Here is a 144,179-nt window from a genome sequence, read left to right as displayed (position 1 = left end):
AGACTGAAAATACTACAAGAGCAATCTGCCTGAAAATACAGATTTGGAAGATGTCAGCAAGTAGTAGCTAAAACATGGAAGTGAACGCTTAAAAATGCCAAGGTTAACATGGTGAAATGGAGCCAGGAATTGCAGATTTGGGAGTGGACCAAAGAGGAGGGGAGACGAGGGGCAGGAGAAAGGGGCATCACAGAGGCAGGGGAGGAGACAGTTTCAAGAAGGAGAAAAGTATAATTCCTTAGAAAGGTAAGTGGGATGCCTACGGAATGGGGGACCACTGCCTTTGGTACTTAGGAGGTTTTGTTGACTTTAGAAGTCAGATTGCAATGGATGGAGGAATGGATGGGAAATAAGCAGGGTGATATTATCTGAAAGGAAAATAAACTCCATCTTCTGGCTTAATAATACATTTCAGGTTGATAAATCACGGTGCTGACCTCTTTTCTCCTCCTGCTGTTTGGAGATGTCTGGCCCCTCAATTAGTGCTTCCTTTTGGAGGACACTGGCCTTCCAGGTCTGTCTGGCAAGCACAGCACTGATGCCAATCTCTGCTCCTGAAATGCCCTTGTCCTTCAACAGGTTCAAACACTACTCATGGCTCAGATCCCGGCTAATCTTCTCTGAAAGTCTTCCCCAGTCTTCCCAGCTGCAAATTATCTTTTCTTCCTCAGAATTTCTACAATATTTATCTGTACATCTCTTAAAGTGCACTTTGCTTTAAACCTTTATTCCTTTTACTATAATTATTGAGGTTTTTTTAGTCTTTTTTTCTCTACTAGACAAAAAGCATCAGACAGGATCCATGGCTGATTCACCTTGATATTCCCAATGATATATTTCTTCATATTTACACTACATGTTCTTATTTAACACATGCTGGCTGTTCAATAAATATTTGTTTAGTATATTAATAAAGGGAGACTAACTGGACACAACAGAATAACATATAATGGAGTCCAACAATCTGACACAATGTGCATATCTTTAAACACTCTTTGTATTTGCAGATGAAAAAAGAATTTTTTTTTCAAAAAGTCAGCAGAAGTACAGAGTTAAAAGCCAAATATCTAACCCAATTCAAAGCATCCAAAATCCAGGAAGGTAAATGTCAGCCAAGGGTGGAATTGCTATAGTAAATTGTGTTATGGGCTGAATCGTGTCCCCTCAAAATTCATATGTTGAAACCATAACCCTGGGTACCTTGGAAAGTGACCATATTTGGAGATAGAGATTTTAAAGTGGTGATTGAGTTAAAATGAGGCAGTTAGGGTGGGCCCTAATACAATCTAAGTGGTGCTGGTATAAGAGCAGATTAGACACAGAGACACCAAGGATGTGTGCGCACAGAGCAAAGACCATATGAGGACCAGTAAGAAGGCGGCCACCTACAAGAGAGAGGTCTCAGAAGGAATCCAATCTTCTGACACCTTGCTCTTGGACACCTGGCCTCCAGAACCATGAGAAAATAAATATCTGTTGTTTAAGCAACACAGTCTATGATATTTTGTTATGTCAACCTGAGCAGACTAATACACCATGGTAGGAAAATGCCACATTGCATGGAAAGAAGGGATGGCTTTGCAGTGGGACAGACCAAGACTTAGTCTATTACTTTCTATGTGATTTTGGGCAAGTAACTTTGCCTCTCTAAACCACTTCTCATATCACTACACTGGAGACAATAATTCCTCTGTGGTTGTTATTAGGAATATGTGTAATATATATCTAGTACTTGAAACAGAAAGAACACTCAAGAAAGTATAGATCTTTTTTTTTCAACATTTTTTTATTGAAGTATAGCTGATTTACAATGCTGTGGGACTTCTCTGGTGGCACAGTGGTTGAGACTCCACGGTCCTAATGCAGGGGGCCCAGGTTTGATCCCTGGTCAGGGAACTAGATCCCACATGCATGGCGCAACTAAGGAGCCCACCGGCCGCAACTAAGACCCAGCGCAACCAAATAAATAAATATTAAAAAAAAAAACAATGTTGTGTTAATTTCTGCTGTACAGCAAAGCAATTCAGTTATACATATATATATATACATTCTATTTTTTTAATTCTTTTCCATTATGGTTTATCATAAGATATTGAATATAGTTCCCTGTGCTATACAGTAGGACCTTGTTGTTTATCCCTTCCATATATAATAGCTTACATCTTCTAACCCCAGCCTCCCACTCCATCCCTCCCCCAACCCTCTCCCCCTTGGCAACCACAAGGCTCTTTTCTATGTCAGTGAGTCTGTTTCCGTTTCATAGATAGGTTCATTTGTGTCATATTTATTTATTTATTTATTTATTTATTGCCATGCCTCACGGCTTACAGGATCTTAGTTCCCCGACCAGGGATCAAACCCGGGCCCTCGGCAGTGAAAGTGCAGAGTCCTAACCACTGGACTGCCAGGGAATTCCCTGTGTCATATTTTAGATTCTACATATATGTGATATCATATGGTATTTGTCCAGAAAAGATAACTCTTAATTGTCACGAGATGGAATATTTCATAAACATTAAAATGATCACTCTGGGGCTTCCCTGGTGACGCAGTGGTTAAGAATCTGCCTGCCAATGCAAGGGACACAGGTTCGAGCCCTGGCCCAGGAAGATCGCACGTGCCACGGAGCAACTAAGCCCGTGCGCCACAACTACTGAGCCTGATCTCTAGAGCCCGCGAGCCACAACTACTGAGCCCACATGCCACAACTACTGAAGCCTGCATGCCTAGAGCCCACGCTCCGCAACAAGAGAAGCCACGGCAATGAGAATTCCGCACACCGCAACGAAGAGTAGCCCCCACTCGCCGCAACTGGAGAAAGCCTGCGCACAGCAACGAAGACCCAACACAGCCAAAAATAAATAAATAAATAAATAAATTTATTTTTTAAAATATGATCACTCTGAATACTGTGTAGCAATATGCCTTCTTATATTAAATATTATATTTTTACTGATTATTATTAATATATAATTTAAGACATTTAAGTACCAAATATAACAATATTTTAAATATATTAAAAATTAGTAATACACTATTAAATAAAAGAAAGCAAGATAAAAATTATGCAAAACTGCTAATTACAACTGTATAAAAGTTATGCCTACTTGTTGACAAGATTGAAAGGTAACATGTAAGTGAAAATATAATTTTTAATGTTGAATCAGGACTCTTTGTTATGGGGGAAAAAACTGAACTTGAGATAACTTAGGCCAAAACTGAAATTTACTTGCTCCCAGATCCCAAAGAATGATTGAGCAATGCAGCTGTAGAAGAGCAAGGATCCAGCTGGCCCACTGGAACAACTGAGACCAAGAGTTTCAACATCTTCAGGAGTCTTTTTCCATCCCTTGATTCTCTGTTGGCCTCACTCCTACTCACTACAATTGGCTCTGTCTACATGCAGAAAACATGGCTCCTCAAGTCACACTTAACAACTTCTGCCTCTAAAGAGGGACTCCCTATCTTCCCTAGTCTCTAACAGGGCTGTTGTTCAGCCAGCATGCACTGGTTATGGATATTGACGATCATCCCTGGCATTAGTTTCAGATATCCCAGGGAAGGGACTCATTGGTACTACCTTTCATTCAATCAACCATAGGCAGGGGGCCAGGTCACAAAAGAGCATGGCTGCTTCCACAAGCATCATAGGTTTGAAGTGATGGAAGGAGCACTTCCCAAGAACAGGGGTTAGTACTGGGCAGATTTTGTTTTAATGTCTTCTATATGTGTCGTTATGGCTTTTATTTTCCAAAATGTTAAAATACAACAACTTTTAAGAGGAAAAGAAAAAATTGGGGGTATCAAAATCATCTTTCTCAATTTTATTTCTTCTCTGTCTTTGTTAGAATGCATTTCAGCATCTCTGTCCAATTCATGGTTAAATATGGTCACTATGTACTGAAAGTCCTTGCAGAAACAGAGGGTGACTGATGTCCAGCTTAGTGTCACTTTTAGCTCTGGCCTGGTTGAACATCAAAATAATTCTTTTGTGTGATAATAGAACAGGTTCATATATGACGTATCCAATTTCCTCCAGGATTTTCAGCATTTGGGTTAAATTTCATTCAACCTTATACCCACAATTTAATTTCCCCAAGGCACCAACCAGAAGAAAACAGGCCCTAACTTTGCCACATGGACATACCTAGGCATCCTCATCTTTTCCCTCAGCATACACAGATAAAATTTTTTAAAGATGAATTTGCATATAAAGGCAAAAGTCTATTTTAAAGTCTTAGGTAAAGTCTTTTAGAAAGAGCTTCCAAATTCTTACTCTTGAATATTCCCTAGTAGCAGGAGATAATTTGACTGCTGAGATATTCACAGAAGAAATGAGAAAAAATGATTAATTTCCGGACATGTTTAATTTCATAGAATCTTAGGCTCCTAATTGAGTGGTTGATTTCCAGTTCTTCCAGGTGCAACCACACCATGGAGAAATGATTTTAAAAGACGAAGCATTAGTGAGAGCCTAACAAATTTTTCAGGCCAGCTCGCAAGATTCTCTCAATTTCCTATGTACCATTAAAGAGTAACACATGTCTAGCAGTTAGAATGCTCTGGTAGTGCACCCGGGGACAGAAATGACTGGATAACACAATAGGATCTGCCTAAGTGTCCAAACAGCAAGCAAACAAAAATGGAAATGGAAACCAGCTGAATAGAACAATCCTAGGGGAGCAGCCCTGACCCACAGTAAACCACTGCCATGGGGACAAAAATCACAGAAATTTCCAGAGGGTGCTCAGGCCACATTTCCAGCAGAAACCCTTGAGCTCTCTGTGGTTTGCTTCCTTCCCTGGCTCATGGTGTTTGCGATGGTACCACATTCCCAGACTCAAGGGTCTTCTGCCCATCCATAGGCCACAGTATGGCAGAGGAAACAACCTATTGCATATTGCTAGTTTTTTGTTTGTTTGTTTTTTGTGGGTTTTTTAGTTGTTTGTTTGTTTGTTTATACTGCATGTTCTTATCAGTCATCAATTTTATACACATCAGTGTATACATGTCAATCCCAATCCCCCAATTCAGCACACCACCATCCCCATCCCACCACTGTTTTCCCCCCTTCGTGTCCATATGTTTGTTCTCTACATCTGTGTCTCAAATTCTGCCCTGCAAACCGGTTCATCTGTACCATTTTTCTAGGTTCCACATACATGCGTTAATATATGATCTTTGTTTTTCTCTTTCTGACTTACTTCACTCTGTATGACAGTCTTTAGATCCATCCACGTCTCAACAAATGACTCAATTTCGTTCCTTTTTATGGCTGAGTACCTATTGCTAGTTTTAAATGAAGGCTATCTTAATAAACACACTAAGAAGCAAAAACTGGAAATCGGGTCCATTCGTTTAAAATTACATTTATAGAGAACTAATTCATATGATTCCCTCAACACTTGTTTTTTTTACACTGTACCAGCACCTGTCTAATTCTCCTTGGGGAAAGGTGTCTTGATCTTTCATGAGATGAAAGCACATCCAGTACAGATTTCCAGTCAATACTCCAGAACGCTGCATGCCTCCACACTTCAATTCCCTAAGTGTTTGGGAATTAAAGTCATTAATCTTTTTCTTTCTTTTTTTTTAAATCACAAGGGCCCTACTGGCATAGTGATTATCAATTGTAGCCTACAAAAAAGAAAGAAAGAAAGAAAGAAAAGAAAAGAAAAAGAATTCTAGCACAGCTGCAAGAAAACAGACAAACAGAACAGCTGGGAAGACCTGGTCTATTTTTGTTTTCCATTTAGTTGGCAAAACAAAATTCCCCTTTTGGAAAGAATTCCCCAACTCCCCCTCCCCAACTCCACTTCACTACATATTTCCTCACTTTTCCTATGTCTTTTATTTAATTTTGTAATGTTGCTGTCTTTTTAGTCGCTGGGCATTTCCTTGTTTTTATAATCCATTTAACAAATATCCATTGCATGCCTAGTACTGGTGAAGTACTGTGCTGGGCACCCTTCAGCCACACAAAGCTAAATTAAACGTGAGTACTGACATCAAAAAGTGTATTATCCTAGGACTTCCCTGGTGGCGCAGTGGTTAAGAATCCACCTGCCAGTGCAGGGGGCATGGGTTTAATCCCTGGTCCAGGAAGATTCCACATCTCATGGAGCAACTAAGCCCATGCACCACAACTACTGAGCCTGTGCTCTAGAGCTTGCAAGCCACAGCTACTGAGCCCACGTGCTGCAACTACTGAAGCCCATGCACCTAGAGCCCGTGCTCTGCAACAAGACGAACCACCGCAATGAGAAGCCCGCGCACCGCAACGAAGAGTAGCCCCTGCTCGCCGCAACTAGAGAAAGCCTGCGTGCAGCAGTGAAGATCCAACTCAGCCAAAGAAAAAATAAAATTAAATAAAATTAAATTTTAAAAAAAGTTTATTATCCTAGTAGAGCATATGACTGGTACATAAATAAGTATAAAAGGTGGTAAGGGACAAAAAATATATAAAGTGCCATGGAAACTAAGAAGGAGAGAGATTTCCTTCCAGCTTGAGGGTTCAGGAAAAGTTCACAGAGGAGGTATGTGGATGAGAAACATCCACATGAGAACATGAGAAAAGGCGTGAAGGCATGACAATAATTTCCAAAGAACATGGAGGGATTGAGTTTGACGAGAAAAGCAGTTCTCAAGGTGTGGTCCCCAGACCATCAGCATCAGCATTACCTGAGAACTTGTCAGACCTGTCAGTCTCCAAGACCCAGACCTACTCGATCAAAAACCCTGTGGTGAGGGAATTCCCTGGCGGTCCAGTAGTTAGGACTCTGCGCTTTCACTGTCGAGGGCCCGGGTTCGATCCTTGGTCAGAGAACTAGGATCCCACAAGACACACAGCATGGCTAAAAAAACAAAAAAATAAAGCCCCTGTGTGGGACTCAGCAATCTGTGGTGTTACCGGCCCTCCAGGAGATTCTGATGCCTATTTGAGTTTGAGAGTCACTAAATAAATGTGGATGCACCTGGGGGTGCATGGGGTGGGAAATTAGCTTTAAAAGTAAGATTGGAAAAAATGGGACTACATCAAACTTAAAATCTTTTGTGCATCAAAGGATCTAATCAATGGAGGGAAAAGGCAACCTCAGGAACGGGAGAAAATATTTGCAAATCATATATCTGATAAGGGTTAATATCCAGAATACATAAAGGATTCCGCAACTCAACAGCAACAAAAAATCAAACAATCTGATTAAAAAATGGGCAAAGAACTTGAATAGACATTTTCCCAAAGGTGATATATAAATGACCAACAAGTATATGAAAAGATGGTTAACGTTAGTAATTATCTGAGAAGCACAGATCAAAATCACAATAAAATATTACCTCACACCCATTAGGATGACTATTATCAATTAAAAAGAGAGAGAGAGAGAAAATAACAAGTGTTGGTGAGGATGTGGAGAAATTGGAACACTTGTGCAGTATTCATGGGATTATAAAGTGGTGCAACCCCTATGGGAAATAGGATGGAGGGTCCTCAAAAAAATAAAATAAATGTACCACAGCATCCAGCAATCCCAGTTCTGAATGTATCTCCAAAAGGATTGAAAACAGGATCTTGAAGACATTTTTGCACACTGTGTCCACAACAGCACTACTCACAATAGCCAAGAGGTGGAAGCAATCCAAGTACCCATTGTTGGATGAATGAACAAACAAGATGTGGTATATACACATAATGGAATGTTATTCAGCTTTAAAAATCTAGGCTAACCTACCACATGCTACAACATGGATGAACCTTGAGGACACTATGCTAAATGAAATAAGCCAACAAAAAGACAAATATTGTATGATACCACTTATGTGAGGTATCTAAAGTAGTCAAATTCATAGAAACAGAATGTTAAATTATGGTTGCCGGAACAGGGGAAGAAAGGTTGTTATTGTTTAATGTGTATGGAGTCCCAGATTTGCAAAATGAAAATTTTCTGGAGATCTGTTTCACAACAACATAAATATATTTAACACTACTGAACTTTACACTTAAAATTGGTTAAGATGGTAAATTTTATGTGTTTTTCTTCATAAATTTTTTTTAAAAGGAAGTTTAGGATAATTGAGGGCTTGGAATTCTCCCTCCTTTTCCTACCTCTGGTCTATTATGAGTCCATTACCCCTTCCTTTTCTTGCCTTTGGTCCTGGGCTTTTCCTTGTGGGAAGTTTTGTTTTGTTTTGTTTTTTTCTTGTTACTACTAATTCAATCTTCTGTTTTGATTTTCTATGTCTTCTTGAATCAGTTTAGATAGTTTGTACTTTTCTAGAAATTTGTCCATTTCATATCGATTATCTGATTTACTGGTACACAATTGTTCAAAATACATATTTCCTTACAATTCTTTTTATTTCTGTAGGGCCTAGAATAATGTTTCTTCTATCATTTGTGCTTTTAGTAATTTGAGTTTTCCCTCTTCTTCTCTGTCAGTCAAGTTAAATTGTCAGTTTTGTTGATTTTTTTCAAAGATAAACTTTTGGTTTTGTTGATTTTCTCTATTTTTTTTCTATTCTGTATTTCACTTATTTATATTATTATCTTTATTATAGCCTTTCTTCTGCTTTCTTTGGGTTTAGTTTGCTCTTCTTTTTCCAATGTCTTAAAGTGGAGGTTTAGATTATTGATTTGAATTTTTTTTCTTTGTTAATATAGGCATTTACAGCTATAAATTTCCCTCTAGTCAGTGTTTCAGCTGAATTCCATGAGTTTTGGTATGTTATGTTTTTATTTCCATTCATCTCAACGTATTTTCTAATTTCCCTTGTAATTTTTTTCTTTTATTCATTGCTAATTTAGGACTGTGTTGTTTAATTTCCACTTATTTGTGGGTGTCCCAAATTCCTTTTTGTTTTTGGTTTCTAATTTCATTCCATTGTAGTCAGAGAATATATTTTGTATGAATTCAGTCCTTTTAAATTTTTTAAGACTTGTTGAGACTTCCCTGGCGGTCCAGTGGCTAAGACTCCATGCTGCCACGGCAAGGGGCATGGGTTTGTTCCCTGGTCAGGGAACTAAGACCCTGCATGCTGCATGGTGCAGCCAAAAAAAAAAACCAAACTTATTTTATGGTCTAACATGTGACCTATCCTGGAGACTGTTCCACATACACCTGAGAAGAATGTACATTCTGTTGCTGTTGGTTGGAGTAGTTAGGTGGATTAATTTAACACCTGTCTGTTAGTTCTAAACAGTTTATAGTCTTGTTTATTCTTCTATTTTCTTTTTGATCTCCTGTATAGTTGTTCTATCTATTATTGAAAGTAGGGTACTGAAGTCTCCAACTATTATTGTTAAATTGTCTATTTCTCGCTTCATTCCTGTCAGTTTTTGTTTCTTTTATTTGGGACTCTGTTGTTAAGTGCATATATGTCTATGTATTAGTTTGCCAGAGTTGGCATAAAAAATACCCCATACTGAGTGACTTAAACAATAGAAATTAATTTTTTAAGTTCTGGATCCTGGAAGTCCAAGATCAAAGTGCCACCAGGGCTGGTTTCTTCTGAAACTTCTCTCCTTGGCTTGCAGATGGCCATTCTCTTGCTGCTTCTTCACATGGTTGTCCTCTGCCCACCCTGGTGTCTCTCCATATGTCCTAATCTCCTCTTTTTATAAAGACACCAGTCAAATAAGATTAGAGTATACTCTAAAGGCCTTACTTTAACTTCATTATGCCTTTAAAGGCCTTATATCCAAATATATTCACACTCTGAGGTTCTGGGGGTTAGAGCTTCAAAATATAAAGTGCGGGGGGGGGGACAATTTAGTCCATAACAGTTTACAATTGTTATAAGATATAACAATCTTATGAGAACAATTGTTCTTAAGAACAATCTTGGTGGATGTCATTCTTTGTCTCTATTAACAGTTTTTGTCTTAAAGTCTATTTTTATCTGGTATTAGTATAGCCACTCTAGCTCTTTTTTGGTTACTGTTTGTGTGGTTTATCTTTTTTTCAAACTTTTACTTTGAACCTACTTGTGTCTTTGAATCTGAACTGTGTCTCCTGTAGACAGCAAACAGTTGGATCATAGGGTTGTTTTTGTTTTTTTCATCCATTCTGTCAATATTTGCCTTTTAATTTGAGTGTTTAATCCATTTATATTTAATGTAATTACTGACAAAGTAGGATTTATGCCTGTAATTTTGTCCTTTATTTTCTAGGTCTTACATCTTTTTGTTCCTCTTTTCCTCCATACCACCATCCTGTGTATTAAATAATAATAATTAATAAAGTTCTTTTCTAGTGTACCATTTCAATTCCCTAGTTGTTTCTTTTACTACCTTTTTTTTTTTAGCTGCTTTCTTAGTGGTTGCCCTGGGGATTAAAATTAACATCCTAATTGATAACAACCTAGCTTAGATGAACAAAAACTTAATTTCAGTCATATACACAATCATATATAGACCTGTTCCTTCCCCTTCCTTTGTGCTGTTATTGTCATACAAGTTACACTTTTATATGATGTATACACACGTCTTGTGTGCCCATTCACACAGATTTATAATTATTGCTGCATGAAGTTCTCCTTTAAATCAGATAGGAGGAGAAAAGTGTGAAAACAAAAAATAAATTTGTACTGTGTTTTATATTTACCTATGTAGTTACCTTCACCAGTGCCCTTTATTTCTCCATGTGAATTCAAGTTACTGTCTAGTGTCTTTTCATTTCAACCTGGCTTTAGAGTTTTTTAAAGGACTCTCTTTACGATTACCCTAGGGAGTTGAAATTGTACACTAGAACACAGGCCAGTTTTCTTATTTTATGGAGAAGAGAATTTTCAGAGGTCCTTTCTCTGCCATTTTGGCTGACATCCTTTTTTCTTACATTTGGAACCTGGGTGAGAGATTTGTTCCCTCTGTATTCAGTGCTGTCCACATGGCCTGGGGCAATCCAGAAAACAGTGCTCAGGACAGTGCTTGTAAGGCACACAATGCAGTGCTACTATCAGCTATTCAAATGCAAAAGAGTTTACCTAAAAGAAATGGGTGAAGGTTTTCCCTGGCTTTTATGCTGGAGGCAGTACCATGAGGCTTGTCCCATGTGAGGTCCTCAGCTCCTCTTTTCTCCTTTCTCTCTTCTTCCATCCAGTCTCTAAGATGAGACAGGATTGGTGCCCACCCATGTTGAATTAGTCATCACCTGGTCTGAACCAACTCAAGACAATGTTTCCTGCCCATACGGTGGCAAGAGCATCAGTTTTAGGGTCAAAAATAACTTGGTCTAAACCCAGCCATGCCACTCACTACATGTGTCCCAGGGAAGTCCCTTTAACATCATTGAGCCTCAGTTTACTTTTCTATAAAATGTGGGTAATAATATTTATTTTGGGAGTTCCTAAAAAGATTAAATGAAGCAATGAATGTATTTGAAGTGCCCAGTATTCTGCCATGCATGTAGCTTGTGCTGGAGAATAATAATTATGCCTCAGTATTATCTGGGAAAAGGACCTACTTTACAGCAAAGGGAACTATACTCAATATCTTGTACTAACCTATGATGGAAAAGAATCTAAAATCTAAAAATATACACACACGCATATCTGAATCACTTTGCTGTACTAACACAACATTGCAAATAAACTATATTTCAATAAAAACAAACAAACAAAAATTATCCAGAAGGGTGATTTATATAGCTCTGTGTATAATCTTTTCCTTTATTAAAACCCATCTTACTCCTCAAAAGTTTTTATTTATATCTAACAAAATTCCAGACTATATTTAACTCTTTTATTTTGGCCTAGATTGGAAAAAAAAAAAAAAAAAGTAGCTGTGAGCTCTCGTTACCATGACGCTTCACAGCCTGTGTTAAAGCCATCTCTTGGCCATGTTGTCATTAATCAGATGTCTTTGGTCAGCTTGCTTGCCTCTTAATCCCTTTATTCCTCTTTTGATGATCCTTTGCCTGCTTTTTTTCTTCTCTTCCATCTCTTCCTATGTATATTAATTGATGTGTTTTGTAGGTCAATGTGTTATTAAGGTCGAGGTCTGTGTCTCTGGGACTTGGATTCAGCTGTCAGCCCTCAGCATCTAAGACAATTCGAGACCAAGTTGAAGCTGCACCCAGAGGCTGAGAGGATGCAAGAGAAACAAAGGCTGGATTTGATGGACAATTAGGACAGCTGGGGACAACAGAAACAGTTTCTTTAGACCTATTTTCCTGAGGTCAGAAAACCCGGGAAGTGGGGTAGGGTAAGGAGTGTTCAGGAATAACTATAAACACCAGCTTTGCACACACATAAAACATGGGTCAGGAAATGCTGGGCCTATTTTATTATTTTTCACAAAAGATTCCCTCAGACTTTTCAGTCTCTTTTGTTAACAGATGCTTGTCCTAAATTCTATTCATCCGCTCTTCCTTCGTTTGTTTCGTTTTCATTATCTCCTCTACCCGATGGATTATGCACTTAATTGCCATATTCCTTTTTCTTACTGGTTCCTGCAGCATTTTTCTGACTGGTTACTCTTGTCCTCATTACAGATCTTTCAAGGTCATTTATTTGTTATAACAGAAAGAACGAGATTTGGAATCTGATGGTTCAGCCCTGGGAGACGCACAAACTTGAACGAGTAATAATGGGCCTATTTAACAATTCTCTCCCCAAGTTGTCAGAAAGATGAGAAACTCTTATGCATATGCAAAAATTGAGACATAGTAAGAACTCAAAAAATTATAGCTATTATTGCTGTTTTATAAAACCCATGCATTTAACTTGCCTATGATTTTTTATTGGGTGCCGTAGGGTTATTTGGCTATAAATAAGGACAACTAACCCCTAGTCAGTGAAGCCTGTTCTTGGAGTTGGTTTTTCAAGAATAAGGATGGGCTGGACTGAATCGTTCACACGCTCTATTTCCTCATGACCAATGGCCGGCATTTGTGAGGATGGAGATTTAGACTGTGTCTGTGGCAAAGATCAGGGTGGGTAACTTTCAGTATCCCCGGGCTGTGCCGCCAAACTATCCAGATACTCTAGGGTCTTACCCAACTTTACATTAAGAATCATCTGCAGAGTCATTTTCTGGGTTTTTTTGGTTTGTTTTTTTAATACCTCATGCCCAGAGAGCCTATGATTTTGATCTGTGGCAAGGCTCAGTTACCTGGATTTTTAAAAGCTCCTGATTGATTCTAGTTGCTTAGTCAGCTTTCCCAAATTAGGTAACTCAACAACCCCTACTTCCAGATGCTAGGTTTTCATCCGAACCTCCACTCAGACTTTTCCCGCATCCTTTGCTTTAGATGGACTGGTTATCTACTGCAGACTAGCGTGCTCCTGAGGCCGAAGAGTTAAACTGTCGTCCCTCCCCATCGATATTTGCAAAGTAAGTGGTTCCATCTGGAGGAGAGTGTTTTTCTCAAAGGAAAGATTTTGCATCAAGCTTTCAGCCACTTCCTCCTCCAGGAAGCCATCCTTGATAGCCCAGGCTCAGCTCAGGGCCCTTCCTGCATACTTTGGAAATCTCCAGTACACATCTCCAGTTTAGCACTTATCACAGTTATATTAAAATGACCCAGTTACAGATCTGACTCTTTAGCATCAGTGACTGTGTTATTTTCACCTTTGTGCCTGTAGCACTAGCCCAGTGCCTGGGACGCGTGAGGTTCCCAGTTATCTGCCCTTTATTGAGCCTCTGCTATGTGCCATGTGCACATATTTTCATCCTTCCACGAAGGACTTTCATAGTGAGGTCAAACCTGGGCCTCTGACATGATTTGCATCATGCTTCTCTTTCTGAGTTCTCTAGTTTATAATCCCAATTGTCTTCCAAACCGGAAATCTGGGCTTCATCTGGGACTTGTCTTCCTCACTCCAGCTCATATCCAATTAGTCATTCATGCCCTGTCCATTCTCCCTCCCAGAAATCTCTCTACCTGTCTCCTTTTATTCTGGCTTCATGGTCACTGTCTTAGTTTCCTGAAATTGTTCCCTCCCCCTGGTCAAGTCCTCTTCCCATCTCTTCTGACAGCTAAAAAACTCTTCAGTGACATGTCCTTCTCTGAGGGATAGATAAACAAACTTCTATGTGCATACAACGGAACACTACCCGTGGTAAACAGGAAAAAGTACTGATACGTAGGACAGCTTAGAGGAATCTCAAATACATTGGGATGAATAAAAGAAGCCAGTCTCAAAAGTTCATATACTATAAGATTCCATCTGTATGGCATTCTCAAAAAGACAAAACTATAGTGATGGAGAACAGATCAATAGTTGCAGGTGGTCGGGGTGGGGGGGAAGGGTATGACTACAAAGAGGTAACAGAAGGGATTTCAGGGTGTGTGTGATAGAACCGTTCTGTATTTTGATTGTGGTGATGATTACAAGAAACTCCACGTGCATTCAAATTCATAACACTATATGCCCCCCAAAAGGTCCATTTTGGATGTGATAATTTGAAAAAATAAAATTAAACAATTATAATGAAAATCCTATTTGTTACCCAATTAATGAATGGAATATATGCATTAATAATTCTTACAGATGCAAAAAACACAAAACAAAAACTCTTCAATGACTCCCTAAAGCCCATCTGAAAATATCCTAACCTTTATAAGATCCTTTATGATCTGACCCTGGCTTGCCTCTGGGGCCACCCCTCTAACACCATATTCAGTTCTTACCCCCAAATACCCCCAGAATGTACACTGTGTGCTGCAGTCCTGCCAATCTGCCCAAAGCTCCTGGATGCAACAAGCTTTCTCTCGTTCACTCGTGCCTTTGTCCATGCTCGTCCCTCTGTGGATGCCTTTCATAGTCTATTCCCCTTTGTGTCCATGTGGCTGTCACTGACTTACCCCTCACCCCATCACCCTTCTGGATTCAGCCTGCAACCTGCCCAAGCCCGCCTTCCCTGACCCATCCTCCCCGGCCCTTCCTCAGAAGCTAGTTGGATCCCAGGCCCATCTCCATCTATTTGAATTGTAATCCTCTGCAGTCTTCCCACAGATTGTAAACTCCCAGTGGGCAGAAGCTGTTGCTTATCATTGCTATTTCCAGTGTTTAACCCAAGGCCTGGTAGTAGTAGACTGCTACAGTTTGAGGAATGAATGAATGAATGAATAAATGATGTTGTAACCTCACGGATATGACCAAAACACATTATAAGGGAATTTGAAAATGGTGTTTTCTACTATTCCGTGGCCAGTCCTTCTATCGGGCTCCAAATACAATGGCTACCTATTCCAGATAAATCTAAACAATTAGTGGGCAGAATTCCATCTAATTCTGAGTCCACGAGGGGGTCAGGGGTGGAAAGGAGGCACCAGGACCAAGTTGACCATATGCTATGTGTCAGGCACTCGGCACGTACACTCTTCTATCCTTTCATTCTCACAGTCACCCCAGAAGCAGGTATTAATAGCTGCATTTTACAAGTGAGGAACCAAGTTTCCTCAGCCTTGCCCAACCTTCCAGAGTCAGTAAGTATTGAAGCTGGTATTGGAACAGTAACAGTAGCAAATCTTTATCTGTTGGGCTTAAAGGCCTTGCATCTTTTATCTCATGGAATCCTTTTAACAGTCTTGTGTGAGTTGGGTTTTATATCCCCACTTCACACATGAGAAAACAGAAAACGAAGACTGAGACAAGAAGCAGTTCCTCCAAGGTCACATAGTGGCAGAGCCGGGTCTATCTGACAGCGAAGGCTGTGTTCTGGGCCCCAGTGTGACACCTCCTTCTCTCTCCACCCACAGTCTCCACTCGTACGTACATGCTGCCCCCAAGACTCAGGCGCTCCCTCTCACACTGCAGTTCCTCCCTCTGCCCTCCAACTGACTAGTGAGACGCTCCGAACCCGGGAAGATCCCAAATCATCTCACGAATTCACATTGCTGCTTTTATAACAACACAATCCAGCCAGTGTTACTAAGGAAGAAAGAATCCCTTCCGAAAAATCACAAACAAAGTTGTTGGAGCCATAGTTAATTTATTTACCTACGGGTAAACATTCCTGTTGGTTTCCGAACATTTTGATTAAGAAATTACACTAAATTTAAAGGGAGCATTTACAGTCATTGAAACTACACAGTGAGGCCTTGTACGTATTAGTAGATGTGAGTCCCAGTTATTCTATACATTTGAAAAAAAAAAAGCTTTACCCAGTTTGAATTCAAAAGGCTTAAAAAACAAACAAACAAACAAACCCTCACAGCTACCGAGGATAATCGGTAAGAAAAGGAGTTTGGACTTTCTAAAACAAAGAAAACCAGTTTTGACCTCTATTTACCCTCAGCTAGTCATCTTATTAATGGCAATGCTTTGCTAGCTCCCCACAAGCCTTTGCTTACATGAATTAGCCATATTTTATTATGTCCAGAACACACACTAATAAAGACTACAGAGCAAAAGGTAAAAATCAAGAAATAAAAGGGGAAGGGACAGCCGTTTATTATAGGTAGAGAAGTCTTTGAACCTCTACTCCAGATTGGGTTGGGAAAAACCATGACTAAGAATAGCGACACAGCAGGGGCTTGGTCAGAAGAGCCTGCAGGCATTGGCAGATGAGGTGCTTGCCTTCTGTTTTAAGTTGCTCTCTAGTGGCTGACACTTACCTGTAATTGAGACTGAGGTCAGGTTTATTTTTTGCTCGTTCTCTGCATCCTGCCCTGGTTCTCAATGCACTTTTCCCCTGCCTGGTACCCACGCCACGCTCCTTTCCCAAGAAGCCCAGCTAGCCCTGCAATCTGATTACGCTCCAGCAGGGCATCTGCTAGGTGCCTCTGTGTCACCGGCAAATCAGCTTGCAGGCCACAGGTGGTGTTTCTGGAGGATCAGGTGAGGATGCCTTGACCTGGCACGGCTGGGGGATGTTCATCAGATTAGACACCTCTTGTTCTCATGTGCAGCTGGACAGCAAAAAGTCCCTCGGTTTCTCATTGGAAATCAGCTACAAACACAAGTCCTGTAAGAATATTAGTATTGACTTCATCAAGATTCTATTCTTGATCTTTCTGCTGTTATTAAATTAAAACCCCAAAATGTTGCTTACTCACATTTCCAGTTTTATCTAAGCTCCTAAGAAGAGCCTCAGGTTGGAGTATAAATGAATGGAGACTCTGGAATGAAATGCTTGTCCAGAACTTACCCGAAGAGATGCCACATGAACGTTAGCTTTCGTGTGTTGGTGCAGTTAACGTGTCGCTGGCAAACAATCCTTATAGTTTACGCTATTAACTTTTCTTTCGTTTTGAGGTTATATATGCCCCTCTTGAAGAAACTATTAACAATTTATTTGTGCTTTCAAAATCCTTTTGCCCAGCTCTGGAAGGGACAGAATGTCACCCCCCTCCCCACGGCGGTTCTTCTAGTATGGGTGGGCTGGCTTCACCCCAGGAAAGGGTAATCCTGCAGACCTGGTCGCCTGGTCAAGACTCAGTTGGTTACAAAAAAGCTTTCAGACTCGCTCCCAGGACCCAAGAACAGACTGCTTAATTGCTTCTCAGGAGGAAAGGGAGCCAGAATACCAGACCAGTTAAAGGATGAAGGCGGTTCCCTCTCTCCCCCTGGGTCTCTCTCTCTCTCCAAGGCTGAGCAGTGGTTTCTGTTTCTCCCTGTTGTGCCTACTTCATCCTTTTTTTTTTTAAAATAAATTTATTTATTTGTTTTTTAAAATTTTTGGCCGTGTTGGGTCTTTGTTGCTGTGCGCAGGCTTTCTCCAGTTGTGGCAAGCAGGGGCTACTCTTTGTTGGGGTGTGCAGGCTTCTCATTGTCGTAGCTTCTCTTGTTGTGGAGCACGGGCTCTAGGCACGCGGGCTCAGTAGTTGTGGCGCACAGGCTTAGTTGCTCTGCGGCATGTGGGATCTTCCCGGACCAGGGTTCGAACCCATGTCCCCTGCATTGGCAGGCAGATTCTTAACCACTGCACCACCAGGGAAGCCCTTCATCCTTTTCTTGATGCAAGCTGGGTGATTTCATGGCTACTGAAATTGTTGCAAGAAAGAAAGTGGGGTGTAAGGGGATGGTCACATCCTAGGTCTCAGGCGAGTCCCTGGGACAGCCGCTAAGTGTCGGTCCTTGGCTTCTCGCAGGAAAGAATTCAAGAGAGAGCCATGGTAAAGTGAAAGAAGATTTATTCAGGGAGATACACACTCCATAGACAGAGTGTGGGCCATTTCAGAAGGTGAGAAGCACCAGGGTACAGGGTTGTCAGTTTTTATAGGGGTGGGTAATTTTATAGGGGTGGGTAATAGGCTAATGAGTGGGAGGATTATTACAACTATTTTGGGGAAGGGGTGGGGATTTCCAGGAGTTGGGCTACCGCCCGCTTTTTGACCTTTTACGGTTGGCCTCGGAGCTGTCATGGTGCCTGTGAGTGTGTCGTTTAACATGCTGATGTATTGCAATGAGCGCCATGTACTGAGGTTCAAGGTCTAGTGGAAGTTGATCGTCCGCCATCTTGGACCTAGTTGGTTCTAACCAGTTTGTGTCATGTCCTCAATGGCTGTCATTCTTTTAAAGGTTGTGCCCTGCCCCCCTTCCTGTCTCAAAATTATCGTGGAAAAAGGTAAAATTCCAGGCACAGATGCTGCCATCCTAGGCCAGGACTTGGTGCCTCCTAAATTTGGCTCTGTTCTCTGAAGCAACCAGAGTGTAGCAGCAGCAAGAGCCTTTTCGGCAGAATAAGCGTACGTGCAGAAGTACCAAGGTCGGAAAGGCAAGAGCAAGTTCAAGGGTTGGTATGTGAACGTTAGAGTTTGGCCTGAAAAACTGAAACTCTGTGTCCACTAAACAAGAACTCCCCATCCCCCGCCCCCAGACCCTGTAACCACCATTCTACTTTTAAACATCAACTAACCATTTCTAGAATGAGGATTAAAGTTAACTTGCTCAAACATACACATGTCCAACTATGCATGGCTGTGCTGAAGATGTACATTAGGGCAATAGAACAAGGTAGAATTGTAAGGGCCTAAATGATAAGGGTCTGCGGCAGTGAAACAGACGGAGGGGAACAAGTACCAAAACCTTCCAAGAGACAGAAGTCGTCAAGTTTGGCTACTGGATGAAAGGATGAAGAGGATGGTAGAATTTTGCATGACTTGCAGCTTTCTGGCTTGATGAACTAGCAAGACGGGAAATACAAGAGAAGGACTAAGTTTTTAGGAAAGAGAAGTGAGATCATTTTGAACTACAGGCATACCTTGTTTCGCGGCACTTCTCAGAGATTTCGTTTTGTACAAAATGAAGGTTTGTGGCAACCCTGTGTCCAACAAGTCTATCGGCGCTATTTTTCCAACAGCATTTGCTTACTTTGTGTCTGTGTCACTTTTTTTTTTTTTTTAAAGGCTCCTCTTTTTTTTTTTTTTTAAAGATTTATTTATTTTATTTATTGATTGATTGATCGATTGCTATGTTGGGTCTTCGTTTCTGTGCGAGGGCTTTCTCTAGTTGCGGCAAGCGGAGGCCACTCCTCATCGCGGTGTGCGGGCCTCTCACCATCGCGGCCTCTCTTGTTGCGGAGCACAGGCTCCAGACGCGCAGGCTCAGTAGTTGTAGCTCACGGGCCCAGCTGCTCCGCGGCATGTCGGATCTTCCCAGACCAGGGCTCGAACCCGTGTCCCCTGCATTGGCAGACAGACTCTCAACCACTGCACCACCAGGGAAGCCCTCTGTCTCACATTTTGGTAATTCTCAAAATATTGCAAAATTTTCATTTTATCGTATTTGTTACAGTGATCTGTGAACGGTGATCTTAGATGTTATTATTGCAAAAAGATCATGACTCGCTCAGGTGATGGTTAGCATCTTTAGCAATAAGATATTTTTGGTTTTTGGTTTTATTTTTTGGCTGTGCCACACAGCATGAAGGATCTTAGTTCCCTGACCAGGGATCAAACCCATGCCCCCTGCAGTGGAAGCACGGAGTCTTAACCACTGGACCCAAGGTATTTTTAATTAAAGTATGTACATTGTTTTTTTAAAGACAGAATGCTATTGCACACTCCATAGAGAGTATAGTATAAACATAACTTTTATAGGCACTGGGAAACCAAAAAATTCATGTGACTCGCTTTATTGTGATATTCACTTTATTGCTGTGATCTGGAACCGAACCTTCGAAATCTCCGAGGTCTGCCTGTACTTGTTGAGGTACCAAATACAGTCGGATAATCTGTCCTGGTTACAGAAAGGGCCTGGGCTGAGGGGCACATTCGGACATGAAGTGGCTACTAAAGCTGTGGATGGGCTGAGCCACTCAGGACAGAGATGGAGTGTGGGAAAAGACCAGGTGGGAAAAGAACAGGAGAGGGCGTGGGGCGGGGCTGGAGGAGCAGCCGCATAGAGAGAGGGTCAAAAGTACCTCTGCAGGAGATCAGCATGCAGTGGCCTGAGAAAAAGTTAGAGCTGGGAGGCCGCCGAAGAAATTTCCCAAGAGGAGTGGTCCACAGTGTCAAATTGCACAGTGGGAACAAAGATAGGGGCTGAGGCCTGTTCTCTGCTGCAGGCGAGCAGGACAAGAGAGCAGCCCACTGCCATGGTGGGGACAGATGCCAGATGGCAGAGAGTTGAGGAATGAAAGAGGGTAAGGTGAAGATCAATGTGCTGTAGAGACTGTTCTTCCAAGAAACTGGATTGTGAAAGAACAGCAGTCTCTAAGGGCATTGAGCAAAGCTCAGTGGTTGTTTATTTTTAAATCTCAAATAGATTTAAGCACTTGTATAAAAGAAAATTCAACAGAGGAAGAGAATTCAGATATGCTGGGGGCGGGGGAGGGGTACTATGTGGGGAGCCCATAGAGTGGCAGCAGCCCAGTGTAAATAGGGGCCTCTGTCATCCATCTGCTAGGATACTGGGAGAAGTTGCCTAAACAGCTAAGTTGGAGAATTAATGGGATCTCGGTGACAAGGAAGGACAGGAGATGCTGTTTTGGGGGAAAAAGAAATTAGAAAACTCTGATCCATTTGCAATATGTTAACAGTCTCCACCTGGGGAGATGGTACTGGACACACACAGAGACACACACCTCGTATGGTAGATGGGGGACCAGGGGGTCCACTAGCAGTGCACAGAGGGCAGCAGGGACCACGGCCTCCTCATCACAGCTATCTACCGTGGAGGACGCAATGACGCAACGCGGAACAAAAGTACAAGGCCCAATGTCTACAAATTAAAATAACAGTGTGACGTAAGAGTCCTACTGTTTAGTTTTGCTATGAGAATCCAAAAGTAGGCCACCTGTTATTAAAGATCACAGTGCCCAGAAAGGTCATATCCTAGAATCATTGTCTTTGTTAAATTAGAACTAGATATGATTGAAATCTCACATTTAGAGAATTTCCTGGCAGTCCAGTGGTTAGGACTCCGCGCTTCCATTGCAGGGGGCAGGGGTTCCATCCCTGGTCAGGAACTAAGATCCCCCAAGCCACACGGGGTGGGGTGGGGGGAGAGAAAGAAAAAAGAAATCTCACATTTAAAAGCCAGAGATGTTTAAAATCACTCCTTTCGATGAAAAGATGGGACCCTACAAATTTCCACCTAGACCTGAGAGACCTACTTGAACCATCTTCAAGCCAACCTGTTGTGTCCTTTACAAATATTGATTTTAGTTGCTGCATTTATAATCCTTTGCAGTTTCATCCGTATGGGATAAACGGTCGACTTGTGCTTGGCCTCCTTGGCAATATCACCCCTTCCACAGTGGGCTCTTTACCTTTCCTGGTTGCTACTCCAGATACCTCTGGCACCTCCAGGGAAACTCTTCCAGATCCTAAGCCTATTCCACATGAAAATTGGTTATTTATTTATTTTAATTTTTAAATTAAGGTATAGTTGATTTACAACATTATATTACAACAGAGTGATTCGATATTTTCTATAGATTATACTCCATTTAAAGTTATTACAATTAGGAGGTTGGGATTACATATACACACTACTATATATAAAATAGATAACCAACAAGGACCTACTGTATAGCACAGGGAACTATACTCAATATTTTGTAATAGCCTATAAGGGAAAAAATACATATATATGTACACATAACTGAATCACTTTGCTGTACACCTGAAACTAACACAACATTGTAAATCAACCATACTTTAATAAAAAATTAATTAATTTAAAAAGTATTATAAAATATTGGCTATGTTCCTTGTGTTGTACACTATATCTTTCTTGTAGCTTATTTATTTTATATGTAGTAGTTTGTACCTCTTAATCCTCTACCCCTATCTTGCCCCTTTAGTATTTAAATTTACATATATTTTCCCCTCCACTATGAGGTCTGAAAATAGGTATTGTTTTAGTGTCATCATATAAAATTCTGGAGCCTCTCAAACAGCCCCCAGGTGTAAGAAAAAGGCCATTATACCTACAGTCCTATTTAAACTGGTTTGAACTGAGCACCTCCTGGGTTTTTATTTGCACATGGGATTATCACAGCCCATCCTGCCTCTGCCTCTGTGGTCATTGCACAGGTCCACTCTGTAGCAACGTCTTTGTTGTGAAATTGTTCGGTGGCTCTGCCTGCCATTTATTTATTTATTTATTTATTTTTTATTTTTGGCTGTGTTGGGTCTTCGGTTCGTGCGAGGGCTTTCTCCTGTTGCGGCAAGCGGGGGCCACTCTTCATCGCGGTGCGGGGACCGCTCTTCATCGCGGTGCGCGGGCCCCTCTCCACCGCGGCCCCTCCCGTCGCGGGGCACAGGCTCCAGACGCGCAGGCTCAGCAATCGTGGCTCACGGGCCCAGCCGCTCCGCGGCATGTGGGATCCTCCCAGACCAGGGCTCGAACCCGTGTCCCCCGCATTAGCAGGCAGATTCTCAACCACTGCGCCACCAGGGAAGCCCTCTGCCTGCCATTTAATGAGCTCATTTCCTGGTCGTACATCTGCCTCTGAGAGCTTGATCTAGATCTTGTTCGGAAACTAAATGATGCGGCAGCCTTGCAGAGTATGGCTGTCACCGAACCGTGACACAAAAAATACCGAGCCCTCAACTCAGGTCAAGTGAGCACTAGGAATATACACTGGCTTAAAATCATAAGAACCTACCATCTTCTTCTTTTATAAGCATCTAAAAATTCTTGGGCTCGCCAATTCACATGTAGTTTATTTGGGGACTTCCCTGGCAGTCCAGTGGTTAAGACTTCGCCTTCCACTGCCGGGGGCGCCAGTTCCATCCCTGGTTAGGGAACTAAGATCCCACATGAAGCACCATGTGGCAAAAAAAAAAAAAAAAAAAAAAAATGTAGTTTATTTGTCCTTTAAACACATAGCATTTTTTAACCCCTTAAAGCAATAGACATTTATGATTTCACACTGTCTCGGGAACCTGGAGATGGCTTAGCTGTGGGATTCTGGCTCGGGGTCTCTCATGAGGTTGCCTTCGGGCTGTTGGTCAGGGTTGTGGTCACCCCCAAGCTCGTAGGGAGCTGAAGAATCCACTTCCAGCTCACTGTCTTGGTAACTGGTTAGCGTCATCAGTTCCTAGCTGGCTGCTGGCACAGGGCTTCAGTCTCTCATGTCATGGGCGCCTCCACTGGGCTGCTCACAAGCTGGCAGCCTGCTTTCCTCAAAGTGAGAGACGAGAGAATGGACAAGAGAGTGGGAGCCAGTGGGCATCCAAGGTGGAAGCAGAGGTCTCTCATATCCTAATCTCAGAAGTGATACCATCACTTCTGCCATGTTCTACCAGGCATGCAGTCCAATCCCGGTAAAACTTCACGTAACATTTTGCCTTGTAGTACTAGTGCCCCAAGGGGTTAATTAATGGAAAGAATATATTATAGAGAATATTTAAATAAATAATGTATACATATATTGAAGCTAAATGCTTTTTTTTTTTTTTTTTTTTTAATTGATGGAGCATATAGTCAAAAAGGCTGGAGACCACTGCCCCAGAAAACAAGAAATCCTGCTTTGGAAATATTTTCTAGGTGCCAGGCACTGTTCTTAGCCCTTTATATGTATCCTCACAATTACTCTTCATGACCTTATAAGGCAGGCATTAATATTATTCTTATTGTAGAGTTGAGCAAACCAAAGCACAGAGAGGTTAAACAACTTGCCTGAAGTCACACAGCTACCAAGTGGCTGACCAAGACTCAAATCCAAGTAAACTAACTTAAGAACAGTTCCTCTCCATTCCTCTCAACCTCCTCTCACAATCCAGTTTACCCTTCATTAACAATTCTCTTACACCCTCAAGGCCGATGCTAGGTCATGGGGAAATAAAAAGGTATAAAATGTGGTCCCATCCTTGGGGAGCTGTGTGATGTGTGAATGAATTAATAGTCAGCAGCTAATACCAGTTATGAATTTCTGGTTATAAAGCACAAGTCACTTTCTATGGACTTGATTGAAGAAGACTGATTTTCTTTGCCTTTAGCAAAGTGGTCTCCAGCCTTTTTAATTGTGTACTGCATCAATTTTTTTAAACTTGAGCATTCAGATCCAATATACATATTTGTATTTATTTATAAATATTATACTTATATTGCTATAGCAATAATATGTTAGGTATGTCATATCATATACTCACATTAGTAATTTAGATAGGATGAGATTAAATACATGTAAATAGAGGTTTTCCTGTGTTCTTCCTGTACTTCATGAGTCCTCTGAGAACTGGCCTGTTAGGGGCAGCCCTCCAAGATGCACCTTTGTGCCACGCAGAAAGGTTGCTCATGGAAAATTTCCGTAGAATCTCAGTCTCAGAATTCTTAAGTTAGTGGGAAATTTTGACGCTAGGGTGCACCTGGAAGAGAGAATCTGAATGAACGTGCTATAATGATCATATCCAAATGATTATTTTCAAAGTAAGTAGTGCTCCTCCTTTTCTTGGTCTTAAGGACAGTTTAATTCCTATTGTTTCCGCCAATGATCCCTCTAGAAAAAAAGTCCTCCAGGTGGTGAAGCTGTAATGTAATTGATCTCACCTCTTATTTGTGCGCTATTGCTCCACAGACAAAATCCTCACCTACAACTGGTCAAGACATCCTTTTTGGACCCCGCAGTGGTTGGTGAAATAAATCACTTTTCAGTTTTCCTATTTCTTAGTCAAAAAGAAAAAAACAAAAGCAAACAAGAAAAAAGCCAGATGTTCCAGTTTACGTGTCAGGTTTCTCAGGAGTGCCGTTTCACGCAAGTCAAAACCACCACGAGGTGTCACCTCACGCCGGTCAGAATGGCCATCATCAAAAAATCTACAAACCATAAATGCCGGAGAGGGTGTGGAGAAAGGGAGCCCTCCTGCACTGTGGGTGGGAATGTAAACTGATACAGCCACGATGGAGAACAGCATGGAGGTTCCTTAAAAAACTAAAAATAGAACTACCCTACGACCCAGCAATCCCACTCCTGGGCATATACCCTGAGAAAACCATAGGTCAAAAAGAGTCATGTACCACAATGTTCACTGCAGCTCTATTTACAATAGCCAGGACATGGAAGCAACCTAAGTGTCCATCGACCGATGAGTGGATAAAGAAGACGTGGCACATATATACAATGGAATATTACGCAGCCATAAAAAGAAACGAAATTGAGTTATTTGCAGTGAGGTGGATGGACCTAGAGTCTGTCATACAGAGTGAATGAAGTAAGTCAGAAAGAGAAAAACAAATACTGTATGCTAACACATATATATGGAATCTAAAAAGAAAAAGGTCATGAAGAACCTAGGGGCAAGATGGGAATAAAGACACAGACCTACTAGGGAATGGACTTGAGGACATGGGGAGGGGGAATGGTAAGCTGGGACAAAGTGAGAGAGTGGCATGGACATATATACACTACCAAAGGTAAAATAGATAGCTAGTGGGAAGCAGCTGCATAGCACAGGGAGATCACCTTGGTGCTTTGTGACCACCTAGAGGGGTGGGATAGGGAGCGTGGGAGGGAAGGAGATTCAAGAGGGAAGAGATATGTATATGTATAACTGATTCACTTTGTTATAAAGCAGAAACTAACACACCATTGTAAAGCAATTATACTCCAATAAAGATGTTAAAAATAATAAATAAATAAATAAATGGTATCATGTCAGAGGGGAAAACCAGAAAACAATAAATTCCATATGTTTAAAAAAAAAAAAAAAGAGTGTCATTTCATTGTCCTTGGGCCCTGCCCCACATCGGCCCCTCCTCCTCTCTAAGCCCACCACCTCCACCCCCTCCGAAGAGACGCATCATTGCGCTTGCTTCTCCAGGAGTCTGGGGTTCCAGGACCCTTGGCTTAGGCCGCTAGAGGCCCCAGGAAGAGGGAGGGAGTCCCAGATGAGTTTCCCCCACAGCAAAGTCCCTCCCTCATCCTTGGAGTCCCAGGGCTGGCAAAGGAATTCAGGAGGAGAACCCAAGAGAGGGCAGCTGGAAGTGGTGGGGTCGGATGGGGACAGATAAGGGACTTCAAATCAGAACAGCAGTTTCCACAGCGAATTATGAACCAGAACCAAATAAATTTATAAAGATGGAGTGACAGGACACAAACTGGAACTTTGCAGTTTTAGGAAAGAAAAACTCAAGTGAGGGTCAAGGCCAAACATTTTTACCAGCTCCACACACTTTTCTGAATCCCGACTGTGGCTTGAGTGGGAAGGAAGAGACTCCTGTTTAGTTAGCCACTTGGCTTTGAGTTTTGGACGATAATGCATTTAAAAGGAGCTGCTTTTACAACTTATGTTGAGAAAAATCAGTAAGAGAAAGATTATCTGATAATAAAAGCAACCATTCTTCACCTCAGTTGCTAATTTGTTCAGACCGAACCCATCTCCCGGATATCAAAGAAACCTGGGAGCCAGAGACAACGGGAAATTAGTGTCCTGAGCAGTTTCTTTTCAGGAATGGGGAAAGTTCAGTGTCTTCCTCCCCAGACTGGCAAAAGAGCTATTTAAACTGTTGAGATCTTTAAAAATCTTCTGACCTCTTCTCTCGGCCACCAAAGTTAGGCATAGCATTATTTTGAAAAGAGGCTAAAATGGGATTTTTCTCTGCAAATCTCCAAACTATCCAGAAACCATTTTACTTGAGTACAATGAAATGTGGGAAGTAAAAACTCTCATGTGGACATTTCTGGGCTAAGTCTAGCTCCACTGCCTGGGTTGGAGTCTTACTCTGCTAAAATATCAGCTTCAAATATTGGTGGCTGCTATGTGCTGCCTGAGAGCTTTACCATTACTGGAGTTTTTAAAAAACATGATTATAAACGGTTATTAATTTCTTAATCTTGGGGAATGCTTTGCTGCATTGCCTTGCATGTTGCAGATGTTTATTAAAAAAGCAAATATATAATAGTCATTATTAAATATAGGCCAAAGAAGGATGTGCATTTTTTTTAATCCAGACAATATAAACCGTATAAAATCCAATTCTGTTCCAGTTAAATTTACCCTAGAAATTAGCATTTTAAAACCCTAAGTGCCCCCTCCTATTCTTTCTTTAACTGATCTTTTTTATCTTTCTTTATCTTATAGCTGATATAATATTGCTGGATTCCTATGTGTATTTTGCTAACTAAAGCCATGCTAAACGCTGGTGATGAGAGAAGCAGAAATGGGAGGGACCTTTGCAGAAACTGTTCTTGAGTCTAAGATGTTCCTTGCTTCATTTCTTGTTTGATCTGGTTCCTTTGAGGCCCTTCACAAGCAGGAGAATTTGGAAATGATATTGGCCAGGATAATTATAGGTGGGTCCACAACTACATTGGCAGATAAAGCTAAGAAGTTAAAAGAGTATATTTACACAGCAGGGCAGAGTCAGGAAATCTATTGTTTCTGTATTTTATCAAGTCTGATTGTTTCAGCGTTAACAAGCTCAGAAGCAAAACAAAATACCAACTTACTAACACTGAGTTGACATCTAATTTGGCTTAGTTTTCATTTTAAAGGGCATTTCAAGGATGCTGGAAAGTTGAGGAGACTGTAAATTGAATAAAAACAGGTATCTTAGACCTTTATTGTAGCCCATCCAAGAATATATATTTTATTGTTCTTTTTTAAAAAAATTAAATCTTTTTTTTTTTTAAAGTTAATTGTAGACACAGCAGTTGTAAGAAATAGTACAGGAGAGAGCCCATATACCTTTCACCCAGTTTCCCCCATGGTAACATGTTGCAAAACTGTAGTCTATATCACTCGGGATATTGACATTGATACAGTCAAAGTACAGAACATTCCCAACCCACAACCATCCCTCTTGTTGCAGTTTTATGGCCATACCCACTCTCTCCTCCCTCACCCTTCCCTAACCCTTGGCTACCGCTAATCTCTTCTCCATTTCTACAATTTTGCATTTCAAGACTGTTATATAAATGGAGTCATACAGTATATAACTTTTGGGGATTGCTGGTTTTCTTTCAGTATAATTCTCTGGAGATTTGTCCAGATTGCTGCACATATGGGGAGTTTGTTTCTTTATACTGTTGGGCAGCGTTTCATGGTGTAGACATACCACAGTTTATTTAATCATTGAATGTGTTAAAGGATATCTGGGTTGTTTTTCCTTTGGGGCTATTACAAATAAAGCTGCTATAAACACACATGCACAGGTTTTGGTGTTAACATAAGTCTGTAAAGGTCCAAGGTGCAGTTGCTGCACCACGTGGTAGTTGCCTGTTTCTTTCTTTTTTTTTTTTTTGGCTGTGTTGGGTCCTCATTGCTGCGCGCGGGCTTTCTCTAGTTGTGGCGAGCGGGGACTACTCCTCATTGCAGTGCGCAGGCTTCTCAATGTGGTGGCTTCTCTTGTTGTGGAGCACAGGCTCTAGGCACACGGGCTTCAGTAGTTGTGGCACGTGGGCTCAGTAGTTGTGTCTTGCAGGGTCTAGAGCGCAGGCTCAGTAGTTGTGGCACACGGGCTTAGTTGCTCCGAGGCATGTGGGATCTTCACGGACCAGGGCTCCAACCCGTGTCCCCTGCACTGGCAGGCTGATTCTTAACCACTGCACCACCAGGGAAGCCCGCAAGTTGCACACTTTTTAATGTATTTATTTGCCATCTGTATATCCTCTTTGGTGAAGTCTCTTCAATTCTTTTGCCCATTTTCTAATTGGATTGTTTGTTTTTTTGTGTGTTGGGTTTTGAGAATTCCTTACACAGGTCTTCCTCAACTCACAATAAACTTACATCCCAATAAACCCATGGTAACTTGAAAATATCATTAGTCAACAGTGCATTTAATACACTTTACCTACAGAATATCATAGCTTAGTCTAGTCTAGTCAGTGCAGCTTCTTGCCACTGCCCAGCATCACAAGAGAGGCAGGTACTACATATTGCTAGCCTGGGAAAATATTAAAATTCAAAATTTGAAGTACAATTTCTACTGAATGCATGTCACTTTCACACTACCATAAAGTCCAAAAATTGTAAGTCGAACCATCATAAGTTGGTGACATCTGTATATCTATATACTAGTTCTTTATTGGATATGTGGTTTGCAAATATTTTCCCAATCTGTAGCTTATCTTTTCATTCTCTAACTGGGTTTTATGCAGAGCAAAATTTTTAATTTTGAAGAAGCATAATTTATCAGTTTTTCTTCTTATGGATCATGCTTTTTGCCGAGGCCTATGTCCCTAAGATTTTCTCCTATTTTTTTTTTTCTAAAAGTATTACAGTGTTATGTTTTACATTTAAGTCCCTGATCATCCATTTTGAGTTAATTTTTTTTAATAAGATATGAGCTTTAGGTCAAGGTTAGTATTTTTACCTGTGAATGTCCAATTGTTGCAGCATCATTTGTTGAAAAGGGTATTTTCCCTTCATTGAATTGCTTTTGGACCTTTGTAAAAAATCGGTTTTTCATATTTGTATGGGTTTATTGAAATTGTTGCAAAATTATTTTACGTTTATTTTAAAAGCATATAGCAAGTCAACTTAAAAGAATGCAAAAGAAATGTTAGATGAACTTAGCTGCCTTTCTTCAATTTATTCCTAGTTAAGATGTTTATCAGTTCACACTCTGGTTATTTTCATGACTAAAGGCATGTGGGTTTTGGCTGACCAAATATTTTTCTATAGTGATTAAATTCTATATTTAAGAGCAAATATTCAACATTTCATAACCTAATGGTTTTCTGCCTAGGAATATGATAAGTAGTATATAATTGAATATAGATAATTTTATATTTATCTGTAACTATATACTGGAATAACCATCTTCTTTGGCATGATTTTAAAAAATACAGTCTCACTATAAGATATTCCCACTGTAAAACAAAATTCATTATGCCATGAAACCCTATGTTGGACCCCTTCCAGGTGGATTGATTTTCTTGGAAGGATTAGATTGAATATATGTACTTATGATGATTCCAGAGCATAGACCTTCCCCTCCTGTAATATCATTTAAAAACTGTGCTAAAAGGAAATTGCTTTTCTCCCACATCCTTGCTTATTACAGTTGACTATTAATTCCCATCAGGAAGCCAGGTGGCATCAAGAAAATCAGTTCAATTTCAAGGCCCTAGAGCAGTGGTTCTCGACCGCTGGCTACACATTAGCATCACCTGGGGAGATTTTTACAATCCCAATACCCATGCTGCACCCAATTAAATCAGAATCTCTGGGGTTAGGATGCAGGTATTAGTATTTGTTAAAACTCCCAGGTTATTCCCGTAGGCAGCCAAGCTTGAGAATACTGCTCAATTGTTAAGCTCTCTTCTTTTGTTTATTTCTTTATGAAACTTTATATTACTATAATTTATCACTCAATACTGTGAATACAGTGTACTGGGTTGTCATAATATACTATGTGAACTTATATCTTTCAGGTTTCACTCTTCCTTGGATAATTTTAAAATTTCTAACATTCTTTTTTTTTTTTCAAATTTTTTTTCATTTTTTTTAAAAAAATTAATTAATTAATTATTTTTTTACTTTTTTGGCTGTGTTGGGTCTTCGTTTCTGTGTGAGGGCTTTCTCTAGTTGCGGCGAGCGGGGACCACTCTTCATCGCAGTGCGCGGGCCTCTCACTATCGCGGCTTCTTTTGTTGCGGAGCACAGGCTCCAGACGTGCAGTCTCAGTAGTTGTGGCTCACGGACCTAGTTGCTCCGCGGCATGTGGGATCTTCCCAGACCAGGGCTCAAACCTGTGTCCCCTGCATTAGCAGGCAGATTCTCAACCACTGCGCCACCAGGGAAGCCTTCTAACGTTCTTTTTATTCTGTTGGGAAGAGTAACACATATTCAATGAAGAAAATTTGGGGAAAAGACAGGCAAGCATAATGAAGGGGAAAAAAATCATTTTAAATTCTATCAGCCAGAAAGAATTATTGTAACATTCTAGTTTTTTTATTAGGTATATACACATACATTAACATATATGTGTATGTGTATATATATATATATATATATATATATATACATTCAGCTTTTATTCTTTCAACATTGAGATGATATTGAAAATATAGTTTTATATGTTATTTTAGAAATCTCATAAATAAATGCAAAAATTAGTATCAATAGCAGAAAGTGTGAAATCAGTATTGGTTTGCAACTGTCATAATTTTTACACTTTCACACACCTTGATCTGGGTCATGGATATAAGCAGGTAAGACATACCCTTTAATAAGTCACTTTACATTGCTACAAAACAACATTTAAGTCATATGACTATACTTCCCATAATATCTTCCCCCTAAGTTGACAAAGTACTGCTATCATATGTAGTTTTGGAATTATGACCAAAAATGCATCACTACCAGCCAAACTGATGACTATTGTGTAAAGATAATAAAGTTAATTTTTTTTTTCTAAATCCTTCAACTACTCAGACTAGAATAAGGATATGAACCAGGAAAAACACATAAAGTGAATACAGACTTATTAAATACAGAATGGAATTGCGTTCCTCTAACTCAGACTCAAATGCCAGTTGAATTTTTATTCTCTAGATTTCAATGGGAGGAGATATGTATGCATATATCATGAACATATGCCTAAATCTTTGCATTACAAGGGAAAAAACTGATACATATTCACTATTAAATATTTAGGAAAGTCATAAACAAAAAAAAAAAATTTTTTTTTTTTTTTTTGGCTGCACCGCATGGCATGTGGGATCTTAGTTCCCCGATCAGGGATGGAACCCGCACCCCCTGCAATGGAAGCGTGGAGTCTTAACCACTGGACTGCCAGGGAAGTACCCCCCTCAAAATTTTTTAAAAATAAAAATCTGCCTGTAACTACTGTTAAATGCAACAACTCAATATAATTATGAATGCATCTCGGTATAATTATGCTGAGTAACAGAAGCCAGACAAAGAAGAACATATAGTAGATTATTCCATTTCTATGAATTCCTATAAAATTGTGGAAAATGTAAATTATTCTATAGTGATAGAAAGCAGGTAAGTGACTGCCTGGGAAGGCAAGATGGGGACCAGGAGGGGCTGAATAGAGGGATTACAAGGACACACGGAGATATTTTTGGGTGAATGTTTATGCCCATTAACTTGATTGTGGTGACGATTTCAAGGATGTATACATTTGTCCTAAAACCCATCACATTGTACACTTTAAATGTGTGCAGTTCCTTCTATGGCAATTATACCTCCATAAATCTGTCAAAACAATAAGGAACTGTTGGCAACTTCCAATCATGGAATTTGTTCTGTAAAGTTTTGCTTGAAATCCTGGATATTGCAGTCACTTACTGGATATTATTTTCACTAACCCATCATTTTTACTCAGGAAGACACCCCATAATTTCACACTCTGAAATAATCAGTGTTTCAAATTCTCCAACAGAAAGGAAAATTCAAATATTTTACTCATAATTTCTTCCATAGAATTGCCAAAGAGCATCATAACATTCAAAACAACTTATCAAGTGATTGTTTCACTTTTCAAAGTTACCATTGACTCTACTACCTCTCCTATAAATACTGCATTTGTAGGCGTGACAGAAGTCATTAAAAAACAAACAAACAAACAAAAAGCAGCTGATAGAATTGAGATCAATCCCAATACAACTGAGATCAATTCAAATACAGAATCTCAGGACAACCTCTGAGATTTGGATGGGAGCTCTATAACATGGGATAAAATAGTCAACCTCTCTTCTATATAATTTTAGTAATTCTTTAGATCAAGCATTGGTCTTTTCATTGGATTCTTAATCACACGCAAAAAATAATTGAAGTATTTTTTAATGTCAGAGACAACATATAACAGATCTAAGATTAAAAATTCATAAAGGTATTCAAGTTAATAGAGGAACATAAAAATCTCTCAATAATTTAAAATGTATGTCTCTATAATGTCTTTTTTCCAGTAAGCAATGTTGACTTATGAAACCAGTTTCCAGCTTTGAAAAGCCCCAAGCATTTTTCCTGGCACTTAACTCAATAAAAGTTTGTCGAATTAATAAGTCAAAATATTTTTTTTTAATGTTGGATATTTACAGGACCCTTTGAAGAATTTGTGAAGGGATTTGAAGTTGTTGGATTATGGTAACTTGATCTGCCCTGGAGTGCAGAAACCTTCCAGATACCTTCAGGCACCCTCCATGTATGTATCCTGAGAAACTCTCTCTCCATATTGGGCAAATCATTTACTGTATCTGCGTTCTAGTCACTCCATAATAGGTGGAGAGCAGCCCAACTCGAGAAAAATGAGAAGCCAAAGCTATATGGGCTTACTGGGGACTACATTTCAATAGTATTCATTTATTTGTTTATTTGTTTACATTTAGACACATTTTGAACAAAGTGGTGGGAGCTATGTTAAATCAGTTCTCTGTAAATAATTGCTTCTAGAAAGACTTCCACAGTGGCTGGAGGGGGAACAAAGGTATATGTATATGTAAATGACATGAATTAAAGAATTAACTGTCCCCTTCCAACACCCCACCTCCGCAACCCTCAACTCACGGCTCCCTCGCTTTGTTACTTTAGAGTAATCTTAGATTTGAGTCAGGAGCCAATTTTAAATCTTGGTAAATGAAACAGATATATGAATAGCAGGCTTTATACTTAAACCCAAAGCAATACATTCCTTAAAAGTTAGAAGAATAACATTTGCCTATATACATAATGTATATTTACAGGAAGTTGACCTTTGAACTTAATCTGTATGTTGAACTTTTTCTGTAGTTTCTATACAAATATTGGATTATTAGCTACTCATGAATTGAATAAAGTTGTTAATTTTTCTAGTGTTCTAGTTAATAATCAGCAAATACAGGAGAGGAGAGTAAGAGTTGGGCTCTTAGATAACTTTATGTAAGTAATTGCTTCAGAAAAAAAGTGGACTTTTAGGGAAAACAAGTGATAAGTGGTAGTTTCAAGGGTGAAGAGTTGCCAGTTTTAAGTGAAATTGTCTGAAGGCTTTGTATCGAGAGAATGAATCCGGGGGATAGAGTGTTGGTTTTAAATTCTGTTTTAATCACTATAGTTATTATTGTGCTTTCAAGGGGTTGTATTAACATCTGTGAATTATTTTCAAACATATTTGAAAATGCTTTGTATGCACAAGATGCCCAGCTATGACTCTAAATTTTATTGGCAAATCTCATGTGACCTGCCTTTCTGGAGAAGTAAGCATTAGACATACAAGTTCAGCCTGCTATATGGGCAACGTGTATTTGTTTTTGAGAAATCTCAAACTGTTTTTATGAGAGCATTAACTCTCTCAGGGAAACGACTCTACCACCAACTACCCCATGGGAGAAGATGTGCGGGGACACCTGCGTCCTGCTGTTTGGAGGAGAAAGGGCTGCTGGTGAGAAATCGGGGTAACTGACAGCCTTGGACTGAGTAGTGGAAAACAGAGAACAGCTGCCTTCCTCTCCATCGCTGACATTGCTGCAAGCAATTCTGAAGGTGTCTCCAAAACTCTGGAAAAGAAAACCTTGGCTGGGCTTCCCTGGTGGTACAGTGGTTAAGAATTCGCCTGCCAATACAGGGGACATGGGTTCAAGCCCTGGTCCGGGAAGATCCCACATGCCACGGAGCAACTGAGCTCATGAGCAACAACTACTGAAGCCCGTGCTCCGCAACAAGAGAAGCCACCACAATGAGGAGCCCGCACACAGCAACGAAGACCCAATGCAGCCAAAAATAAATAAATGAACTTATTTTTTTAAAAATCTTGTAATAACTTACAATGGAAAAGAATCTAAAAAGGTATATATATACATATCTGAATCACTTTGCTGTACATCTGAAACTAACATATCACAACATTGTAAATCAACTATATTTCAATAAAAATTTTAAAAAAACAAAACAAAGCTGAATGCATGATCTGATGAAGAAATTTTTTAAAAAAAGAATGAAGCATCTTAAAAAAAATAACAAAGAGTAATTCCACAGTCTCTGAGTAAAATGGAAATGATTCTTTGGTCAGTCTAAAAATCAAAGATACTTAATGTGTGTGTTTGTGTGAATCTACAAAGCAGCCCGTTATCCTTAATACCTCCTTATCATGGTGCTGTTTCAGGAAGAATAGGGAGTGCTAGAACATGCACATTTCTTTTTTTTTTTTTTAATTTATTTTTAATTTACTTTATTTTTGGCTGCATTGGGTCTTCATTGCTGCGTGCAGGCTTTCTCTAGTTGCAGCGAGCAGGGGCTACTCTTTGTTGTGGTGTGCGGGCTTCTCATTTCCGTGGTTTCTCCTGTTGCCGAGCAGGGCTCTAGGTGCACGGGCTTCAGTAGTTGTGGCATGTGGGCTCTAGAGCTCAGGCTCAGTAGTTGTGGTGCATGGGCTTAGTTGCTCCGCGGCACGTGGGATCTTCCCGGACCAGGGCTCGAACCCGTGTCCCCTGCATTGGCAAGCATATTCTTAACCACTGCGCCACCACGGAAGCCCACATGCACATTTCTTAAAGTAAGATTTTGCAATTAAAAAGTAAGAATCTGAGCATTTCACACTGAAAAATAAACACAAAGCAAGCAATTGCTAATCTAATCAGACATTGGCACTGTCTTCCTCAAAATGCGGGTATACACTGCCAGCTTGAAATCTTTGACCTTGCAATCTCTTCTGAAAATTGAAAGGCTAGTGTGATGTGAAAAGCTTTAAGAATTTCCCAAGAACTGAATAAATATAATCTCACAGAATGGGGAATTTTGCAAGTATTTGTACTACTTAATGGTACATTTTCATATGTGCTGAGGTTACTCATTCTCAAATAGGTTTTAACAGCGTTTTTTGCTCTTAACATCCCAGGTGAGGTCTAAATGCCACTTTTCACTGACATCCCTGAGAAGAAGAGAGAACACATTCCAAGCTTCCCACAGAAGGGGAGTGAAATGTTGGCCAGTGGTTGGCCAGGGTGGAATCTGTCTTCCATGTACCAGCTCTGAAGCCTTGAAGGCCTGACTTAACCTCTCCGGGCCTACTTTCCCCCACTCCATTGGTAAAATGAGAACAATAGGACCAGCATCGCAGTATTGCTGTAAGGATGAAATGGGATTATACACACAAAGTGCATTCACAATGTCTGGTACTGAGTAAGTACTCAAATGTTTCCTAAATATTTAAGTCAAAATGGGTGAAATGCTTAAAACTTCGGAAAACCAACCATTTTCCAAATATACTGCTTCTTAAGGGATAGATTCCAGAGAAGGTGGCCATTCTGTACTCCTTTCAAATAAAAATGACAAATTCAGAAAAATTTTTTGCTGGATAACTAACCTATGGTTCCCAAGGAGCCATTTTACTACATGCAATTAATTAGGCACAAACATCCTGGTGCTGAACTATTGTTTACATCAATTCTCTACTAGATTGTCCTAAATCTGGGTATGGGATATTTATCTGGTATCTAGTGGCAATATTCCAAAAGTTTCTTCATTTTTAATGAGCTACTGTTTGTGAAAACTAAGGCGCCTAGTTGTCGGTTGAAACTGGGATAATTTTTTTTTCAGCCCCACTACCTTCCTGCTTACGTCCCAGATAATTCAGCTAACATTTTAATTTAGTTCAAATATATATTGACTGCCTGCTATGTTCATATGACAAGTATTATATTCAAGAGTATGAAGGGACAGAATGCAAGCCACTTAGGCAGTTATTATTGAAAGCCCTTATCAATGGAGAAATACTGACAGCAAACGAGCAGATCCATGTCATCCTGTATCAGCGGTGGCGTGAGGGAGAGGTGGCCTGGACCGCCAGCATCAGGCCCTTAAGGACAGGCACATTTCCAGTAACAGTCTCAATTCCCCAGATTCCCCGGGGAAGGAGGGCAGTCGGTGTTGCCCACGGCATCGCCTGATATCACTTGTTCCGGGTGATAGGAGAGCGTGGGGCCGCCGGGCCACCTCATCCGTGGTCTGACTGTATTAACCTCTTGGTTCCCAGCTCCTGCCACGTGAGGTGTCCTAATATGGTCAGACTCCGGAGGAGCCCAGGAGCGCTTGCCTTTCTCCTGCTAATGGGGAGGAAGCAAACACTCTGAAGGCAAGCAAACGGGGATCTGGGTTCGCTTCTGGGCCAGCTGAAAGTGGGCTGCAGCAGAAGTCCTGCCTCGGGTCATCAATCATTTAATAAACCCCCAGGGAATCCGATCTCCTCGGGGGGCTTTCTGCCCTCCCCTCTTTCTCGTCCTCCCCTCCCCTTCGGGGAGGCAGCCCTGGGTGGTGGTCCCCCAGCTCCTGTCCCCGTACAGGAACGGGAGGCGTCCTGGGGGTCGCGGTGGGCTGCTCGCCTGGCCCTTGGCTCGAGGCTCTGGCCGCTCCTCGGGTCCTAGCAGCCTAGCAGGAGATGCTGCAAGGCGTGTCTGGGGCTGTGCTCATGTGATGAAGCGAGGGGAAAACAAGGGGGAGGAGGAGGAGGCGAAGAGGTGGCTTTTTTTTTTTCTTTTAAGGAGTTTGCAGCGAGCGCGTCTCCTTCATTCGCTGTCTGGGCGGGTTCGGAGGAGGACGACGGGAGAGGAAGGCGCTCCTGGGACCTCGCGGGTGCACGGCTCCTGGCTCTTCTCCGCGTCCCTGCTATTTGGGGAAGGCGTAACCCGGCTGCTGGGCGCGGGAGAACCGCAGACAAGCCATGGGCGCCGGGAGCTCCACCGAACAGAGGAGCCCGGAGCAGCCGGAGGCGGGGAGCGCGACGCCGGCCGAGCCCGAGCCCGAGCCCAGCGGCGGAGGCTCTGCGGCGGAGGCGGCGCCCGGATCGTCGGCGGACGCGACCATCGCCGCTGCGGACCCCACCACCAAGGTACCGGCGCGCCGGGCCACCTGCCCCGGGGAGGCGGAGGGTGGGGTGTGTGTGTGTGTGTGTGTGTGTGTGTGTGTGTTGGGGGGCGTCCCTTGATCTCCGCCTGCGATAACTTCCCGGCCAGTCCAGCCTTTCTGCAAACTCGGGAGCATAAATCCCTCTTTCTAGGCTTTTCAGGGTCTTTAGCGCCGGGGCGGGACCACAGCAGCGGCGAGCGCGGCGGGGGGCTTGCATCTTTGTAGTGGGTCTCCAGGGGTGGCGACTGCGCCATCCGCAGTAATAAAATCCGCCGGCTGCCCGCCGCTAACTGAGCCTTTCTCCACGCTCTTCCGGTGGAGCGACCCAGCCCGGTACCGGCGAGCTGCTTGCGGGAGTCCGCGGAGGACTGACCCCCGAGCCGAGCGTGTCGAGCCCCCGCCCTCCTACCTCCCCCAGCGGAAAGTCCGCTGTTGGGCCCTGACGCGTGTTGCAGCCTGGCGAGCCCTCCACCCGTGGGTTCCCCGCAGCGCACTGTCCGTGATACCAGCTGTGTCTGGAGCGACCCGGGTTTGGTACCCAGTCCTCCTGCGGCAGCGGCTCGAGCAGACACCGCCTTCCTGATGCAGAGAAAGCCTGGGGTGTAGCTCGCTCGGAGCCAGAGAAAATCTGAGCCGACGCTGCATTTCCAGAAGGAATGACAGGTTTCGCAAACACGGCGGCGTCCTCCTTTTCGCTCAGTTCATTGCACTCAGTTGGATAAACAAATACTGGAGGAGTAGTTAGAAGTTCTCAAAGGATGCGGTCAGAGGCGTAAGCCAGCATTCCCTCTACTCTGGTCTCTGGAGGCAGTGCTGAACCTCCTAGACATTTTGCATTTTATAGTCTCAGTCTTCGAGGCTGAAATATTTGTTCTTGGCGACTACAGTCGCCAAGATTGTGACTTGTTCAGATCGTTGTCTTTTAGATCTATTTTCCAGCATGTATGTTCATTAGCCAGGCTTCACCCAACCCTTTTTGTGATATTTTTATAGAAGATGTGGATAACCATATTTAATACTTAAAAGGAAAAAAGAAAACCCCTTGTGTCAAATTTGTGGATATACAGAGTACATGAGGACCTTTAGGAGTTATCTCAGGAAGTATAGATGTTTACAGTGCGGGGGGAAAAAAACAACAACCCTGAAATCTAGGTAAAAATCACACAATTATATGACCTAATCGCCTTGACCTTTTCGCTGTCCTAGTTTAGTTTGAGCTGAGAGACTGCTCTTAGCTAGATTGCCTCTAGTCGTTAACATAACTACTTGTAAAACCCACGATCCCTAGAGCTGTAGATGCTGACAAGTACCAACTGTGCCTGGAATGTCTAGATTTTCTAAGAGATGCCTAAGAAATGTACTTTATCCTTTTGAGATCTCAGTTAGGTTTTAATATTTACTGTACATCACTTTTTGATGCCAACTACTGTCAAAATGGCTGTATAACCAGTATTTAGAGTCCGGTAATAATGAAAGTAATTTTAAGGTGTAGTTGCTAAAAGCTTGCAGTTGGGGAACATTTTTTTCCTTGGCTTTTACCAGTCCTTCAGGTCTTAATCACACTGAGATATGGTACTTATTCCCTTCTCAATAACTTCAGTGTGTTCATTTAAAATATTCCTTCCTTTCTGTTCTCTTTATCTTTCTTCCATAACCTTATCCTCCCTTTTTCTTAGTCACCACCATCTTGAAACAGCCAGATGACCTCCTTTAAAAAATTACCTAAATGACATCCAGAATATCATTGAACTTTTTGGCATACGGCCCAGTTATCAATTTGGAGACAAATCAATAAACTTACATGTATCCTTAGAAAATGTGTAGTTTTTCATTTCAACTAGCAAAATTTATTACTCAGGTTTTGAAGACCTAAGTCTTTTCAAAAGGATGGTCTAATTAAGAATGATTCAGCACATAGCTTTTGCCTCCCCTCTTTGCCCTGTTCAGCCCCAGTTCTTGACCTCTGAGTAATCTCATCTGCCATTCTGGGTTCCCATAGCACCATGGACCCTTCTTTCCAGCAGTTTCCATATTTGTGGGTTTAGTGACTTGTGTTCTTCTGGCTGTTTTGAATGCTCCACAAGGGCAGGGACCATATCTGGTTTGGCTCATAACAGGTGTTGCCCCATGTGTGACGTGTGTGGCTGGCCGGTAGGATGATGCTGGCTCCCTGATTTTGATTGGAGACTGTCAAGTTGGGGAATACCTTGGCCCATCTACTTGTTCTTTGACTTTCTCATCATCATGATCTGTGTCACTTATCAGATAGTGACTAAGTCAAAGTGAGTCTGGTTATTCACAGACCAGGTGAATATCTAGCAAAAAACTAAGATTTGGGGACTCTGATTTCTGTTTCTTTAGAATGGCTTGTTACCGTTGCAGTTTCAAATTGCCTTTAATCTCAAATAGACAAATGCATTATAAATGCAAGTGTCTCAGATGAGACCGCTTCCTACATTGGATTAGTGATGAATTACATCTTGAGCTTTTTTGATTGGGTCTGTGGACATTTGGGGAGGTTTAGACTAATGCTTCCCTCCTCCCCCAGTAGAATGCTGATCATTAATTAAAGGCTGTTAGCAGATTTTTTTTCCCCATAGGTAAAACTTGATTACTGAAGCCTCATGTTTAGATGCACTGAGACAAGTCCTGGTTTTATCTGTGATGTATTTTAATGGAAATGGAAGGAGTCTTATCTTCCAGTCAATCTTTTGCAATCTTTGTATGTTAATTCTGAGGGGAAATGGCTTGATCGGTTATTTTCCAGGCTTAATTTTGAGAGTTTGCCATTTTGGCCACTGCAGGGTGCAGGAAGATTAGACCACCTGAACACAGGTGGTAAACAAAGCCTCATGGTATTCCTCAATCATCTGCTTTTAAACATTTGAAGTCATCTGCTTTTAAAAGATGAAAAGCCTGTTTTCACTCAGGTAGCAGTGTAGGGTGGGGTGGCCAGTGACAAACTTCCATATCTCTGGCAAATCTTGATTTCTGGAGCCAAGCTTCAGGCTAAATCTGGACCATCACAATCCTCTAAATTAGCCTTTCTGTCTTTTCTGTTCAGTGACTCAGAGCTAGAAATGGAACAGTTCTCAGTTGCAACAGTGTGAGGCCTAGGTTCCCGGCAGGTGGGGAGACTGGGACCCTTGTCAGTCTTTCAAGCTGTGATTCCATTTGGTTACAAGAGCTGCGACTCAAATAGATGGATTCAAATAGAAGAATCCACTGGCCCGATTAATAAAGTTAAGGACGCCCTTACCTTTTGTGCATTAAAACAGACAATTGGCGCTTCCCTGGTGGCGCAGTGGTTGAGAATCTGCCTGCCAATGCAGGGGACACGGGTTCGAGCCCTGGTCTGGGAAGATCCCACGTGCCGCGGAGCAACTGGGCCCGTGAGCCACAACTACTGAGCCTGCGCGTCTGGAGCCTGTGCTCCGCAACAAGAGAGGCCGCCATAGTGAGAGGCCCGCGCACCACGATGAAGAGTGGCCCCCGCTTGCCACAACTAGAGAAAGCCTTCGCACAGAAACGAAGACCCAACACAGCCATAAATAAATAAAATAAAATTAAAAATTAAAAAAAAACCAGACAATTGATTTGGCCAGCTGCATTTCATAATTCCTCTCCCAGCACAAGGTATGTGCTGTTTCCCACTTACCCTGTGTTTACAGAATGGGAATGGAGATGGCTGTAATGTGATTGTCACCAGTTTTACACTAGGAGGGCCAGAATTTAAGATGATTTCGAGAGAACTATATGTTAACAGAGTGGGTTTTTGTGTGTGTGGCTACCTGTATTCATGTGCATTTCCCTCAGATTATAAGAGGTACTACTTTCTGATTAGAACACAGTCTAGAAATTGGAGCTGTGGGTGTGAAGATGGTCGTTTAGGATAGCCTGTGGGGACTGCAGTGCCTTCCCTTTAATCCATTATAGCCTTTTAAGCTCTTAGATTTGTGAGATCAGTGAAGATTTACACTTAAAATACTTCCCTTGATGAGGAACAGGCCCCAAATGTGCATCCTCTTTGAATTCGCTGTGCTTTGACTAATCTCTGTGCCGGGATAGCTTTACACTACATTAAAAGGATGATTCCAGCTTGGTATCTTACAGGATAATAAATAAAATGTTTTGTTTTAAAAGGTACAAAGGGGACTTCCCTGGTGGTCCAGTGGTTAAGAATCCACCTTCCAATGCAGGGGACGCGAGTTCGATCCCTGGTTGGAGAACCAAGATCCCACATGCTGCAGGGCAACTAAGCCCACGCACTGCAACTACTGAGCCCGCGTGCTCTGGAGCCCGCGTGCCACAACTAGAGAGAAGCCCTCGCACCACAACAAAGAGCCCACGTGCCGCAACTAGGACCCTACACAGCCAAATAAATAAATAAATGTTTTTTAAAAAATGAAAGAAAAATAAAATAAAAGGTACTAAGGAATGGTTTCTTTTTCTTTACCAGTTTTAACACCTATTCAGTGTTACAGGAATACCAATGAAAAGAAAATCCAGCTAAATGGTGCTCGTCCTTGGCCTCTATAATTTTTAATGCTGTAGTCATTCATGAAGTGAGAAATTAGAATTTACAGCACTTAGCGTTGTGAGAAAAATATATCAGTACTTTTATCACATGAAAAATATAAAACTAAAAATCCTTGAAGCCAATTCTTAGTTCTCTTATAACCTAAAAAATTATAGTTTAGAAGAAGTTTCATTTTAAAATAATAGAAAAATATGGAAAAAGCTGGGTTTGGGAGGGAGATGCATTATATCTTGTAAATAGGCAAGCTTTCTTTTTTAAAAAATTTATTTACATTTATTTTTGGCTGCATTGGGTCTTCGTTGCTGCATGCAGGCTTTCTTTAGCTGCGGCGAGCGGGGCTACTCTTCCTTGTGGTGGGCGTGCTTCTCATTGTGGTGGCTTCTCTTGTTGCAGAGCATGGGCTCTAGGCGCGCGGGCTTCAGTAGTTGTGGCATGCGGGCTCAGTAGTTGTGGCTCACGGGCTCTAGAGTGCAGGCTCCGTAGTTGTGGCGCTCGGGCTTAGTTGCTCCGCAGTGTGTGGGATCTTGCCGGACCAGGGCTCGAACCGGTATCCCCTGCATTGGCAGGTGGATTCTTAACCACTGTGCCACCAGGGAAGCCCAGCAAGCTTATTTTCAATAAATTATTTAAAAATCTATAATTATAATTATTTGTCTTGTCTGTTTAGATTTTGGGCTATTTTCCTGCAAGTTAGCACCTTATTAGAGAATGGGTATGGGTTTTATACCTATGTTCTTACTTGTTAGTACATCTAATAAAAGGATTAAGGTGAAGATATTAATCTGTAATAATTTTGATTATATATACATTTTTATTTCTTATCGTGAATAATTAAGTTTACTTATTTAAATCTGACTGTAGATCTGACATCATCATTCTTGAATAATAAAGGCTTTATAAAAAGATGATCAAAAGTACTTGCTTACTCTTTTTTTTTTTTTTTTAATTTTTATTTCTTTATATTTATTTTTGGCTGTGTCGGGTCTTCGTTTCTGTGCGAGGGCTTTCTCTAGTTGCAGCAAGTGCGGGCCACTCTTCATCGCGGTGCGCGGGCCTCTCACTATGGCGGCCTCTCCTGTTGCGGAGCACAGGCTCCAGACGCGCAGGCTCAGTGGTTGTGGCTCACGGGCCCAGTTGCTCCGCGGCATGTGGGATCTTCCCAGACCAGGGCTCGAACCTGTGTCCCCTGCATTGGCAGGCAGATTCTCAACCGCTGCGACACCAGGGAAGCCCAGTACTTGCTTACTCTTATTAAAATGATTCTTTTTTTTTAAGTGGTAGGTTTCTGCTTTTAAGATTTATTTATTTATTTTTATTGATTGATTGATTGGTTGCTATGTTGGGTCTTCGTTTCTGTGCGAGGGCTTTCTCTAGTTGCGGCAAGTGGGGGCCACTCTTCATCGCGGTGCGCGGGCCTCTCACTATCGTGGCCTCTTTTGTTGCGAAGCACAGGCTCCAGACGCGCAGGCTCAGTAGTCGTGGCTCACGGGCCTAGCCGCTCTGCGGCATGTGGGATCTTCCCAGACTAGGGCTCGAACCCGTGTCCCCTGCATTAGCAGGCAGATTCTCAACCACTGCACCACCAGGGAAGCCCTTAAAATGATTTTTATTTAAAGTCATAGCAAACAGGATTCATTTAATGTTTCTTTTTATAAAAATGTTAATGGTTGAGATCCTTAATTTGTAGAGTATGGTAAAAAGGGAAAGCCTCGTGTTCCTCCCCACCCGTAAAGTACTCACTGTTAACAATAGTTTGAAATCAATGTTGGTTGTTTCTAGCATATTCTTTTAAAAGCTTTATGCATGTGCAAGTATATAAATAAGAATAGCTCTATCTTTTGCTTTCAACAAATAAGATCATAACACATATATTCTGCAACTTTAGAGTTTGGATATCTTTTCATATCAGGACATAAAGATCTACCCTCATTCTTATTGGCTACATAAATTTCTCATTTATGGATTGAAGTACCGTAATGATTTAACCAATCCCCTGTGTTTATATTTAGATTTTCCTAGTCTTTTGTTATATTAAATTGACACAGGGAATATCCTAGTTCAGACATCTTTGTATGTGTGCGAATGTATCTCTAGGATATATTTCTGGAAGTGGGATTGCTGGATCACAGGATTTACATGCATTTAAAATTTTGATAGTCCTTGCTAAATTTACTTTCCAAAGAGATTCATCCACTTTGCATCCCTACTCTGTGGAGAGTAGCACTCACTTTCCCTTGCCTCAGTGGATAGAAGATTTTTGTAGTATTTGCCAATCTGTACCTCAGTTGGCACCTCAGTTTCCTCGATGCATTTTTAATTATGAAGTTGGGTGCCCTGTCAGGTATATTGACCATACGCTTTTTTTCTGTGCACCACTCCATCAGGAACTGGACTGGCTTTCAGAGCATTAAAGGGTATAGTTTATTTTATTGCTAGTTAACTTTAAAAGACTTTTTCCCTCCAGAAATTAATCAAAATTGGGAAAAAGCAAGTTTAGAGTAAAAAGGGGGCTGAGGTATTGTTCCCTTTCCTTCCCAAATTAGTAAACTGTCTTTAATTTTATTTACTTGGATTGACTTTGCAATGACCTACTTCTCTAGCTATCAGTTTAAAAATTTCTCCTCTGGGAACAATCTAAAATCATCCAGTTGCCAGAAATTTCTTCATACATCTGATCCATGAAATGTTGGAATCAGGGATTGCGGGCAGCAGAAATCCACCTCCTGGGAAAACAGTAGTCCCATCCCCTGGGCGCTGTTCTCATTTCTCATAACAAATGACAGCCTGGCTCTGTTAACTGGAATAAATGTGTTTTCCCAGGAAAATGTAGGTGTTCAAAGCACTGGAAACTACAGGGTCTTTCCCGGACACTGTTAGGCTTCTCTTAATACAAGTATTCATTCAAGTTCAAAGGTTTTCATCTTCCCTACAGTTTCTTCATGATGTTATGTAAATGAGATAAGCCAAATTTTAAGAAGGGGAGATTACTATAAATCATTGGCAGATCTTCTGTTCATCATATGCAGACATTGCAAATTGTGGAGTTTGGAGAGATTAAATTTTCTGTGGTTCCCAAACCTGGTTGTGCAGTTGAGTCACCTGGGGAGCTTTTTAAAGACACCACTGGTCCCCCTTCTAGATTATTCAATCAGAATCCCAGGCCACCCCAGCGTCTGAGATTCTGTAGCCTTAATGCTCATCAGGGATCCTAATTTGCCTAGTTAGGCCACCATTGCCTGGAGGAAGCAGTTTGGGGTGTAGACCTGGGCGAGGCATTCAGAGGTAACAGCAGCACAGACTGATGGACATTGGTGCTTGTGTGGGTGGGAGGGAGGGTTTCAGATGATGCTAGAAGAATTAGGTGTTTCCCCTCCCCACAACAGAGGAGAAAATAAAGGGAAACATTTCTCCTGCATAATTTCCCTCCTTTATTCTACTTTTTGTCTTTAATTTATTTTTTTATTTTTGGCTGCACTGGGTCTTCATTGCTGTGCACAGGCTTTTTCTAGTTGAGGCGAGCGACGGCTACTCTTTGTTGTGGTGCGCGGGCTTCTCATTGCGGTGGCATCTCTTGTTGCGGAGCACGGGCTCTAGGTGCGAGGGCTTCAGTAGCTGTGGCTCACGGGCTCAGTAGATGTGGCGCATGGGCTTAGTTGCTCCGCGGCATGTGGGATCTTCCCGGACCAGGACTCGAACCCATGTCCCCTGCATTGGCAGGCGGATTCTTAACCACTGGGCCACCAGAGAAGTCCCTATTCCACTGTCTTGAAACCAAGTGTGCTACTAGTAGAGGCTTTTTCTGAATGGAATGTGCTCTTCAGGGTAAATAGGTGTGGAATCAAATGCTCTCATCGTTTCTGAGCCAGGAGCTACTTGTCAAAGTTCACTTTTCGTTCCCACCGGACCGCCTCTTAATCCTCATCCCTCATTTATCAATTTAAAACGTCACTTGTGTTGGGTAAGTAGACAGTAGCTGATGGCTTAGTTTATGGCCTTTGGCTGGTCTGAAAATCCCTGAAGAAATCTTAACACCTAGCCAAGTAGCTGAAGATCAGAAGAGGGGGCTGTCTAAAAAAAATTTTTTTTAAAAATAAATTTATTTATTTATTCATTTATTTAATTTTTTTGGCTGCATTGGGTCTTTGCTGCTGCACGCGGGCTTTCTCTAGTTGCAGCGAGTGGGGGCTACTCTTCGTTGCGGTGCGCGGGCTTCTCATTGCGGTGGCTTCTCTTGTTGTGGAGCACAGGCTCTAGGCACGCGGGCTTCAGTAGTTGTGGCACACGGGCTTCAGTAGTTGTGGCTCGTGGGCTCTAGAGTGCAGGCTCAGTAGTTGTGGCGCACGGGCTTAGTTGCTCTGCGGCATGTGGGATCTTCCCGGACCAGGGCTCGAACCCGTGTCCCCTGCATTGGCAGGCAGATTCTTAACACACTGCGCCACCAGGGAAGCCCCAATTTTTTTTTAATTAAAGAAAAAAAAATGTGGAAGAGGGCTGTCTGGCTTTCCCCACCACTTGATTTCATTAACATTTCTTTACTGGCTCCTGTACTCCAGGAACTGGGGATGGAAGAGAGAAATCCCAGAGCTCGGTGCTAAAAAAAAGGTGAAAGTGCTCCCATTCCACTAAAATGGATTATTTTCTGTCTAGAGGGAGAAATTTAATTCGTTTTCCATACTGGTTACCTGTTGTTCCAGTACCATTGACTAAATAGTCCCTCCGGTTAAAACTCGAGTTTCCATATGCATATATGTTTATTGATTTCTTTTTACTTTAAAATTTTTTCCTACTCTTTATTTGTACACATAGTTAAAAGCATTAAGAGAGTGGCTAAAAATGTAATCGATTCTAATGGCAGACCCATGGTTTAAAATACTTTTATATTCTACATCTCTGGGCTCACCCCCGTCTCGTGGCTATCGTAAGTTTATACACACATAAATATAAAAAAGTGGGGAGCCTGTGTTGTCTTCAGAAGTGAATATATTTTCTTGGTGTGTGATAACATTATGCATTAAAAATAGTCACTCAAGTATTTCCTAACCGCTTAGCCTATGAAAGGCCCTGGTCTAGATGCTTCTGAGGTAAGTTACACACAGCATTATCCTTGAGCACCTTAGGATCTAGGTGAGGTATAGGATCCCTCTAGAGGAAAAGATTCAATAAGAAAGATTCAAACAAGTTGGGTAGACAATAGAAGAATTGCCATTAGTTGGTACATGTCTATTCAGTGAATTGTCCAGATAACTGATGTACAAAGAAAAGAAGATCTTGGCAAGTGTTGCAGGCAGATAAAGGCCATTAGTCGGGAGGCCAGGAGGTACAGGGCATATGAAAGAGCTGAATGTTGTAAGAGGATAATGGGAAGATGCCAATAGAATTGCAGCCAATCATGGTAAGAGCTGCACAGGCAGCAGAGAGCCAGTGAAGTGAAGGCTTCCGATAAAAAACAAAGCAAAGAGGCAGACCCTCTCACACTTGGCAGAGAGGACACCCCTAGGAGCATGGGGGGCAGATATTAGCCCGTGCGGTGGGATGGGTGCAGGGTGTAGGCTCGGCACGGGGGCAGCCAAAAACAACTGAGGTTTCAAGACTTGGAATACGGAGTGCCTCAGTTTCTCCAGTAGACAAGGACGTTCCCCTCAGGATGTCGGTTTCAGTTGTCTATTGCTGTGTAACCAACTGTGCCAAACAACTGCTTAAACCAAGAGTATCTGTAGAAGAGAGAACATCACTTGATAGTAACAGCTTGGGATTTTTTTTTAATGTAAAGAAGAGGTTTGCAGCAGAGTCTAGGGAATGACAGAGGGCATCCATGAGATCAACAGCGTTTCTCTAAGTAGTGATCTACTCAGAGCCCAGATCACCGGCACTGGGAGCGATCCAGGCTTGCAGAGTGGGGGGCACAGGGAAAGATTAAATATCACAGGGTAAGAGATGATGACACTGAAGGAGCTGAGAGTGGCGGCTGGGGAGAAGGTGGAACCAACAGTGAATATTAATAGAGGAGACTAGCGAAAACAGATGGCACTGGCTCCACCAGCCATTGGGTCACTGCTTCATCATGCAACAGTGACTAGTTTACCCCAGCACATCTGGGTCCACCTAAAAATGAAAGAGACTGATGGTTGACTAGCATTTCTTCCATTTGTAGGCAAAGAATCTAGGTGGCTTGGCGAAGGTTTATCTTCACTTTCAAAGAAGATATTTCTTCTTCGCAATTTTTTCCATCTCCAGTGTATGCCCTTTGGTGTGTCGTTCGGAGGATGATTTATGGTTTGCTATTTTTCTTCATGTCTGAGCGTATGATTTCTTACTGAATTGAGCCATTACATAAGGCTCTGGGTTTTGTCTGCTTCATGATCAATTTTCTGTCCTCGCTCCAGGTATTGACCATCCTTATTGAAGCCATGCTTCATCACGTCCTTGATGGTTTTCCTTACTCTTTGAAATACATATTGTTGTGATGCATAAAACAAGATTGTTGATGTATGTTATGGTTGTTAGCTTTTTTTTTACATTTTCAGTTCTGGGTGATAATTTTTCACTAAGGTAACAAACTGCTTGCATAATGCTTTCTAAGAAACTTTTGTTTGAAATTATCCTTCACTTGGGTATGTATGTAAAACAGTCTTATTCCACACCAGTAACGTTGAATGCTATGCAAAGTTCAACCTTAAATGTGGTTGAATTTACAATTGATATACACTGCAGTACCAACTGCGGTGGGATGGGGGAGGTGGAGAAAGGATTGAAATCTACAGGAAATTGCTACAAATTAGACAGTCTCTCTATGACGAATTTTTCTTAATTATTTCAGAAATGACACGTTTAACCAATATTTAGACATGAGTTCCTGACTCCTATAATGTTAATCTAAATATTTGAGTGAAAATTTTTGTTCTTGTTCTGCTCTGTTTTATATGAAGTAAGTTACTGAAAAGCAGTGGAAAATGTCAGCACTAAAGTTTACTAAATCAGTCCTGATTATTAAGATCTTTTCTCCAATCCTGACAAAAGTATATAAAATTTAAACAAAAAATTCTTGACAGTACTGGGAGCAAAACTCAAATTGATTTGATTTTATGTCTGATTTTTTTTTAAACCTTCAGGAGTTTAAGTTTCCTTTAAATTCAGTTTGATGGCAGTGTTAGATCTGTCTGTTTTGTTTGCAATATAAGAAATTTGTTTTGCTTCAATTAAAATGCAGATTGGTTGTTCTTTTGTTATTAATTAAAGACACACTAAGGTCTTTTGAATGCTGAAAAGATTTTTGTCCTAAATGGAGCTAAGAGGACCTACAATGTTATCTAGAATTGCAACAGTGACAGAGATTTCAAGTCACTTCTGGAACTGTGCCTGATAAACAGTCCTCCAGGACAGGGAGGAATGCGAAGAATGCATTCTACTTCAGGGAAGTAGGTCATGGTTTAAAGCCTTACATTTGTCAGAGAAAGTTTCTCAAGCAGTCCTTATGATTGCTGGGTCCCTGCTAATTCCTTACTCAGGGTTCTTTAGTCTTAGGCAAATTAGATGGCTAAATTAAGTTGTTAGTTTCTAGGAGGGCTGGACTAAAAGTAACAGATTGACCACGTGCGCCTGTACTCCCAACACCAAAAAGAGTTAGGGCTATAGACTAGTGACTGGAAAACCGTAGATGTGGGCTTCCCTGGTGGCACAGTGGTTAAGAATCCGCCTGCCAATGCAGGGGACACGGATTCGAGCCCTGGTCAGGGAAGATCCCACATGCCGCGGAGCAACTAATCCCGTGTGCCACTACTGAGCCTCTGCTCTAGATCCCGTGAGCCACAACTACTGAGCCTGCAAGCCACAACTACTGAAGCCCACGCCTAGAGCTTGTGCTCTGCAACAAGAGAAGCCACTGCAATGAGAAGCCCGTGCACTGCAACGAAGAGTAGCCCCCACTCTCTGCAACTAGAGAAAGCCCGCACGCAGCAATGAAGACCCAATGCAGCCTAAAATAAATAAATAAAATAAGTAAATTTATTTAAAAAAAAAAATCATAGATGTGATAAGCATTTTCTCTTAATTGCACAATCTTGGAATAAAATTTTTTTAAATAGGAAATAGGCAGATGATGTGTAAGTATACTTAGGAAAATTAGAGAGTACCTTTTAAGTGAACTGGGGGTATTTCTTTGCTGCCAAGATTAAGCGCTGCGGGAACCAGCTGAGTCCACTCTACCTAAGTGTGACCATAGTGCCCACAGTTTATTGTGGACTTAAGCCTGTGGAAAGCATATCTTGCCCTGAATTGTAGCTGAGTGCTGGACAAAGAGGCACTAACATGACAGGGTTCAAAGGCAAGAGAGAGAGCACATACTGGGGTAGCAGGAAAGGTGGCATGGAGGATGCTATGGACTGAGTGTTTGTGTCCCTCAAAATTCATATGTTGAAACTCTAATCCCCAGTGTGATGATATTAGGAGATGGAGTCTTAGGGAGGTAATTAAGTCATGAGGGTGGAACCCTCATTAAGGAATTAGTGCCCTTATAAGAGGAGACACCAGAGAGCTTGCTGCCCTCCCGACCCCCCAAAAGATACCCTCTCCAAAGCAGGAGGAGAACTCTCACTAAGAACCAAATCAGTTTGCACCTTCATCTTGGACTTTCAGCCTCCAGGACTGTGAGAAATAAATGTTAGTTGTCTTGGCTGTCCAGTCTATGGTAATTTGTCATAGCAGCCCAAACTAAGACAGAGGAAATGGAATTTATGGTGAATTGCTGAAGAGTGGAGATACTTGAGAGAAAGAGGCAAGAAAATAATTAAGTAATTTTTAAAAATAATAAAAATAAATAATGAAATAAGGAGGCAAGAGAGAACCTCATCATGTTGAGACAAATACTGAGTGAAAAATAGTCTAGGAAAAGTTGGGTTAAAGATTTCATTTTTTAACTGCAGGACTTTTGCAGAACCTTTATTTTATTTAATTTTATTTTCTTACAGCTTTTTTTGATGTGGACCACTTTTAAAGTCTTTATTGAATTTGTTACAATATTGCTTCTGTTTTATGTTTTAGTTTTTTGGCCATGATGCACGTGGGCTCTTAACTCCCTGACCAGGGATCGAACCCACACCCCCTGCATTGGAAGGCAAAGTCTTAACCACTGGACCACCAGGGAAGTCCCAGAACCTTTAATATGTTATTATTAATTATGCTTCTCCCAAAGGAGACATATAGTATGCATCTTTACCCAAATACAACTGGGAAATGCCAGGCTAGTGAAGAGAGCACAATTAGAGAGTGGTGACTGAGAAGCCAGGAGAGGTATCTTGTGGCTCTGCCGTGGAGAATTTGAATGCCAGAATGTGACTTCTACATTTATTGTAATTGGCAATGTTAAGCCAATAATTAATTGGGATCTACATCTACATCTGTTAGGGCGGAGGCGGGGACTTAACTTTCTATTTTGAATCTGAGACAGAATAATTCTGAGATACTAAGGAAATTTGTTCTCTTTTGGAGGAGGGGAGCAAGGAGGATGGATTTTCATTTCTTTCATATAAAAATGATTGCATTTGTATATCTAATTTTTAAATGAACCATATGTAGAGAGATTCTTACTCTCAGATTAAAATGGAAAAATATGGACTATATCTCAGCTTTTAAATGTACATTATTGGGAAATGCCTCAGATTATCCTGAGATGAAATATTTCATATTTTTACATCCTCATTAAGTTATGTTTAGAGTTCCTGATATATTTTGGGGGGTTGCGGGGAGCAACAATAAGGATGATTAAAAATTTGGAAATTGAATATACTTTGGATTTATTTCATTGTTCAGATAATCCAGGTAATTGCATACCAGGTTTAGTTTTTATTTTCACTGTGCAGTGAGTCCAATAACTTTCTTGACTCAGTTTCTGTGGCGCTTAATTAATTGTACGTAGAGCTGAACATCCTAGGACAAGCCACATTATGTCCTGAAACTTTCCCTTAACCAGATTTTCTGGGGCCAAAAACAATCGGACTACTGTGGAGTTAAATGCTGTAAATTATTGTGTTCCTCAAACCCTTTCCAGCTCCTGCAGTGAATACTGGAGGTATTGTAACTGTATGTGAACTTGAACGAAGATCAGGGGAAGGTCAAAAGAGAGCCTTCTTGAATGGAGTTGCAAATTCTTCCTCTGGCAAATAAGAGTAAAGGGAAATGTCACCCATTTGTTGCTTTTTATGGTCATGAAGAAGGAAAAAATCCCCAAAGCTTCTGATTCCTTTGCTATGAGCTGACCAGCTGGCTTATTTTGGCTTCGGATAAGAAGCTGAGACACACACTGATTTCTTTTTTCCTTGAGTCTCATCAAAGCAAATCAAAGCAAATAACCGTATCCTGGAACTGTTAACGAAGCTAAATTTTTAAGTAAGTCGCTCCTTTGGAAAACCTAAAAATCAATGTAGGGATGTTCTTGTAAGATTGCTTTAGGCCCTTTAAGTGGGAGTGACTCAATCTAGGCATAAAGTAATGATTCCTGCTTCTTAGTAAACATTTACTAATACTGCATTTACTTTAAAAATTAGCTCATATAGAAACATGTTTCATATACCCACGCATTGACCCTTTTCCTCAGTGTAACTTTCTGTGCTTATTCTCAAACAAAGCGTGAACTTTCTGTGAGTGGAAGGGCAGCCTTGCTGTGTCAGTTTTGTGTGCTCTGCCCATGCCCGAGGCTCCTCACACGGTTATTTTACTGTGTGTTTCTGGGTTGATTACAAGGGTGAAAGCTGTAGGGGATGAACTAATGCCACAGCCTTAAGGGTCAGGTACGTGTAGAAATATTAAAAAATGTAGTCCCTTCTCTCACTGACTGTCAGCTCATTTGTCGGGTTGAGTATCTATCAGGTACCAGACAGTTTTGGGGGCACTTGTACATGCTTTTTTCCTATCTATCCTCTTATAACTTCTATGAGCTAAGTGGTGTCATCCCCATTTAAAAAAGGAGCCAACAAAGTGAATATTTATGGAGCTTTTGATTCATTAGCTCTTTTTTTCTGTTTTGTTTTGAATTTTATTTATTTACTTTTTATACAGCAGGTTCTTTTTTTTTTTAACATCTTTATTGGAGTATAATTGCTTTACAATGGTGTGTTAGTTTCTGCTGTATAACAAAGTGAATCAGCTATATATATATATATATATCCCCATATCCCCTCCCTCTTGCATCTCCCTCCCTTCCACCCTCCCTATCCCCCCCCCCTCCAGGTGGTCACAAAGCATGGAGCTGATCTCCCTGTGCTATGCGGCTGCTTCCCACTAGCTATCTATTTTACATTTGGGAGGATTCACTAGCTCTTGAGGGCACCCCCCCGGTTTGGTCAGGTCCCGGGCTGGGACTGCTGGGTATGAGAGCACTGCAGTGTGAAATGGGCCTTGGCTGTGATGCTGAGAAGACGGCTCCTAATAACTGCTGACACACTAGACCCTCCTCAGATCCCAGGGCGCTCTGCCTCTCTAAGTATTTTAGGATGTATCACGCGATCTGCTGTCAAGTAAATGGCAAACGATTCATCTTTGTGGGCCAACCGGTTATTTCAGACCCTGTCCCCACTCTTCCCATCCCATCTGAGAGGGGAGATAGCTGATGCCAGCCTGTAAGAGCTTCTTGGGCTTGGAGGCAAGTCATATGACCTAAAGAATCGATACCACTCATTTTTCTCTTTCATTTGGGTTTAACTGAATGCCAGGCACCTACAATCACCGTTTTCTACCTTCCCATTTTGCTCTGCCAACCTGACCTCCCAGTGCATCATCCATCCTACTGTACCCGTGTAAAACCCATTCCATTTCCTCTCTAAGGATCATCCCCCAGCTGATTTGCCAGCCCAGATCAAGGCTTTGTCCTTCGGGGATACTGTGCTCTCCCAGGGTTTTTTTTGTTTTGTTTTTTTAAATATTAATTGAATTTTATTTTGATTCTTTTCTCTCTCTCTTTTTTTAAAAAAATAATTAATTTATTTATTTTTCGCTGCGTTGGGTCTTCGTTGCTGCGCGCGGGCTTTCTCTAGTTGCGGTGAGCAGGGTCTACTCTTCGTTGTGGTGCGCAGGCTTCTCATTACGATGGCTTCTCTTGTTGTGGAGCACAGGCTCTAGGCGCACAGGCTTCAGTAGTTGTGGCACGTGGGCTTCAGTAGTTGTGGTGCACGGGCTCAGTAGTTGTGGCGCACGGGCTTAGTTGCTCCACAGCATGTGGGATCTTCCCGGACCAGGGCTCGAACCCGTGTCCCCTGCATTGGCAGGTGGATTCTTAACCACTGCGCCACCAGGGAAGCCCTCTCCCAGGGTTTTTTGTTTGTTTGTTTGTTTTGTTTTTTTAAAGATTTTTAAAATATTTATTTTATTTATTATTATTTATTTTTGGCTGCGTTGGGTCTTCGCTGCTGCGCACGGGCTTTCTCTAGTTGTGGCGAGAGGGGGCTACTCTTTGTTGCAATGCACAGGCTTCTCATTGCGTTGGCTTCTCTTAGCATGGGCTCTAGGCGCGTGGGCTTCACTAGTTGTGGCATGCGGGCTCAGTAGTTGTGGCTCACGGGCTCTAGAGTGCAGGGTCAGTAGTTGTGGTGCACGGGCTTAGTTGCTCTGCGACATGTGGGATCTTCTCGGACCAGGGCTGGAACCCGTGTCCCCTGCATTGGCAGGTGGATTCTTAACCACTGTGCCACCAGGGAAGCCCCTCTCCCAGGGTTTTAATACTCAGTTATGTCCACCAAGTTTCAGTCCCACATATGCATCTATGTACTGGACAAGTTTACCTCAAGAACAGTGTTCTCTTCTGTCCCCTTTGCCCGCCTCCTCTTCCCATAAAACAGTGGTCCCCAACCTTTTTGGCCCCAGGGACCGGTTTCGTGGAAGACAGTTTTTGCACGGACCCAGCGGAGGGGGATGGTTTCGGGATGATTCAAGCATATTACATTTATTGTGCACTTTATATCTATTATTATTACATTGTAATATATAATGAAATAATTATACAACTCACCATAATGCAGAATCAGTGGGAGCCCTGAGCTTGTTTTCACTTGCCACTCACTGATAGGGTTGTTTTTCCTTTTTTTAAAAAAAATTAATTTATTAATTTATTTTTGGCTGCGTTGGGTCTTTGTTGTTGCGCGTGGGCTCTCTCTAGTTGCGGCGAGCGGGGCCTACTCTTTGTTGCCGTGTGCGGGCTTCTCATTGTGGTGGCTTCTCTTGTTGTGGAGCACAGGCTCTAGGCGCACAGGCTTCAGTAGTTGTGGCACGTGGGCTCAGTAGTTGTGGTGCGTGGGCTCTAGAGCGCAGGCTCAGTAGTTGTGGCGCATGGGCTTAGTTGCTCCGTGGCCTGTGGGATCTTCCCGGACCAGGGATTGAACTGGTGTCCCTTGCGTTGGCAGGTGGATTCTTAACCACTGTGCCACCAGGGAAGTCCACTGATAGGGTTTTGATATGAGTCTGCAAGCAATTGATTTATTATGGTCTCTGTGCAGTCAAACCTCTCTGCTAATGATAATCTGTATTTGCAGCTGCTCCCCAGCCCTAGCACCACCTCAGCTCCACCTCAGATCATCAGGCATTAGATTCTCATAAGGAGCGTGCAACCTAGATCCCTCGCATGCGCAGTTCACAGTAGGGTTCGAGCTCCTGTGAGAGTCTAATGCCACCACTGATCTCACAGGAGGTGGAGCTCAGGCGGTAATGTGAGCGATGGGGAGCAGCTGTAAATACAGATGAAGCTTTGCTCGATCACCTGCCGCTCACCTCCAGGACTGGTACCAGTCCGGGGCCCAGGGTTTGGGGACCCCTGCCATAAGAGAACTCTCTTCTGGTGCCTTTAGCATCTTGTAGAATGGTTCTGTCTTACTGGCTTTTCCTTTCACTTGCTTCCTCAGATCTTTTTCTCATTTCCAAATTTTAATTATCTCATGCCATATACTGCAACATTAGCCTTCAAACTAGTCTTCCTGCTTCTAGCCATTTTTCTCTGTGTATGACTGCTTTATAGATGTAGATAGTTAGGTAGTAGAAGTACCTGGAACCCTGTGATCTGAGAGTGTTCTCCAGACTTTTCCTCTTTGCCTCCAGTCACACACTTATGTGTTTGTTATCCTTCATTCCCCAGGTTGCATCTTGAGGATTGGGAGAGAAGATAAAAACCAGTGGTTTGTTAGATGCTTTCTTTTGCTCTTCTATATATTTTTCTTCCATTCAGTCAGTGAATGTAGCAATAAATGGAAGCTCTTTCTATTGCCTTTGTTTGATTTGAAATACTTTTCCATGTACTGCAGTAACATGGCCACCGAGAAATGTCTACATAACTGAAGTCAATTTTCTACCACTACGGGCATCTTAAGATAAATGAAAACTATGGTATCTTCATCATATTTGTATAGAAACATAGTTTGGGCTATAAATTTATTCCATTCTTGGGTTGGTTTTTATTTTGGGAATTCTATCTGAAGCAGAAACATGGCCAATTGACTTAAAATGTTCCAGTGTCTGATTTATTGGCATTTTCATTTTCAACGAGCAGGTATCTGGTATGAATTAAATAAAGTTTAGAAATTCTTTGTTCTCCTTCTCCTCTTCCCACCTCCAAAAAGAGAAAATTCCTTAAGCTTTTTATAATTTCTGTCATAAAACAGTTGAAGCCATTGTTTATCAGGACTGTTTCCCAGGTGGACACTATTACAGTTCTTTTTTTTAAAGCTAAAGAGACATTTCACAACTTCAAGTCTAAGGCTTTAACAAGTTTTTTGGGTCTTAATTTCCTTATTCTTCAGAGTTTAAGCCCATTTTCTTTGCCTGAATATAAAAGATAGTTAATTAATTGAAGTTGTTAGCCTTTAGATTTCTTCCTTACAGGTGAAAAATGTGTACATGTGACTTTTTCAGAGTCTTCTCTTAAATTTTCTCTTTGTCTCACATGGTGATTCGCTGAGAGTCTGGATAACTTAATGGCAGGATAATTACCATTACTTCCTGAACTAGAATCACCACTTACTTACTGGGCTTTCTCTAACTCAGTCCTTTTTTAGCTGTATCCATGCAAAGCTGGTCATTGGGGCATCCATTCAACACATACTAAACTCCTGTTGCTATTTCTTCAGTTGTTTTTGCTCCACAAGCTCTTGGGAGATATCTTGTGCACCATCTTGGCTTTCGATACAACTACATGCTGTCGAATCCTGAAACTATCCATCTCTCTGCCAGGGACACCTCTAGTTTGTTGTCTTTTGCCCCTTCAAGCTGAGCCCACCTACCCCAAGTCTATACCTTCCCCCGCTCTCTTCCCTGATGGTCCATGCAGTCTCCAGCTTGGGGCAGGTGGAGAGGAGACTTCTGGGAGAAAAGCCAGCGATACACAGAAGGGATTGAGTGACAGAGAGGGAGGGAACAGAGAACATCAGCTTGGTGGATGGCCCAACAGTCTAAGTGCACCAAGAAGAAAGCTTAAGCAAGGTGTGGTTCTGCAAGGATGCTTGAATGCCTTAAGGACAATAGACAAGAACTTATTAGCTCTATGGTTTGCAGGGCAGAAGTTGAGACACAGATGTAGAGAATGGACATATGGACACCAAGGGGGGAAAACTGCGGTGGGGTGGGGATGGTGGTGTGCTGAATTGGGCGATTGGGATTGACATGTATACAGTGATGTGTATAAAATTGATGCCTAATAAGAACCTGCAGTATAAAAAAACAAACAATACAACTAAAAAAAAAAAAAGAACTTATTAGCTCTAAAATATGTGTTGAAAGCAATTTACTAGTTTTGCTTGCTAACATCATAAAAGAATAAGATCTATATTTAATGCAAAATTCTAGGTGGTTCTTTTGCCAACAAATTCTACATCAAGATAGTAGGAATCACAAATGCCTGTTAAAGATAGAGTTTTATATAATATAAATATGTATGTAATATTTCTGGTAAAAAAAAGTAAATTCAGGGGCTTCCCTGGTGGTGCAGTGGATAAGAATCCGCCAATGCAGGGGACACGGGTTCAAGCCCTGGTCCGGGAAGATCCCACATGCCACGGAGCAACTAAGCCCGTGTGCCACAACTACTGAGCCCACGTGCCACAACTACTGAAGCCCACGTGCCTAGAGCCAGTGCTCCGCAACAAGAGAAGCCACCGCAATGAGAAGCCTGCGCACCGCGGTGAAGAGTGGCCCCTGCTCGCCGCGACTGGAGAGGGCCCGCATGCAGCAACGAAGACCCAATGCGGCCAAAAATAAATAAAATTAAATCTTTAAAAAAAAAAAAAAAGTAAATTCAGACTCAAAAATCTCATTTATTTGGATGATACAGACCGAATTTGTCTGTAGTAAATAGAATTTGTAGTAAAAGCTTACGTTTTTAAGGACAAAGTTAAATTTATACATGTAAATGAAAGCATTTTTTTCTTTCTGCAACAGTTTTATTAATATATAATTCACCTAACATACATTTCACCCATTTAAAGTGTTACAGGTCAGGGGAATTCCCTGGCGGTCCAGTGTTAGGCTCGGCCAAAAAAAAAAGTGTACAATTCAATGGTTTTTAGTAATCAAAACATTCTTTACTGAAAAAAATGTTATTGCTGAATGACTAAAAGGAAGTGATATTTGTTAACTGATTTGACTTAGGTTCTTACGACTGTTTAATACTTTCCTTCATAGGAATCCAGTTGGCCCCTTCTAAAAAATTTTTCAAAAATCTAAGTAGAGGAAGGGAACTCCTGTTTACTGTCTGAAGTTTAGTCGCTGTAGGGATTTCATGACCCATTAAATCAGTTAGCTAAAACAATTTCAACCCAGGAGCTTTCAAGTTCATTTTCTTCTGCTGCATTTTAAATCTAGTAGAAGACTATAGCAGAAGACAAACATTTGAATATATTAACCTTTCTGGAGAAAGGCCCACTTAAATTCATGTTTTTAAAATTCAAGAATAATAGTGCTTTAAAAAATCTGATAGTACATACATAACTATATAAAAGCCATTCTTTCTCCTTACCCTTCCATCCCCCCATCAGTCAGTCTTCCTTATCAGAAGGAACCGATAATGGAGGTTATAACATCCTTCCCAGCCTAGAATGGATGGCTCAACAGTTGTGTAAGAAAAAATTGGTGATCATTAGGGGTCAGCTTGGGTTCACTTAATTGAGAATAAACCTAATAATCAAATTTATTTAATTTTTTTTCCTTCTTTTCTTGGTCTTTTATTGTTGTTCAGGTTCCTGAACTATAAGATTTCAGGGGAATGGACTGACGGTGATTCTGGATTTCACGAGAGAGGTCTGACAAAACTGAGTCGTTCAGCACCTCTCCTTATAAATGTGGTCTAGTCACACATACAGTTGAATAAACATAATCGATTGATCATCCTGGTAAGAGTTGCCTGCTATTTTATCACCTTGCAGCAGAAGTGAAGGCAGATGTCTCAAATTGACAAAAGATTTTTTTTAAAGTTAGGCTAGAAAGCAAACGCTGGATGATGTCTTTTTTCAAACGTAGGTATGGTGACAGTATTTCGGGATCAAGAGGAGAGCCAGTTTAGCTCAATGCACTGGAGCAGGCAGACCCAGAGCATCCAGTAAAGACAGAGGAGGGCACTGGATCTGTGGAAGAATGGGGAGCAAGGAGGGCCTCTAATACGATAAAAGGAAAACATCTATGAAACGTCCATGAAATGCATCCATTCCCGTGCTTAAACAAAAAAATTTATAGAGCAATTTGGCAATGCATCGAACCATGTAAGTGTTCACATCCTTTGTTCCAGCGCACCTGGTTCTGGAAATTCAGCAAATAATATAAAGGAAGGTAAACTATGTTACATAAAATGTGTTACAAATGTTTATCCGTGTCTTGTTTAAGATTTTGAAAGACCGGTTAAGTGAATTATGTGTGGTACATACACCTGATCCTTTGTCGTTAAAGGATACATGAGGAGAATTGGTAGCAACTTGGGAAAAAGACGGTTATGGTTTCAAATTGGGGAAAATATGCGGAACCGTATATAATCCAAGTGTGTGTATGTGGCTAAAAATTGACGGGAGCACATGAAAATGAAGAGGTGTTAGGACGACAGTGGTTTAGGTCATTTCAACTTTTAAAAACTTTCTTTAATATTTTCCCCTTTTAAGCTTATTGAGAAACCAGCAGATAGATCAACATGAGAGGGAATTTAGGATGAAAGAGGATCTAGTTTAAAAGCAGAAGGAGGGACTTCCCTGGTGGCACAGTGGTTAAGAATCTACCTGCCAATGCAGGGAACACGGGTTCAATTCCTGGTCCAGGAAGATCCCACATGCCACAGAGCAACTAAGCCCGCGCGCCACAACTACTGAGCCTGCACTCTAAAGCCCGCGAGCCACAACTACTGAGCCCATGTGCTGCAATTACTGAAGCCCGCGTGCCTAGAGCCTGTGCTCCGCAAAAAGAGAAGCCCATGCACCGCAACGAGGAGTAGCCCCCGCTCACTGTAACTAGAGAAAGCCTGCGTGCAGCAACGAAGACCCAATGCAGCCAAAAATTTTTAAAAGAACCCCAAAACAGAAGGGAAGTAAAACACTGGGGGTTTAATTGATTTTCTGTTAACTATAGTATAAAATGAGAGCGGGTGGCTAATACCAAATATACTCATGCTATATATTTTTTTTTAATTAATTAATTACTTTATTTATTTATGCTTTTTTGGCTGCATTGGGTCTTTGTTGCTGGGTGCGGGCTTTCTGTAGTTGTGGCCAGAGGGAGCTACTCTTCATTGCAGTGCGCGGGCTTCTCATTGCGGTAGCTTCTCTTGCTGCTGAGCACGGGCTGTAGGTGCTCCGGCTTCAGTAGTTGTGGCGTGTGGGCTCAGTAGTTGTGGCGCATGGGCTACAGAGGACAGGCTCGGTAGTTGTGGTGCGTGGGCCCAGCCACTCCACAGCATGTGGAATCTTCCTGGACCAGGGATTGAACCCACGTCCCCTGCACTGGCAGGCGGATTCTTAACCACTGCATGACCAGGGAAGTCCCTCTTATGCTATATTGATAGAAATAGTGTCCCACGGTTTGCACTGGTCAATGTCCACTTGGAGTATAGTACTTAGTCCCCAGAGTCACATTTTAGTGCCAGATATTGCTACATTAAAGCCAGAAGTGTAGATTTTGGTCCTTAAAAGACTCATGAATATTTTCAGTGCTTTGAGAGACAGTTGTCACAGCAGAATCCACAAAACCCTGGTGAACAGAGAATGTAGGGCTTGGAATAGGGTTATTTTGAAAAGAGTGGTCTTCAGAGTGTCAGCTTTGTTTCCTGCGATAAGTTTTGCAAGTAAGTTATAGATCTTGTAGAACAAGGGACCTGCTTTTGCATCTGTAGTCATTGTATACCATTTTTGACTCCTGTTATCAGGGCCTATTAAATGTCTAGAATGCAACCATGGAAAGACGCCATAACTGTTCTCACAGGTTGGCAAGGTAACATATCACTGTTAATTTAATAAGGCTTTTTCACAGGCAAACGTAACAGGGATAATGGCAGGAACAGAGTGTGACAAGTTCCAGGAAGGTGTGGGATGTGGTTTCTTTTTAGTGGCAGCTGGGATAGTTCAAAGGCAAGGTCTCCAGGCTGCCAGTTTTTTCCATTGCCAATAGGGAGACATCCATTCTTTGGGCTCTCTGAACCTTTCTGTTCAGGTATTGCTGATGGAGAGAGCTAAGTGATCATCCTTTAGGCCTCCCCAGGTACGCTGATTCCTACCCACACTCACTGGGCATCACCTTTCTGCCTGACAGATGCCACCCACCCTTATCCCCCTGCAAGACCCCCACTTTATCTTTTTCTTTTCTACTAAGTGAGATCCAGGAGTCTTCATATGCAACCAAGCAAGTAGCCATTATTAAAACAATGGGACATGTTCTCAAATATGTGTATTTAAAACAAAAATAAAACTTTGGCAGGTATACATATATCTAACTAAATTTAATGTGAATCTGTCAATATTGTTCTTTTTGCTTTACAAGAGAAGGTGTGACATCTAATCAAATACCTACATTATATGGAAACTTTCAATTTTGGAACAGACCTGTGTTTATCATTTGCAGGGTATTTGACCAGCTTTCAAACCCTTGTTTTACTATTAGAAAGAAAATTAGAACTTGGGGCATATCGAAGTTTAGTGTAATATGAGTTCTGTGTTAAGAATGCTGAAAGGAAGCTGTCCCCAGTACTAGGTGTGGAAAATGTTTAATGTCTAATGACTAAATCTCATGGTCAGGATGAAGGATGTTCGATCTTAAGTGAAAAGATTTCTGGAGACGTACGAATATAGACGCTACAGATGGCTTTCTTTAGATTTCGCTGTCTTTTTAAAGACAGCTATGGCCTGTCAGACAGCCCATTCAAAGATGGATGATAATCCCAAAATGTCACCAGAGTTTTAAGGGTTTTTTTGTTTGTTTTATATATCCTTCCTAAATTTTTAAAATTTAGTGCAGAATATCTTTCAATAACACTTTAGACTCGTTTGTCATCCTATTCAGTCTTCCCCTCCAAATTTAGTGGAAAAGGAGCTTATTTCTATCATAAGAACTGGCCGAAACATCTGAGGAGGCTTACATAATTAAAAGAATGTATTTTATTTCCTTCAGGAATCAACACCACTTAACTCTGATTTGTCATGACATCTTACTGTTGCTCAAGCAACATTGTAGATCTTGGCTTGTGATTAATAGGAAATGAACAGATATATTTACCCCAGGAAGACATCCATGGGTAACTTTCCCTCTGAGATATTTCCTAGTTTCAATTGCTGGAAGAATTTATTAAGATACAATTCACATACCCTACAAGTTACCATTTATTTATTTATTTATTTATTTATTATTATTTTTGGCTGCGTTGGGTCTTCATTGCTGTGCGCGGGCTTTCTCTAGTTGTGGCGAGCAGGGGCTACTCTTTGTTGCGGTGCACGGGCTTCTCATTGTTGTGGCTTCTCTTGTTGCGGAGCACGGGCTCTAGGTGCATGGGCCTCAGTAGTTGCGGCACGTGGGCTTCAGTAGTTGTGGCTCGCGGGCTCTAGAGTGCAGGCTCAATAGTTGTGGCACATGGACTTAGTTGCTCCGCAGCATGTGAGATCTTCCCGGATCCCACGGATCAAACCCATGTCCCCTGCGTTGGCAGGTGGATTCTTAACCACTGCGCCTCCAGGGAAGTCCCCAGTTTACCATTTAAAGTGTACAATTCAGTGGTTTTTAGTACATTCACTGTGTTGCGTACACTTACCATCACAACAATCAATTTTAGAACATTTTCACCCCCAAAAGGAACCTCATAGCCATTAGCAATCATTCCCCATTTCCCTTCCCCTCAGTCCCTGGTAACCACTAACCTCCTTTCTATCTCTGAACATTTTCCTATTCTGGACGTTTCTTATAAATGGAATCACATAGTATGTGGCCTTTTGTGTCTGACTTTTTTCACTTAGTTTAATGTTTGCCAGGTTCATCCATGTTGCAGCATGTATCAGTACTTCATTTCTTTTTATTGCCGAATAATTTTGTATTCTGTGGCTATACCCCACATTTTATTTATCCATGCATCCATCCATGTTGATGGACATTGGGTTGTTTCCACTTTTTGCGAAGAACATTAGTGTACAAGTTTTTGCTTGACATATGTGTTCATTTCTCTTGAGTATTTATCTAGGAGTAGAATCGCTGGGTTATATGTTAACTAGCAGACTGGTTTCCAAGGCAGCTTTTACCTTCCCCCGGCAGTATAAGAGGGTTCCAGTTTCTCCACATGCTCTCCAGCACTTGTAATCTGTGAAGTGGTATCTCACTGTGGCTTTGATTTGCATTTCCCTGATGGCCAATCATGTTGATCCCATTTGTTTTTAGTGAACTAAATATCTGGTATTCTTATACAGCCAAGTAAAGCTAAAAATTAAAGATGCCTTCTGAAATGAATGTTTGTACAGCAAACAGCACAGCGGATCCAAGGGAACAGTATGCATTGTGCATCCTTGGCAGTTAAAGCACGTTCCGGCTTCTGAAAAATGGTTCTTACAGTCCTGACTTAATAGATAAGAAATACTGTTTCTAGATGGGGGAGTTGCTGGAATAATTAAATGTTTCCATGGTGACGAGGTGGTGAGAATTTCTGTTGGTTAAATATGTTTCTCACCAAATAACGTGGTAGCAGTTACTTGTGTAAATTCACCAGTCATCAACATTTGCCAGATTTGCTTTTCCTTGTCTTGTTTGTATACTTTTGTGCGTGTGTGTGGTTACTGAACTCTTTTAGACATCAAAATACTTCTAAAGAATCTAGCACTGCCTCCTAAGAATAAATTCTTGCATTCTTCTGCTTAACCACAGTAGCATTATCACACTTGAGAAATTTAACATAAAATTGATGATATCATCTAATATAGAGTCCGTATTCAAACTTCTGCTATTCCTTAAACATATTTTATACCTGCATTTAAAAAAATTGGATCCAGGATCTAATCAAAAGTCCCATATTGCATTCAGTTATGTTTCTTTTAGTCTCTTAAACTAGAATACTTCTCCTGCCTTTTTGTTTTTTGTGGGATTTATTTTTATAAAGAGCCCAGGCCAGTCTATTGGATAGTGGGCTCATTGGATTTTTTTTCTATGATTAGATTGAGGCTGAACAGTCTTAGCAAGAATACACCTAGGTGTTACTGAGTACCTACTATTACATCACCCCGGGAGTCATATAACGCCTGGCTGCCCGATCGTATCAATAGGTGATGCTGAGTTTGATGATTTGATTAACGGTTCGAACCAGATCTCTTCATTACGAAGGCATGCTTTTCCCTGTGGGATAATATGAGAGTTTGATGCTGATTATTCTGTTGCCAAACAGTGTTTTAGCATCCATTGATGATCCTCGACTGAATCACGTTGGGGGATGCAAAATGGTAACCTTCTCATCCACCATTCTTTCTACATTTCTCCATCTGGCGTTCTTCTGTAGAGAAGAGCTTTTCCTTTGTATCCTCTTCTCTCCCTTCGTTTTCCTCTTAAAGGTAAAAAATTTTTTCCCAATAAAAACGTTATGAGCGTATTTATTTAACAGAACAAGAGAATGGTTAGATAGTTATTGCTTAGACTGGTTAAAAAAATGGGATCAAGATGGTCGTTACCCTCGGTTCCTGAGGATCACCTGGGTGTGAGTGGTGGTGATGGAAGAGGAGGGAGGGGAAGCGTAGCAGGGAAGCAAGGCAGTTGACTAGAATAATAGACCTTAATTTCATTAAAGTGAATTAGAAATATTTTGTCAGAAGTGTTCTTTTTTTTTTTTTCCTGGAAGAAGTTGTCAATTATACAACAAAACAAAAAAGTTCTGTCCCTGACCAGGTAAGGGTCTTTACGTATTATAAATATGGAACTTAGAAATTGTAGAAAGATTAAAAAGTAGCAGAGGGGGGAAAAAAGTGGAAATTCCAAGTTAACACAACCGTTATCTCTTTTGCATAGTCTTAGAAAAAAGGAATATTTGTGACTGGGTGCCACTTCACAATTTTATAGTTTCTAACTTCAAAAGCATTAAAAATACACACACACAAACTCAGGTTCATAGAGACAATGTACGAAGGCAGAGGTTAGAATTCCAAGCCAGTTCTCACAAACCTGTTTGACCCAAACGTGGTCAAGCAATGTTGCAGAAGGATCGCCCTGATGGCCATTTTGAGCTTCGCAGCAAGGGTGCCTAAACCGTCATCTTCCTAGCTCCTTAGCTTGCTGTGTTTAGAAGGCGTTGGAAAGGGCAGAGGTTTTGCATCTGAGAGAACCTGGAACTGGGTAGTGTCCCTTGTGTCAAGTTTGAGGTCTCCTATGTTATTTGCATTTTGGATGTTGAACCCTCAGAGTAATCCTTGAAGAATGCATGTACATTTTACATCTAGAAAAGGGGAAAACCTGTTGAAGACTAGATTTTTGCAAAATGAATCTACCCTCCAACAAGGTGATCCAAAAAAACTGCCTGACTGAGACCTTCCCTTAGAAACTCCATAATAGGAGATGCCATATTTCCTAGGCTCATATTTTTGTTGTAGGAGACATTTGAATGAGTCAGTAAGTCTTTTTTTAAAAATCAGAACATTTATACATTTATACGTTTTATATTGATTTAGTACTTTGAATGTTAAAAACAAGAAATCTTATACTATGACTATCATTGGAAGGAATAAGATTTTAAGTAATTATTTTCCTGTCACCTGTCTCAAAAAACCACCTGCATTTCATTGTCTGCCTGCAAGTTGTGCGTTTGTATTTTTCACTCCAGTGTGGGGATTGCAGGACTGTTTCTAGTCTTACTTTTGTTGAATGACTTTATTGCAGGTTAAACCAACAGAATGCCTCATTGACTTGGAAAACTGTTCTATTTATCTAGACATCTAGACTTGTTTTAAGTGTTCATTAGCATTCATCTTTGCAGGAAGAAAATAGCTTATTAAAGGATAAAAATTAGATTGACCATAATCATTAATCGATGACACCCCTGACAATTTTTCTTGGTCTAACAATTGTTGGTTAACAAATTCATCAGACTGAAATTTTGTGTATAAACGTCATTAGGGTAGTGGTGAGCTTAAAGACACCTTGAAATACAATTTTCAGTGTAGAACAATGAATCTCCTATTTTTTTTATCTTTCCATGTTCCTGGGACACTTTTTTTTTTTTTTGGAGTGTAATGGCTTTACAATGTTGTGTTGGTTTCTGCTGTACAACGAAGTGAATCAGCTATATGTATACGTATATCCCCTCTCTCTTGGACCTCCGGAACACGTTTTAAAATCTTGCACGGAATTTAAATGTAGCAAAGCTATAGCTGTAAAAGTTCAGTTTAATAGCATGGTGTTCTGCTGGTTAGTCATTGTTGCAAAGTCTTGCTAGCAGAGCCAAGAAGGAATTGAAAATGTAGATTTCTTCCTCCAAATGTTCGCTACACGTTGGAAAGTGATGAAGACATTTTCATAGGTGCCAACGCCCTGGATTGCTGTTTCTGTTTTTGCTCAGGGCGTTAGTGGAACTGAGAGAGGATGGCTAATGAAACCAAGTTAGCTTTGTCAGCGGTCTGGGCAGCTGAAGGGATACGGTTCCCTCCCAGCTCTGAACCTGCCTCACACTCACCGCGTCGCCTCTCCCTGTGGACAGAGCTTCCCGGTGGCTCACACAAAGGGAAGCCAGCGGGGCTGGGAGTGGTTCCAGGAGCACAGTACACTGGGAGATCCGAAGATTTGGAGGAACTTATTTTATTTACTTATCGTTTATTTTACCTTTTCCTCCCAGGAAGTCTCTGATTGTGTTTGATCACAATCCTATCTTTTTGTGAAAGATTTAGATAGCCCTTTTTGTTGATTTATCCAATTAGTAAGAATACAAGGGCACCTGTTGTTTAAAATACTATCCTTCGTGGATTGATATGAAAGGATTGCCTTTTTCTTGGCGGTTTTGAGGAGGAATTCCTTGTGTGTGCATCTCTACAGGCACATACTCAGTTTAAGCCATTTTAAACAAATCTTGCCCGTGGTCATTTAGTGAATACGAAAACAAACAAACCTAAAAACAAATACAGCGGCTTATAAAATCTCGAAGATACAGAAGAAAATGCATCCATCCTTTCCTAGGGGTAATTATTTCTGCAGCTGTTTCAAGGTGGGTTCTGTACACTGGGGCTCCCGATTTCCGTTGGAGCAGATGGGGATCACGTATTAATCGACGGGGCTACAAGAACCATTTGTCAGTTGTAAATGTTACATAGACTGGAGTGCTTTCCTCAGCAATGTGTATGTTCCTAAGTTAAGGGAAAGCCTTGAGTTTTTCTCTGGGGGTGGAATCCTCCTAAGATAACCACGCCCAGGCAGATAAAACTCATTTTCTGGCTCTACTCCTCTTGAAGAAGAGTTTTTAAAATGCAAAATGGATGAAAAGAGGACACATATAGTTTCTAAGCATCTAGAGTTTTACAACGAGAGAAATTTGTAGAACTGAAATACTTTGAAAAAATTCCCGTTACATTTCTTTAACTGAAAATTTGATGCTTGATAAGTAATAGACACTCAGTAGGTATTTATTGAATGAGTTTAATTCTTAGGTCTTAAAAATAACCTGTTTCCTTAATAAAATGAGCAAGCTTAACCTGCAAGTAGACTATTGCCTCCTATTTAACCATTTTCTTTAGTATACTGTATTTTAACAGGGCTATAAATCCTACTTCTTTTTTAGCATTTCCCTTCTGTTCTTTTTGAACAGAGATAAAAGTCATTTTAAATGCTAATAAGAATATACATAGGAACAGATTTTAGGAGTAATGTGTGGATTTTGTAAGAATTTATTCTTCAACTGCATTGGTTCGCCTGGTACTGGTATTTTTGGTAATGTTAAGTAAAGCATTAATCACTGGAATATATGAGACTTGTTAAGCCTTCCCTTTCGGATCCTTAGGGAACAGCTAATAGGTGTGTGTGTGAGTGTGTGTCTGTGTGTGTGTGTTCCTAGTAGAGAAGAAGCATTTCTTTTTTCTTACTACTGTGAAGGGGGGATAGTAAACACTGTTCATCTTCTCTTTCATATTTTCATATCTTACTTAACATCTACAATGATGAAAATGAAATGTATCACTTCAGATAGTATTTGAAAAGTTCATGAGGTAATTTTATGTTAATTTCTTTTTTGTTGTTGGCCATGCCACATGGTTTGTGGGATCTTAGTTCCCTGACCAGGGATTGAACCCGGGCCCTCAGCAGTAAAAGTTCAGAGTCCTAACCACTGGACTGCCCGAATTCCAATTTCATATTAATTTCTATGTGGAAGGAAATCTTTGGGTCTGTAATGTATGAATGTGGATAGACTCACAATGAGGGAGAATCCAAGGGCTATTTGTTTTCTTTTTATTTTTTAAAATTAATTTATTTACTTATTTATTTTAATTAATTAATTTATTTTATTTATTGATTTTTGGCTGTATTGGGTCTTCATTGCTACGTGGGCTTTCTCTAGTTGTGGTGAGCGGGGGCTACTCTTCATTGCAGTGCGCGGGCTTTTCATTGCGGTGGCTTCTCGCCCACGGGGTTCAGTAGTTGTGGCTCGCGGGCTCTAGAGAGCAGGCCCAGTAGCTGTGGCGCACGGGCCTAGTTGCTCTGCGGCATGTGGAATCTTCCCGGACCAGGGCTTGAACCCGTGTCCCCTGAATTGGCAGGCGGATTCTTAACCACTTCGCCATCAGGGAAACCCAGTATTATCTTTTTAAAAGAAAGGTAGAGATAGAGAAGGAGATGGGAACAGTGGCCTTGAAGCTGAGAATTTTTTAGTGTGGTTTCTATTCCTAACGAGGTCTGTGACCTTGGACAAATGGCATTCTTTCAGGGCTGGGTTCTCAGCAGTGTAATGGAGAGACTGTTCTAGATGGTCTCGAAGATGAACACGTCAAGCTCTAATGTTTCATAATTGTATTCTGTCTCCCTCCTTCTTAAAGATATTATAATATTAGATACTTCAAAAAATACTCAGAACACTCCCTCCCTTTTGGCATAAGAATTTTAAATTTATATGTATTCAGTATATTTAATCCACACTTTGTGATTCATAAGCATATGAATTTTTATTGAGTTGCAGTTAGCGTGAAACACTCCCATTTTGCGTTCACTTATAGAATTCCCTGTGTTTCCATGTCATTTTAAAAAATACATTACAGCTAACTAAGTCATTCTTTTTATTTGCCAGTGAACACACTGACAGCTGATTTCCATTCTGCAGGGAGTGTCTGTTTCTGTGACCTTCTTCTCTTATTTCCTGAGGGTAAACTTCCCAGTTTCACGAATAGTAGAAACAGCAAATGTTTTGTCATCAAGATATGGATTTGAACCCTCAGTCTGCCACTTACCCAAGATAAGTGGCTTAACTTGTGAGCCTGCCTCTACAAATTGGTGGTTAAGGGTGTGCTTTCACAAGTCATGCTAATTTTGATGCCGCTGGGAACAAATAAGTGTTCAGATTTTACTGCCATGTCACTGATATTGGTAGAGTTTACTTTGACAGGTGAAGGATGGCATCTTAAGTTTGCTTCGGTTTTTGTATTCTTTTACTTTATTAGAGCAGGTGAATATATTTCCATGTGTTGATTTACTAATTTAGTTTCATGTTACGAATGGTATTCTTTGCCCCTTTTATCTATTGGGTCTTATTATATGCTTCAAAACTCGCGGTTTATATTTTTACATCTGTGGGCAGTCTCTTGGCAAACAATTTTTTCTAATTTTTTTGGTGAGTTGAGTTGCTGGAAGTGTCTTCCCTTAGAAGTTTCCTACACATAAGGATTGGGTTTACAGGCCAAGCCCCCAATCCTGAACTTAACCCTTTGTTATTTACACCATGGATTTTTAAGTCTTGGGTTTTGTGGTTAATGCATTCTTTGTGAGGTTGGGACCTGATTTCCTGTGGCTCCTTTTCTCCACATACGTTTTGTTTCCTTTCTTTTTTTAAATATATTTTTCTATTTATTTATTTATTTTTGGCTGCGTTGGGTCTTCGTTGCTGCGCATGGGCTTTCTCTAGTTGCCGCGAGCAGGGGCTACTCTTCGTTGTGGTGCGTGGGCTTCTCATGGCGGTGGCTTCTCTTGCTGTGGCGCATGGGCTCTAGGCGCGCGGGCTCGGTAGTTGTGGCTCGCAGGCTTAGTTGCTCCGTGGCATGTGGGATCTTCCTGGACCAGGGCTCGAACCTGTGTTCCCTGCATTGGCAGGCGGATTCTTAACCACTGCGCCACCAGGGAAGTCCCTATGTTTTGTTTCTTTAACAAATTCTTACATAGTGCTTATTATGTCCCAGGGGTTGTTTCAGGAACTTTACAAATATTAACTCATGTAAACCTTTTGAGATGTAGGTACTATTAGATCCATTTTACAGATGAGGAAACTGAGGCACAGGCTGACTGGTGAAGCAGCTTAACTAAGGTCACCCAACTCCAGGAAGCAGAGCCTGAGTAGAATCCTGGAGGTTGGCTCTTCACCCCTCTGGGCTGACTCTAATGGATGGTGCTGGGTTTTTCCCTTTAGGCCTTGGGCTGCTCATAACCCGGATTTGGTTCTCATAGGCTCACCCCTCATGTTTGCAGGGCCCAGGACAAGAATACAAATGAAGACACATGTACTACATGTCAAAATATTTTAAAACTATTAATCAAGCTAACACACTGTTAAATGAAATGCTATCGTCTTATCTTGAAAAACATACCTTCATAATGACCTAGAAGGCCAGATCTGAGTTTAGAATTCTTAGACCCCTAGACCTTCCCTACCAGAAAGGAGGCAGGCTGGAGCTGGGGCCAGCCTCCAGCCTGCCTTCTTCCCACTCCTGGCTGCCCCTGAGAGGCCTTCAGCACATGGATGTGATTAACCAGCCCACTGTCCAAACTTTGTTCCTACCCCCTAAACTCCATCATAACAAACAGCCTTTGGCAGGCCCCTGGCCTTGGGGTGCCCTGGGAACTCCACAATCTTGGGTCCCAGGGCAGGTGGGATGGTAACTTCAGGTAGGTTTGCCCTCTTGGTTCCTGTAGGGGAGGGAAGGACCGGAGGATGGCCAGAATGGACTGTCCAAAGTGAGAGGCTCTTTGGCCTAGGTCTAATGGTGTTACCGCTCGTAGGGATTCGATGTAATTGCTTTTTCCCTTTTGCCTCTTGTCTGTTGACTTGATTCGTTCCCTGCTGTCTACCTCCAGTTTCTGTTCAAGCTAGTCACACTTGAATTCAATAACTATTTACCTAAAGCGTATTATGTGTACGGTGCTGGGTGTGTCCCCCATCCTCATGGAGTAGATTTTTTATCTTAGCTTAGCCCTTGAAGCTTCCCACAGCATAGCCTGCATTGTATAAAAATTGAGAGGTGACTGGTGAAGAACGTTGAGAATTTCTTCCTGATTAGCCCAGGGCGGAGCCTTTAAGGAAGAGGGTAGTAGGAAATCATGGAAAGGCAGAGGCTCTTAGATAAGGAGGCTGGCCCTCTGTAGTTGATGGCGGGGAATTACGGTTAGGAACTAAAAGAGACTGGCGTGACAGATTGAGTTAGAGAATTAACCAGGGTCAGGGAGATCAGCTTTTAGGATACTGCATTAAATCAGACATTGATTCAATGAAACGTTGAAGCCTGAGCTAGGGCAGAAATCAAGGAATGGGTATAGACAGCATTGAAGACATAAGAAATGATGGCAGTTGGTGGAATGGCACTTGGGGATGAAAGAGAAGCAGAAAAGCCCAAGGTGATCCCCAAGTGTCTAGGCTCTTGCATCTGAGGTGTTATTCCTCTCCTAGAGAGTAGTGTCGAGAAAAGACATGAATGAACTGTTGGCTAGCAAAACAGAGGGAAGGGGTAACAAAGGCATGATTTGTTACTTGTGTAATACTAATAGCTAGCATTAATTGAGTGTGTACTACGTGTCAGGTGTTGTCTTAAGTGATTTGTACAAGTAAACTTGTAAATCCTCTTTCTACCAGTGAGGAAACAGGCACTATGCAGAGATTAAGGAACCGTGCAGCTAGGGTCTCTTGTCAGGAACAGACATTCTGGCTCAGAGAATGTGTGTGTGTGTAAGAGAGAAAGAGAGAGAAATTCAGTATAAAGACCAAAAGCTCGGGGTTTTAAGCAGTCAACAGGGACAAGTTTTTTTTTCTAAACTTAGGAACTGTCACTGACATAACCCAGCCTCAAATCTGGAAGTCCTTCTTTTTCCATTGGCAGGTGCTGCTGGCTTCATGTCCATTATTTCAGGTTGGCCCTTCCTGTCCCCAGGGTCTCCTCCCTGCTTCTAGCTCTGCGCTGGGTGGCAGCAGCGGTCTCCCTGCCTCTGTTCTTGGCCTCCTTCATTCCATTGTCCACTGGGCAGCCAGATTGATGGTTTTTTTTTTAACATCTTTATTGAGTATAATTGCTTTACAATGTGTGTTAGTTTCTGCTTTATAACAAAGTGAATCAGCTATACGTATACATATATCCCCATATCTCCTCCCTCTTGGGTCTCCCTCCCACTCTCCCTGTCCCACCCCTCTAGGTGGACACAAAGCACCGAGCTGACCTCCCTGTGCTATGCGGCTGCTTCCCACTAGCTAGCTATTTTACATATGGTAGTGTATATGTGTCCATGCCACTCTCTCACTTCGTCCCAGCTTACCCTTCCCCCTCCCCGTGTCCTCAAGTCCATTCTCTATGTCTGCATCTTTATTCCTGTCCTGCGGTTTGAGGGGGTTTTAGGTTTGTTTGCTTATGGTCCACTTACATCCAGTGAAGCCTACAAACCTTAAGTGTATAGCTTGATGCCTTCTTAAAAATGAACACACGTGTGTAAAGAGCTTCCACGTCAGTTTGTAGACCGTTCCCAGCGTCCCAGAAACCTCCCTGTGGCCCCTTCTAGTGATTACTTCCTGCTGTGGACAGACTGCATCCCCCTAAAATTCACGTGTTGAAGGCCTGACCCACAGTGTGACTGTATTTGGAGAGAGGTAATTAAGGCTAAATGAGGTCATAGAGAAGTGCCTGAAAGGATTTGTGTCGTTATAAGGAGAGATACCAGGCGGTGCTCTCCCTTCGCCGTGTGAGCGCGCATGGGGAGAAGGTGGCCATCTACAAGCTAAGAAGCAGGCCCTCACCAGAAATCAAATTGCCTAGGGCCTTTATCTTAGACTTCCCAGCCTCCAAAACCATGAGAAATAAATCTCTGTTGTTTAAACCACCCAGTCTGTGGTATTTTGTTATAGCAGCTCGAGCAGACTCATACAATTGACTTTGGAGAGTGAAATTAGAAGGTCAGTCAGGAGACCGCTGTGCAAGATGTGAGTGTGTAGTGGTCTAAGTTATGAGATTCTGTGACCTTAAGAATAATTACTGGGCTTCCCTGGTGGCGCAGTGGTTGAGAGTCTGCCTGCCACTGCAGGGGACACGGGTTCAAGCCCTGGTCTGGGAAGATCCCACATGCCGCGGAGCAACTAGGCCCGTGAGCCACAACTACTGAGCCTGCGCGTCTGGAGCTTGTGCTCCGCAACAAGAGAGGCCGCGATAGTGAGAGGCCCGCGCACCGCGATGAAGACTGGCCCCGCTCGCCGCAACTAGAGAAAGCCCTTGCACAGAAACGAAGACCCAACACAGCCAAAAATAAATAAATAAATTAAAAAAAAAAAAAAGAATAATTACTGTGGGACTTCCCTGGTGGTGCAGTGGTTGAGAATCCGCCTGCCAGTGCAGGGGGACATGGGTTCCAACCCTGGTCTGGGAAGATCCCATATGCTGTGAAGCAACTAAGCCCGTGCACCACAACTACTGAGCCTGTGCTCTACAGCCTGCGAGCCACAACTACTGAGCCCGCGTGCCACAACTACTGAAGCCCGTGTGCCTAGACCTGCTGCTCCGCAACAAGAGAAGCCACCGCAATGAGAAGCCCGCGCACCACAACCAAGAGTTGCCCCCGCTCGCCGCAACTAGAGAAAGCCCGCGTGCAGCAACGAAGACCCAACACAGCCATAAATAAATAAATAAATAAATTTATATTAAAAAAAGAATAATTACTGTGAAGAACATAATTTATGAAGCAACAGAGTGGGGAGTCTATTGAGTTCAAGTAATACTATTCCATCATAAAAACTTACATATTAAAGCAAAAAGTCATCCCCTATTTCCCAGAGGCAATAACTAGAGACAGTTTTATAAGATATTTGCTAACCTAATTGATATAAAAACTTTTCAATCTCAAAACAATTTCCCCATTATTATATGAATGGATACCAAATAATTTCCTGTCTTGGCAATGATTCACATTATTGTTTGCTATTGAACTATTTTTTCCTTGCCAGGAGGTAATAGTACCCATCAGAGAAAACTGCATTTCATTTTCTGTGTGTGTCTTTTTCAAACTACTGATTACCAGAGAGCTTCCGATCCTCAATGGAGAGTTTATGGAAAAGATGAAAAGGGGATTTTTTAAAAGAACAATGCACAAGTTTGAGACAAATGAGTATTAAGACAATCAAAAGTTTTTTTTTTTATACAAACTTCTCCAGTAGCAATTTACTCTTTTTTAGGGAAGAAAAAAAGTTTCATGCCAAAAGGGAGGAGTCGATTATGTAAAGAAAACAGAAGAATATTCAAAGTATTACTGTTTACTGTTTGGGTGAGTTGTAGAGGGAAAGGGAAATTGTTTGGACAGTCTATATGGTGAAGAAAGCCATATATATTTTCCAGTTTCTAGTAATCTTTGCATGCTGTGAATTTAAAGCAAATTGTTTCATTTAAGTCAGCATTTAGTCCAAAAAGAGCAAAGGCTTTGTGATCATTGACATGTATAATACGATCATCTTTTGGAGGCTGTGATTTAGAAACAATGAAGGCAATTTTGAGAGAGGGTCACTGATAGGACACTGTTTAGACACAGCTCTCTTCCCTGGGGAAGCAAACTTGCAGAAGAATAGCATCAAGTTGAAAGGATTTTGTTCGTATTTCAAATAAAGTCAGCAGGGAGGGCTGGCACCTGTCGCCCAGCTCTGTGTCCTGGTAGCCAGGTAGTTTCTCCCTTGCTTGCTTTCAAGATTCGAGATCAATGGCACGGTGGGCAAGGCATTTCCCAGAAGCCCTCACTGCTTCATGAGGAGTCCCCACCCTAGTTAGACAAGGTGTTGCTTGCATTCTAAAATAGCAAAAACAAAGGAGCTTTCCCTCTCTAGTCACTCAGATGGGAGTATTGGAGACTATTTCACCAGCAGTTAAAGTCTGTACTTCTGGAAATCATTTACTTTGCTTACACATCTTTTGCCAAGTGGTAAAAGAATCAGCCATCTCCACTTAGATGCTCATTTTTATTTATTGAAGCACTTGTGGAGGAAACAAGCCCTTTCCTACTCTTTGTCTATCCAGGTCTCAAAACAGAGTAATTTGTTCCTTTTGACTAAGAGTCCTGAAAACGATCGGATTCAAATAAGGTTAGAGCCCAGAGCTCAAAGGAGGTCAGGGCTTATATTTTATAGAACAAAACAATCAAACAAGAACCAGAACTGCAGCTGTTGACTTGATCAAGACACCACCGTTGTTGGGATGGACAGGCCAGCTGAGATGGGGGTAAATATATTTTATTAGGTTAAAAAACCCAGGAACACATTCTTCAAACTGACTTTTCAAACAGTAGGTGCTGTGATAAGCTAATTGCTATTCTGAATTTGGTAGTTATAACTCAGGACGACAGAGATCTCCTGGAATAGTTAATTCATATTTTTGTTGCGTTTGGGATGCACCTGAATTGCCTCTCTCTGCTCCCACCTCCCATTCAGAGTGGAGAATAGATTGAGTTTCTCCCAAATGAATGCCTTCTGCTTTCTGAATTAGGACAGATTGCTTGAGTGTGTTTATGTGCGAAATTAGGCCCACTCTGTGTTCCCCTGTATTACTGATAAAGAAAAAAAAAAAAGTATTAATGGCATTACTAGATGTTCTCTGTAATAACTGGCAGCTCTAAAAGCTATTTTGACAGGTATAACATGATTTATAAATTAGGTTAATGGATTATTTTTTAATGGGAAATGTGCTTGTATAAGATCACTTATTCAAGTAGTTTTACCTATTGCAAGTGCTTTCCCCTCTTAGGCTTGTATTATTCTGGAGAACTTTCTTTTTTTTTTTTTTTACTAGGCATGGGGCATTTTTTTTTTTCTTCTTCCCTTTGAGTGCAGGTTAAGAGATTCAAGCTGATCTTCTCCACCCCAAATGCTGATACAGCTTTAAGTTCCTCTGCAAATTCACCATGATGCTTGGTTAGACTGTGAGTGCATTTTTCATTAGGTGATGCTTTTTAGAGGGTTTGTATATTAGTGAATGTTCTGACCACCTGTATGTGTCAGAAGCAGAAGCGTGAGGGAATAGATTTGGTAGCAAAAACCAGTCAAACCAACGCAAAACTCCCCAAATACCTTGTAGCTGATGTGGTATTTACAGGGCTTTGCCAGTGGAAGGGCTCTGTGCAATGCCTACTTCTTTAGAAACACCCTCCCCTTTCCCTGGGGTAGAGTTTGATCCTGATAAGAAAGTTGGTGTTCTGTGCAGTGTAAATGACATACATTTATTGAGTAATTTTTGAAACCCAGGAAAATAAGAAAGGAAAGAAACCAGAGCTGCCATTTTTCAGTCTCGGCATTGTCTCTCAGAGGGACTTCCTTAGTACAGCCTAGGCCAGCCTAGGTTTTCCTGGAGAAAAGGGGCACAAGGGCTGTTGAGTGCAGATGCTGCAGCCGGGCCGGTTTTGTAAGTGGGGGCAGTGGGGTGCCCCCGTCACCTTCCCTCCTGAAGTTTTAGTAACAGGCTTGACTCTTAGCTCATTCAGAGTAAAGGCCGAGGGGCTTCCCTGGTGGCGCAGTGGTTAAGAATCCACCTGCCAATGCAGGGGACACGGGGGTTCGAGCCCTGGTCCGGGAAGATCCCACATGCCGCCGAACAACTAAGCCCGTGTGCTACAACTACTGAACCTGCGCTCTAGATTCCGCGAGCCACAACTACTGAGCCCGTGTGCTGCAACTACTGGGCCCGCGCGCCTAGAGCCCGTGCTCCACAACAAGAGAAGCCACCACAGTGAGAAGCCTGTGCACCGCAACAAAGAGTAGTCCCCACACGTTGCAACTAGAGAAAGCCTGCGCGCAGCACTGAGGACCCAACGCAGCCAAAAATAAAAATAAATGAAATACATAAATTTACAGAGTAAAGGCTGAGAGATGCTTAACTTGCAGAGACATTGGTTGTGACTCTTTATTCCTTGGGGAACACGATGACTAGCATGTTTAGGGTTTGCGTCAGTTTGGGTTTGGTTTTGCTTTGTCTGGCTTGAAGATGCTTTCATTTGTCCAGGAGGCATGGCTTGGGAAGAGGCATCTCAACAAGATGGTGTGGAAGCCTACGCTTGAGACCGAAGAAGTGTATGGACCAACATCAACCTGTTCTTAGAATAGTCACTATTTTTCTTTTCTTTTCTTTTCTTTTGTCTTGCTTTTTTTTTTTAAAGGTTTTATTTATTTATTTATTTATTTATGGCTGTGTTGGGTCTTCGTTTCTGTGCAAGGGCTTTCTCTAGTTGCGGCGAGCGGGGGCCACTCTTCATCGCGGTGCGCAGGCCTCTCATTATCGCAGCCTCTCTTGTTGCGGAGCACAGGCTCCAGACGCGCAGGCTCAGTAGTTGTGGCTTACGGGCCTAGTTGCTCTGCGGCATGTGGGATCTTCCCAGACCAGGGCTCGAACCCGTGTCCCCTGCATTGGCAGGCAGATTCTCAACCACTGCACCACCAGGGAAGCCCTGTCTTGCTTTTTTAACTGAAGTATAGTTGATTCACAATGTTGTGTTAGTTTCTGGTGTACAGCAAAATGAATCAGTTATATATACATATTCTTTTTCATATTCTTTTCCATTATGGTCTGTTACAGGATATGGAGTGTATATAGTTCCCTGTGCTATATAGTAGGACCTTGTTGTTTATCTGTTTTATATATAGTAGCGTGTATCTGCTAATCCCAAACTCCTAATTTATCCCTCCCCCCTTGTTTTCCTTTTGAGAGCTGGGTTCCAGTCTCTGCCAGTGACCGAATCCGGTATCCCTATTCACCAATGATCAGGTTCCTTTGTCAATATTATGCTCCTGGGTCCCATTCCCAGAGATGCTGGCCTAATTGAGTTGGGGTGTGGCCACAATGACAACTCTGCGTAGTATTATCGCCATTGTACAGGTGAAGAAACAGAGGCTCACACGATGGCAAATGTGCTCAAAGATCTTATAACTGATAAGCAACTGATCTGGGCACCCCTCCCCATCTGTCTGCTTGTAATGCCTGCTTTTCATGTGCTGCACTGTGCTATGTGGATCCAGAGAAGCTTTGTAGCATTTCTACCAGTTAGGAAGGGTCCTGCCATTAGCTGCCTTTATGAATCCGTGGGCCTAGACAAAGGCCTTGTTTTAGTCCGACCAGACTTACTGATAAACAGTAGCCGTACTGCAGTTGCTGCAGGACTGGATCACGTCACTTCTTCTGGTATGCAGCAGGCCATTCGAATTCCGGGGAGTACAGGGCTAAGCACACACGTCAGAGAAACCCATTTCAATTTATCATTTTAATTCTGCTATTAACCATCACAGATCCTAAATGAATTCCTCCAGAATGGCATCTTCAAGCCCATTATCAGAGCTAAATGTTTAATAACTTTGTTAAATAATCCATGCCACGGTGTATAGGAAACTTTCTTTAGTGTTTTTTCACACAGAAGGAGGCGTTTCTGGACGTCCCTGGGGATGGCTTAACAAAGCCCTCACTGGCCGCTGGCTGGCCCCCTCCCCTTCCTTCCTTGCTGGGTGCCTTCTCTCCTAAAAGCTTCAGGCAGGAGAGGTTCTAGCAGTGAAACCCCCTGCTTAGCAGGCTTCAAAAAGAAGCAGATGTGAGGCAGACATTTAATCAATCAAAAAGCAGTTTAGAATTCAGGCCAGGAAGCAATAGATGCTTTTTAGCAAACGCAGCACGGCTCTTTGTGGAGTAGCAATTGGCAGGTTTTCTATTCTGTATCTTAGCTTTTCCAGTGATTGTGCTAGAAATATTTAGAGTAGAACATTATAGGATAGCAATTGTTGATTCTAAATCATATTATCTTAGATGGGCCATTTTTGCAAATTAAGTTCATTTTACTGAAAATAAGACAAGCAACTTTGCCTGTTTTCTTTTTCAGTCAAATGGATCACAGGCTTAGAACTGAAGTAGCAACAAGCTGATCAATATGTTCTCTCTAACTGGATTTTTATTTTTTTAAATCAGTAGTCATTTTAAGCAATGTGGTTCAAAAGCAGTATGGCCACTAAATTTGCATACTGATAAAGTATGCTATTTAACTTTGACAGTGGTCTCAATTATATTCCTAATTAAATGGTATGTCGCTGGGAGTTCCCTGGTGCTTTCACTGCTGAGGGCTTGGGTTCAATCCCTGGTCGGGGGACTAAGATTCCACAAGCCGTGGGGGCGTGGCCAAAAAGAAAAAAAAGAAGTAATATTAGCATCTAAAATTTTTTGAACCTTAAAATCTAAACTTTACTTGAGATGACACTGGTTTCCTCCTTTGTCAAAATTGTTTATCTGTCAGGCTCAGAAACTATTTAGCCTTCCCATGGCATGTGGTGGATTTCAGAACATCTTGTATTATCAAATTCCTAAGCAAGGATGTGATGTAATTATTTTACTACCAAACGCACATCCTTTGAAAGAAGCAGCCATTTAACGAGAGTAATTCCCGGAATATGACATGGTGTGTAGGGATTAGGTGGGAATTGGGATCGTGACTTCTAAATCTACAAGAATGAAACTCTGGTGCAAGAGCTCAAAAGGAACTAGGCATGACAATTGTCAGAAGTGTTTCAAAACACCAATCTTGTGTTTTTAGGCTACTCATTTTTATTGTTCTCTTCACAGTGATATTTTTCTTACTTTGCATTTGGGATTTGTGGAGGCAGTTGCTTTGCCCTGTACATCTTATAGGTGCAACAGGTCAAAAGGGAAGAAAGTAACTTGACATTCGTGCTCTGTCATAACACGAGAATATAAGCTTTCCGGCTCTGTATCCTGAGATGTCTAACTTGACAAGATCTGTAGAGCCTCATCCCACTGGGGCCCACAGTCAAATAACCAACCAGCAGATGGTAGGTGCTCACTTTTCTGTAAAACAGGGAACTTCAGCAGGTTTTGGAGCTTACAGAGTAACTTGAGTGGGACGTGTTCCCTGTCCTAACACAAGAATCTTTTGAGTTGTTGGGCTGCTTATGCTTAGTCTTTTTCCTCAGTTGGACACCTCAGTTCAGCCATAGTTCACTCAAGTAAGATGGATTGTATCATTGATCCAACATAATAGAAGTAGGATTGTGTTTTCTTGGTTTAAGACAAGTTGGTGGAGGGGAAAAAAAACAGTTCTTCAAGTTCAATCCTTAGAGTTCATTTCTGATTCTATGAGGCTGAGGACGGACTGGTCCTTAACCAGTGTTAGCACTACCCCCTGAGGAGAGACGGCACACGTGGCGTGTGCTGTGGGGACCATCAGGGAAGCCTCATGTCCTAATTCCTCTGCATAGTTTCCACATAGAGGAGGACGCTGGTGATTCAGAGACTTGGCCTAGGATTCCCAGGTTTCTTTCTTTCTTTTTTTTATTTCATTGCATTTAACAACTTTATTGAGAAATAATTGACAGTGTGCAGTTTGATAAATTTCAACGTATATCTACATCTGTCTAACCATCGTCACCATCAAAATAGTGAGCATATCAAACACATCCCCAAATTGCATGCCTCTTTGTATTCTCCCCCTCCTTTCTGTAATGTCTGATCTTTTTTCTGTTACTGTTATCAGTTTGGATTTTCTAGAAATGTATATAAATGGAATATACCACATGTATAATTTTCTCTTGCTTTTTTTCACTCAGCATAGTTATTTTAAAATTAATCTATGTTGGGACTTCCTTGATGGTCCAGTGGTTAAGACTTCACCCTCCAATGTAGGGGGTGCAGGTTTGATCCCTGGTTGGGGAGCTAAGATCGCACATGCCTCTGGGCCAAAAAACCAGAACATAAAACAGAGACGACATTGTAACAAATTCAGTAAAAGACTTTAAAAATGGTCTACATCAAAAAAAAAAAAAAAACTTAAAAAAAAAGTAAATAAAATAAAATTAACCCATGTTGTTCAGTTTGGAAGTTTTGCGTTTTTAAAAAAATTTATTTTATTTATTTATTTTTGGCTGCGTCGGGTCTTCGATGCTGCGCACGGGCTTTCTCTAGTTGCGGTGAGCAGAGGTTACTCTTTGTTGCGATGCGCAGGCTTCTCATTGTGGTGGGTTCACTTATTGCGGAGCACGGGCTCTAGGCGTGCAGGCTTCAGTAGTTGTGGCATGCGGGCTCAGTAGTTGAGGCTCACAGGCTTAGTTGCTCTGTGGCATGTGGGATCTTCCCTGTCCAGGGCTCAAACCCATGTCCCCTGCATTGGCAGGCGGATTCTTAACCACTGTGCCACCAGGGAAGCTCCGAGTTTGGAAGTTTTTTAACAAGTTGAACATATACCGACAATATAACCTAGGTATATAAATATATAAATACCTAGGAAATACACCTAGGTATTTATCCAGGAGGAATGAAAGCATGTATCTAAACAAAGACTTGTACATGAATGTTCACACAGCTTTATTTGCAAGTGGATATCCGGTTTTTCCAGGATCATTTGTTGAGAAGACTCTCCTTTCTCCATTAAATTGCCTCCGTTGTCAAAGATTAGAATTGTATCTGTGTGTGTCTATTTCTGGGCAATTTATTCTGTTCCCATGATTTGTTTGTCTATTCTTTAACCAGTACCGTACCGTCTTTTGATTACTGTAGTTTTATAGTAAGTTAGGTAGTATCAGTCCTCTGACTTAGTTGTCCACACAGGTTTCTTAAGTTGTGTTTATCAAGCATCTCTCTGTCCTAAGTATGATACAGACCTCAATTGTGTGAGGACTCCAAACAATACCAGGTAGGCATTTCACGTAATGGAATTGTGGTGACCTATCTTCACGCAGTGAATTGCTGTCTTGGGCCGGTGGTGCTTTTTATTTCCTTCATCTCAAGCAGAGATCTTATAAATTCCCTTTGCTTGAAATCAGCATGGCTGATCTCCTACCTCACCAGATTTAGAGCTCTTTGTTTTCTTTTACATACTTTCCCAGAGAACCCGGGAGTTTTAATACTTTTTAAAACAACTATAACTTTTTAATGTAGGGGAATATTTGACTGAAATGTTGTGTGTTAAAACATATTGCATTTTTCTTGGTGTCTTTACTTATGGCAGATGTTAATGGATGTGGTTCAAAAAGGGTTCTGTGGGCAAGTCATTTGAGAAAATGCTGTAATGATTTGTTCCTTAGAGGTTCAGAATGCACATTAAAGAGTCTCTAAATTCTAAGTAAATCTGCTTAACTGTCTAGATCAGAGTTTCGCAAGCTGATTTTGAGCCCAGAACACTTCTGAGAGAAGCCTGGTAATACACAAGGATTGATATACCTGGCATACTGATATTCTTGGATACCAGTTTGAAAAATGCTGATCTTTGAGATTTAGAGGCCTAAATTGTAGACACCATTCCTTATAAAATGACTTCACCTGTAGTGGCCAAGTCCCTTGGGATTTAAATAAATAATATGAGAGATATTACTTTCTAAGACACTCAACAATTTGAATATTTGCGTAGAAACATTCAATTGAATTGAAATTTAATTTTGCAGGCTAAAAGCAAACTAGGGACTTTAATGGATATCTCTTAGTTTTCATTCTTTCTCGAGTCTGTGTTATTCCTCCTAAAACTATATTAAGTAATTTTCACAAATTTTACTGAAAACTACGAGAAACAGGAAAATTAGTGATTTGTAGACAATGACCAGAGACTGTCTATCTGGTACGTACACCCTTCACCAAGTGGCATTTAAGGACCCTCATGTGCTGTGCAGATAATGTTCCAGAAACTTTCCATAAATAGGGAGCAATGCAATTTCAAAAGCAAAATAAGATTAATCTTTGTATTCTGAACATCAGAATTTTTTCCACTTGGATTAAATTAAATTAATAAAATAAACAGCAGCACAACAAAACTGCTCTCAGCCAGTTAGGTATAAACTTGGTTAAATGTGGCTTTCTGGCCAATATTTTTACTTCTGGCTGTGGGTTGGAGGATGTTGTCTAGTTGAACAGCACTGTAGACTCACAGTCAGATTTCTAAGTAAAGACCAGCAGGATAAATTGGTAGTATGTGCAGGGTCAGACAGCTGGACCACTGTTTTCATTGGGTGGGGCTGGAAGGAAGGGGGCCATACTGACTCTGGGTGATGGTGATGAGATGCCGCCCCCTTTTCTGGTCCTTCAAATGAACTCACTCATATTTAAAGCAATGTTACCAGCCAGTAAGGGGGTATTTCTGTTTGTCGGTTTTGTTTTGCTGAATATATGAGTAGAAAAAAGTAGTATGAAATTAAAAATAAACAGAGGTTTTATTTAAAGATCAGAGGCTTCAGGGCACCAGGATTTTAAGAGGTGGGGCAGCTGCCACACTGACAGGAGGGTCTGTCCTCCTTTTCAGGAGGAAAACTGGCATCAGAAAGAGATCTCTAAAGGCCAGTTTCTTGGAGACAAGGACTTCTCCTTTTTAGAGGTCACTAGAAGCACTCCTGACCTGGGGTACATGCTCTTCTCAATTTCATGTGGTTTGAGAGAGCTTTTGGCCCGATGTTTTGACAATACCTCTGAAACTTGATAAGTAGTTCATATTCTCTCTCTTTGAAAAGCTTTGCAAGTTAAAAGTTCTCATTTTTCTTTTATAGATTGCCTTAAATCTTTTTTTAAATTCATAGACTAGAAATACATCTTTCTTACTATTTAAGAAATGCCTTAGCCCTGCTTACTGTATATCTTGAGCTAATTAGAAATTAGATCATTACCAAGGAGTGAAACATTTTACTGTTTAAAATATAAAAATTTTGAAATTTTCTCGACTGCACTGGGGTTTTCTTGAGTCTACAGATTTTATTGGCTATACCCCAAAATTTAACTCTGTGAGAAGGTTCACTAGAGAAAATTTTATTTTTTCTTTTAATTCTGGAAGATTTCAAAATGTATACAAGAGTAGAGAATAACAACAAGTACCTGTCACCTAGCTTCAACTGTAATCAACATTTTGCCAGTCTTATTTTGTCTAACTTTAATTTTTAAATTTTATTTGCCTATTTTAAAACAAATACAAGATATGTCATCTATAGATCCATTATTATGTATCTCTAACAGTTGAGGACTTTTTTTTTTTATAAATTTATTTTATTTATTTATTTATTTTTGGCTGCGTTGAGTCTTCATTGCTGCATGCAGGCTTTCTCTAGTCGCAGCGAGCGGGGGCTTCTCTTCCTTGTGGTGGGCGTGCTTCTCATTGTGGTGGCTTCTCTTGTTACAGAGCATGGGTTCTAGGCTCGTGGGCTTCAGTAGTTGTGGCACAAGGGCTCAGTAGTTGTGGCTCACAGGCTCTAGGGCGCAGGCTCAGTAGTTGTGGTGTACGGGCTTAGTTGCCCTGTGGCATGTGGGATCTTCCCAGACCAGGGCTCGAACCCGTGTCCCCTGCATTGGCAGGCAGATTCTTAACCACTGCGCCACCAGGGAAGTCCCCAGTTGAGGACTTTACAAAAACCTAACCACGTTATTGTCACACTTTATAGAATTAACAATAATTTTTTAGAATCTTAAAGAAAATCTTTAAAAAATTATTTTAACAACTGATGTTTTCATACGGTTTTATTTCTGCATCTCAGAGGAGACGTGTCCTTGTGGTAGAGAGGTTTCATATCAAGACACAGCATCTTAAGGCTAACTTGTTGGAAAGCATGGCTGTGTAGAGGAAGTCATAGAGGGATTAAAGAATTCAATCCAGTTTGCTCACAACAGTTAGGGCTGTTGCCCCTCTAAAATTCTTATAAATACGGACTGCTGATGGAGTCATCAGTTCCTGCATGTAGCCTCTTATTTTCAGCCTATTTCTAGAAATTTGGAAAATGCTTTGTGTGCCTGTGTTTAAATAAAAGGGGGAATGAAATACTTTCACCATGGTCCTAGTGTTTGCTGTTTGGACAGCGTGGCTCTAGAGTGAATATACTATTTGGAACTGTGGCTATTGTACAAAGTGAGTCTTCAACCATAAGGATGGTCAGCTTTTTGGTCGGTGTTGATGGATGGGCTCACTCACAGCTCCCACGCAGCTCTGGGTGTGGAGGTGTGGATGCGTGGTATGTCATTTACAGCCCCATTCCCACAGCAGCATAAGTTGCTTTTGCTACCTGAGGGTCAAACCAAGCAGGAATCCTAGGCAGAAAAGGCTACGTCTCTCCAGCCATTGTTTTCTCTTCTTGTGACCAAGCAAGGTACAGCCATTTTACTGTAGGGCTGCTTGAGTCTTGCGCTACAACCCCGTTCGAGTGCCCGTGAGTGGGTATAGTGAGATGCAGTCCCTGTACACAGATGTCTCATTTTGTTGGATTCCTTATCATCCCACATCTAATGCTGCCTCCTTCCAAACCCTCCTTGCGGGGTGGGGTGGGGGGTCGGGGGGAATAAATCAGGAGTTTGGGATTAACATACACACACTACCAACAAGGACCTACTGTATAGCACAGGGAATTCTACTCAATATTCTGTGATAACCTATATGAGAAAAGAATCTGAAAAAGCTGTATGAGAAAAGAATCTGAAAACGGAATCACTTTGCTGTACACCTGAAACTAACACAACATTGTAAATCAGCTATAATCCAATAAAATTTAAAAAAAGAAAGAAAGAAAGAAACCCTCTTTAACACAAACATGAGGGCAATTTTTAAAAGGCACCCTTAGTGTGATATAAGGGCTGGAAAAATACTGGAGTACAACCTTTGCCTTGATTTGATCAAGTGGACAGACTTATATAATGGCTTCTGAGTGCTTTTCCATTTAGAGAGAGAACTTTCCCAAATATTATTTCATATGAATCTCAACCAGCCTGAAAATAGAGATGGTATTAGTTTCAATTTATAATTGGGAAAATGAGCTCAGAGATAAGGTTCCATGGCTGACAGGAGCTTGACTGTGCTCTGTCTGCTGTTTCCCCTGTACCTTCTAGGGTTAAGAAAAGAAAAACGAAAAGAAAAAACTCAGGTGGCTCCCCTCCATTTAGACCTTTGTATAAACTACCTTGCTCCTCTTCTCCCACCCAGACCATTAGAAAATTAGAAGAATTAGGAGTCTTCACACCAGGTGTTCTGTTGGGTGCAGAGCTTGGAGGCAACAGGAAGGAAGTCTTTTAGAGGGGAAATGGGCACAGGACAATTCATTCCCATTAGATCGCAGTTGTTGAGCAAATGGTAGAACAAAAACTGCCAAAACTTATGTTAATAGTTGACTGATTAGCCACTTAACATGTGTGGGGTGATGCTGCAGATATTCATTACGGTAGGTAGAAATGAATTCTTATCCCAGTTTACAGAAAAAGAGAGGAGGCTGTGAGAAGCTAAATAACGTTCCCAAGGCCAAAAATCAAGTAGATGGCAGATCAGACCCTGCTCTCCCGGCCACCTCCTGTTTGCTGACCTGGAATTACCAAGTTTCAGCCTGTGACAATTATAAAATACCAGATTTGAAGTATTTCATCTTGCCCCAGAGCACCCAGCCCTCTGCTCTGCTTCTGAGCCCACCATATCATCCACGGTTGAGGAGTGAATATGGCTTAGTTTGTATGAAAAGGCTCCTGAAATATGATCTCAATGTCAAGTTCCTATCTTAAAGCAGTTCTCTTTTCCCATGAAAATTCATGTGACTGGCAATCGGTAAAGCAAAATTTTCTTAACTGTCTCCCAGCCATACTAACAATAAACAAACTAAGACAGAATAACTTGTGAAGGAAAAGCTTCTCTCCCACCACCCAGTTATAAAAGTAATCAGGTGTATTAGACAAGGAACAGAACACAGAAAAGTAGAAAAACAAAGGATATGAAAAATTCATAGTTCCCTCCCCGATGATTATTTGGTATACTGTGATATTAACAATTTGGTAATATCGTTATCACCATATATTTAGCTATTTGGGGTATGTTCTTATATATATTTGTAATCATATTGTATCTATAACTGTTTAGTTTGCTTTTTAAATTTAATATTACAACATAAAATACATCTCTATTACATGCGCTTTGTTGGTACCATTTTTTTAATTAATTAATTAATTTATTTATTGGCTGCGTTGGGTCTTTGTTGCTGCGTGCGGGCTTTCTCTAGTTGCAGAGAGCGGGGGCTACTCTTCATTGCAGTGCGCAGGCTTCTCATTGCAGTGGCTTCTCTTGTTGCGGAGCACGGGCTCTAGGCGCACGGACTTCAGTAGTTGTGGCATGCAGGCTCAGTAGTTGTGACTCGCAGGCTCAGTAGTTGTGGCACATGGGCTTAGTTGCTCGGCAGCATGTGGGATCTTCCCGGACCAGGGCTTGAACCCGTGTCCCCTGCACTGGCAGGCGGATTCTTAACCACTGCGCCACCAGGGAAGTCCCTGAAGAGTCTTCTTTATAAGTTCTGACATGGGATTTAAAATCATTTCCAGATTATCTTTTTTATTCTCACCATTTGTGCATGTGTCCTCCTTATATTCACAAGGTTCTGGTTCCTTCCTGGTTACAGCCATGTAACCGTTCTGCTTCTTGGATTTTGCTGTTATCGTTGGGACCAGTTGCACTGCTCAGAGCCTCATCTGCTCCGTGGACTGCAGGGCTCTGGCCTCTCCCGTCTGTGCTGGTCCTCCAGTGAGACGGTGGAGCCGGGAGAATCACTCCTGCGGAGGAGATGGTTCGCAGGCTCGCCTCCTCTTCCCCCAGCATCCCGACACACGTCAAGAGCTCACCCGTTTTGTTCATGGTTTAGCATGTTCATTAAAGAGCTTGATACCCCTACAGCTTACTCTGCAAAGGGGTTCAGAGCAAACTGTGGGCCATCCTGTGGAGAAGGAAAGGGGACAGAGACGTCGGGTGTCTTTTCTGCCATGCCTCAGCTACCATTTTGATGTTTTCTGTTGTTGTTCTTAGAGGAATGAGAGGACAACACTGTTTCTGGAAGCATTCGAGACTTGTTTTTAAAGCTTGTTTAGTTGTAATGTGGTAGTGCTTTACGGGAATAAACTCTGGCTGACCCACTCAAGGGAGATAAGCTTGAAAACATTTAGGGTTTTGATTTGCTCAAAGGGGGCGTTTACCGTTTTTGAAGCAGAAATCCAGTGGGAAAATAGATTTCCCGGTGCTAGCTGTGTTTCAGTGCAAAAAGCATGCCTTTGAAGTCTAGTTCTCATCTCAAAAGACCTAACTGTTCATAAAAGTAAGAACAAGGTGGATGGATAAAGCTATGTGAGGAAGCTTCAGCATGAACGCGTTTGGAAACTTCAATCCGATACCGCTTTCCTCCCCTCGCATCTCGTCTGGCTCCGGCCCCGGCCCTTCCCACCCCATGTGTCACTGAGTTGTGTCTGTACGTCTTTCAGGGTCTATCTGGGCTTAACTGAAATCCTTGTCTTCTGTGGGCATCTGAGTTACAGAGAAAAGAGAGAAAGACTGAGGACGAGCCAGATGTGCGTTTAGTGACAAAGAAATGCATCCACAATGTACGAAGCAATCAGGTTATAAAAGCATGTATTCTTTTTTTTTAAAATAAATTTATTTATTTTCGGCCGCATTGGTTCTTCGTTGCTGCACGCGGGTTTTCTCTAGTTGCGGCGAGCGGGGGCTACTCTTCGTTGAGGTGTGCGGGCTTCTCATTGCGGTGGCTTCTCTTGTTGTGGAGCACGGGCTCTAGGCACGCAGGCTTCAGCAGTTGTGGCACATGGACTCAGTTGTTGTGGCTTGTGGGCTCTAGAGATCAGGCTCAGTAGTTGTGGCGCACGGGCTCAGTTGCTCTGCGGCATGTGGGATCTTCCCGCAGGGCTCGAACCCGTGTCCCCTGCGCTGGCAGGCAGATTCCTAACCACTGTGCCACCAGGGAAGTCCCCATTTTTGTTTTTTTAAAAAAAGAAAGCTTGTGTGCATGTAAACACATAGAAAAGACAGAAAGAACTTAAGCGTTAAGGAACCGTGGGTTAGGTTTCTTGGGATTTGAGGTGACTTTAACGTGCTGATCACTCTCGGAAGCACCTGAACCCTTAACAATAGTGTGAATTATTTAGATGGTTGGGAATGGGAGAAAAGGAAAACAAAAACACCATAGATTGGGTTGCCCAAAAAGTGAATTATCCATCTACAAGAACACGTGAGATTTTGTAAAAAGCATCTCTAAGTGAAACACAGAATGGTGGACATGTCTGAGTATGGCTGAATGGAATGACATCCCATTGTTGTGTGGAGGGCTGGTGTGTCACGGGCTTTGAATGCTCAAGACATCACTCATGGGTCAGAGCTTGGGCACACTTGCTGGACCCAAGCTATGCATATAATAAAATAAGCTCAAAACTCAGTTTCTGTAATGTTGCTGTCATAAATTGTCACCAAAGTTAAGTCAGCAAGTGCCTTTCTGAGGTAAAGACAGTTGCCCTGTGGTCACGGGGAATAACTAATTCACAATTTACTTATCACGCTTGACTATAAAGGGGGCTGGCAGGTGATCTCAAAGACTCATTTTATTTTATATCATCTAATGTAATACATCATTGTATACGTGTAACACTTCTAAAAGAGTCGATGAAAATTTGTGCCGTGTCCTGTAGATCCCTCAAGTTTAAAGATACTCAATTTGGCTCCTGCTAAAGATGTCTTGGATTTGACAATTCATGAAGAATTGTGAGAAATAGCTCAAGAATTACAGAAACTCTGTAGAACTCTAGACTCTGTAATAAACTTCAGAGTTCTGGGTCCTAAACTAGTAGCACAGTTGACCAACGTTTTTTGACTTGAAATCGAGGTATTAGAATGGCTGTCTTTCATTCCCCTGCTTAGGTTGCCATGCCATGCTATCTGTGTTAAATTTTTTAGGTTTAAGATTCATTGGTTGACCGTGTAGCCCACAATAATATGCATTTCCTGCTTTCCCCCACTAGCTCTTCATCACATTATTAATGAAATCTCAGTCTAACTCGTGCATAAGACTAGTGGATTTAGTTAAAATACTCTTAAACGCTGACATTTTTGCTGATGAGCATTGTGGGGATACCCCCCTGCCCCATCTCCTGTGCTTTCGTCTTCAGGTTTCATTTAAAACTCCCATCTTTCATATTTTGGTAAGAGAAGACTTTAAGTGGAAGTGTAATCTGAGCATCCTTTCTAATACACGGACTCAGCATGGGCATTTTGAAGCCAGCTCTCCCATCTGTAGTGAGAGTATTACCGTACAGTGACGGTATTTCAGAAGGCAGCTTTTGCAGTTGCAGGGCATCTTTGCTGGGAGCAGGGAACAGCCAGGTGAGATCCATTTCAGCACCGTTCGAGCCTTCTGGATTGATCGTCTTGAATTGGATCTACTCCCTTCAAGGCTCTGATGGAAGCCTATGGTTTGCAGCATGCTCCATTGGCCTGTAAACGGCATGGAATGATGCCAAACAGTGCCCAGCTTTGAGATTACTTTGGCATGATCGAGTCTGGGTACTATGGGATACTATTTAAGGCATTTTGTCATTGTGCGTAGTAACACGTCCTCCAACACTTTGTTGTGTTGCGGAAAAATCTCTGGGGGCTTTTCTGGTGGTCCAGTGGTTAAGACTCTGCATTCCCAATGCAGGGTGCCTGGGTTCCATCCCTGGTCAGGGAACTAGATCCCGTATGCCTCAGCTAAAGATCCCGCATGCCGCAACTAAGACCCAGTGCAGCCAAATAAATAAATATTAAAAAAAAAAAAAAAAGAAACCATCTGTATATTAAAAAAAAAAAGAAGAAGAAAAAGAAAAATCTCTGGAAGTAGTTGGTGGTGAGCTCTGGCCTTCAGGCCATGGCTGAGCTGTGGGACCCGTGGCCGGCCAGCCTTCCCCTCTGTAATCACTTTGAGTCTCAGTGTCTTCATCTGTAAAATGGAAACACTAGCACCTCGCTAAGTTTGTTTTAAGGAAAATGAGAAATGTATGTGGACCATAAAGCATCGTTGAAATCCTTAGGTTCCTAATGGTTATTGTACTATTTTTATTTGGCTTAAAACTTTTTACCTGTATTCTCAGGATTTAAAAAATTAGGGCATGTCTTAGGAATTCCCTGACAGTCCAGTGGTTAGGGCTCGCGCTTTCACTGCTGTGGGCCCGGGTTCAATCCCTGGTTGGGGAACTAAGATCCTGCAAGCCCTGGGGCGGGAATAAAAAAAGTTTAAAGATACTCAATTTGGCTCCTGCTAAAGATGTCTTGGATTTGACAATTCATGAAGAATTGTGAGAAATAGCTCAAGAATTACAGAAACTCTGTAGAACTCTAGACTCTGTAATAAACTTCAGAGTTCTGGGCATGTCTATATATCTACTGTTTTTGCATCTGATGACGTCAATTGCATGGGCTATCCTATGGGGACGATTGTAAACCACCGTTTTAGTAATATTTTTAAGGAAAATACAATGACTCATGAATACACGTGTTAGGCGTTTCTTCTTTGTTCACTTGGCTCTGGATACACTGGCCTTTGAACCACGGGGCCTTCTCACTTGCCTCCCCTACCTTTTGCTCACATACCCCTTGCTGACATCTTGGATCTCAGCTTTACCTTTACTTCCTCAGAGAAGCCTTCACGACACCCTGGCCTAGGTCATGGCCCTCTGTTTGTTGTCATTTGCTGTGTGTATTCCTTCTTCGTGACAGTTTCCACAGCTGCAATTCAGTAATTATTTATTTAAATGTCTGCCCTCTTCCCCGAGAAGGACACATTGTCGCTTAGATATGTATTCCAGCCAAATATGCATAACTTGTGTCTAATCACAAGGAAACATTACTTTAAAGTAAAAAATATTTTTCAGAGGGCTGTCTGCCTTCCACAGTAGTTTGTAAGCTCAAAGTGTCTGGGACCACACCTGACTGAGTCGTTGTGAAATCTCAAACAGGCCTGGAATGATGGGTGTTGTGTATCATGCCTATGCCTGGTTTTTCAGAAGAGTGAACGAATGCATGAATGGTTTGTACCTTTATCCAGATACAGAGTCCTATCTGCTTGCTCATAGCCCCTTGTATCTTTTGTAAGACAGCTGGATCATTCAGACAAAAAAAAAAAAAAAAAAAAAGACTTACATCTTCACTGTCACCAGCCCTCCATTTCTCTGTATTTCTCCTCTTCATGATTTATATTCTCGAACTTACAGTATCATTTCTAAATTGGTTGTGAAGATTGAAATTAAGTTTACATGGTTCTGTCTTCCCCGTAGCTACTACAGAAGAATGGTCAGCTGTCCACTGTGAACGGCTTAGCCGAGCAAGGAGAGCTCGGCCTCCAGGAGGGAGCCCTGAATGGCCAGGCGGAGGAAGTCACTGTCACAGATGGTAAGTCACCTTGCCGGGGGGCTGGGTAGAACCGGGGGCTGGAGAACAAACAACACCTGCAATCCCCGCAGAACAATAAAAACAGGCCTGGGTAGAATGGGCACTGTCGTCCTACCTGGGGGTGGGTGATGTTGACAACAAAAGCAATCAATTGATTGCAGAAAGAAGTATTTATCTGGTTATTTGCGTAGCCCCGTGGGAGCTTATAGTAACGCTTGGGTATCGGAAGTGAAGTTGTTTTTCCTTTTTCTCAGGCATCCTTACCTGAAACTTCATGATCTTTTTGTTGTTGTTGTTATTGTTGCCTTATTCCAACTACTTGTCTGATGTCGAGTGTGAATCCTTGTTGGAAATGCTGAAGTCTTGGTTACTTTCAGAGTCAGTATCTCTCACTCTAGAGTAGCCTACTGGCCTTGCGAAGATTTTTCTGGTAGTGTACATTTCAAGGTGCATACATCTTTGCCCAAACTATGGTATGCTGCATGTGTTATAGCTCTTGAGCCCAGAGATCCTCAAGAGGTGGTTATTGGAAAGCACATCTGTGACCACGCTATCACTGGTTTGATTTCAGCCCATGGAGGGGCTGGGGACTACACCTGGGGGTCAGAATCAAGCACCTTGACAAGTAGGTCTCTTGCGAAGGCCACGTGTTGGAGAAGAACCTTCCTCTGTTCCTGTTTCTTGTCTCGTTGTTCCATAAAGGAATCATTTAACCACTGCTGTTGAAGAGGCTCAGAATGATCATTTTCCATACAGTGAACTCAAGCTTACATGTAATGTGAATAAGACAAATGAAGGGAAAGTCTTGTGAAAGGAGACTGGCCATTGCCTCGTTGAGATGAGATTCTTCTAACATGTGGAACCTGTTTCTCCTCGTGTTCAATGCCCCTGTGGAGCTGCTGCAAGCAGGGGGCTGCTTTTGAAGTTGGTGGGAATCCTGATCTTTCTATAGCACCACAGGCACCATATAAAGCTAGAAATACATACAGCCTCACAGAAAGAGGATCTGCACGACCTAGTGCGAGAGTTTCAAATAATTTCTACCAAAGTAACTGGAACGGCCCCAACTCAAATTCCAGAGTCCCACGCTCTGTCCTTCCCATGATAACTTTTGAATCAAATCAAGCCACAGCCGTTTCGGAGCCTTCCATGGATGGGCAAGCCACCGTGCCCTGTGCTTCAGGGAGGATGAAGAAAGCTAAGAAACGGTTCATCAGGGGAGACAAGCTAGTCTATGGAAGGCTCCCTAAGATGAAAGTAAGGGGGACTTCCCGGGCGGTCCAGTGGTTAAGACTCCAGGCTTCCAATGCAGGGGGCACGGGTTTGATCCCTGGTCGGTTTGATCCCACATGCTGCATGGCCAAAAAAAAAAAAAAAAAGGTTAAGACAAGGCAACATGTTGATTATCTAATGAATTTTGCAAGAGATGAGAGCTGCTCAGAGTTCTGGAGGAGCCCTCGTTTGAGGTCAGGGGGTGGGATAAGGTCTGGGGACTGAGGGGTGGTTAGGTTTAGATTTGTTGGGACAGGGGCTGCCAGCCGAAGGGAGGAGAATAAGAACAGCCAGCACTTCACAAGCTTTTATTATGGGTCCTGGAACTGTGCCTTTTGTGCAGTATGGCCTCTAGCAGTAACCCTGTGAGACAGGTCCTATCTCGATTCAAACCCAGATCAGCAGATTTCCAAGCACGAGCTCTCACCCGCTGTGCGGGGCACGTCCACAGGCTTGCCCACTGGGATGGCATCGTCTGAGCAAGGGGTAGAATGAAAACCCAGAAAGGAAAATGCGCTGGGTCGGAGGGCTCTTCTGAAAGGCGAGTGGCTTCAGAAAGTATTTTGGCAATGTGGGATCACTGAAATATGCCCCCAAGGGAGTGTCGGGCCAGGCCTTTTTATCAGATCTGGTGTGGAGTGTTGATAAGAGAAGGGAGGGGCTTCAGTCGATGCCCTTGTTTCCATACAATCCTAGGTAGCGTGGAAATCCTGTCTAATCTGTGGCCTGTTTACCGGAGATCTGCTGGCTAGGAGATCCTCTGGCTATCTTCGTTTAGTCCAGATGTAGTTTCTTTCACTTTTCAGCCATGTGTTTAAACACTGATTTTTACGGAAAGTGACTCTGTTCCCACCCTGTGATTATTCCATTGTCTCCCTGAGCCTACAATGGCCTTGGGGGTCTGAGCAAATACTGATGCCTCTCACAGGAAGAGTGGTAATTAATATACCTTGTCCTTCACAAGATCCTGAAAAGGCCTGGGGGCCTAGAAAGGACCCCCATGTGGCCCAGGGCTGCAGAGGCCACCCCCCAGAGGCATTTCTGGAGTCTCTGCCTTTGGGCTGAGCTTTTACTGTTTTAAGCAGAACTGTTATTGCTTTGGCTTGTTAGGGTGTCTCTGAGGCAGCCTGGTACACTTGTTTTTTTTTGTTTTTTTTTTTTTAAAGTTTTACTTGATTTTATTTATTTATTTATTTATTTATTTATTTATTTTTGGCTGTGTTGGGTCTAAGGTTCGTGCGAGGGCTTTCTCCAGTTGCGGCAAGCGGGGGCCACTCTTCATCGCGGTGTGGGGACCGCTCTTCATCGCGGTGCGCGGGCCTTTCTCTATCGCGGCCCCTCCCGTCGCGGGGCACAGGCTCCAGACGCGCAGGCTCAGCAATTGTGGCTCACGGGCCCAGCTGCTCCGTGGCATGTGGGATCTTCCCAGACCAGGGCTCGAACCCGTGTCCCCTGCATTAGCAGGCAGATTCTCAACCACTGCGCCACCAGGGAAGCCCGGTACACTTGTTTTTATTATTTTTTCTTTTCCTATTTTGTCTGCCTAGCAATGCAAATGCAGAAAATTCTTTATGTTAAATTATTAAACAGTATATTTTCATGCTTTTCTTTTGACATAGGTGATAACCTGTGGTTAGATTTTATGTATTTCCAGGAATCCGTGTTCTACATGGCAGCTTACTGTAATGTAAATGAAGGCATAATTTGGTATGTAATGCTTATTTGTAGGATTTGGTGGGCCTTTGTTTCTACTCTTGCCCACTTCAGTAAGGAAAGCTCTGAGCCATCCTGGTCCCTGGGAGGATTGGCCAGCAGTGGAATTTGGTCCTGCCATAGGTGGATCGTTGGATGGGAGAAAACTACAAATGAGGGGCCTTCCTGCTCGAGGGCTTTTAATTTAAAGTGACAGACAATATTTAGACAAATGTAGAATGCAAAATATTCTTCTACCTTGACTTGCTCTCTTTCTGAAACCAGAAATACTGGTAATTCAGAACCAAACCTCTTCTTATAGTGAAAATGAAATCCTATTTCCTTGTAAACTTTCTTTAAATGACAGAAAAAGGGACCTGCTTACTAAATATTTTCAAAACTATGCAGTAGGGTTCAGATATATATATATATATACACACACATACACACACACACATATATATATCTATATATATAGATATATATATATACACACACGTGTGTGTGTGTGTTTTGGAGGGAGTTTGAAGATCATATAATTTCAGGGGCCATCTTTTAGAGAGTATACAGTCAGGCATGAAAACAAATATTTATTAAAATGAAAAAAAAAGAATTCACAACAAATTACTTTAGCCTTGGAGTTAGTCCCTTTTTTCTGAGTTCTTTTTAGGCGATTTATCATTTATCACAATGCTTATACAGGAATACAGCCTTTTCCCAACCAGAAAGTTCTATCCAGCCATGCCATGCCTAGCATTCACAGGGGCTGCACAAGTGCCATTAGTTTTGTGGAAAATCTGCTTCTGCTGATTTTAATCTCTTCTGCTGGAAAGATTAATAAAAAAGAAGACCCCTCCCAACCCAGATTATCGTTTGTTTTATAGTCTATCGTTTATATGGTTTTCTATGAGTTTCTATGGGTGCCTGAACAAGAATGATTTTTAAAACATTATATCTCAGTCCGGGTCCAACTTTAGATTTCAAATTTTTGCAAATTAAAACTTTTAGATTTTTCTTTTTTTGATTCAGTCTTAGTATCTGTTGGGCAGATTATTTTCTTTCCAAACAGATGGGGAAATTAAGTATTACAAAATCAAAAAACATAAGACCTCTTTTTTTAAAAAATTTATTTATTTATTTGTTTATTTTTGGCTGGTTTGGGTCTTCGTTGCTGCACATGGGCTTTCTCTAGTTGCCGCGAGCTGGGGCTACTCTTCATTTTGGTGCGTGGGCTTCTTATTGAGGTGACTTCTCTTGTTGTGGAGCATGGACTCTAGGAGCACGGGCTTCAGTAGTTGTGGCATGCGGGCTCAGTAGTTGTGGTGCACGGGCTTAGTTGCTCTGTGGCATGTGGGATCTTCCTGGACCAGGGCTTGAACCCGTGTCCCTTGCATTGGCAGGTGAATTCTTAACCACTGCGCCACCAGGGAAGTCCCGAGACCTCTTTATTTTGATAATAACATATTTGTTAAAGTGCCTACCGAACTCATTGCCATATACGAGTTAATCATGTGACTGTGATCTTAGTACATTTGAATATATCATTTACAAGGCAGTTATTTTTGGGGTTCTTTGAGATTTGTCTTTCTGCAGAGTAGCTACAGCAAACATTGTAAAGCCTGTGAATGTTATGTTTTCTCCATCCTTCACAGGTCACATTTGCTTGTGTGAAACAAACACACAATGGTGGTCCTCTCCTTGGTTTTTGAATTTTTGTCCACATATGCCTTATACTATTTGCATACCCTGAGTGAGGGCACTTACACCAGCAGCTGCAGCTGGGAGCTCTGCCCTTGGCATTTGCTACTCTGGGGTCAGCCGCAAGTGTCAGCCAGCAAACCGGGGGAACAGGCTTTGCTCTGCTGAGCAGCATGGTGAGGAGGCCGCTTAAGGAACTACGCACGTGAATCACTGCACGTGATTCCTCTGACCTGGGAGGCGAGCCTGGAAAACATCCTCTCACCTCCAAGAAGAAATACCCGCCGCGCCAAAAAAATCTTGTCACTTAAAGCAGAAGTCTTTAAGAGAGTATGTTCCTTATCCTTCTCAAGGTTCTAGTCTTCTACGTCCTGATATTTTCCCTGCAGATACAGTAACAAAAATGGAGGATCCGTTGCTCAGTTATCTAGAAGCTGAATCTGCAGCACTGTGGAGAATTTCATGTTTCTAACGGTGCTGAATGTCACTGTCTTGGCCTTTATTGAATTTGCTGTTTGAACCTGGCAGCTTCTGGTGTACAGTGCCTTTGGGATATGGGAAGGCCGGAGATTACTGCCAAGCGATCACAGCCCTCCCCGTGGATCTTGTTACCTTACAGAAAATCCATTCGGGAGTTACAAGTTGTTCTTATTTGCTTTTTGATCATTTAATAACTTTATGTGAAGAATGAGTACCCCAAGTGCTGCTCTAGGTTTCTGTTAAAAAATGACCCTCCGAAATACTTGTTTTTCTGTGATACTGTTTTCCCAACTGGGAAGAAATGTTTTTATGAGTCAATCCCTTTTCTCCTTCAATTTGTGACATAATTGGTACCTTGTTAGTATTCTCATGAAGACATGTGTGTTGCACAAATACTACCCTCCATGCCTCCTTTATTTTTCTCTACATCAGTTGTCAACATCTGGTGTTTAGTATGCCTGTCTCTTACCTCCCACCTCTGCTAAAATATAAGAACCATGAGAGCAGACATTTCTTGGGATGGGGGGTCGGGGTGGGATCTTTATGTTTCAGTGTTGAATCCCCTGAGCCTAGAACAGTGTCTGACACATAGTAAGTGCTCAAAAAAAAAATATTTGAATAAGTGAAGACACAGTTTTAAGTTAGAGTTAACAATATTACATTTTCACTCATATGGGAGAGGAGGATCTGTTTGCTTTTCCCTTTATATCAATTCATTCCCTATGTAAATACCAGAGCTTTCTAGATGGATCCAAGGCTCCCTTTCCTTTGTTGCATCAGCACTGACAAAGATGGTACTTTTCAGTGCTGGGCTCTCACAGGTGCCCACTATTGGTTATCCAGGTGTTGTTGCCTGGAAACATGAAATCAGACCCTGACCTGCCTGCAACTAAATAAGAACGCCCAGTGATGCTATGAAATATGAAGGCTGGATAGACAGAGAGGGGTCTCCCTTCCAACGCTTTGGTACTTCAAATACAATATTAATACATGACATTTTCTCAAGCTGTATCCTGTTTTGTAATGTTTTGAAACACTCACAAAATAGGCCTTGGGCTTCCCTGGTGGCGCAGTGGTTGAGAGTCTGCCTGCTAGTGCAGGGGACACGGGTTCGAGCCCTGGTCTGGGAGGATCCCACATGCCGCGGAGCGGCTGGGCCCGTGAGCCACAATTGCTGAGCCTGCGCGTCTGGAGCCTGTGCCCCGCGACGGGAGGGGCCGCGATAGGGAGAGGCCCGCGCACCGCGATGAAGAGCGGTCCCCGCACCGCGATGAAGAGTGGCCCCCGCTTGCCGCAACTGGAGAAAGCCCTCGCACGAACCGAAGACCCAACACAGCCAAAAATAAATAAATAAATAAATAAATAAATAAGAAAATCCTAAAAAAAAAAAAAAAAAAAAAATAGGCCTTGAACTTAGGCAAAAGTCCTACAGTCTGCACTTTCTGGGAACTGGTTTTAATTCAGTCCTCTGCTCCACAGCAATATTTTTAGCGTGCCTCTCTGAAATTAGTTATGTCATTGACAAATTTCTGGTACAAATACTCTACTGCTTTCATCTTTAAAGAAACACAGATTTATTTTTCAGTAACTAACATCCAAGCTATATAGAGCTTTCTTCCCTCTGAAGTCTATTTAAGTCTGACAGTGCAATGAACCTTTACTTTTGTTCTAACTTGAAAATTTGGGGTGGGCTGGGTGAAGGAAGAAGGAGTAAGGCTTCTATCCACCCTCCCTCCCTTTTATAATCAGTTCATTCCAGGAGAGTAAAACACGGGCGAGACTGCTTTTCTCAGTGTTTTTCTGTGTGACCTTGAATACATCCCTTTATCTCATTGAGCAGCAGTTTTCATCTGTAAAATGAACATCCTCGTCCGTCTCTGAAATTCTGTGACTTAGTCCCATCAGCAGTACTGGTAATATAGGCATTAAAAAGCCAATGATGGATTAACTGTTGAAGATATGCAAGTGACTTTAGGCAGGTGGGAATCTACTTGGCAATTTCATTATGCCTTTTTATAAAAACACTTTTATGTTTTTTCTTTTTAGTTTGATCTTAAAAGCCATCTTCTAGATTTGAAGTTTTTACTTTAATGAACAAAAAATTCAAAAGGGGGACTTCCCTGGTGGTGCAGTGGTTAAGAATCCGCCTGCCAATGCAGGGGACATGGGTTCGAGCCCTGGTCCGGGAAGATCCCACGTGCTGCAAAGCAACTAAGTCCGTGCACCACAACTACCTAGCCTGTGCTCTAGAGCCCGCGAGCCACAACTACTGAAGCCCACGTGCCACAGCTACTGAAGCTCACGCGCCTAGAGCCCGTGCTCCACAACAAGAGAAGCCACCGCAATGAGAAGCCCGCGCACCGCAACGAAGAGTAGCCCCCGCTCACCACAACTAGAGAAAGCTCGCGCACAGCAACGAAGACCCAACGCAGCCAAAAATAAGTAAATTAAAAAAAAAAAAAAAGTTCAGGAGGGGAAAACATTCAAGAATGTCTCCATATGTAATTATTTAGGTATGAAAGAAAGATAAGGAGCTTCATAAATGTGGCCACAAAGTAACGTTTTTCTCCCCCTACATGGGAGGAGATCAGAATCATGTAATTAGGGGTTGGTTCTGGCCCAGAATGAGTGCAAGATGTTGATAAATGCCCTAAAGACTGTCAGTTAATCTTAAATTACTGCAAAGACTTACCTATAAATGGCTGTAATTTTGAGGCTACTCCAGGGCACCCATGAACAGGATGGATGCTCTGGCCCACTTGAGGAGGAGCCTAGGTAAGATGGCCTATAGCTTGTGCAAGTAATATACCAAGATTCAGACCCTTTCCCTTGGAGGGATCGAGGCAGTTAATGGTTTTCTAATGGTAACTAAGCCAAGCAAGGAAACATTAAATTTAGCATTTTATTTATTTAATAAAAATCCTTTAGGGGACTTCCCAGGCGGTCCAGTGGTTAAGACTCCATGCTTCCACTGCAGGACGTATGGGTTCAATCCCTGTTGGGGGAAATAAGATTCCGCGTGCTGTGTGGCGCAGCCAAAAAAAAAAAAAAAAAAATTTAGGTTTTTGACATTTAGGTCTGAAAGACGTTCTTAAAACAGCTCCAGTTTCACCTAATACAGCAAGCCCCAAATGGTCCTGGCAATGTATATTCTAGAGCACAATGTCCCTATATTATATGAAAGGATGCTTCGATAACATAAATCCTCTGATCTTTATTTGTGTATATCTCTGGAAGGTATATTCTCTGAGCTTAAGTTCTACAACTTTTTAGCCTATCAATTGAGTCTTATTCTTGAGCACCATACTTTGCATTTTTACAAACTGTTTTTTGTAATTAATGTGTCGGTACAATGTGATATCAAGTAGTCCCCCCTGCCCCCCAGTTAACAATGCATGCATTAGTTATTTTGGTGAAAACTGATATATGCTGGATTGAATTAATTGAATGAACTGGTTGCTTTAATGTGTCTTAAACCGGACATGCAGTATTTAGACTGACACCAAGTACCAGGAAGTTATCCTGCTGTATTAGTTTGCTCGGGCTGCCATAATAATATATCACAGAATGGGTGGCTTGAATATCAGAAATTTATTTTCTCACCAAGATCTAGGTGCCCTCAGGTTTAGTTTCTCTGAGGCCTCTTCTTGGCTTGTGGATGCCGGCTTCTCGCTGTGTCCACAAGCCTCTTCTTGGCTTGTGGATGCCGGCTTCTCGCTGTGTCCTCACTGTGTCCTCACCACTGGACCGCCAGGGAATTCCCATGACCTTGGAGTTTATGCAATAAATTTTGGTGAGCAGGACTATGTTTTCCGGAGGGATTAGAAGTAAGTTCTGTCATCCAGAATTTGGCCTTCCCTCTGTGTGTGCCCATCCCTGGTGTCTCTGTGTGTCCTAATCCCCTTCTATAAGGCACCAGTCGGAGTGGATTCGGGTCCACCCTTACAGTCTCATTTTAACTTAGTCACCTCTTTAGAAACTTTCTCTCCAAATACAGCTACGTTCTTATGTGCTGGGGCTTAGAGCTTCAACATACAAATTTGGAGAGGATGCAGTTCAGCCCGGGACACCTGCCTTTATGATTGTCAGCTGGAAAGCCAGGTTTGGGACCAGGAAGCCTCCGTGGGAAGGAACGCTGAGGCTGTCTACGCCAGGCTCCTGCCCCCACTCAGAAGGCTCTTGTGCTTAAACACGGGAAGGTTTGGGGAGTTTCTCCATAAAAGGAAACCAGTTATTCCACTGGAGTGAGAATATGCCTCCTCCAGCTGCTCCCTGCTTCTGGTGCTGCCTTCTGGGACTACATAGAACAAACTCACCTCCCTTTTCCACATCGCGGCCCTCTAAGTATTTGAAAACATTTATCGTGTCTTTCCTTTCATCTTTTCTCTTCTGAGCAGAACCGCCCCAGAGAAGACAAGCTGTCTCACATTCAAAGAAAAATGCCAGGGCTGATATATATATTTCAGATATGGATGTGCTTGATGGAAGCTTGCCAAGCATAACGGGGTTTTAATTTCAATATTCCCACTTTTAAAGAAGCGTTTATTTCTCAGACTCTTTAAAACACGAGAACAGCTTAGTTTGCTTTAAACCAAGGATTACGTACTGAAAGAATTGATTGGAGGAGAGAAGTAAATTGATTCATAAGTATATAAAGGAGTTCCCCTATCAAGGATGTTGCTAAAGGAACTATTGCCAAATAGAATGAAGACGATAGAAGAAAATATCCATGCACGTTGGTATTTCTAACACTGGAATCCTTAGTCACCCTTTTGGTACTTCACCCAACATGATCATAAGCAGATGACAGCCTTTACATGATAACAGTAGCTAGAGATAAGAATAAGAGAAATCCCACTTTTCAAGTCATTGTTAGCTGTAAATAAAGTGGAAGGTCGAAAAGGTCTCCTTAGCAGAGCCACGGTTTGCCCCTAAGCAGCCTCTTGCAGAGCCCCCGGGATTCACCTCAAGCTCTGTGGCCTCACTTAGTAAGCTCAGTGTACGGAAATGTGATGTCTTCCTCACGCGTGTCAAATCTTGGCCCTGACCGTTCCCCCAGTTGTGTTAATTTCTTTTCTTTTCTTTTTTTTTTAAATGGTAGGTTTCTGCTTTTAAGATTTATTTATTTTTTTATTGATTGATTGATTGGTCACTATGTTGGGTCTTCGTTTCTGTGCTAGGGCTTTCTCTAGTTGCGGCAAGCGGGGGCCACTCTTCATCGCGGTGCGCGGGCCTCTCACTATCGTGGCCTCTCTTGTTGCGAAGCACAGGCTCCAGACGCGCAGGCTCAGTAGTTGTGGCTCACGGGCCTAGTTGCTCCGTGGCATGTGGGATCTTCCCGGACCAGGGGTCGAACCCGTGTCCCCTGCATTAGCAGGCAGATTCTCAACCACTGCGCCACCAGGGAAGCCCCAGTTGTGTTAATTTCTGATCAGTGTTCTAACACAGTAGGATTCTATCAATGTCATCTTGATAAATGTATTACTATTGGTTGGTATCTGATGCTATTCTGATCTTAATCCCTCAGATAGCTCATTATCTCACGGAGTTCGGAAGATCTAACAATGATGGATCTTCATGTGAATCCACTTATTCAACATGCTGGGTTCGTGTGACCTCTTTCCGTCTAGAAACTCATGCACTTCATTTGTAGGAAGTTATGTCTTCCATTTCCCTCTTTTTCTTTGCTCTCTTTTCGAGATTACTATTATTCAGATTTCAGAACTTCTAGAATGGTTCTAAGTAAAACTTTTTTTTCCTCTAGTTTGTATCTCTTTACTCTTGGAGAACGTCCTCGAGAATAGATTTCATCTTGTCACTATATTTTTAATTTCTAAGAACTGATTTTTTTGTTCTAAACATTCATTCTTTTTTTTTTTTTTGGACTGTGCTGAGTGGCTTGCGGGATCTTAGTTCCCCGACCAGGGAGATTGAACCTGGGCCCTCAGCAGTGAAAGCTGGGAGTCCTAACCACTGGACCGCCAGGGAATTCCCATGACCTTGGAGTTTATGCAATAAATTTTGGTGAGCAGGACTACGTTTTCTGGAGGGATTAGAAGTAAATTCTGTCATCCAGAATTTGGTCTTTGTCTAGGCAGTGAATTCTACCTTGACTTTAAAAAAAGATGTACTTTTAACGATCACACTCTAGATTTGTAGAAAAGCTGTCTTTACAAGTAAATTTTAATTCACGTGACTACAGGTCAAATAAATTTATTACTCCTGCAAGTGTAAATTTTTGCTTTGCAATTATTTTTGAAGCCAGTCTAAATATACTAGCTGACCTTTTAAGTAAAAAAAAAAAAAGAAAAGTTACTTTAAGCACTTTATCCATTGTGTATGATTACAGTAAAAGTTGCTGGGAAAATAATAGATTCGCTCAAATTAAGAGATAATGAAAGAGACAGATGTACCAATTAAATCTATCGATGGCAATTTAATTCCTTGCCACTTAGAGACCAGCAGGAACTCATGTGTAGTCAAACCAAGTTAGGTTCATTTAGCCTGCTGCACCAAGGGAGGATTCTAGCATGGGTGGCTCAGTAATGGAGTAATGTGGGAGGTGGGAGGACTTTATTATAGGATTTGGGCTTATGCTGGATGATTCTGAGACAACAAAGGAGTCATCTCTAGATTGGATGCTGAAGTAAGGGCAGTTCTGTGATTGGATAGCTTGGTTGTTTCTGTCCAGGAGGCAAGGAGATGGAAGCAGGGCTAGAATTGTCATTGCAGGGGACTTCCCTGGCGGTCCAGTGGTTAAGACTCCGTGCTTCCAATGCAGGGGGTGCAGGTTGTACCCCTGGTCGGGGAACTAAGATCCCACATGAATTGTCATTGGGAAATGAGTTAGCATAAAGGAGGGATGTTCAGTTATTTTTGTAGTTTTAGAAGTTGTGCTCTGGCCATATGTGGCTGTTGAGCCCTTGGAATGTGGCTGATCCTATTTGAGATGTGTTCTACATGTGAAATAGTACAAAAAAGGAATGTAAAATATTTCCCTAATAATTTTTCTTATTGAGTACCTATTGACGTAACTGGACATACTGGGTTTGATAAAATATATTAAAATTAACCTCAAGTGTTTATTTTTATTCTTTTTAATGTGACTACCGGAAAATTTAAAGTTGGGAATTCCCTGGCAGTCCAGTGGTTAGGATTTGGCGCTTTCACTGCCCGGGAGGCAACTAAGATCCTGCAAGTCATGCTGGGCGCCCAAAAAAAGAAAGAAAATTTGAAGTCTTGCATGTGGCTTGCTGACGGGCTCACATCACAATTCAGATGGGCAGCTGTGGAATGTCAGTGGGTCTTGGGTAGGCAATTATCATTATTTCTTCCCAGCGTGAACCTTCAGCTGGCCCCTCGCTCCCACTCCTTTTGAGAAGGACTTCAGGCAAATCAAAGATTGTCTCATTCTCTTCTGAAAAATCGAGAGGGAGCCTCAGGTTAATTACTTTTAGTGCAAGATGATGCTTCTCTTATTAGGATGCATTTCTGAGAAACTGATGATAAAAGGCATTCTTGCTCTTTATAGAAGTATTTTTCAAAGGACTTTTTAAAATGAGGCTTAACTATATTTAAAGCAGTATTTCTCAACCTTCTTTTCATTACCGCTGCCCTGCCCCACTGAGTCTTTTCAGACATTTTTTTCCCTAACGGCACCCACCCCCCACCTAAAATTTTAATAGAAGAGATGTACTGTATATCAGTTTATGTAATATCTATATCTATCTAAATATGTATGTATGTATATATATACATACACACACACACACACACACATATATATATATATAAAATCTGTGCTTCATATATAAAGAGTAAGATGAACCATGAACTAATTTTTACCCCATGGGGGAATGTATGGTTTAAAGTAAGCATAATAGCTAACATTTATTATGCTTTTAGAATACACTCAGTAGTGCTGAGGCTAACCTTTATTTGCACCTCAGAATAACATTAGCATGGGTGGTGTATTTATTCTCCCGTCAGTTGAAGCCCAGAGATTTAAAAGAATATTTTACCCCGGCCACATTGCTATCAGAAGAACCAGAACTACAACTAGTTTTTCAACACTTTGGAATCTTCTTTAGACTAAACCAAAGATGAGAGTTCAGAGTCCTAAGAGGAATAGAAGAGTTGAACACAAGGCACTCAGGAAAGAATTTGAAATCTATGCAAATACTTGACCAAATTTGGTAATGAAACACCTTTTTGCTTATTTCCTAATTTTTAAAAGATCACACTTTGACTTTAATCTGCTTTCAGCTTGCTAGTTTATATAGTCCATGATTGGGAGTTGATCATGGTTTAGACTGCCTTGCATTTTTAATGGAAAATCGGAGGTATTGCTCTAAGGTTCAAAGTCCGGCAGTGCTGGACCACCCCGTGCAACCCCAAGCTGGATGTCAAATGTGCCTGCATTCTAACCGTGAAAGTAACAGAGGTTGTTGTAGAAGATGTGTAAAGTGTAGGAAAATATCAGGGCAGAAATTGCCCATAATTCCACTATGGTTGGCTTTTGTTAGTTTTCTTTCTGGGCTGTTTTTTTCCTCACCCTCACGTATGTGCAGATATATATGCATTTTAGAAAGCAAAGCTAAAATTATATTGAATATATAGTTTATATACTGAACAAAGAGGTGTGTGGCTTTCTCTATCAATGTAAGCATTTCTCCATGTCATTAATTGTTGCAAACATGTTGTTTTGCCAGATAGTCCAATGAAGAGTTAAATGTACTATTTTCCTAGTATTGGGACACTTAGGTTCTTTAAATATTATATGTCCCAAGCAGTTAAATTTTCATACGTAAATCTATACTTTCATTTGGTATAGCTAATAAAAGCAGAATTGCCAAAACAAAAAATATAAAAACATGTGAACTCAATAAGAAGAGAAATAAACTTATTCTTCATCACTTTTATTACTTGGATTGAGTTTTTTAATAATTTTCCCCTTGCCTGGTTTTTTTTTTCTTTTTTTTTTTTTTTTTGGATAAATTATCTTGTTAAGTGACTTTTAAATCCCCCTTAGCTTTTCTATTGTATTACAATAGTCCCTTTGAGGAGCTAGTCTTCAGATTGTTTGTCTTGAGGATTTTGAATCAAAATAACCATGTCTACACAAACATGTCCAACTCAACTGGACCGCAAAATCCAATTAGCTGGTATTTGTCTGTGTTCATAGCAGAGCAGCAGAGACTTGAAAATACACTGAGCCCAGGAGAACCTGCCCAATGCATTTAATTCAGTGTATATATTCATCTTCTTCATGGTTATTAGTTTGCAGCAGCTTCTAACTCAACCTGAGATTATCTCTGAAGCATTTTAAAGGAGTGACAGTGCATAGATGCTCCTTTAGATCTCACCTGCCCTTTCCAGCCAGAGGAAAAATGACCTCACTGGGTTTGGGTTTATCTTCCTCCGAGCGTAAAACTGGGGTGAAAAGAAAACGGAAGGATGGGGTGATGGGCGGGGGCTGGATTTGGTGTGAGTCCAAGTCGACAGTTCCCTGATGATGCTCAATTTTGGGTTAAATACTCACGCCTCCTTGGAAGAAGTTAATGAGGGCTTCCCTGGTGGCGCAATGGTTGAGAATCTGCCTGCTAATGCGGGGGACACGGGTTCGAGCCCTGGTCTGGGAAGATCCCACATGCCGCGGAGCAACTAAGCCCGTGAGCCACAACTACTGAGCCTGCACGTCTGGAGCCTGTGCTCTGCAACAAGAGAGGCCATGACAGTGAGAGGCCCACGCACCGCGATGAAGAGTGGCCCTCGCTTGCCACAACTAGAGAAATCCCTCGCACAGAAACGAAGACCCAACATAGCCATAAATAAATAAATTAAATAAATAAATGTGAAACCTTTAAAAAAAAAAGAAGAAGAAGTTAATGAACATCGTGTCAGTGCTGACCCTGGTGTCTTGGTCCTTGTCTTTATTGCAGCGTTTCGTCCACTAGTCCAGCCTCCCCTGACTGCCAGGCTTCCTCAGCTCTCATCCTGAGTTACCACTTTGTGAGTTGTGTCCGACTGTTTCCACTGTTTCCATCTCCTAATCCTCTCCACTTTGGGCTTCTGATGCCATTTTCTCCTTGATGGCCGCTAATCTCTGTCCACTGTCAGAGCCCTTCTTCAGATTCCTCTTCCTCAGGGTTCCAGACCTTTGACTTCACCTGCCTCATGCCATTCCGATGATCTCAGAGATGCACGTGGCTGCTGCTGCCTTCCTTCGTCCAACAGTGGGTGCTGTAACTTTTGACTCCTTCCTCTCCTTGGTCACCACGGTTTCCATCAATTTTATTTCTAGAGCATCTTCCTCCTTGTCATTACTGCCTGGTTACTTTTTCTAAATCACAGTTCAAATTTTGTGCTACCAACTGCTCTAAAACCTCCATTGGTTCCCTGCAGCCTCCAGAACTCATACAAAATTCTTTTTTTTTTTCTTAAAAAAACAGCTTTAATGAAATATTCACATACCATGCAATTGATCCATTTAAAGTATAATGTCTGGGACTTCCCTGGTGGCGCAGTGGTTAAGAATCCGCCTGCCAATGCAGGGGACACGGGTTCGAGCCCTGGTCCGGGAAGATCCCACATGCCGTGGAGCAACTAAGCCCGTGCGCCACAACTACTGAGCCTGCAAGCCACAACTGTTGAGCCCACGTGTCACAACTACTGATGCCTGAGCACCTAGAGCCCGTGCTTCACAACAAGAGAAGCCACCACAATGAGAAGCCCGCGCACCGCATCGAAGAGTAACCCTCGCTCGCCGCAACTAGAAAAAGCCTGCATGCAGCAATGAAGACCCAGTGCAGCCAAAAAAAAAAAAAAAAAAAGTATACATGTCAGTGGTTTATAGTATATTCACAGAATTGTACCACCATCACCACAATCAATTTTAGCACATTTTCATTTCCTCATAAAGAACCCCCTTACCTGTTAGCAGTCTTTCCAGCTCTTCGGTTCTGAGTAACCGCTAGTGCACTCTATGTCTTTATCGATTTGCCTGTTCCTAATGGAATTAAATAATATGTCACTGTGTGCTCTTTTGTGACTAGCTTCTTTCACTTAGCAATATTTTTTCAGTGGTTCTCCATGTTATAACCTGTATAAGTAGTTCATTTCTTTTTGTTACTGAATAATGTTCCATTGGAAAGATAAACCAGATTTTATTCTTCCATGCATCAGTTGATGGACATTTGGGTTGCTTCTACTTTTATGCCTGCTATGAATAATGCTGCTACCAATATTCTTGTACAAGTTTTTGTGTGGACGTAGGTTTTCACTTTTCTTGGGTATATATCTAGGAGTGGAATTGCTGGGTCATACGGTAAATCTATGTTTAACATTTTGAGGAATCGCCAGACTGTTTTCCAAAGCAGCTGCACCTTTTACATTCCCAGTACCAACGTATGAGGGTCCAGTTTCTCCTTTCTTTGTTATATTGTCTGTCTTTTTGATTACAGCCATCCTAGTGAGTGTGAACTGATATCTCATCGTGGGGTTTGATTTGCATTTTCCTAATGGCTCACGATGTTGCGCATCTTTTCACGTGCTCCTCAGCCATTTGTGTTATCTGCCTTAGAGGAACGTCTACTCAGATCCTTCATCCTTTCTTTTTCTGACCATGCCGCACAGCTTGTGGGATCTTAGTTCCCTGACCAGGAATTGAACCCGGGCCATGGCAGTAAAAGCGCTGAGTCCTAACCACTGGACCGCTGAGGAATTCCTGATCCATTTTTAAACTGGGTTATTTGTTACAAAGTTCTTAAGATGTCATTCAAAGCCCTTCATAACCTGGCCTCCAATGTAATCTTTCTTGTCTCATTTCCAGTTATCACCTCTGTCCCTCCCTTCTCCTGGTCTCCCCAAGTAGACTCTGAGCCTGTAGCTATAAAGAACTCACTTATATTCCCTAAATGTTGTGTTCCGGCATGCCTTTCCACATGCTGTTCCCTCTATGGGACTGCCTTCCTCTGGGCCTCAGGTAGGGCTATCCCCTCGCATCCCCCATCCTTTCAGAGGCTAGCAGAGATGTTACCTGAGGTGGGTTAAACTGGAGCGTGCCTACTTCTTCCTTTGGGTGTGTCTACCACCCAAGACTGAGCTCCCCGAGGTGTCAAGGACGGTATCCAATTGTATCCCTAGGGGCTTAGCATAATTAACGTGGAGCAAGAACTTGGTAAATATTTGTTGAATGAACCATGAAGTTTTGGGAAAACACTTTTTTGTCATCCACCCATTTATGATATTGGTAAACATTTCCCCATCATTTTTGCTTTGGTGATGACGTCTTCCTCTAAAAATTCTGATGTAACAAAAACAAGCAAACAGGGAATGAAAGTAGTAACCAAAGAAAGTTGCCTGCATTGTACACTGACCTGAAGTCTGATCTTTACTCCAGCTTTTATCCTGATGACCTTTCTTTGTAAATCCAAGACACACAGCGGCTTATCGGGCAGCCGTACCACCTGCCCTGTCCTTGATTAGTCTTCAAGGTGGATGGAGGTCAAAGGAGGACTGTCTGCTAAGAGAGGAAACAACTTGCCACGTGATCCCTTGCTCTGCCTCCTGGTGTTTTTTTTTTAAATTTTTATTTATTTATGGCTGTGTTGGGTCTTCGTCTCTGTGCGAGGGCCCTCCCTAGTTGCGGCAAGCGGGGGCCACCCCTCACCGCGGTGCGCGGGCCTCTCACTATCGCCGCCTCTCTTGCTGCGGAGCACAGGCTCCAGACGCGCAGGCTCAGTAATTGTGGCTCACGGGCCCAGCTGCTCCGCGGCATGTGGGATCTTCCCAGACTAGGGCTCGAACCCGTGTCCCCTGCATTGGCAGGCAGACTCTCAACCACTGCGCCACCAGGGAAGCCCTGGACCTTGCATTTGTAACTAGTGATGTTTCTTCCATTCAGCTCAGGCGAACAGCTGATGCTTGTCCTATTGTTAGAATTTGGACTTTTAGAAAGGAAAGGAGCCGGTGACACAGCCAAGCAAGGTGAGAATCAACAGATGCACCGAGAGCTTGAATATGTGTATTTGAGGTGGCACCGGATGATAGCCATCTGCGGTCCCCAACTGCTGGTGCTGAGAAATGATGCAGAGCTGGGAGGTCAGATCCTGGAGGTAGCCCAGGCCGATACACACGCTTGGGAAGGCTGTAGACCACTCATTTAATGTAGAGTGGTCTACATTAAATGCAGCCTTCAGGGTCGGCTTTATCCATGATTCGCACAGCTAGGGCTCTCGAGGGTTGGGGGTGAGGTGGCGGAAGAGAGGAATGTGGAGCTGCCCGGACCCCTTAACTCTATGGACTGCACAGGGGCCATTAGCTCCAGCAACGTTTCACACACACCAGACCCTCACTGTAATTGAAGCAATTTGTGAACCAAAGTGAAGACTCTGCTAGGGAAGATAAAGGTTAGGAAACTGCTAAGTGGCTCACTCTGGGAATCAGCTCCCAGGCCTCAGGACAAGGCACATCACTCCCTGTTCCCACTTGGACGTATGGCCAGGCTGGGTGTTCGCCGGAACATGAGGGAAATCCAATCTATGGAGGCTGAAGCTGATTTCTGTAACAAGGTCTGGTTGCCAGCAACGGTGCCGCCTTAACCTTGCTCGGTGTAGGCCTGATAGGGTGCGTAGCGCCCCCTGGTGGCCAGAGGGAGCAACTACGTGCCATGCCAGCCAACACGTCTGTCCTCATTAGCATTTTCTTTTCTTTTCTTTTCTTTTTTTTTAAATTCTTGGCCGCGTTGGGTCTTCATTGCTGCTCGCGGGCCTTCTCTAGTTGCAGCAAGTGGGGACTACTCTTCGTTGCGGTGCTTAGGCTTCTCATTGCGGTGGCTTCTCTTATTGCGGAGCAGGGGGCTCTAGGCGAGCTGGCTTCAATAGTGTGGCTCGCGGGCTCTAGAGTGCAGGCTCAGTAGTTGTGGCGCACGGGCTTTGTTGCTCCACGGCATGTGGGATCTTCCCAGACCAGGGCTCGAACCCGTGTCCCCTGCATTGGCAGGCGGATTCTTAACCACTGCGCCACCAGGGAAGCCCTTATTAGCCTTTCTTGATAATTCTGTTCCCCTCCCCCCTCCTCTTTCCTGTGCCCACTCTGGTCCACTCCAAGCCCCCCACCTTCCTCCCTGCCCCCGAGCAATGATGAACAAAATCTTCACTGCCTGAAGAAAAGAAGCAATAGTAAAACCTTTCTTGTGTTTACTTAGGGGGAGAGCCTGTGCTAATGGGGTCAGACAGTCAAGGCATGAAGTGATAAAAAGGATGAAAAAAGAAACAAACCCAGGAGGGCCTAAATGGAAATAGTGTGTCAAAATCGTAAGAACCCCCCCAACTTTTCACTTATCCTGTGTCTTTATATAGAACAAATCTGAAGTTTCAGTGAAAAAAAGATTTTACAAATTTAGGGCTGCTCGAAAATTTCTTAACTTTAAATGTCGGCTCTGACTGATTTTCATGCTGTGTGCCTGTATGTTAGAGATGCCATAGTGTTTCTAAATTGGAATACGGCATAGTTTGATCTGAAAGTTTAACTAACTTCTACCATGGCTTGGCGGGGGGCGGGGAACAGACATAAGGCTCTAGTACTCGGACTTCGAAAAAGTTGCCTGGACCAAGTGTTGAAGACACATGTTCGCCTTATAACAGCCCTTCTCAGAGAGTTCAGGAAACAGGACAGCTGAGGGTTGCCAACCCCAGATCAGTGCAGAGTGTGTGCCTGTGTGAGAAGCAGATGGTGAAAATATAAAATGCTATAGGTGCTAAAAAGGAAACAGCATTTTTGCACCTCATCAGCCTCTAAACAAGCATAAGGGTACAGAACACAGTCTTTTTTTTAAATGGCAGTGGAATTTAATATCTGTGTGGTTATTTCCTTTAAGTAATATTAAGAGCTAAGAGAGAAGTAAATCGGTGCCAGGAATGAAGTAACGGTTTAGATAAAATGCCGCTGACTCTGGTCTTATTCATCCCAGCAACTCGGAAACCCTCCCTGGGTGTCTCTGCAGAGCCTTACTGACCACGAACGGAGGCCAGCTACGGGGAGGGCTCCTCTCCTTTAAAGCGAAACACATGACTGGAGAGCGCCGAGCCCAGCCCCGGGCCCCCAGCCCGCCGGCCCGGATGGGTGGGTGGGTCCTCGCATAATTAGCCAGGGAAACGCAGCCTCCGTCCGCTTCTGGCTGCAGCTCCGCAGGCACCTCTGGCTCTCCCTGATCTTCCGAGGGGCCTGGCGCTTCGTTCTTTCCGATCACAGCGTAGACGGCCGGGGGGGCGGGGGGCGGGGCGCCGGCAAGACCCCGTGCGGCTCCAGCCAACCGCCCGAAGAGGCCGAGGGCGGCCGCTCTCCCCGCTCGGAGGTGCGCCGTCCAAGATGCTGGGGATCATCGCCATCACAGGTAAGGCGGAAGCCGGGTCAGCTGTGTCCTGCCTCCGTGGCAGGTGGAGGAACCTGCATTTGGACATGGGCGGGTCGGGGGCCGCAGGGCAGCGGCTGGACATCCTGATGGGCATTTAACGCTCTCACTGTGCTGACTTTTTGATCAGAAGATCGTTCTCTTTTCGGCTCAGCAGGCACCAAGCAAACCCAACGTTTTCTTTTTGCCTCTGCAGGAATCTTCCTGACCCGGGCCCAAGGGAGACCTGGAATGCATTTTGTGAGGGGTTGCACCTCTTCCCCTGGTGGAGGGGAACGACAACCCCACCCCAACAGATGCATGTTAGATTGGGGTGAATTTGAAAATAGGTTGTGAAAGCCTAATTGCTTGCTATAGTCATTAAAAAAAGGTAAATTCCTGTTGTTGAGAAATTGCAGTATTTGACATTTTGACCTGCTTATTAGGAACTGGCAATGAAGGTACACTTGGCCATTTAGGGGATGAAAATATTAGCTCTGGTTTGTGTGGTGGGTTTTTTTTGGGGGGGGTGGTGAAGTAGAAAGGGATAGCTTTATTGCTTTGCCAGGCAAAAGGGGACACAGCAGGTCTTGCCTTGAAAAACTGTGTCCCAACGTGGGACACAGAATTTGATGAGGAGCTTTATAAGGATACTTTAGGGGCGGGGTTGCTGACAAGATTAGGGTGTGTGCAGGGTCTCAGGTGGTCCGTCTTTCTCCTAATCTTGAGGAGCTTCTCTGGTCCCTTCAATCTTGCCTCAGATGGTTTCTTGGCTGCTCCTTCCTTGATTAGCAACTGTTCGAATCCACCCGTTGGAACTCAGGGAAGGTCATGGAGGCTGGAGTCTTGCCTGGTGTCAGGGCTTAATGAAGCTCAGGTTCTTGATGTCTCATCGCAGAAGGAATCCAGTGAGAGACAAAGTGATAGGCACGAAGCGGATTTATTCAGAGGGAAACACACTCTACAGGACAGAGTGTGGCCCATCTCAGAAGGTGAGAAAGGCCTGTGTGGTGGTTTTAATAAAGCCATAGTTACTGTAAAATTGGTGACTAACAGGCTACAGTATTTGGGCAGTGAATAATAAAAATGTAGGATCTTAAGCTTGCTTTCTAGAAATCTGGCTGTTGAGTGTGAATGATAATATTTAATATCTACCTCCAGCAAATTAGTTACAGGTATCAAACTTGTGGAATGTACTCAGAGCTCCTCTTGCTTGTCATTTGATCTTCTAATGCTAATGTACTGCAGCCTGAATCCTTAGGAACCTGCCTGTTTTCTCCTCCTTTCTGCCTTTTGCCCTCATCAAAATTAAACTCCATTTGCTAATTTAGGTTTATAAGACCAGCTCTTCTCTGAATATTTGAGATCTTTGTTCTCCAAAAAGTGCAGTATAGAATTTCTAGGACTTGAAATTTTTCTCCGTATCTCTCACTTCCTATAGATAAGCTTGTTTACTTTGAAATTTCCTTAAAATTCCTTCCCCAAGTTAACTCGACTTGCCTTTCTACCCTGTACGTAGCGTGAAAATTTACATGATACCTAGAAAGTATTATTAGACTACACAAAACTTAAAAATTAAAAACACAAAATTCATTTTTTTTCCCAGATCATTAATTTTTCTATGAATGAGACATATAAATGCTCAACCCTGAGAGAGCCTGCCTGGGAGTGTGGTTTGTGGGGTGTCACAGCTGGGGGTGGGGCTTCTATGATCATGACTTTTTCTGGGTGCTTTTTGTGTACAGTATGATCTTTATTATATTCACTATTTGATGAGTTTATCACATGCTCAGTTTCTTATGGGAAAGGAAGGTGGGCCTTTTTAAGCAGAAGTTGAGTTAACAAACTTGGGATACTTGGGGGCTTTAAAAAAATTGGTTCAGATAATCCTAATGGGATGCTAAATGAATGGAAACAGTTGCAAGGGCTGTCTAATTTTTAAGGCAACTTTAAATAATTGGATCAATTGCTTTCTGAGTTTTACTTTTATTACAATGTTGATATGAAGGATGTGGCAAAATGTTGTTTTTTCCTGGTAAAAAGAAAGTGTGCAGAAAATCTTAAACTCCAAAAAGTTTATCGCAAATAAGCATTTCATAATGGAAGGAGTAAAAATTAAAAAGGAGTTTCAACCGTCTTTTTTTTTTTTTTTCTTCTGCAAGTTATTCTGATGAGGAAGATTTACAATCAATGGTCTTTAACTGGTCAGAATCTTGAAAAGCAATGAAGGCTTTTAAAATTGGCATTCAGGATTAATTGAATAGCAAAGATTTTTTGTAACTTTGGGATTGCTCATTTAAATAATGTAGGAGAGGGACTTCCCTGATGGTTCAGTGGTTAAGACCCCGCGCTGCCAATGCAGGGGGCCTGGGTTCCATCCCTGGTCGGGGAACTAGATCCCCCCATGCTGCAACTAAGAGCCTGCATGCCACAACTAAAGATCCCGCATGCGGTAACTAAGATCCAGCGTAGCCTAAATAAATTAAAAAAAAATTTTTTTTAAATAAATAAATAAATAATGTAGGAGAAAGTTATTCTCGGCTGCTTTAGTAGGACTGCCTTATGTGAGAATGTGTTTCAGTTTCACAATTCATAGGAAGGGAGCAGGATTGATGACATTTTTGTAGAACTGCTTAGGAATGAGTTTTCATTTTGTAAAGCAGGGGAAAGCTGACCATTATTCTCCCCTCCTCAGACCCTGTGCACACAATCCCCTGAAGTGAATACAGCAGACCTTCAAGTAGGAGATGATTGATTATTCACATCACATTCTGTTGCCTTTCCTGAAGTCTTTCCCTCACATCATGTTAGCAGTAGCTTAGTTTAAAAACTAGAAAATAAGTAATTGGACACGATGATGAAAGAGGTATCCCTTCCCCACCCACGTATCAGTGGCATGCCAGCAAAAAAAAACAAAAAAAACACCACCTTTTTGAATTAGGAAAATATCTTTCCTGTTTTCCCTAAGTCACACACAGTATTGAGACAAAATATAGAGTTATCATGAGGAATTAGGGCAACAGTATTCTTTATCTCTAAAGTAAACTGGGAAGAAAGAATCCTCCAATATTCACAAAAGTTCTAGATGATTCATAATGCACTTCTTTATGCAAATCACTTTACAAGATTGAAAAAATCCCCCCCCCCCACATGGCTGCTTCTCTCTGCCATGCAGGCAGACTAGTTACCAAGGGATTTGTGAAACCTGAAATTAATACCCTCACAACTCTGGCCCAGTAACTGCCGTGTACCGAGTGCCCACTCTGAGTGGCCGTTATCATGATTTCCCACAAAAATCCTGCAAAAAGTGGTTTTTTTAACCCCTTTTTATCATGAAAACTAAGTTTCTCTTGGTGTTCCACAGCTACTAAGAAGCACAGCTGTAGAGTAGCTTGTAAAGGACCTCTTTCTCGTTGTGTAACGGATGCTGATACTGACTTCGTGGTGCCCACATTTTTACATGCCTGCCCAGGTGTCTAAGGGACCACTGAACGCCACTATCAAGGCCAGGGCCAATGATGAGCATCACCTGTATGCATTCCTGTGTGGGGTTTTGCTTCTCTGAGTTTCAACCCCAGTTACACATCTCCCCTTGGAGGTTTCGTGGTTGATGAGCATTAGAATGAGAATAGTTGGTTGGGTGTGTAAGATACAGAGATGGATTTAGAATGTGGAGAATTCCTGGAAAAATTTCAGGGCAATGCTGCAAATCATGGGGGAAAGTTAACCAGTTCCAGATGTCACAGCAAGCAGCCCCGATTTGCGTGGGGAATGGAGAGCGCGGGTTATACTAAACCGAAAAAAAAAAATCAATGTTATAGCTGTTTACAATATTGCACATTTTATCTGACAAATATATCTAAGTTTGGATAAAAACTTTAACATTTTGTAATCTATAATATGACATGCTCCTTAAAAGTTTTTTTTTTCTTTTAAACCTCTAAAATAAAAGAAAACAAGTCATACTTTTATCTCTTAATCTCTGAGTATTTGGAAGAGTGAGAAAAGAATGCTGATCTTGCAGCTTTTGGACCCACAAATGGTGGATGCTTTTTGTGGAGCTTGGGAGCAGGGTGTCTGCATGGAGAGCGCAGGATTCAGTACAGGACCTTTAACCTCTTGTGATCATGGGCCCTTTGGGACTTGGGAGGTGGAGGATTATGAAATTTTTCACAGGGAAAATGTATATTCGCCCATACTCATAGATCTCTTGTGCTTGATTTTATAAATTGGGATTGACTGGACATTTATCTGCAGATAAACATAGTTTAGTAGACGATAACACCGAAAAAGGAAAAGCTTTGACAGTTCTCTTCCAAAGTGGAATTTCTGTCCACGAAATGCTTTCAAGTTTTGGTTTCTTTCAACATTACTAAAGATATAACTATTCGTATATTTTCACATTTATTTGACTTCATTAATGTTCTGTAGGTTTTTTTAGTCTTGGAAGGGCTTGTTAAGCTGTTTAAAATATTAAACAACCCATAGGTTATTACTATTACAGATATGCTATAAGTTTTCCTATTATGTAATACCTGAGGATAGTTTATACTTTTAAAAGTAAAAATATAGGGGCAGAAAGTATGTCCTACCAGCTGTCATTTTTCTTCTCCGTTTCACTTTCCACACTTTTTTCTTTAAGGAGACCTTTCGGGACTTCCCTGGCAGTCCAGTGGTTAAGACTCTGCACTTCCACTGCCAGGGGCCAGGGTTCGATCCCTGGTTGGGGAACTAAGATCCCACAAGCGGCAGTGTGGCGAAAAAAAAAAAGAAAAGAAAAGGAGACCTTTCATTTGTCTTAGAAAAACATAAGGACAAACAAAAAGCTTATTCAAAGTCTTTGATAAAACAACTTCAGAAGCTGCACCATCACTTCACCCATCACTCGCCTTTATCTTTTCTGCATCTATAAAGCTGTATGTCCACCCTAAAGAGGCTCCTTCTGGGACATATGCAGACAATTAAGTGAGTGAAAGCACTTCCTATGTCATTTTTAAATCATCTTTTTCTTTTCCAAGTAATGTTTCCAACATAGTAACACTCACTCACAAAAGCGTATGACTAGAATCTTCTCCCAGAAAAAGGGACTAGAAATATTTGCTTTCTATGTTGATGTTTATTTACGAAGCAAGACTTACGTGATGTTGATGCCACTGACGGTTTTAGTGGAAAACCATGTTGACACAAATCACGTGTCCAGGTAAGACTATGTTTAGGGTGCTGCCGATGAGTGTGGGGACCCTTGCAAGGACTGTAGTATTTCCTCGCCCTTTGAAGTGTCTGTGGGGTGGGGAGAGGACCAGTGACGAGTAGGACTGCGTGAAGATGAAGCATTTGCCGGTCCTGCCCCCTAGAGCGTTCCCAGTTGACACATTGACCGGCTCCCTTTCCCAACCTTTTGGCCATCTTTGATGCCTGGCGAGAACGTGGAGTTTCTAGGTAAACTGCAGCATCACTGAATATGGGAGCACTGTGTTTGGACTTTCTGGGTATTTGAGAAACTTGCAGGATTAATGGCAGCGTTCTGCAAAATGGCTGGATAACTCAAAGCCCTGCATGAGGGATAATTATACATTGTATCAGACCAGTTATTCTGTGGAAGGACTTTTTGGATGCCAAGAAAGTGCATCCCCAAATCAGTGACGCTTAGATGATCAAGCTTTTTGATTTTCCTCTTCCTTTCCAACTGGACAAATCTAAGGCAGACAGCAATTCCATAGGGAGCTGATGTGTCAGATTAGAGCAGAGGAGGTTTTGAAGTCATTTAAAAGTAAATGTATTAGTGAAATGCTTGTAAGTGTGGCTGCGAGTAGATTCTGCTATGCTAAGTCCGAACAGGTGAACACTGGACTGTCTTCCCCGAAAGCCATCTCCACCATTCTTACCTACTTCCTGTCACTCACCTGCTTCTTCCACTCCCAACAGCTGAACCTGCTGGCGTGGTCCGCTCCTCCCTGCCGCCCCACAGTTTTTGGCTGTTCTTTTTTCTTTTTTTTTTTTTTTTGATAAGTTGATTATAATTTCATGGATTATAAGCTGTACTGTTATATTTTTACACTGATATTTATTTATTTAGCTGTTCTTTTATGCGTTTAACAGCCTCCTGTTTGCTCTCCAAGCTAAGATCTTTGAACTCACTTAGAACCTGCATGCAGACAGCTCATAGAAACATCTTTAAAGAGCTTTCTGCTAACCACAAACTGGAACGTGGGTGGGACGGATGATGGTCTGGGAGTCTCCGCCTTCAGCCAGAACCTGGGAAATGTGGGGTGATTTTGCTGTACTGTGTACAGTTGGGCTGGGAAAGCAGGGAAGGGGAGGAAGGGAGTTCCAGGCAGAAAGTAGGGCTCATCTACATGTGACCTTAACTTGGTCCAAAATCGGAGAAAAGGATCTAGATCTGGGTGCAAATAAAGAAGAAGAGAGCAGATAGGGAGCTAACTCAGAATGCCCATTTTCCCCCTTGAAGTGTTTATGCTGGGAGTCAAAGAGGTAAAAACAGGTGCGATATGACTTCACAGAATTTGAAAGAGCACCTAAACGTTACGTATTGATGGGTTTCTGCAGCGTCTTGTGGTGCTGAAGGTCTAGGAGTGTCTCAAGGCTGCCAGGTCTGGAGAGCTGAAGTCTGCTCAAGACTGCCCTCTTCTGTTCAAAAACTCCTTCCCGGGTTTGGACAATGACTTTATACATGTGAATGTGATAATGAAAAATTGGACCAACATAAATTGTCTAAAAGCAAGGGGACATTAAAAATAAATTATGCAACCAGTATGTCATAGTTTTGAAGAGTATTAGATAATTTATCCAGAAGAAAATACAGATATTAATAGCCGTTATCACTGGACATTGTCTTTATGGATGTTATTCCCAATTTTCTGTATTTTTAAATCATCTACAATTCATATAGATCACCGTTGGAATTGGTAAAAAGTAATTAAAAGGAAGTATTTGTGTTCTGAGGAAAACAGTGAAGCAAAAAAAAAAAAAAAGCCATTCTAATGGCTTTTGTTTTATTTTTATTCTAGACTGCCAGCTGATGTTTTACCCTCCTAACTAGCCTTTGCTAGTAGTGGAGGGGGACCTATGTTATAGGTGAGGGCACTAAGAACAGAAACTTCAAGAGATGTGCCCAAGGGCCCAGTGCTAGAAGGTGGTGCAGCTGAAATTTAAACACCAGTCTGTCTCTAGAACTTCTGGTCTTTAATCTTCTTCCTTTCTACCTGAATTCTGTCTCTTCTTTGAGGGGTAGGGGAAGAGTTTTTCTGTTGTTTAATTCATTGATAAAAATTTGTTGGGGTTTCCCTGGTGGCGCAGTGGTTGAGAATCTGCCTGCCAATGCAGGGGACACGGGTTCGAGCCCTGGTCTGGGAAGATCCCACATGCCGCGGAGCAACTAAGCCCGTGAGCCACAAATACTGAGCCTGCGCGTCTGGAGCCTGTGCTCCGCAACAAGAGAGGCCGCGATAGTGAGAGGCCCGCGCACCGCAATGAAGAGTGACCCCCGCTTGCCGTAACTAGAGAAAGCAAGCCCTCGCACAGAAACGAAGACCCAACACAGTCAAAAATAAATAATAAATCAATAAATTTTAAAAAACGTTTGTTTTATGGTATATAATGTGAGGCAAAGAGCCACTAAAATCAGGTAGGGTGAATCATTACCCTCTCCATTTTTGTTGTTCTCTATATTTTCATTAGTCATCTGCACTTGTTCATTCTTCTGATTGATTGTTTAAAACAATAACTTCAAACTTAGAGGAAGTAGCAAAAATAAAAATAGTACAGGACAGACACATCATGTACTCTTCACCTAGATTCACATCTTAACATTTGCCTCATTTGCTTCATTATTTACTCTCTCGCTCTATGTTGGAAAACAAAACAAAATAAAAAACCAACATACAGGTTCCTGTTATGTCTTACGTAGGCATGAGATGTGACGCTTTCTGAATCATCTGAGGATAGGTTATGTACTTCATGGTCCTTCACTCCTAAATGCTTCAGTGTGTATTTCCTAAGAATAGAGATATTTCCTTTTGTAATCATAGTACCGTTATCAATGTCAGATATTTACATTATCACAATACTTATTTTATAATCTACCATTCTTTTTTCAATCTTGTCAGTTATCTAATAAGGTCCTTTTTAGCCTTCTCCCCTTGCATTGCAAGATCCATCCTCAGGTCAGGTATTACGTCATAATCTGTTTAGCCTCTTTTAATCTGGAACATCTGTATAACCTTTGTCTTTTAGATATTGGCATGTTCAAAGCATATAGTTCTCTTCCCATTTCTACCACATTCCTTATTTTGTGTTTGCTTTCTCGTAATTGAATTTAGGTTGTGCATTCTTAGCCGCAGATGACATTGTTTCCTTCTCAATGTATTGTACACAATGTCCATCTGTCCCTCATAGGTTGATGTTGAGCTGTTGTCCGATTTCACCACCCTTTCGACCATTAGGCATGTAAGTATCCAGCCCAACTCCCCCCCTCCACCATTTAGCACCCATTGATTCTTTTTTATTTATTTATTTACGGCCCAGTTGGGTCTTCGTGGCTGCACGTGGACTTTCTCTAGTTGCAGCGAGCGGGGGCTACTCTTTGTTGCAGTGCAGTGGCTTCGCTTGTTGCAGAGCACAGGCTCTAGGGCTCGTGGGCTCAGTAGTTGTGGCGCACGGGCTTAGTTGCTCCGCGGCATGTGGGATCTTCCCGGACCAGGGATCGAATGCGTGTCTCCTGCATTGGCAGGCAGATTCTTAACCACTGCACCACCAGGGAAGTCCAGCACCCATTGATTCTTGCTTTTATCCAGTCCTTACCTTGACAAAGTGACAAAATTGATGGTCAGGTGATCTTACAACATTAAAAGTTTTTTTTTTATTGAAGTAGAGTTGATGTACAATATTACATAAGTTACAGGTGTACTCAGGTGATCTTTTGAATCATTATCTTTGAGTGGGTGCATAGGATATATGTGTTCTTTCTTCTTTCATGACTGTAACCATGAAAAAAACGCTTTTTACACTGAAATAGAATTTGAATTGCTGTCCACATCAGACATATAGCAATTTTTCTCTTAAGTGTAGGTGTTGACATGTCTAAATAATTTTTCTTGTCAGAAGTGGCATTTACAAATTGTAAAGTTACAATGCTTGGAGAATAAGAATTTTAATGCTTTGAGAGTACATGGAGTTTATTTTTCTTTTAAAAAGACAAACTTTGGGGGCTTCCCTGGTGGCGCAGTGGTTGAGAGTCTGCCTGCTGATGCGGGGGACGCGGGTTCGAGCCCTGGTCTGGGAGGATCCCACATGCCACGGAGCAACTAAGCCCGTGAGCCGCAGTTACTGAGCCTGCGCGTCTGGAGCTTGTGCTCCGCAACAAGAGAGGCCGCGGTGGTGAGAGGCCCGCGCACCGCGATGAAGAGTGGCCCCCACTTGCCGTAACTGGAGAAAGCCCTCGCACAGAAACGAAGACCCAACACAGCCATAACTAAATAACTAAATAAATTAATTTAAAAAAAAAAAAAAAGACAAACTTTGTGTTTACCATTTTGTAAAAAATAGACTTTATTTCTTAGAGCAGTTTTAGGGTCACAGCAAGAAAGAGTGGAAAGTACAGGTCCTATATACTCCCTAACCCCACACATGCCTAGCCTCTCCCACTATCAGCGTCCCACACCAGAGCGGTACCTTTGTTACCATCCATGAGCCTACACTGACATCAATATCACTCAAAGTCCATAGTTTACATTGGTGTGGGTTCGTTTACATTGGTTCACTCTTGGTGGTGTACATTCTGTGGGTTTGAACAAATGTATAATGACATGTATCTAGAGTATCATGCAGAGTATTTCACCGTCCTAAAAAGTCCTCCGTGCTCTGCCTGTTCATCCCTCCCACCTCCCTACCCCCGTAACACTGATCTTTTTACTGTCTCCACAGTTTTGCCTTTTCCAGAATGCCGTGGAGTTGCAATCGTACAGTATGTAGCCTTTTCAGTTTGGCTCCTTTCACTTAGTAATATGCACTTGTTAAGGCTCCTCCACGTCTTCATGATTTGCTAGCTTGTCTTTAGTGCTGAATAATATTTTATTGCCTGGATATACCACAGTTTACTTATCCTTTCACCTATGAAGAACGTCTTGGTTGCTTCCAAGTTTTTGCAATGTGAGTAAGGCTGCTATAAACATCCATGTGTGGGTTCTTGTGTGGACATGTTTTCAACTCATACCAGATGTGGGTATGAGTAAATACCAAGAATATTTAGGGAAAAACCAAGGAGCATAATTGCTGGATCAGATGGTAAGAGTGTGTTTAGTTTTGCAAGAAACTGCCCCACTGTCTTCCCAAGTGGCTATACCGTTTTGCATTTCCCACATACAACCATGTTTGAAGTCAGTTTATTCCCCTGTAAACCAGCTGGGGGGACCAGGTGACCTCTGCTTTCCAGCTCTAAGGCTCTATGATTGGAAATGATAGCTTCGTAATGGGAACCCAGTTCTTATTCTAGTACTTAGGAAATTAAAGCACTTACAAACAAACCCGCCCAGGCACAGGTGCCTGCCATGCCCTGGGCCACTGATAGGCAATGCGGGTTTTGGATCAACTACTCGATGGAATGTTGTGCGGGTAAGAGAGAGGCAGTACAGGAACGCTGCGGCAGTGAGGTTGGGCGGCCTTTGGCCAGGGAGGTTTGGCTGGTTTCCGGCATCTAGCGTGCTTCGCCTGGAAGAGGGGGCCCTGGGGGTGATGCTCAGGGCCTCCCGTTCCAGGCTGACGAGGAGGCTGCGCCCTTTGTGACGCGCGCGACTCCCCCGGGGGCGTCTCCATGCAGCGATGGGGCAGCGGGCAGAGGAAGGCTGGGGCCTCCGGCGCCTCTTGTCGGATTGCCCCTGCCGGCCAGCGGCGCGCGCCATGCCCTGCTGGAGTATCTGTTGTGAGTAGCTCGCGCCCCCCAGCGGCGGTTCTTCCCGTGGCCTGGCGGGCCGGATCGCCGGGAGCGCCCCCCGAGGTGTCAGTTAGATGGGTGTGTGGGTTTCCATCCTTCCTCCTTTCCCTTGCGTTGATCAAGCTGCCGGCGCAGGAGCGCGCAGGGGCGGGTGTTAGGAAGGGACACCACAGGACACCATGCCCAGGGCTGCAGAGCCACCCTCTGGACTCCACAGGGTTCGCTGAGGCCCGCGGAGCATGTGCCCGAACCCTGCACTCTCCGAGGCAGCACCTCGCCCGGAGACTGAAAAACAGAACCGCAGCGCAAGGGAGGCCCTAGGCTGCATGTTGCTTCTTGCCGGAAAGAGACACATCCGGGAAGACAATGGCCTAGAAGGAGGGGGGTGAGGATTGGGATAGAGATTGTGCAGGCTGGGGTCACCTGGGAAGGTCTTTGCCCGGCAGGCGGGCGAGGTAGAAAACGATACAGGCCTCGAAAAATCACAAGGATTTAGGCAAGACCAGAAAGTTGCCGCCCCCCACCCCCCACCCGCCCCGGAGAGCCCAGAGGCAGGCGAGCAAAATGGGGGATGCAGAACAGGACGGAGCAGGCCTTGCTACTTGGGCTGCAGCACGCCGAGCGCCTGGCCCAGTCATAGGAAACGAGGCTGAAAAAAAATGATCTAAGTTTCACTACCTGCGGGTTCCCAGCTGAGTGGGTAGCCACGTGGCCGCACGTGGTTTGAGGCAGGTTACAGACCTCTAAAGCGCAAGTGTGCGATCAAAGTTGGCTTATTTTTGTTGGAGTAGAGTTGATTTACAATGTTGTGTTAGTTTCAGGTATACAGCAAAGTGAATCAGTTATACATATGCATATATCCAATAAAAAATTTTTTTTTAAGTTGGCTTATGTGTTAGGAATGTAATTTAGACAGCCTTGGCTGCCAGGTTAGTAGTTTAGAAGACACTCCCCTAGATCCTGGAGCCCTTAGGGATGTTTGGCAGCTAGCTTCATGATGTGATCAAAGGGGTATTTTAGGAAACAGGGCCTCTCTGTAAGGTCTGTACAGGTCTAGCTGGTACAGAAGGCAAGTGGAAATCAGGGCTGAGTTGGGTTTTTCCAGCCTTTTGCACAAAGCACAAAGGCATCATCTGGGCCAGCAGGGGCCTTGCCCAGTCTGGAAGATTGTTCTGACAATAGTAGCTCCTAGGATTACTTAGGTAAAAAGAGACTGCAGACCAGTTGACCAGTTAGGATTTTAAATTTTCCTGTGATCTTAACTACTTTTCTTTTTTAATGGGTTCAGCCATATAACACTCTAAAGAGAACATCTGAATATTGCTAAGCTATAAGGAACCATCAATAGTTGTTTTGTAATACCAGTTAGCAGCTGTTCATCCTTGTTTCCCGAGTTTTGACTGTAAACATTCCAGTCATCCCAGAGTTTTATAAAAGGTGTTTCAAATTGCAACACAGATTTAGGAGCATGGAGGGGAAACAGGGGGGAAATGGTGTGTGTATAACACCTACTTTCTCCTACTATGTTAGCAAAACGTCTCTGCATTTTCTAATGGTTTCTAGAGAGGTTAGTTAATGAGTGTTTTTACCTCCTGCTTGCTGGCAGGAAATTTAATTTTTATATGTGTGCATTACTAGTAAATTTATAGTAGAATAGAGTTTATTATTGGGCTTTGACTTTTTCCTCTACTGTATTTCCAATGGTATCATCCATCTTTAAAAGAAAGGTCACATCTCTTGTGTTGCATTAGAAGTGTTTGCAGAAAGTTCTCTGATGAGTATGCTTTTTTTTTTTTTTTTTAATTTATTTATTTATTTATTTATGGCTGTGTTGGGTCTTAGTTTCTGTGCGAGGGCTTTCTCCAGTTGCGGCGAGCGGGGGCCACTCTTCATCGCGGTGCGCGGGCCTCTCACTGTCGCGGCCTCACTTGTTGCGGAGCACAGGCTCCAGATGCGCAGGCTCAGTAGTTGTGGCTCACGGGCCTAGCCGCTCCGCGGCATGTGGGATCTTCCCAGGCCAGGGCTCGAACCCGTGTCCCCTGCATTAGCAGGCAGATTCTCAACCACTGCGCCACCAGGGAAGCCCCGAGTATGCTTTTATAATTGGGAAAATTTGTAAAGTAGTTCATCGAAATACACTTAACTTCAAGAAATCCTTAGACTTACCTGTATAAACTGGATTATAATAGGAACAAATGGAAACTTACAGCATATTCTTTTTTTTTTCACACACACTGTATTTTATTTTTACAAGAGATAAATAAACAGCATATTCTTCTTATTTCAGAAGATTATACATACTTTTAAAAAAATAATGGGGAGAAAGTGTTCCCAGAAGGAAAGGAATGTCAGGGTTGGATACTCTGGACAGTCTATCACATATGTCTGAATTTTTCTTTCTCTTGGGATATTTGCCTCAGTATTTAATGTGGGTTGTAATTTTTCCTTTATTTTTTTAAAAAAATAAATGTATTTATTTTTGGCTGTATTGGGCCTTTTTTTAAAATTAATTTATTTTTGGCTGCATTGGGTCTTCGTTGCTGGGCACGGGCTTTCTCTTGTTGTGGTGAGTGGGGGATACTCTTCTTTGCACTGCGCGGGCTTCTCATTGCAGTGGCTTTTCATGTGGCGGAGCACGGGCTCTAGCTGTGCAGGTTTCAATAGTTGCGGCACGCAGGCTCAGTAGTTGTGGCGCACAGGCTTAGTTGCTCCGCGGCATGTGGGATCTTCCTCGACCAGGGATCGAACCCGTGTCCCCTGCATTGGCAGACGGATTCTTAACCACTGCGCCACCAGGGAAGTCCTCCTTTATTGTTTATAAAGTCTAAAGTTGGTCACAAATGTGTATTTCAAAGTGATTTTTTTTTATCACCTGGGGAGCTTTTCCCCCCAAATTTATTTATTTATGAAAAATTTTAAGATATGAAAAAGTTGAAAGAAAAGTGAATATTAGACATGTATATTTATCTAGATTGTATAATTAATGTTTTACCATACTTGCCTTCTCACATATCTCTTCAGCTATCCATCCTTGTATCTGTTCATGAATCCGTCTTACTTCTCTTTTATGCATTGCAAAGTAAGTTTCAGGCATCAATATGCTTCACCCCTAAACACTTCAGCATGCATGTTATTAACTAGAGTTCAGTGTTTGGTTCTCAAATTGATTTTTTTAAAAAAGAAAAGGAAAAAGTTCCCTTTAAGAAGTGTACTTGAAAGTAGTCAAGTTGGTTTTTCTTCAGACCTTCCTTACCTAAAATGTTCAGTTCGGGGGGCTTCCCTGGTGGCACAGTGGTTAAGAATCTGCCTGCCAGTGCGGGAGACATAGGTTCGAGCCTTGGTCCGGGAAGAGCCCACATGCTGCAGAGCAACTAAAGCCTGTGCGCCACAACTACTGAAGCCCATGCTCCTAGAGCCTGTGCTCCGCAACAAGAGAAGGCACTGCAATGAAAAGCCCGTGCAACGCAACGAAGAGTAGCCCCCGCTCACCGCAACTAGAGAAAGCCCACGGGCAGCAACGAAGACCCAACGCAGCCAAAAATAAATAAATTAATAAATGAATTTTTAAAAAAAATGTTCAGTTCGGGGAGTTCCCTGGTTGCCTAGTGGTTAGGAGTCCGAGCTTTCACTGGCGTGGCCTGGGTTCAATCCCTGGTCGGGGAACTGAGATCCTGCAAGCCTTGTGGCGAGGCCAAAAAAAAAAAAAGAATGTTCAGTTCAGTTTTATTATTATTATTTTTTAATGCTACCTTAGATGCTGATATCAGTTAGAAAAAAATGAGAATTGGCTGAAACTCCCAAAAAAAACTCTTACAGGGACAACTACACACTGTCACCAAAGCCGAGGCCCTGCCCACCCCTGTAAGTATGTGGGCAGGGTCAGAGCGCCTCCTCAGTATCCTTCCTTCCTCTCTGCAGAAGAAGAGGCCCAGATGGTCACAGGTTTTATCTGTGATTAGCCATACATCTGGTAATGTTAGAAAAGAAAAAGCAAGGGGAAAAGGACTTTAGGTTGATTTCTAGCACAGTACAAGGCATGTTCAAACAGGGCTCTGCTTGCGGGCTTTGGTCTTCACTTGGGTGGTACTTTGGACAGTTTTTCAGTGAACTTTCTAGGCTTCACTTTCAAAATGAAACCCAATAAATAGTAAAATGGAAATTTGTAGACAGGTTTGTAATATTTCACATAAAGTATAAAATTATTTTCTTGGAGAAATAAGATGATGTAAATTAAAGGAATTTATGCATTTGGATATGCATATGGTTTCTGTATTTCCACATATTTCTGTATTTCAAATACTTATTGCCACGTTCTAAGCACTGGTATTGGAACTGGTTATAATTATTAAGCTTCATTTTGTGCAGCAGGCATTAAGTATGTTGTTCCAACATTATTGGGACCTTTTTGTGCGTCAGTTTTAATTGACCTTTTTGTTTATTACAGAAAGCAATACTAAATAGAAAATGAGAAAATTCAGACAAGCAAAGCTAAAATATATCACATTCCCATCCTCCAGAAGTCGTATGTGAGGGTGTGTGTGTGTGTGTGTGTGTGTGTGTGTGTGTGTGTGTGTGAGAGAGAGAGAGAGAGGGAGAGAGAGAGAGAGAGTTTAAACCAAAGTGAGGTCATAGTACATACACTGTTTGGTAACCTGCTTTTCTTCAGTCAAAATTTCTACCCTTTCATTTTGGTAAGAATTCATCTCCTCTAATCTCACATCGAGTATCCCAAGGAGACCCAAAAATTGAGCTGGCTTGCCCTAACAAATATCCAACCCAGGACCATGCCTGCTGTCTCTGGTTGTTATGTTTCTTAAATTTTTAAATTTAGCACAGAATCCCACCCTTTATCAAATCACATTGACTTGCTTCTTTAACCCCCAACAAGTTTTAAAATTCAAACCTAAAGGAAAATACAATAAACACCCATATACACTTGACCTTATTCACCATTCACTGATATTTTACCACATTTTCTTTCTCCTCTACCCGTACTCCCTCATTCTCTCTCCTTAAACTATTTGAAAGTTACTTGCAGACAATCCATTTGTATTTATGTTTGATTTTTGTCCTTTGCGACATTTATATTTCAGGCCAGGCTTCAACGTGGGCTGTTGTCTGTTTCCACACGATTCAATTCTGTTAAACATTTTTGTCAGGAGTACTGTGTAGGTGATTTATTGGCCTTCTCAGTGCCTCACATCACGAAGCATGATGACAGTTTTGTCCCATTACTGGAGATGTTAATTCTGATCGCTTGGTTAAGGTGGTGCCTGGCAGATTTCTCCATTATAAAGGAAGTTGTTGCTTTTGAAATGAAGAAATCTGTGTGTTGATACTCTAAAACTGTAAGTGTGCTGGAAACCTTTCACCCAAAAGTTTTAGCATCTCTTGATTCTTGACTGAATGAGTTATTAGAATGTTGTTAGTAAACGTGGTTTTTCTAAGCCTACTGACAAACAGCCACTAGGCTTTATCAAATAAGGCAACCGCTTAAGCTACAGCCAGTCAATTTCCTTGCTTTGCTTCCAAGTCTCATCTATTAAAAACTTTCCCCCTAACTCCTGTCTTTTTAAAATTTGTTTCTGAATAGCTGATTTTAATAGTGATATGACTAGTTCCAAATGCCTTCAGTCAGGCCAACATTCAAAAGAGTAACCTCATTGGCCATGAAACAGTGTTGCATTTATTTTATATAATGAGAAATTATTTTTATTTTTCTAAGCAACTGAAAAAGTTCAGTTCAGTTGACCCTACAGTTGAAGTGAAGTAAAACATGGCTTTCTCCTCTCCAAATTAACTGCAAGCGAAAATCCACTTATATTATTTCCTTTAAGTTAATTGTTTGATGAATGATACAAATACGTGTTCAGAGACAGTGATGCTCTGCATTTTCAAGGCTGAACGGCAGTTTGCTGCGGCCTAGGAAGAGCCTGAGCAATTGTCTATAAAAGAACCGTTTTTCTTAACTCTCGTCCTTAATAAATATGAATCTTGATGTGGTAGAATTCTGAATTCTAAAGAAATGACTCTAAGGACCAAAGTGGAAGTTATATCTAAATTTATTGATTGGCGTTTTTTCATAAGGAAGTATCCCCTGCTTCACATTTACTTTTTTGTTATCACTCTTTTTTTTTTTTTTTTTTAATAAATTTATTTATTTTTGGCTGTGTTGGGTCTTCGTTTCTGTGCGAGGGCTTTCTCTAGTTGCGGCAAGCGGGGGCCACTCTTCATCGCGGTGCGCGGGCCTCTCACTATCACGGCCTCTCTTGTTGCGGAGCACAGGCTCCAGACGCGCAGGCTCAGTAGTTGTGGCTCACGGGCCCAGTTGCTCCGCGGCATGTGGGATCTTCCCGGACCAGGGCTTGAACCCGTGTCCCCTGCATTGGCAGGGGATTCTCAACCACTGCGCCACCAGGGAAGCCGGTATCACTCTTTTTTAATTGAAGTATAGTTGATTTACAATGTTGTATTTGTAGTGTCACTCTTGGTTCATAGTTTCTATTTTTATTCAATGTATTATAACCTATCATTGTTGTTATTTTTTTACGCTTCAAAGTTTGGCCAGCAGGAGCCCTTTCAAGCTGGCTCCTGTGTCCTTTGGATATGCACCAGCCCCCCAAGCTTTTGAGCACCCCCTTTTGTCGCAATAAAATGTTCCTTGTACTTTCCCTGACCTAGCCCAGAATTTCCCCAAGGAGCTCTGGTCGCCTTTGGGGACTTGTTGAACAGGCCAGGTAGTTATCACATAGAATGCCCCTCCTTTAGATTTGTCTAGGTACTTATTTAGCTTAGTTTCTCTAACCTTATATTTCCTATAAAGTGGAAGTTATCTTTAAAGCTTGATGGATTCTAGATCCTAGGTGTGATGTGTGATTCCATTTTGCATACGCCGTCTGGTTGACCTACCCTTAGTGATGTTGCGGCCGCTTTACCTATAACTAATTTTTTTGCCTAATCTATTGAGATTTACAGATACTGGTAAGACCGTTACCCGATCTTGGAACTGACTGATGTTAAAGAAAGTATTCATTGGCCGTGTTTTTTAAATATTTAATTGTCTTGAATTGTAATCATTTTCAACCTTTTTCTTCCCCACCCCCTCTCTCTCTTTTTTTTTTGTTAATAGTTGGACAGAGAGAGTCTGAAGATGCGAGTGAAAGGGACTCAGACAAAGACATGGCTGCTGACTCAGCAGCAGTTCAAGACAAAACGAAGGAGGAGCAGGAGGAAATGCCTGAGACGATGGAACAGACCCCTGCCTCAGAAAGCAGTGTAGACGAGCTGACGCAACCCGCTGAGGCCCAGGCGAACGACGTAGGATTTAAGAAGGTGTTCAAGTTTGTCGGCTTCAAATTCACTGTGAAAAAGGATAAGACAGAAAAGTCTGACGCTGTGCAGCTCCTCACCGTCAAAAAGGAGGAAGACGGAGGGCCAGGAGGGTCCGACGGGGCTGGTGATCACCGGGAGCCCAGCCAGGAGACGGGGGACGCGACACCCAAAGACACTGAACTGAAAGAGTCCACAGAGAAACCCGAAGAGACGCCCAGACACGAGCAGAGCCGCCCAGAAGTCTCCCTTCAGGCGGAGTCCGCTCCACCAGCTGAGGAAGGCAAAGACGAAGGAGAAGAAGAACAAGAGAAAGAACCCGCCAGATCTCCAGACTCTCCGACGAGTCCAGTGGCCAGCGAAACCGCATCGCCCTTCAAAAAATTCTTCACTCAAGGTTGGGCCGGCTGGCGAAAAAAGACCAGTTTCAGGAAGGCTCGGGAGGATGAGCTGGAGGCTTCAGAGAAGAAAAAGGAGCAAGAGCCAGAAAAGGCAGACACAGAAGAAAACGAGAAGACGGAAGATCTCTCCGAGCGGCCGCCCTCACAGGAGGCCCGCGAGAGTGCCCAGGATGCCAGGCTGTCGGCTGAGTATGAAAAAGTGGAGCTGCCCCCCGAAGACCAAGTGCAAGCACCTCCCGAAGAGAAACCCGCCCCGTTAGCAACGGAAGTATTCGATGAAAAAGTAGAGATTGTCGCGGAGGTCCACGTCAGCACTGCAGAGAAGGACACGGAGGAGCAGAAAGCCCAGGCGGAAGAAATAGTAGAGCCCTCGCCGCCTGAGCAAACGCTTGAAACGGACGCCGACCTCCAGGACGCCGAGCCCACGGAGGCGCGGCTGAGGATGGAGGAAGAGGCGGGCGCCGCCAGCGGGGACCATGCCCAGCCGGCCGAGCTCGGCGCAGGCGCAGACGCGAAAGCGCCGCCCACGCCCCCTGAGGGCATCGTCGGGGAGGCGGAAATGTCGTCCTCGCAGGAGAGAGTTAAGGTGCAGGGAAGCCCTTTAAAGAAGCTGTTCACTAGCAGCGGCTTAAAAAAGCTCTCTGGAAAGAAACAGAAAGTGAAAAGAGGAGGAGATGAGGAGTCCAGGGAGCAGCATCCAGCCTCAGCGGATTCTCCCGACAGTCCAGACGAACCCAAGGCCGAGAGCTCGGCCTCGTCCCCCGAAGAGCCCGAGGAGATCACGTGCCTGGAGAAAGGCGTAGCCGAGGCCCCCCAGGACGGGGAGACGGAGGAAGGGACCACTTCCGACGGAGAGAAGAAGAGGGAAGGTGTTACCCCCTGGGCATCTTTCAAAAAGATGGTGACGCCCAAGAAACGGGTGAGAAGGCTCTCTGAAAGTGACAAGGAGGACGAAGTGGACAAGGTCAAGAGCGCCACCCTGTCCTCCACGGAGAGCGCCGCCTCTGAAGTGCAGGAAGAGGGGAAGGGAAACGGAGAGGAGCAGAAGCCGGAAGAGCCAAAGCGCAAGGTTGACACCTCCGTGTCCTGGGAAGCTCTGATTTGTGTGGGGTCATCCAAGAAAAGAGCAAGAAAAGCATCCTCTTCCGACGACGAAGGGGGACCAAAACCCCTGGGAGGAGGAGACAGCCAAAAACCAGAGGAAGCAGGGAGAGACAGGGAGCCGGGCCCAGACGCGCTCCCTGCCGGCTCCCAAGACCACGACCAGCCCCCAGGAAGTTCCTCACCCGAGCAGGCCAGCAGCCCCTGCGAAGGGGAGGGTGTCTCCACCTGGGAGTCATTTAAAAGATTAGTCACCTCGAGAAAAAAATCGAAGTCAAAACTGGAAGAGAAAAGCGAGGACTTGGTAGCTGGGTCTGGCCTAGAATATTCAGCCTCAGATGCTGAGCTGGGGAAAGAAGAGTCTTGGGTTTCAATCAGGAAGTTTATTCCTGGGCGAAGGAAGAAAAGGCTGGATGGGAAACAAGAACAAGCGACGATGGAAGATACGGGCCCAACGGAGGTCAACGAGGACGATTCGGACGTTCCAGCCGTGGTGCCTCTGTCCGAGTACGATGCGGTGGAAAGGGAGAAAACAGAAGCACAGCAGGCTCCGAAGAGCGAGGAGGGCCCCGAGCAGAGGCTGGCTGTCGATGTGTCAGAGGAGCTCAGCAAGAGTCTGGTTCACACCGTGACTGTGGCTGTCATGGACGGGACAAGGGCCGTTACCAACATCGAAGAAAGGGCACCTTCCTGGATCTCTGCTTCGGTGACAGAACCTCTTGAACAAGCAGAAGACGAAGACAAGTCACCATCTGGGGAGGTATTTGAAGAAGAAGTCGTTGCAGAGGAAACCCCCGTCGATACCAAAACGCTGCCAGAGAGCCAGGAGGCCACTGATGACACAATCGCCAGCAAGGTGGAATTGGCCCCTGAAGCTCTGACGGCCGCAGAAACCACAGAGGCATCCTGTGCTGAAGAAGCCACAGAAGCCTCTGGTGCTGAAGAGACCACCGACATGGTTTCGGCTGTTTCCCAGTTAACCGACTTTCCAGACACCACCGAGGAAGCAACACCGGTTCAGGAGGTGGAGGGCAGCGTGCCCGACATGGAAGACCAGGCGAAGAGGACCCAAGAGGTGCTGCAGGCCGTTGCAGAAAAAGTTAAAGAAGAATCACAGCTGCCTGACGCCAGAGGGCTAGACGACACCATCCAGACAACCCAGAAAGGACAAGCAAAAATACTGGAGCAGGTGGAAGAAGCAGAAGAGGATTCTCATGCACTCGATTGGAAGGAAGCAATGGATGGAGCATCCAAAGTACATGTACAAGAAACGAAAACTGAGACTTTGACACAGGGGCCGGTGATTGTACAGGCCACCCCAGAAAGCTTGGAAAAAGTTCCTCCAGGCACAGAGAGTGCAGAGGCCAGGGAGCTTACAAGCACTTGTCCAGCTGAAACCGTGGCTGCGGTAAAACCAGAGACTGTCCCAGAACAGGCTGTTGCTCCTGACTCAGCTGAAACCCTCACAGACAGTGAGACCAATGGAAGCACCCCAGTAGCAGATTTTGAAGCTACAAATGTAAGCCAGCAGACCAAGATCATGGAAATCGATGAAGATGGTGAGGTTCCATCCGGTACCCAATACCAGGTCACAGAAGGTGAGGCACTTCCTGCACTGAAAGAGAAGCCTCCAGAACCTTCCAATTTTCAATCCCAGGAAGAAAAGCATTCAGAAATGGAAGAGGTTCTAGAACATACAGATAAAGAGGTAACAGTGGAAACTGTACCCATCCTTTCAAAGACTGAGGTGATTCAAGAGGCTGGCCGATGTGCTGATGAGGAAACCAAAGAGGAGCCATCTGTCGAAGGACTTGTGGTGTCTGCTGACACAGAGATAACCGAGAAAAAGATAACTGAAGTTGCCCTTGAGGATGAAGTTACGAAAAAAGCTGAATTTCAGAATGATGATCTCCAACTCCAGAGTCCTGCTAAGTCTCTTCCAACCCCAGTGGAGAGAGAGAGGGTAGTTGAAGTGGAAAGGGACAAAACGGAATTAGAGCCAACTCAAGTAAATGAAGAGAAACTTGAGTGCAAACCAGCTGTTACCACATGTGAAGAGCTCACTAAGCAACTGGTTCAGGCAGTGAATGTAACCGTCATAGACGGGGAAAAGGAAGTCATCAGTTTTGAAGGAAGTTCTTCTCTGCCCGTTCACGAGGAAGAGGCATGCACAGAAATTCAAGTTCAAAGCTCTGAGGCATCATTAGCTCTAGCAGCTGCAGCAGTGGGGGAGAAGGTCTTAGCAGAAGCTATCAAGGTTTTAGAAACAGCGGAAACTTTGGAATCTGCAGAGGCACGTTTAGTACCGGAAGAAAAGTCCTCAGAAAAAGACGAAGTCTCTCCTGCTCAGCCGGGAGAAGATGCGGTGCCCACAGGGACTGAGTCTCAGGCCGTATCAATACCGGTAATAGTATCTGTTACGCCTGAAAAAGGCATCATCGCTGACCTGGAAGGAGATAAAACCACATCACAGAAATGGGAGTCAGATGGAGACAGTGAGCAGGTTGGTTGTCAGGAAGGCAGAGTAAGCAAAACAAGAGAGGAAGATTTAAAGGCTGAAAATGAGATTTTGAAACTTCAGACAGAGAGCTGCAAGCTTGTACAAAACGTAATTCAGACAGTTGTTGACCAGTTGGGGAGTACAGAAGAAACGGCCGCTGCTTTCCAGACCCAGGCTCAACTGATGGAAGCTGACAGCCAGGAGGCTGGGCAGAAAATCGAGAAAGAAGAAAGCAAACTTCAGGCCTGCACATTGGATGAAACACAAACCATTGAAGCCAAAGAGGAGTCCCCACTAAGTGCCGGGGAACACACACATCCAGATGTTTCCAAAGATGTGAATGAAGCTTTAGAGAAGATGGCGGCCACTAGGGTAGAAAGTTCCCGGGTAGGTGGCCAGCAGCTTGAAGAGGTAGCTTTCCCATCCAAGGAAAAGAGAGAAGCCCCTGAAACAAAGTCTGTGCCAGAAGATGACGGTGGTGCCGGGTTTGGAGAAAGAACAGAGAAGTCGTCACCGTTTGAATCCCAAGAAGATGAAAAAGGTGACGCTGCTGATGACCCCGGGAACCAAACCTCAGCCCCGGAAGATGCTGAGGCATCAGGAGGCTCAACCAGCGAGTCTCCAGATACAATTGGACCCAAACTGAAAGAGAAGGGAGATGGCCAGGAAGTAGAATTTCAGGAAGAAAAAGGGCAGAGCGAGTCAGAAAAAGAGATCAAAACACAAACGCAGGAGGAGACACAGGACCAAGAGAGAGAACCGGCAAAACCGGAACCCACAGAATCCTAAAACATCACGTAAGTAACTTCCTTTTTTTTGAAAGTAATTTTGCCCTCTTTTCTGTCATCTGATGGCAGATTTGTTATGAGGGAAGCAGGGATTCAAATAATTAGGATTTTATGCAGAACCTACATCTGGGGAAATAACCCTCAACCAGACTAAGAGATCCAGGTTAGTTTCCCTTTTTAAAAATTTATTTGTTTATTTATTTAATTAATTTTTGGCTGCATTGGGTCTTCGTTGCTGCGCGTGGGATTTCCCTAGTTGCGGCGAACGGGGCTCCTCTTTGTCGCGGTGCGTGGGCTTCTCACTCCAGCAGCTTCTCTTGTTGCGGAGCACAGGCTCTAAGCATGCGGGCTTCAGTAGTTGTGGCATGCAGGCTCAGTAGTTGCAGCTCACGGGCTCTAGAGCACAGGCTCAGTAGTTGTGGTGCATGGGCTTAGTTGCTCCGTGGCTTGTGGGATCTTCCTGGACCAGGGCTCGAATCCGTGTCCCCTGCACTGGCAGGCAGATTCTTAACCACTCGCCACCAGGGAAGCCCCCAGGGTTAGTTTCCTTTTTCTTATTGACATGCTCTTCAGTCTTACTGGTGTCCTGAAAGTAATGACTTCGTTTTACCCCCAGTGTGACTGTGTGTGTGTTTGGCTCAAAGACATAAGAAATATGTTGTGCTCACAGCTACTTTGTTGCATTTTTTTTAATAACTAGAAGTCCAAAGTAGGTTTATAAGATAGTGCTTGAAACTTAGTTTATAGCTCTCTGGGAAAACTTGGATTTCTTCCAGCAGTAGTAAGAAGCAGTTAAAAAAATTTCCAGGGCATGTGAGAGCCTGCCTACTGGTGTTCGGGTAGCAAAGGATGCTGTATTATGGACCTTCACCATCTTTCTTTCTTACAGAGTTAAACTGTGGTTTTCACTAGGGTTCCCATTGGCTGCAACTCACTTTCACAACTCTTCTGTTGTTGAATAAAAGAGGGAGGCGAAAGAGATGTTATTTACTTTTGATTCTGACTTCCTTCTACAGTTACAGTTGTGTATTTGCAAGACCAGAATGTGAAGACGAGTGGGAGAAGAAAACGAATGCTGCTGACGAGACCAATCTTACAGAACTTTGGGAACGGAAGAACAGAAACATCAACTGCTCTCATTTCTAGAGAACCCCTGACAATCCTGAGGCTTCATCGGGAGCTGTAGCCAGATAACATTTCTTCCTTTCAAGACCACCCTGATATTTTCCCTTGGTACCATATAATGTTTCTGATTCAAGGTCCTTAATTCTTAGCCCGGAACTGGAGTTGGCAATACCTAGTTCTGCTTCTCAAACTGGAGTATCATTCTTTATGTATTTAAGTGTATGTTTTAAGTAATCCTCCTTCTGTATCTATTGTATATTTTTTTCTTAATGTTTAAGGTCATTACAGTATAGTGCATTCCTTCTGTATCACACAGTATACGACGGGGCATGTCACCACAGTGAAGTCTCAGGAAGCTGTCTGCCTCAGTTACAACCTTTGAAAACAGAGCTTCCTAGAATTAACATTCCTGATCAGAAGCTACACTTCTTGTTTTAAAATTCACTAAGGGTTATGTCCTTTCAGAGTGTTTAGTATCACTCTGAAATTGGTCACTTTCCTATTATGCACAGTGCACTAAAAATAAAAAGTGTTTTTGGGGGGGAAACATACAGAATGTTCCATTGTTACTGGGAAATCTTTCTTTCTGTCCCCCCAGTGGAGGTTGGAAGGAAGTTTTTTTCAGTAGCAGATTAATTTGAAGTCTTCTCTGCTAATTGTTATGCGGTTGTTACGGACAGATGAGTGTGCTTAATTTTGAGGCAAAGTAGTGAAATGTTTTTCATGTTATCAAGAAAAAAATCAACTGGTTTTGAGTCTACCTTCTATGCTGGACCACATTCACACACAGCATGAAATAAGTCAGGTTCTTTACAGATGGTGTTTTGATAGATGCCGGATTGTGTCTGTGCCGGATCTGTGCCCACTCTTAAGAACAATGTAGCATTATCATTTGGATAAATTGTGATTTGACAACTGATTTCAATAAAACATTTGCTTCACTTAGATTTGTTGGATTTATTAGATAATAGGAAGCCTGGGACATATGTTTACTGCATTCTAAAAGCAGAGAAGCTAGAAGTTTCTAATGTAGTCACTACACGATGCCACCAGTTTACACCAGTTTGAGTTGGGGATCAGAGGAAGTCAGAGGCAGAGAGGGATCCGCTGAAATAAACCAGGAGCTTTTTAGATTGACGGTACTGAAACAATGCTACCATCTGGTGGTGCCTTCCTGAAAAAGTCAGTTTTCTTTGTTAATATCTGTTAATGACAAATGTCTCTAGAAAGACATTTTAAGAAGGCTTAGTAGTAAAAATGCCTTACTTAACAGGTGATCTTGGAAAAAATTTTTAAAGTGTCAAAATGATTTCTGATTCACGCTAATACCTAAAGGATTCTGTCAGACAAGTGCCACACAAAGAACAGTCCCCCATCTACCAGAAAGTCCCAGTTTTTCATGGGTAGCACTGGCCTGGTGTGCACACTTCTTAAATTGTACTCAAACTCAGTACTCCAGTTTGAGAACTTAAATTTCAACTGCCAATTAAATTATTTTGAAGTATAACATTCTAGCAAAACTAGAATAGTCTTTTAGCAGAAAGACAGTTTGCTGTCAAAACTGGAAAGTAGTTTCTCATAAACCAACAAACCTGACTACGATAAAAAAGTTGGCCATATTAGAAAGACCCCCTCATGGTAACAGCATATGGTCTTGTAGTTGGAAAACATTTAGTATCTTTTTGGGAGTTTTTCACACATATAATAGCCACTTGTGCTTAATTACTAAACTTGAAAATCCCCAAATTAAAAAAACACCCTCTGATCTAAAGATATTTCTTTTCCCAACTTGGTACTTTAAAAAAATCCAAATGCTGGTGTCAATTTTTGAAGATCAACTGAAATTTGGAGATGGTAGCAGTTTTTAAGGAGTCCATTATCCTTCTAAATATCAACTGACTTCCTTTCTACGGCAGGAAGAAACTTCGTGCTGTTTTGAACAGATTAAAGATTTGTGTAGTTTGTGGTAATCATTTTTGGGGGGTTTAAATTCCATCCTGCCACTTCATCCCATTTGTATTTGGTCTTGTCTTAATACACGTGGCCAGGTCATTCTGGCCATCACAGTTGGTTTTCCAGTGGTGGTTGCTTCGTGACTGTGCTCTTGATGTGCCCTGGGTTACTTCCGTACAAGCTCTGGACCTATGTCCATTAAGCATCATTGTTTTATTAACAGGAGGAATGCTATTAGCAGTAGCAGGAAATACAATTCTGTATTATAACTCTAAAGCTGCTGTTAATTTGTGAAGTGCGTAATAATCAAATGCAAACTGCAGAAGTTGGAGCAAGTGCCTAAACTTTGCTATTTTTGGCATTACTATGGAGCCATGTTCAATAGAAAGCAATGCAAGACTTGTAAACTCTCGCCATTTCTTGTAATCGAAGAATATAAAATGTTGCCCCTCAGGTTCTTTTGCTAATGGTACACCCGAGTTGCCTCTCTCTGTCACACAGATAACTTTTTTTCCGGTATTTTCCTTTGATGTTTGGAACTACAGGTAGTGAGTGAAGGGCTGGAAATTTTAGCTTTTCAGTGTAAGCTTCAAGCTTAGCAGTTTCCTTTTTAATCTGAGACAGTATTTGATTCTTAGTTCTGTTTGGGGGGCAAATTTTCATTTATCTAAATAAAATGCAACCTAATTAAATGCCATGGATTTTCTTTCTATAATTTCACCATAATTCAGTTTTGATTGCTCTTAGCTGTTAATGAGATTCATCACACATTTCACTTCTACTTTTAACTAAATCATCCTTTAAGATACTGTCCACAAAGCTTCGTGGGAGTTTGGAATGTATCTCAGATTGTGTGAGTGCACAGAAGTCTCTATCAGTGATTCTTCACCTTTTTGGGTCAGGGTCCCTTTAATTAGACTCTCATTAAACCTTTGGCGCACCTCCAACTCCCTAAAAGGAACACAGTTTCATGTAGTTTTTGGATAGCCACACACTGAAATCCCAACCGGTAACCAGAACCAGAGTTAGAAACCCCTCATCCAACTGCAAGAAAGGAAATGGACACAGTCCAAGGATTCCCAGGAAGTAAGAAGTTGGCACCTGAATGTGACCAATGTCACATGTCTTCATTTCTAGTGTGATTCTGGAGATGAATCTGCTGGATAGCCTGGCACAATTTTTGCGCAAATGCAAGTTTTCTCCTCATCACCAAATTCCTTACCATCTCTTACAATTAGGAAAATGACCTGGCTCTCCTTTTACAAATAAGAAAGTTGAGATATAGATCACCAGCCCTTATGTGATAGCACAGGTTTTAGCTAAGGTGACCAGGACTTGGGGGTGGCATGGTGGTGAAGATAAAGATAATCATGACTTTTTTTTTGGTTAGTGCTGTCACAGCTTAGAAATCAACCCCTTTTTTTGATATTTAAATATAACAGGCATCTGTACAGTAGCCTACACTTAGGACTGAGGTAATCTCATGACTTCGCATATTCTCCTGTTTCTTGTTGACATGAAAAATTTTAACACGAGAAGTACTACATGTAACTTAAGAGAAGCTTCCTTATATTGTACTCATATTTGGAGACCAGAGGTAGAGTAACATTTCATAAATGATGAAATTAGGACCCAAGGTGTTATTTTCCACAACAGGATATTGAGTGCTAAGTCCTAGCTCTAACTCACCCCTGTGCGTTTTCTTGTTTGTTCTAATAATCCCAAATAACTTGGTATAATTGACAAGCACAACGACAATCCTTTAAATTAGGCCAATTTAAAAACCACATTGTGCTTGATCCTACTTAACCACTGTCAGCCTCAGGAGCTCACCTAATTCCTGGGAAAGCAGGTGGGGTTGCCTCTAGGACTTGAGACCTGGACACAATTAGGGTTCTTTGTAAAGGCCTTATGGAAAGGGTACTACGGTGTTGGCCAGCGGGCCATTTTAAGGAGTGGGATTTATCCTAAGATATCATTACTTTAGCAGAGAAATGATGCTATCCTTCTGCCATTCCCAAGGCAGTGTTAGTGGTTGTGATTCTGCCCCACTCCCCTGTAGAGTTTTTGTTTATCGCAATGGCTAGGGTATTACTGAATTTTAATGAGTTGGGACCAAACGCTTGTGATGCTGCAAGGTCCAGGACAGCCCTTCTTAAAAAGAGAGTCTCTACCTAAAATGCCAATGCATCTAGAGAATTGCTTCTAGAGAATTAAAGACCAGAGGTTGGGAGGAGAATTAAAGACCAGAGGTTGGGAGGAGACTAGCTAACATGTTACTATAATAATCTAGCAAGAGCTGAAAATGGCCTATATTAAAGTAGCGGCACTCTGGCTGGAGGGTTGTGAGGGGGTCAACAGATGTTAGGAGGTGGCCTCAGGGCAGGATACCTTTATTTGTCATAGGAACAGCTTAGCCTGAAGAATGAAGTTTCCGGGGAATTGCCTGGTGGTCCAGTGGTTAGGACTCGGCGCTTTCACTGCCGGGGCCTGGGTTCAATCCCTGGTCGGGGAGCTAAGATCCTGCAAGCCACGAGGTGCAGCCAAAAAACCAAAAAAACCAACCAACTCCCCACCACATACACACACACCGCCCGCCCCCCAAGCAATAAAATGACAAACTTAAAAAAAAAAAAAATGAAGTTTCTGCGTTGACAGCCTGGATATGGAGCTGCGTACCGACATGGGTAGAGGTAGGTGATGATATTCGTTTGGGTAGTGTTCAATTTGAGAGGCCTGTGAGATCCCCAAGGGAAAATGCAGGACCAGTAGCTGGCTTTATGGGTCTTATAAACAGAAAAGGGTTCAGGCAGGACAGACATCGATGGCTCTTCTGTCCTCTCTATGTCCTTGGAGACACAGAGGGGGAGATAACCTACACAGATCCCTACGACATTTCCTAAAAGCTCATGTACCAACTTTGGTGACTAAGAAAGTTGAGGCTGTTGGGTTCACTTACCCTGTCACAGCCGTTTCCTCATTTCAGAATGCATGACAAGGTGCTTCACAAGATTTTCCTCATGTGAAGGTGCTTGACAAAGTAAAGAGCAAAATCCACCATAGTACATTAATATTAGTAATTAGAAGAGAAGTTTTAATAAAACCACCCATTAGAAGCAACCTGATGACTGTTGTGTCCTTGAGTATTTTGGAAGATTCAGAATAATGACACTGATCTTCCTCAAATATCATAAACATCTTTTTCACACATGCTCTCTTTGTGTGTCATCTGCACTTCTTATCTTTCCTCCTCTCCCTGTTGCCTTTTCAGCTTTTGTGGCCTGCTGACACATCTCGCCAGGGAGACTGGGGTGGGGGGCATGCAACGTGAGGTGGGGGGCATGCATCGTGGGGTAGGGGACTCTGGCTGGGAGGGGGCCAAACCTGCAGTCTCTTCCCGGTCACTCCCGGGACCCCCTAGGCCGTGCATCCTCCTGGCACCCAGCTCTCTCTGGCTGGCTACCTTGTGACCTTTGTCTGCTTCTGGGCATCTTAATCTAAACGGAAAGATAAAAGGACACAAGTCTTTTTTCTTTTGCTAATCAAAAAAAATTATAGAAATAAATTTAAATGACTAACGGCAAGGAAGGGTTTCCTAGGCAGAGTGATGATAGCAGATAGGGCCCTGGATTGGGAGACCTGGACTCTGTAATTACCACCATTTTGTTTCCTCATCCAGATCCTTGCCTCTCTTAGAGTAAGGAGGATTGTCTAGGTGACCTCAAAAACTAGTTAGGGTATTTGGTTACTATGGCTATGATCTTTTCTGTGCTCAGAGATTACAAAGGCATTTAGAATGAGAATGGGGAGGTTT

At 42.5% G+C, this 144,179-nt stretch overlaps 1 protein-coding gene across 2 annotated transcripts; it reads left to right on the top strand.

Annotated features, from left to right (window-relative positions):
• Window positions 1–37,780: 37,780 nt before the first annotated feature.
• Window positions 37,781–139,357, top strand: AKAP12 (A-kinase anchoring protein 12). 2 transcript variants are annotated; one of them, XM_057527565.1, is made up of 4 exons: window positions 37,781–38,109; window positions 93,573–93,687; window positions 132,298–137,296; window positions 138,304–139,357. In XM_057527565.1, exons 1-3 carry the CDS (start codon window positions 37,942–37,944, stop codon window positions 137,286–137,288), a joined length of 5,274 nt encoding a protein of 1,757 aa, XP_057383548.1. In that variant the 5' UTR covers window positions 37,781–37,941; the 3' UTR covers window positions 137,289–137,296; window positions 138,304–139,357. The 2 variants fall into 2 exon arrangements, with proteins under 2 accessions (XP_057383548.1, XP_007196937.2); XM_007196875.3 differs by lacking the exons at window positions 37,781–38,109; window positions 93,573–93,687 and adding an exon at window positions 113,851–114,223.
• Window positions 139,358–144,179: the final 4,822 nt, after the last annotated feature.

This window comes from Balaenoptera acutorostrata, chromosome 14 (genome assembly GCF_949987535.1).
Source record: "Balaenoptera acutorostrata chromosome 14, mBalAcu1.1, whole genome shotgun sequence".
Taxonomy (NCBI): Eukaryota; Metazoa; Chordata; class Mammalia; order Artiodactyla; family Balaenopteridae; genus Balaenoptera; species Balaenoptera acutorostrata.
The sequence above is the reverse complement of the archived record's forward strand: the minus strand, read 5'-3'. Positions and strand labels throughout refer to the sequence as shown.

Excerpts from the sequence above, each read along its gene's own strand:
- AKAP12 (XM_057527565.1), top strand. The coding sequence starts at position 37,942 with ATGGGCGCCGGGAGCTCCACCGAACAGAGGAGCCCGGAGCAGCCGGAG. Across the intron at positions 38,110-93,572 it reads CTGCGGACCCCACCACCAAG|CTACTACAGAAGAATGGTCA; the intron begins GTACCGGCGCGC and ends TCTTCCCCGTAG. Across the intron at positions 93,688-132,297 it reads GGAAGTCACTGTCACAGATG|TTGGACAGAGAGAGTCTGAA; the intron begins GTAAGTCACCTT and ends TTTTGTTAATAG.